At 43.8% G+C, this 144,179-nt stretch overlaps 1 protein-coding gene across 1 annotated transcript; it reads right to left on the reverse strand.

The window, feature by feature from the left end:
- Positions 1–31,394: 31,394 nt before the first annotated feature.
- Positions 31,395–77,189, reverse strand: LOC144683321 (sodium- and chloride-dependent neutral and basic amino acid transporter B(0+)-like). Its single transcript, XM_078546258.1, has 14 exons — positions 77,133–77,189; positions 76,741–76,894; positions 73,665–73,796; positions 63,257–63,424; positions 52,938–53,076; positions 49,488–49,620; positions 48,250–48,390; positions 46,538–46,766; positions 44,655–44,780; positions 42,370–42,488; positions 36,531–36,630; positions 35,412–35,521; positions 35,136–35,306; positions 31,395–31,520 (listed from the first exon to the last, which is right to left on the reverse strand). The coding sequence occupies exons 1-14, from the start codon at positions 77,187–77,189 to the stop codon at positions 31,395–31,397; spliced, it is 1,905 nt and encodes a 634-aa protein (XP_078402384.1).
- Positions 77,190–144,179: the final 66,990 nt, after the last annotated feature.

The raw sequence follows: 144,179 nt of genomic DNA on the forward strand, positions 1-144,179 counted from the left end.
ACACAAAGCTGGACAAATCCAACCCAGTTAATTAGCGTTCCATCAATTGACTCTCGATCATTAGTAAAGTGATGGAAGAGGTCATCAACAGTGCTATCAAGCGGCACTTGCTTAGCAATAACCTGCTCACTGGTGCTCACTTTGGGTTCTGCCTAGGCCACTCAGCTCCTGACCTCATTACAGCCTTGGTTCAGACATGGACAAAAGAGCTGAACTGTCAAGATGAGGTGAGAGTGACTGCCCTTGACATCAAGGCAGCATTTGACCGAGTGCGGCATCAAGGAGCCCTAGCATAACTGGAGTCAATGGGAATCGTGGGGAAAGCTGTCTGCTGGTTGGACTCAAACCTATTACAAAGGAAGATGGTTGTGCTTGTTGGAGGTCAGTCAACTCAGTTCCAGGACATCACTGCAGGAGTTCCTCAGGGTAGTGTCCTAAGCCCAACCATCTTCAGCTGCTTCATCAATGACCCTCCATCATAATTGCAGAAGGGGGGATATTTGCTGATGATTGCACAATGTTCAGCACCTTTTGCAACTCTGCAGATACCAGAGCAGTCCGTGTCCAAGTGCTGAAAGACCTGGACAATATCCAGGCTTGGGCTGACAAGTGGCAAGTAACATTCATGCCACACAAGTGTCAGGCAATGACCATCTTCAGCCAGAGAGAATCCAACCATTTCCCCTTGACATTCAATCATTCAATGGCATTTACCATCACCGAATCCCCCACTATCAACATCCTTGGGGGTTACCATTGGCCAGAAACAGAACTGGACTAGCCATATAAATACTGTGGCTACAAGCGGGGCAGAGGCTAGGAATCCTGCGGTGAGTAACTCACCTCCTGACCCTCCAAAGCCTCCAGCATCTACATGGCACAAGTTAGGAGTGTGATGGAATACTCCCCACTTGCCTGGATGAGTGCAGCTCCAACAACACTCAAGAAGCTTGATGCCATCCAGGACAAAGTAGTCCACTTGATTGATACCCCTTCGACAAACATTCACTTCCTCCACCGTCACTCAACAGTGGCAGCAGTGTATACCATCTACAAGATGCCCATGCAGGAACTCACAAAGCTTCTTAGGCAGCACCTTCCAAAGCCATGACCACTACCATCTAGAAGGACAAGGGCAGCAGATACATGGGAACACCATTATCTGGAAGTTCCCCTCCAAGCCACTCACCATCCTGACTTGGAACTATATTGCCGTTCCTTCACTGTCGCTGGGTTAAAACCCTGGAACTCCCTCTCTAACAACACTGTGGGTGTACCTAAACCACACGGTTGCAGTGGTTCAAGAAGGCAGCTCACCGCCCTCTCAAGGGCACCGTATCTGAATACACAGAGCATTCGCAATAAAGTAGATGAATTAACAGCGCAAGTAGTAGTAAGCGGGTATGATATGATTGCAAGTTCGGAGACATAGCTGCAGAGTGACCAAGGCTGGGAACTGAATATCGAAAGGTACTCTATATTTAGGACAGACAGACTAAAAGGAAAATGAGGGGCATGGCATTGTTAATTAAGGATGAAATCAGTGTGGTAGTGAGAAAGGATATTGGCTCAGAAAATCTAGCTGTAGAATCAGTCTGGGTGGAACTAAGAAGCAACAATGGGCAGGAAACATTAGTGGGAGATGTCTACAGGCTTCCAAACAATAGTGATAAGGTAGGGAACAGCATGAAACTGGAAATTAGAGATGCATGTAACAAGGATGCCACAGTGATCATGGGTGACTTTAATCTACATATAGACTGGGCAAACCAAATTAACAATAACACTGTGGCAGATGAATTCCTGGAGTGTGTATGAGATGTTTTTTTAGACCAGCATGTCGAGGAACCGACTAGGGAACAGGCTATCCTAGATTTGGTATTGTGCAATGAGAAGGGTTTAATTAATAAATTTGTTGTGCAGAGTCCTTTGGGGAACAGTAAACATAACATGATAGAATTCTTCATTAGGACAGAAAGTGAAGTAGTCTGAAACTAGGGTCCGAAATCTTAACAAAGGAAACTATGAAGGTATGAGGAGTGAGTTGGCTAAGATAGATTGGGGAAGTTCATTAAAGGCATGATGGTGGATAGGCAATTGGTAATATTTAAGGAATGAATGCAGGCATTGAAACAATTATACAATTCTTTCTGGCGCAAAAACACAACAGGAAAAGCAGCCCATGGCTAACAAAAGAAATTAAGGATAGTATTAGATCCAAAGAGGAGTCATATACAGTTGCTAGAAAAAGTAGCAAGCCTGAGGATTGGGTGCAGTTTAGACTTCAGCAAAGGAGGACCAAGAGATTGATTAAGAGGGGAAAATAGAGGATGAGAGCAAACTTACAAAGAACATAAATGAGGACTGTAAAAGCTTCTGTAAGTATGTAAATGAAAAAGATTAGTGAAGACAAATGTAAGTCCTTATAGTCTGAAATGGGAGAATGTATAATAGAGAACACGGAAATGGCAGAGCAATTAAACAACTACTTTAGTTCTGTCTTCACGGAGGAAGACACAAATAACTTTCCAGAAATGCTAGGGAACCAAAGGTCTAGTGAGAAGGAGGAATTGTAGGAAATTAATATTACTAAAAGAATAGTGCTGGAGAAATTAATGGAACTGAAGGCCGATAATCCCCAGGGCCCGATAATCTACATCCCAGGGTACTAATGGAGGTGGCCATGGAAATAGTGAATGTGTTGGTTGTCATCTTCCAAATTTCTGTAGATTCTAGAACAGTCCTGGCAGATTGGAAGGTGACAAATGTAACTCCACTATTTGAAAAAGGAAGGAGAGAGAAAACAGTGAATTATAGACCGGTTAGCCTAACATCAGTAGTGGGGAAAATGCTAGAGTCTATTATAAAGGATGTGATAACAGGACACTTAGAAAATATCAACGGGGTTAGACAAAGTCAATATGGATTTATGAAAGGGAAATCATATTTAACAAACCTACTGGAGTTTTTTGAGGATGTAACCAGCAGAATAGATAAGGGAGAACCAGTGGATGGGGTGCACTTAGATTTTCAGAAAGCTTTTGATAACATCCTATGTTAGTAGGAGAGACTAGGACCCGAGGGCACAGCCTCAGAGTAAAGGGAAGACCTTTTAGAACAGAGATGAGGAGAAACTTCTTTAGCCAGAGAGTGGCAAATCTATGGAATTCATTGCCACAGAAGGCTGTGGAGGCCAGGTCATGAAGTGTATTTAAGACTGAGATAGAAAGGTTCTTGATTGGTAAGGGGATCAAAGGTTATGGGGAGAAGGCAGGATAATGGGGTTGAGAAACTTATCAGCCATGATTGAATGGCGGAGCAGACTTGATGGGCCAAATGGCCTAATTTCTGCTCCTATGTCTTATGGTCTAAGAGGTTAGTGTGCAAAATTAAAGCACATGGGATTTGGGATAATATATCAGTATGGATTGGGAATTGGTTAACAGACAGCAAACAGAGAATTTCGGAGTGGCAGGTGGTGACTAGTGGGTTACTGCAGGGATCAGTGCTTGGGCCCCAGCTTTTCACAATATATATCAATGATTTGGATGAGGGAATCAATTGTACTATTTGCAAGTTTGCTGATGACACGAAACTTGGTGGGAATGTGAGCAATGAGAAAGGGGCTAAGAGGCTTCAAGGCAATTTAGACAGGTTGAGTGTGTGGGCAAATACGTGGCAGATGCAATATAACATGGATAAGTGTGGAGTTATCCACTTCAGTAGGAATGACAAGAGTATTATTTAAATGGTGATAGATTGGGAAATGTTGATGTACAAACAGACCTGAGTGTACACCAATCACTGAAAGCAAGCATGCAGGTGCAACAAGCAGTTAAGAAGGCAAATGGTATGTTGTCCTTCAGTGCGAGAGGACTTAAGTACAGGAGCAAGGATGTCTTACTGCATCTGTTGGTGAGACCACACCTGGAGTATTGTGTGCAGTTTTGGTCTCCTTTTCTAAGAAAAGGCATACTTGCAATAGAGGGAGTGCAGCGAAGGTTCACCAGATTGATTCCTGGGATGGTAGGATTATTGTATGAGTAGACATTGGGCTGACTAGGCCTGTATTCACTGGAGTTTAGAAGAGTGTGAGGAGATCTCATTGAAATGTATAAAATTCTGACAGGGAGGTACAGACTGGATGCAAGGATGTTATTTCCTCTAGCTAGATGGGTGTGTGTGTGTGGGTGTGTGTGGGTATGGTGGGGGTGGTCTAGAAACAGGGGTCAAAGTCCCAGAATATGGGGTAGACCATTTAGGACTGAGATGAGAAGAAACTTCTTCACTCAGAGGGAGTTGAACATGTGGAATTCTCTACCACAGAAGGCTGTGGAGGCCAAGTCACTGAATATATTTAAGAAGGAAATAGATTTCTCGAGTCTAAAGGCATCGAGGGGTATGGAGAGAGTACGGAAGTGCGGTGTTGAGATAGAGGATCAGCTATGATCATATTGAATGGCACAGCAGGTTTGTAGGGCCAAATGACCTATTCCTGCTCCTATTTTTAATGTTTCTATGGGCAGCAAATGCTGGCTAAGCCAGCGACACCCACATCATGTGAAAAATAAAAAAAAGTCAACACATATTCTGTGGCAATATATAGAAATGTTTAACATCATGAAAGATGGAAGCAGGCTGCTTCCAGATATTGAATGTTCAAGGTGAGGAGCCATAAATACAAAGATTAATTGAAAGAGATTTATAACAGTGATCAGAAGAAACTCCATCACACAGAGAATTGTGAGACTGTGGAATTCGCTTCCAGGGCTATTGGTTGGGGAACAAAGAGTTTCTGGTTGACAAATGATCCTCATGTTTCTAACCAGATAAAACCTCATCCCAATTATTTCTTTGAGTTTTGATGCAATGATTGAAGCAAAGAGTTAGCAGGTATCATGGAGTAGCAGTGAATGCAATCTAAATGGCAGTAAATCCTAATATGGTTTATCTTCATCTATTTTTTCACTTAATATCTTTTACTGACTGTGACTCATGTCAAGTGTCAATCTATCGGATCATCCCACAATAGAAAATGAGTTTGATAGCTTTGGTCTAGTCCAAGCAAAAAAGCCCAACATATTACAAAAATAAAACATGCTGAAAGTGCAAGGTCCTTCTCACTTTCCTACAACTTATAAGCTAATTCTATCCACCAAAATTGCTTGACCAAACAACAGTTGGACTCTTAGTGACACTGAACTGTGTTTACTTGCAACAGTTGGCTATTCTGGCCTCAAAAGGATAGATCACCTTAAACACAGTGGCCACTAAACACAAGTTTGGAGGAGTGGGAGTGCCATAAAATGGGAGTGGACCACAATTGGCTTGTAGTACAACATCGTCGCTTCTGGATTTTACCAGCGATGGGAAGCACAGAGGGCACACTTCTGACATTAAGGTGGCAGGACACCAATCAAGGTACTAAAAGGCCAATTAGCTGAAATTTTATGGGGCCATTTGGATATTATCAGTGATGCATGGGGACCATGGGTTTCAGAATCCCGCCTGGTGAAAACAAGATGGCACCGAAGCCGGGGAAAGCAAGGAAACATAGGAAAAAAGGAACAGAAGAAGGCCATTCAGCCTGTCGAGCCAACTTGGCCATTCAATGCGATCATGTTTGATCAAACACTTCAATGCCTTTTACCCACACTATCCCTACAACCCTTTACGTTATTGTTAATCAGAAACCTATCAATCTTTACCTTAAACATACTCAATGATTGAGCTTCCACGGCCCTTTGGGGTAGAGTATTCCAAAGATTCACAACCCTCTGAGTAAAGAAATGTCTCCTCATCTCGGTCCTAAGTGACTTCCCGCTTATTTTGAAATTGTGTCCCCTGGTTCTAGACTCACCAACCAGGGGAAACATCTTACCTGCATCGACCCTGTCTATCCCTTTAAGTATTTTGTAGGTTTCAATGAGATCTCATTCTTCGAAATTCTAGAGAATACAGGCCCTGTTTGCCCAATCTCTCTTCATAAGACAGTCCCGCCATCCCCAGAACAAGTCTGGTGAACCTTCATTGCACTCCCTCTATGACAATAATATCCTTTCTGAGGTAAGGGGACCAAAACTGCACACACTACTCCAGAAATGGGGGATAAGTGCTGGGTCTCCAGCGAAGCCATCGGGAGATCCAACGTAGGGTGACAGGAAGAGTAGTGCACAAAGGGCACTGTCAGATGTTGGTGGAGGATGGGGGGCTGGTGGTGGGAAGGTGCCTGGAGTGTGGAAACTTGTAGCCAGGGTCATATAGGGACAGTGGCACCTGCGCCAAGGAGAAGAATAAGGGGCAAGTTTGGAGGATGAGGTGGCCAACCTGATAAAAGGCCTAGCACTTAGAGAGAGGCCACCTGCGATTGGCCTCATCTACAAGGCCTCGTATACCCTGTTGAGGAGGAGAGGCAGCTCAGAGGAGATCCAGGTACCAACAGGGGCGCATCATCAATATCACGACCAGCAAGTGGGCCAGTCTCAGGAGTGGGCATGGTGTAGAAAGACACAGGGGCATGATAACAGTGATGTGGTGTGCAGGAGAGCCTATCCCCAGGACAGAGTATACTGCCCAAGCTTAAACTTTCTCTACATGTACAAGCTGTAGTGTCAACGAAGCCTGTGGCTCTCCAAGGAGGCCATCACTGATCTCTGCACCATGCTACTGGATGAACTGAGATCCATGGGGCTTGTGAACACCCAGTGCCAGTGGCCCTGAAGATCACCATGGCTCTGAACCTCTACACCTCAGACTATTTCCAGTGGTCCAATGATGACATGTGTGGGATCTCCCAGTGTGCAGACCATTGGTGCATCAAGGAAGTGACCAATGACATGTCAAGAGGATCAGTGACTATGTGCAATACCACACCAACCCAGTCAGGTGGAGAGGTGCTTTAGGTTCATGGCCATTGCTAGAATCCCCCCTGGGTGCAGGGTACCATCAACTGCATGCATGTTGTTATCGAGGCTACCCCAGTTAAGCCAGTGACCTTCACCAACAGGAAGGGTTTCCATTCCGTCAATGTCCAAATGGTCTGCAACCATGGAAAGTGGGTCCTTCAGGTGTGTGCACAGTTCCCAAGAATAGAGACAACACCTGCACACTTTGGCATTCCCTGGTGCCACAACTTTCCTGTTTCGATCCCCACACCCCATCATGCCCTTAGGGATGGATACGTGGAGGCAGGGCTTCCCACTAAAGTTATGGCTACTCATGCCTGTGAAGAACCCACATACAGATGTGGAGAGAGGAGAGGTGCAATACCTACCATGTGTCAACTAGATAGACGATTGACATTTGGCCATTGTCCTTTTGAAAATACGATTCAGGTGCCTTGATCAATCTGGTGAACCCGTCAGTGTACCCCCACGAGAGTGTCACATATTGTGGTGGTCTGCTGTGTACTGCACAACTTGATGCTGCAGAGTGGGGTTAAGCCTTGAACATTGAGGAGATCGCTGATTGTGCCAACTCTTCTGATGATGAGGATGTGGGGGAGCTAGCTGACCAGGAAATGCAAGGTGAGGGACCTCTTGGACCACAGGCTGGGTGAAATGAGCTACACACAGGAGAGGTACGTTTCCTGTGAGACCCCTGTATCTCTCATAACCGGGATTTTAAAAAATTAATTCATGGGATGTGGGCTTCGCTGGCTGGGCCAGCATTTATTGCCCATCCCTAGTTGCCTTTGAGAAAGTGGTGGTGAGCTGCCTTCTTGAACCGCTGCAGTCCATGTGATGTGGGTACACCACCGTGCTGTTAGGAAGGGAGTTCCAGGATTTTGACCCAGTGACAGTGAAGGAACGGCGATATATTTCCAAGTCAGGATAGTGAGTGACTTGGAGGGGAACTTCCAGGTGGTGGTTGGTGGTGTTCTCATGTATCTGCTGCCTTTGTTCTTCTACATGGTAGTGGTTGTGGGTTTGGAAGGTGCCGTCTAAGGAGCCTTAGTGAGTTCCTGCAGTGCATCTTGTAGATGGTACACACTGCTGCTACTGTGCGTCGGTGATGGAGGGAGTGAATGTTTGTGGTTGTGGTGCCAATCAAGTAGACTGCTTTGTCCTGGATGGTGCTAAACTTCTTCAGTGTTGTAGGAGCTGCACTCATCCAGGCAAGAGGGGAGTATTCCATCACATTTCTGACTTGTGCCTTGTAGATGGTGGACAGGCTCTGGGGTGTCAGGAGGTGAGTTACCCGTCGCACGATTCCTAGCCTCTGATGTGCTCTTATAGCCACAGTACTTAAATGGCTGGTCCTGTTCAGTTTGGGGTCAATGATAACCCCTAGGATTATGATAGTGGGAGATTCAGTTATGGTAATGCCATTGAACATCAAGGGGTGATGGTTGGATTCTCTCTTGTCGGAGATGGTTATTGCCTTACACTTGTGAGGTGTGAATGTTGCTTGGCACTTGTCAGCCCAAGCCTGGATATTGTCCAGGTCTTACTGCATTTGGACAGGGACTGCTTCAGTATCTGCGGAGTAACAAATGATGCTGAACATTGTGCAATCATCAGCGAAGATCCTCACTTCTGACCTTATGATGGAAGGAAGGCTATTGATGAAGCAGCTAAAGATGGTTGGGCCTAGGATACTACCCTGAGGAACTCCTGCAGTGATGTCCTCGAGCTGAGATGGCTGACTTCCAACAACCACAAACATCTTCCTTTGTGCTAGGTATGACTCCAACCAGCAGAAAGTTTTCTGCTGCTGAGGTGGCTCACCATCACCACTTATCTCCAATTCAGAATAGCCAATCCCCATTTGCAGGAACAGTCTTACTTGCCACCTGCTGGATTATCACTGCCTCCTAGACCCCCTGGTATGCTCCAGGTACCTCTGTAGTGTAACCCAACCCACCACACAGAACTGCCCCAGCTCTTACCATCAAACACTCAGGAAGCCCAGAAAACACGATGGCCACTTAATGAATGAGATGATTCCTGAGCCTTACCCTCTCATGCAGTTTTCTAACTAACAGCAGGGGCCACGACTGGCACCCCTCCCACTGCAACACCATCTCCTCCTCTGGACAGGCTGGAGACCCTCTGTGTTTCCTTTTCCTCCTCTCAAAAATTGCAAACTGCTCTTCAAAGAGCTGATAATTATCTCTTTTGCTTGCCAAATTATAGACCTTGCATTTTGGTTGCCTTACTGCTTTTTGACTATGCTTCAAAAATCATAGTGCGTCAGAACCATGTTAGGCAACAGACTTCATTGGTGCGGTTTTCCAGAACCCTACTCTTCCATTTCGACTTCGGTTGCCTTCAAAAATTCTGCCCGTGGAATACAAAGCAAGGAGGTTGAGATCAACCTTTGTAAAATGCTGATTTGGCCTCAATTGGAATATTGGGCCGCAACTTCTGCGCTCCCCAGCGTTGGATTTTGGGGGTACCCCAAAGATGCGCTGGGGAACACCTCTCGGAACTTCAAAGGTCAGTGCTTGCACAGAAATTTCCCAGGATTGCAAACTTCCTCTGAGCAAATGCCCTGCTCTGGGAACCATCTGAAAATGCGGTTTAAATGGCAAATTTGGTATAGTTCTAGCTGTGTAACACAAATAGTTACTCAGAAAATGTTAGAAGAATTAAAACGTCTTCTAATTTCTGGATAACTAGTGAAAAGACACAGATCAGCCATCCCCATGGGACTCCCCCCACACCCCTGAACCCCCCCCAGGGGACACCCCTACACCCTGACTACACCCTCACATGGCATTCCCCACCCAACCTGACTCCCCATGGGATTCCCCCAACACAGCATGACTCGATTCCTCCTTCCCCCCAGAAGGCCCGACCGCCCACATCTGACTCAACCCAATCCCACAGCCCCAACCCCGCCTTCAGCATCTATGCCTCAAGCTGCTGTTTTCAAAGAACTGAAGTTAAGGAAACTCACTTTGAATTCGACCTGTTCAGGGCAGCGTGGTTCTTTGCCTGGGTCTTTTAAAATGTGTGTCTTACTGTTGCCTAAACTAAAGTGTAACTGGGAGTCAGATTAAGTAGGGGATTTAGAAGTTATCATAGTAGTAATTTGTAGATCTATGTATGTAATTAAAGTCATTTCTTCTATTACTAAATGTTTAATGTAGTTTTGTAAACACCTGTAAGACTTGGATTCAAGGCATACATCTTGAAATTTATACAAGTTTCAAAACAAGTTGTGGCAGTTGTTTAAAGTTTCCCTTTGGGATTTGAACAACTCAGCATTTACCATCGGCTATGCCATAGCAGGTAAGATAATGCAGAAAAATAAAACTTTTGACAGTCCCAAAAAAACTTAATACTGTAGAAACCCTAGAGGAGCACAGAAAGTACAGGGGCGAAGTGAAAAAGGAAATTAGGAAAGCAAAGAGAGGAAACGAAAAAATATTGGCAGGTAAAATCAAAGAAAGCCTAAAGATGTTTTACCAGTACATTAAGAGCAAGAGAATAACAACGAAAGGGTAGGGCCTATTAGAATGTATATGGTAACTTATGCATTAATGCTGAAGATGTGGGCAGGGTTCTCAATAAATACTTTGTCTCTGTCTTCACTAAGGAGAGAGATGATGTAGACATTCTAGTTAAAGAGGATCTTTGTTGAATTCAACCTGACTTTGGTGGTGGGCAGATTATTAGAATCAATTCTAAGAGACAGGATAAACTGTCACCTAGAAAGGCAAGGATTGATCAGGGATAGTCAGCATGGTTTTGTTACGGGAAGATTGTGTCTTTAACTTGATCAAATTTTTTGAGTAAGTAACAAGAAGGATTGATGAGGGTAGTGGATGTTGTCTACATGGATTTTAGTAAGGCATTTGACAAGGTCCCACATGGCAGACTGGTCAGTAAAGTAAAATCCCATGGGAAACAGGGGAAAGTGGTGAGTTGGATCCAAAGTTGGCTCAGTGACAGGAAACAAAGGGTAATGGTTGATGGATGTTTTTGCAAATGTATAACGGTTTCCAGTGGTGTTCCACAGGGCTCAGTGTTGGGGCCCTTGCTGTTTGTTGTGTATATTATTCATTTGGACTGAAATGTGAGATGCATGATTGGGAAATTTGCAGATGATACAAAAATTGGCTGTGTAGTTTATAGCGAAGAGAATAGCTGTTCCCTCCAGGATGATATCAGTGGTTTGGTTGAGCGGGCAGAAAAGTGGCAAATGGAATTCAATCTGGAAGTGTGAGGTAGTGCATTTGGAGAGGGCAAACAAAGCAAGGGAATACTCAATAATCAGGAGGGTATTGAGAGGGGAAGAGAAAGTGAGAGAACTTGGATTGTATGTCCACAGGTCCCTGAAGGTGGCAGGAAGGGTGGATAAGGTGGTAAAGAATGCTTTATATGGAATGCTTCCCCATATTGGATGAGATATTGAGTACAAAAGCAGGGATGTAATGCTGGAACTGTTTAAAACCCTGGTTAGGCTGCAGCTGGAGTTTTATGTACAGTTCTGGTCACCACATTACAGGAAGGACATAATTGCTCTGGAGAAAGTACAGAGGAGATTTACAAGAATGCTGCCAGGGCTTGAAAATTGCAGCTATGAGGAAAGATTGGATAGGCTAAGTTGTTTTCATTAGAACAGAAGAGGCTGAGGGGTGACCTAATTGAGGTGTACAAAATTACGAGGGGCCTAGATAGGGTAGACAGGAAAGACTTGTTTCCCCTAGCTGAGGGGTCAATTACCATGGGGCATAGATTCAAGGTGATTGGTAGAAGGATTACAGGGGACATGAGGAAAAACCTTTTCACCCATTGGGTGGTGGGAGTCTGGAATTCACTGCCTGGATTGGTGGTTGAGGCTGAAATGCTTAATTCATTTAAAAGGCAACTGGATCGGCACCTGAAGTGCAGTAACCTGCAAGGCTGTGGACCAGGGCTGGAAAGTGGGATTAAAATGAACAGCTAGTTTCTTTTCCTTTCTTTTTTTGACTGGGGCAGACACGCTGGTCTGAATGGCCTCTTTTTGTGCCGTGACTTTCCTTTGATTCTATGGTTCTAAGTTCTCCAAAGTCCAATAGCTAAGTGGACTAACCAAATGAACATAGCATTAATTTAGAGGTAATTTTATTTAGTTTTACTTGAATACATGAGCTCTTGTTAAATGGATAAGCTACCAAGCCTGTTGAGGAATAAATCAATTTTCAATGGAGATGGTGGGAAAATCAATTCTTTTAGTCAATCCAAAGCCTGCTGAATATTTAATTAAGCAACAAACCAGATTGTAACTGACAGCAAGTTTATTTAATACATGCTATGCTCTTTATCAGTACAATGGCAGTACTGTAGCCAGACCCAGGAGGTTTAACTTGTCCTGCATCAATCAATGAATGAGCTCATTGTTTGCCTTTGATTTTCAACATTCTCCTAGTTCCAGAAACGATGATTAAATAATCAATCAAAATCAAGGAGCCAACAGAAAATAATTCTTCAGCCGATCCTGTATTCCTATACATAATGCAGGTAACCTAATAATTTTTGAGCCTTTCAATCAAGACTTCCAATTTCTGAGGCATGTAATGTTACCTCCTTTTAAATGCAAGAGGATGAATTCACACAATAGGGCCCCTTGTGCCCACATTCACTTTATCATGTGAACTGAAATGTGACAGTCTCAAGTCATAGATGTGGATAAATCTGCATTCCGATGAATTAATCATTGTTCACATTTCAACGGAAACAAAGTTCAAATACTCGTGGGCCCTGAGGAACACAGGAATTGCAATAAAAGACCAAGGTCCATCTAGTCACCTTCTGTCACCCAGGTGGTCGAAACTGCATACGGACATACAAAATAGGAGCAGGAGTAGGCCACTCAGCCCCTCAAGTAATGTCATAAGATCATGGCTGATCTGATTGTAACCTCAACCCTACATTCCCACCCTACCCCCAAAAACCTTTCACCTCCTTGCTTACCAAGAATCTATTTAGCTCTGTCTTAAAAATATTCCAAGGCTCTGCTTCGCCATCTTTTGAGGAAGAGAGTAGCAAAGACTCATGACCCGCTGAGAGAAGAAAATTTTTCTCATCTCTGTCTTAAGTGGGCGACCCCTTATTTTTAATGATAATGGAGTTGTTATTTAATCATAGCAGTCATTTTCTATCAATTAGACTACAACAGCTCCAGACATCAGGTGTGAAAAACCCAATTGGTGGAGAACTTTGGGAACTATAGGCCCAAAGTCACCCTGTTTTTCAAATTGCACCGTGATCATGATATTAACACAGAGATGGGCTGGGATTGGGGGATGTCTGACATCATGTGGGAAAACAGAAAATACATTCAGCCCTTCTGCCAGTGATTTTTTAACTTAGCCAACATGTTATAATTTTACCCCCAGGTTTGCTATCCAATCCATGGCAGTGGTTGTCATAAGGACCTGCCTGACATGATCGCAACTCCAGTATTGAAAAGGGCCAATGCAAAGTGCAATTTGGAGATGTTAGTTTTGGGATGAAGAAAGGAACAACTTCAACAATGGATTCAAGACATTCAGGAGCTGCACCCCAGTTCAGTGATGCTTCCCTTGATGTGCTGCCATGAGGAATTGGAGGAATATACAATCCCCTGGCAATAGGGGAGAAAACTGAATCAGAAACAAAGAATGCACAGTTGGAGGTTGCCCAGGCGGTCAATGGCAGAAATGTGGTGCCACACTTTTGGGACCAGTGCAGGAAGTTGTTTAACAATCTTACTGGAACTGGAAATATGAGTACTGTTGCACATTCACCTACATCCTGCTGTGTGCATTCCCAACTCCCTTATTCTGCCTTGTCAAGCAAACTCCATCACATTGCTCCTTACACACACCTGTCCTGGAGATACATGCATCCTTCTCTGACTGTGCACTTTCTCACATCTCTATCTGTTCATACACTACTACTACTCACACTCATCATTATACAATTTCATTGCTCTCCATGACACTGTCACAAAATGCACTCCATCCATTGGGTGAGCAAACACCATTACAGTCACTCAAAGGTTTGTTCTTACCCTCTACGCGGGGGAAGAGAACACAAAACATGAAATAAAAGGCCAGAATTGGAGGTGGATCTCCAAGTATCTTGCAACCGATGAGCAGAGTAGGAAAGCACTGGAAATCAGTGGAGTTGTGGCATTCCTGGTCATCAGAGATGGAGAGGGGTGGTGGTGGTGGTGGTGGGGTGGGGGGGGAAACGGGGCCTGCTTGGCTACCTGGTAACACAATTAAAGATTCCTGACCTGTCTGCCTTTAAAATGATTGCCCGGGAGATGCCTAGCTCCTACTGATAAGGCCAGAATGTTTGTGAACATGCTGAATTGAATCAGGCCATCCTTCAATGATGTTTTCCACAGTTTCTGTAGTGCAGAACCTTTCATCGTTTCTTATAGCTGTTGGCATTGGCATTATGCAAAATGTACCAGATCAGTTTGGAGAACATCTTTAAGTTCAATGCCAGTGAAGTCAACTTGTAGACCTGAGGATCTGTTTTTGCTGGGTCAGACAAACTGCTAAGTGTTTTCAATGTGATCATCAAGTTGCCTGGCTTGTACCTAATCTCACAGTCATAACCTTGAACCTTTGTCAAAAGACATTGCAATCTTGGCGGTGCACTGGTCAATGGTTTTCGCCAAATCAGCTCCAGTGGCTTGTGATCAGTCTCTACCACAAATCTTTTGCCAAATAGATAAGTATGAAAATGCATGATTCCAGACACCAAGTCCATGTTGTTATTCCAATGTTGGAGTAGTTGGATTGAGATTTTAAAGCAAATGCAATTGGTTTGCCTTTTTGTAGTATGCAGGTTCCTAGTCCTTTCTTTGAGGCATCTACCTGCAGTGTAGTTGACTCCCTAGGATCATTAAATTGCAATGTTGATGCTTCTGAAAATGACTGTTACAGTGCACTGAAGAGGTATTGCCGGCCTTCGTGCCACCGGAAAGGCACATCCTTTCTCTACAATTTCCTTAGCGATGAAGATTTTTGAGTGAAATTAGGAATGTATGGAGACAAGAAATTAAAGAGACCAAGACAACTTTGAAGATTGTCCTTACCTTAAGGAGTTGGCATGGCTTTAATATCCTCTGTTTTACTTGGATTTGTATTCCAACACTGGAATAAATAGAACTGAAGAAATTGATTTGCTGCACATTGATGCTGCATTTCAGACGCTTGAATACCAATCCTTCATTACGTATGGCTTGCATCAATAAGTGCAGATTATGGTCATGCTCTTGCTTCATTCTGCCCACAACAGCTGTGTCATCAGTGACACAGATGCACGCTGGTACAGTACATGTAATGTGCTCCATTTGAGCTCGAAAGTGACCCTGGCGAACAGATAACCCGAAAGGAAGTTGTTGAAAACAGTATCCTCCGAATGGGGTATGAAATGTAGTAAGCTCTTGGAACTTCTCCACGAGATGTACTGACCAGTAACCATGCTTAAAATCAAGCTTTGAGAAGAATTTTGTACCTGCAAATCTCTTTTAATGTGGGTATTTTGTAAGACCAACATTTCAAAGCTGCGTTTAAGTTTTGTTGGTCAAGGCATACTCTCAATGATCTGTCCTACTTTATGACGCAGGTGTGATGAACACTTTAATCACAGAAAATGGTTCATCTTCAAAGACTAAGAACATTCTGGAAGAATTTGTGTTTAAAAGACAGTGTTCCTTAAAGGGCTAATGCAAGAACTCTGATTGTTTTTCTTGGAAGAGACATCCATTTATAAGAAAAAGTAATTAAGCAATTGTAAAGAAGCTGGAAACCTCTTGACCCTGGTGGACTGTGTACAAAAGGGGTCATATGGTAGTTTATGGCTCTGGAAAAAAAACATGCCTGGCAGGAACTATGTTTAAAAGTTGGTTTTGCTTTGAGAAGAAGGGCCAACTTGTGAAGGAAGACAGCAGCCTTTTTGCAGCCCATTGCCAGTCCATAGCCAGAAGCGAATATAAGCTGCTTCTAAGTTGCTCAACGTGCTGGAATTTAATACCTGTAGGTACTCCTTTAGTCTGTCTGAAAAGCAGTGCAAGAGTCATCGATTGTTTCACAGATCAGTGTTGAGAGACCAACCATACAACTCGGATGCCATTTCAAGGGCACCATCATCTTCCCTTTTCCCTGAACCATTGACTTTTAATCTTCGGCAGAGTTCCTCTATTTTAATTTAATTTTTTTTGGTATGTGTGTGTGTGTGTGAGAGAGAGAGAGAGAGAGAGAGACTTAGGGTATCTCAAAGAAGTAATTGGTACACGTTCATATTTCATACTGTGTGTTAATAAGCTTTGTCTTTCTATTTGACAAGACTGGTTTTATTAAAAACTAATAAGTTTGTTGTTTATTGAAAAAAGCCTGGTTAAAGTCCCTTTTATTCTGGGTAACAGTAGCAAAAGTAAACAATTGGCAATTTTGGTGAGTGAATCAAACTTTTAAAATAATGGTGCAGCCTGTGGAGTAGTGGGGCTAGTCATATTGCACACTCCTCCCATCCTGGCCATAACACAAGTGATTGAGCTACACCAATCTGTATGCTTTTGTACTCTTCCAATGATTCTGTCTTTCTCCATCTTGTCTAGTTTGATCTTCAATTTGTCTTGTATGTAGATATGGCACTTACATGGTGGATCAATTGACAGATTTGCATTCTCCTGCAAGTGTAATGTTGTAGCTCCCTTGAAACTGCAAATTTTGTTGAAACATTCCAGAAATAAGAAGGCTAATGGAATGCTATCCTTTATTATGAGAGGAATTGAACAAAAAATTAAGAATGTTATGCTTCATTTATACAGGGCATTGGTGAGACACATCTCGAATATTGTGTGCAGTTTTAGTCTCCTTATTTAAGGAAGGATGTAAATGCATTGAAGGCGGTTCAGAGAAGGTTTACTAGATTGATACCTGGAATGAGTGGGTTATTTTATGTGGATAGGTTAGACAGACTGGGCTTATTTCCACTGGAGTTTAGAAGAGTAAGGGGTGACTTGATTGAAGTATATAAGATCCTGAACAATATTGACAAGGTGGAGGTGGAAAGGAAGTTTCCTCTTGTGGGTGAATCTACAACTAGGGGGCACTGTTTTAAAATTAGGGGTTGCCCTTTTAGGATTTTAGGACAGAGGTGAGTGTAATTTTTTTCTCTCAGAGGGTTGTGTGACTTTGGAACTCTCTACCTCAGAAGGCAGTAGAGGCGGGGTCATTGAATATTTTTAAGGCAGAGATAGATAGATTCTTGTTAGGCAAGGGAATCAAAAGTTATCAGGGGTTATTGGGAACATAGAATTAGAAACACAAACAGATCAGCCATGATCTTAATGAATGACAGAGCAGGCTTGAGGGGCCAAATGGCCTACTTCTGCTCCCATTTTGTATGTTCGTATATTTCAATGTTAAGTCATGAACTAAGATGATAGGAGTAGTTTCTGAGGCTGATCTGTCTTGTGATATCCAACTGATTCCATGGATTGTTACTAGCATGAGGTCACAACATACTGGTAGACCTGCAACCGCTGGGCCTTTAGTTACCACAATGTAAAGCATCTGTGACACCCAGGAGGATGGATTGTACTTGCGCTCCAGGACTATGGATCCTGCACATTGAGTTAGTGAGCCATTCTATGTTGAAAGTTTCACAGCAGTAGGTTTTGTGGACACATGTCTTTTAGGATTCGCAGAGGTAGGACTTTGGCACTTGCCCCTGTGTCAATCTTGGCCAATAATGAATAACTTTCTTAGGACTGATCATTTGAATCTTGGTGTGACAACATCAATGTTTTCCACGAGATTGACAGTGGAAAACGTGCTCACCGCTATTCGTCGTGTCGTGCATGTCATTGCCACTTTCTGGTTTGTCAATCAACTCACGTATATGTTTCTGCTGGGATACCGGATGGTCATTCTTATTGCTTGAAGGTACCCATTGAATATGATCTGTTTGGTTCAGTGCATGGCTCTTTGTAGCTGCATCAGCTTTTGCTGTTGTGCGCTGTTTCTACCATTGCCCCTTTCTGCCACATGCCTCGCAGAATTGATGAAAAGCTGGGAATTTCCTTGGTGCATGTAAAAGGCCACAGCTTCTACATGCCTTGCTAGGTTTGGGTGTTCTAGTGAGTGTGTCAACACTTTGGGTTGTACTTAGGACCTGTAAGCTTTGTTGACCTGCAAGGATTGCTTTGTAATTATGTCAATCCTTGAGAAGCTCTTCAATTCTATATATTTTGGGCTTGTTTAGCAGATCTTTCTGAAATGCTTCCATGTCCATGGATGTGATCACCAACTCAACAATTCTGTCTGCTAGCTCTGCATTTGAAAAATCACAGTATGTACCCTTTTCCCTGCATCTGCTGATGAAGTGGTCTTGGATTCTGTAGGTTGTTGCTGAAATGACATGAACTCTAGCCGGTGAGTTTAACCTCATTCTGAACTGGTCTTCTAATGTAATCCATATCTTCTGGGGATCCTTTAACTCTTCTTCTGTTATCCTGATGTGTTTAGCCTGTGTAGACCTCCACTCCCAATTGCTAGGTGAATTTTAATGGCCTGGATCAGACACATCTGAATCAAAAAATCATAGCTCTGTAAGCTGTTTAAACATTTTGAATTAGGGTAGTAAGTCAGCTGCACCCCAATTCAGACTGGGGAATGTTATGGACATTCTGACAATATCCCTTTGAGCTTCCTTCTTCTTTAGTATCTGGGATGAGTGTCACTGTAGCTGCCTTCGCATGCTCTTCTGAAGCTCCACCCAAAAAGACGGGTTGTGGCAGGAACGCACCACAGAGAAATGGCGTATTTGCTTTTTATTAATTTATTGTTCAGTAGCTTCCGAAACTGTATGTTATAATCAGAACTTTTTCTGGCCCTATTGTTATTTGTTTTTTTTTGTTTGACTCTCCCTTACTTGCTATTGATCTGGCTCATACCCTAGTCACTTGCCGTTCCCAGCTGAGCTAACCCACTGCTGGTCCTTTGGATGTGTTGTCCCACTCATGGAACCCTCAGCTATGCATTGCAATCTCACCACAAGGGATCTGTCTGCTTACTTGCTCTTTATTTGAGCACTAGTTCGGTGCTGTGTCTTCAAAGATTTTCTTCATAGTCAGCGCACAGCATTTTCAACACGCTTTGACACTGCGACTTCGTTGCGGTCTGACCAAACCGTTGAGAGTCTTCTCATGCCATATAGCATAAACCAAGGCTGTTCACCATGTCGTACCTGTGCTTAATCTTGCTGCCACCTGCCTGACCATGGCTGATCACCATTTTGTGTTATTATAATGGTAAAATAGCTTGGGCTTATTTACTATACAACACACAAGGCATCAGTCGCTGATAAGAGCTCCCAGGGGCGCTGCTGGGACAAGAGAGCTGTCGGCCAATCCAATGCAACTCTGCTGGTGAATGAATCCATGCACACCTCAATCATGGCAGTGCTGACTGAGTATAATATGACAGATGCTTTAGTCTTGGCCTTACAATGCTGCAATGATCTTCAGCAAAGTGTTCACTATTACTGTAGTACATGAAATGTGGCTGGCCATGAGGGAGAGGTTAACAAATAGGGCATGGAAATGAGACTCCATCTGGGCACTCCGACTTCTCACCAACTTCCGTTTCTCTTCTGCCAGTTGTGCACATGCTGTTTTGTCTCCCAATGGATGAATCTACCTCTGTACTTGTCCCGATGGCAGTGTCTTTGTCTCTAAAACCTAGTGGACAATGGTCAAGAGCATCTCAACAGTCAGAGCAGGAATCTGAGCAGCCTGCCCCTATCTCTGCTCAAGCCACATGGTTTGCAGTACACGGGAGTAGTAGGAAATGGAATAGTAAGATATTGTAGTTACACAAGAGTATGCACAGGGCTGTATGAGAAAATGCTGTGTTATTTATTTTTGTCCTTTGCTAGAAAGTAATTTACTAGAGTTCTTTGAGGATATAACAAGCACAGCTGATAAAGGGGAACCGGTAGATGTAGTATTTTTGGATTTCCAGAAGACATTCAATAAGGTGCCACCTAAAAGGTTATTGCACAAGACAGGAGCTCACAGTATTAGAGGTAATGTATTAGCATGGATTGAGGATTGGTTAACACGCAGAAGACAAAGAGTCGGGATTAATAGGTCTTTTTCAGGTTGGACAGATGTAACTAGAGGAGTGCCACAAGGATCAGTCCTAGGGCCTCAATTATTTACGATCTATATTAATGATATGGAGGAGGGGGCAGAGTGTAATGTATCCAAATTTGCTGACGAAACAAAAATAGGTGGAGGGCAAGTTGTGATGAGGACATAAGGAACCTGCAAGAAGTTATAGACAGGTTGAGTGAGTGGGAAAAAACTTGGCAGATGGAGTTTAATGTAGGAAAGCATGAAGTCATACACTTTGGTAGGAAAAATCAAAAGAGAGACTATTATTTAAATGGAGAGAGACTCCAAAAAAGTGCAGCACAGAGGGATCTGGATGTTCTTGTGCATGAAACGCAAAAAGTTAACATGCTGGTGCAGCAAGTAATTAAAAAGGCAAATGGAATTTTGGCCTTTATTGCTAGTTTAAAAGTTTGAGTTTAAAAATCGGGAAATCTTGTTCCAACAGTACAAGGTGTTGGTGAGGCCGCACCTAGAGTACTGTGTACAGTTTTGGTCCCCGTATTTAAAAAAGGATATACTGGCATTGGAGGCAGTTCAAAAGAGTTTCACTAGGCTGATTCCTGAGATGAAGGGGTTGACTTATCAAGAATGGTTAAACAGATTAGGCCTTTATTCATTAGAGTTTAGAAGAATAAGGGGAGATCTTACTGGAACGCACAAGATTCTGAGAGGGCTTGACAGGGTAAATGTTGAGAAGATGTTTCCACTAGTGGGGGGATCTCGAACTAGAGGACATAGTTACAGAATAAGGGGACACTCATTTAAAACTGAGATGCGAAGGGATTTTTTCTGAGAGGGTAGTGAATGTCTAGAATTCTCTACCCCAGAGAGTTGTGGGGCTAGATCATTGAAAGTATTTAAAGATGAGGTAGATAGATTTTTGAAATATTGGGGAGTTGAGGGATATGTGGAGCTGGCACAAAAGTGGAGTTGAGGCCTGGGGCAGATCAGCCATGATCTTATTGAATGGCGCAGCAGGCTTAAGGTGCCGAATGGCCTACTCCTGCTCCTAATTCTTATGTTCTTATGTTCTTTAGTTAGGACACATAGCTATTATTTTGCACCACTTTTCCATCATGTCCATTCTTGATTGCTAGATGGCAAGCTGCTTTTTAACTTTTTTGATGGTGAATGGGAAGACATGGATTGATGGTGACCAATAGAGGGTTGAAGCACTTTCAAACAGTGCTGACCTTTATTCTGCTTTTAACACTTACTCTGGACCAATGCTTTGTGTCTTCAATTCTATCATTACCACTCCCTTTGCCTTGTGTTCCATGACATCTTTGTCATTTCATCTCCCATGCTCTCTAACCTATCCATGGCCCTCCCCCCTTTTCAACAGGATAAAACCATCACATTCCTATCTCTTCATCTCTTAAGAAGTCATATTGGACTGAAATGTTAATTCTGTTTCTCTCTGCACAGATGCTGTCAGACCTGCTGAGTTTTTCCACCACTTTCTGTTTTTATATTAAAGGGATGTTGGTTGTTTCTACTACTGCTTTGAGTTAGTGCCGTTGGGGGAATGGGCTGTTTCCTGTGCTTGTGACATCGATCCTGAAACCAATGTTAAGCTTGCATTAATAAGGGCGGGACGCCATTCCGGTCAGCAATGTTAGCAGCTAGGGGTACACTGTATTTAACACCTCCTTCCTCCTTCTGCTCCTGCCCCTCTCTCTGCCGTTCCACCTGCCGCTTCCTCTCTACCACCCTCCTCTCTGCTGCCCCCTCTGTGCCACTCCCTCTCTCCCGCTTTCCCTCTCTCTGCCGCTCCCCCTCTCTGCTACACTCTCCTCGTTGCTGCTCCCTCTCTCTGCCGTTCTCTTCTCTGCTGTTCTCCTCTCTCTGCCACCCTCCTCTCTCCCGTTCTCCTCTCTCTCTGCCGTTCTTCTCTCTCTCTGCTGCTCCCCTTTCTGCCAGTCCTCTCCCTGCTGCAGGTCTGTGAGCTGCAGGTTTCTGCTGTTGCTGGTCATATTGCTGTACATCGGATGTTCAATCTGAGACAGCCAAAATGCCACACGTTCTGATGTGATGGATCATACCTCCAAAGTGTAAAAGATAACCTCCTAAGTATTTTGAGCACTTCTTCCCACTAGTAGGTAAAGAAGCAGCTGTGAGGACTAAATATTTATTGCTGTATCTCCATTTGTTGGATCGAACCTCTCAATTGACCCTGTGCCCCTCATCTTGCTTCCACTGGTTAGTTTCAGGAAGCCTAGGAAACATGAGGCTCATGTAAACCTCAAAAGCGTGTAACTATCGCTCTAATTGCTTGGTTAATTGATAGCACACCTCTCCCAAGGGGGCTGTGCACGGACATCTTAACACAGTTAGATGAAATGACAAAGTTGGATATGCTGTAATTTCCCCCAGATTCAAACCCCATCTCAGTCACACCTAAATCCACATGCACCAATATCCAAAATACCCCTGCTTATGATGTTATGATGTTTTTCAATTACTCTTCTTTTGTGGCTCAGTATTGACACCTTCTGAATCTTTTCACCTCCTGAAAAATACCTAATTTAGACACGAGTTTAGTGGTGTTTAATCATATTCAACAAGCTGGTTTCTCATGTATTTTTACATTGGCACTTGCCCAACCTGTTTCAGCTGGGAGTAACAGGATGAATTTCTCAACTGAATCCAGACTTTCTCTTTGTTCTGGTGACCATGTCCCCAAAAAAATTCTGTTTAAAATATCCTCAAGTAAACTGACTCAAGTACATTTGCTTGGATGGTTTTGCATGCTTAGTGTAGTTACTTTAATTAAGAGAAAAACTACCTGCATGACAGGTATTTACTTGGTTAATAATATGGACTTTTAATGCACAAGTGTTTATTTTACAATAATGTATTTCTACATAACAGTGACTACACAGCAAAAGCTCTTAGTTGGTTTTAAATTACGTTAGGACATCCTGAGGTAACAAAATGCACTACTATGTTCTTCTTTCTGTTCTCTTTGTTCAAAGGCTGGACCCTTTATTCAGTGGGCTTGACTATTCTAATACTCTCTTGATCAGCCTTCCGCCTTCCACTCTCCATAATCTTGAGCTGAACCAAAACTCTGCTAACCTGTAACATAATTCACATCAAGACTATTCACCTATCAATCCTGTGCTCGTTAATTTCTTGTCTTGGGCAGAGCTTCAGTTTTAAAATCCTGCTTCTTGTTTTCAAATCCCTCCATGGACTTCACCCCTCTCTATCTCTGTAATCTCTTCCAACTCTGCAACCAACCTAGGTCTCTGCAGACCATCAATTTTGGCATCTTGAGCATCCCTGAATTTAATTGCTCCACTATTGGTGATCGTCCTTTATATTGTTGCTGAACTAGTAATCCAGAGACCCAGGGTAATGCTCGGGGGACCTGGGTCCAAATCCCACCGCGGCAGATGGTGGAATTTTAATTCAATAAAAAAATCTGGAATTAAAAGTTGAATGATAACCATGGGCAGAATTTTCTGTGCGGGGCAGCCCTGCCATTGGGCGTGTGTCCTGATGTTACCGCGCATCATTCCGGCCAGTCGAACTGTCAAAAACTGTTAATGCCATTAATAAACGAATTAACCACTTTGACAGGGCTACCCATCCAACCTTAAGGTTGGCTGGCAGGCGAAGAGCCCAGGCAGCCTTTGCATTTTTCATGAAAACTCATCCACGGGCAGCTCCATGCCTCAGGGAGATTCCTATGCTCTTTCATGCGCATGCGTGAAAGAGCGCAGGCCCCGACTTTCCCCCTCCCCCCGAACGCACAGGTAGCGCTGCTGGGCACGTGTCACGCTGGGCAGGGCCTTAATTGGCCCACCTACATAAAACGGCAGCACGCAGCCAATCGCGGGTGGTGATCGGCTCCGTGCCCGCTCCCGACCGGCCCGCCAGACAGGGAGAAAATTGTCCCCCATGAAACCATTGCCGATTGTTGTAAAAACTCATCTGGTTCACTAATGCCCTTTTAGGGAAGGAAATCTGCTGTTCTTACCTGGTCTGGCCTACAAGTGACTCCAGACCCACAGCAATGTGGTTGACTCTTAAATGCCTTCTGAACAAGGGCAGTTTGGGATGGGCAATAAATGCTGGCCTGGCCAGTGATGCCCACATTCCGTGAATGAATTAAAAAAACTGCCTTGACTCTAAGCTCTGGAATTCCAGTCCATTAATTCTACTTACCATCTGTACCTTCAAATGACGCGCTTCCAGCACACAACTTAATAAGCATAGATACCTGCTTTTGAGCAATAATTACAAAGAGGGTATTTCTTGACCTTGAAAAGAAATTATGTTGGCATCCAAATGATCAGACAGGCATATTACACATTACGGTGCAAGTCGCGCCTATTTTTCAGGGGATCTTCATGGGCCCAACATCTGCGCATTGGAAGTGGACATTACTGATGTAGATCCAGCATGTGAATATCCACTCTTCTCTCCAGTCAGATGCAATATGTTTAATTCAATTTATGAAGTGTAAGTGACAGTACATTGTTCATGTCAGCTCTGAGAATGTCAATCCCTCCATTGTTGCAACATTGTTTGATTCTCTCTGACTCAGCCAACTTGGCCATTATCTAAACATGGGCACCAGTCAAATTTGATTAAGCTACCTTTGGATATTCAGTGAGAGGTTTGAAGTATTTGGAAGTCAGTTTACCTTGATATAATATTTGAACTTGTGAATTTAATCCTGGTCCTAAGAAAATTGAAGGGTGGTTGCGTAGTCATGGTTAGGTGAAACTATTTCTTAATGCTTGCTGAGGTACTTAATGTGTCTACCTAACCCCAACCCTGTGCCCCCTGCCCAAGAGAAAATCTTTGCCCTATTGCTGGTCCTTAATCATTCAAAATTCTTCACAAGGATGAGTGAGCAGCTTTGTGCTTGTGAGCCTGGCTCTTAATGTGTTTGCAGTCCTTACAAGAGCAGGTAATTGAGAGTTACAGTTGGCTAATGATCCAAGACTGGCTCATTTGCATTGTCAGCATTCCCCTCTAATTGACTTGGAAAAGCTACGAAAAGGTGATTGGTAACTGCACAATCAGACGTTGTTAATACTTGGCAAACCCCCACTTCCTTACTCTTAAATTGCAAATACACTTATAGAGGATTATAAGGTTTGAATAGCTGATTCATACTCGTTCAGTAGGAAATTAATGTTCCAACAAAAAGGATGGTCCCTATTTTGACTCTGGGCTGATTTTGGCTAGTTGGAAACTCATCCTACTGCTTTAGAAATTAGGCCGCTGCTATTTTCATGCCTGGGCAGGTTGGGTTTGGGTTTAAACCTAAACAACTTGGCTAGAAGCTGATGGGATTGGATCATCCATCTGTTTTACACCCGATATTTAATTTTAAATTCTGTGGTGGGAAACAGGCAGTCGATCCAATTCCAGTATTGTCCCACTAGTGGGTTAGGTTAAAATTACTCAGGCCTCACATAAATCTGTCAACAAACTTCCTGTGTTCTGGGTGAAAGTGGGCCAGCTGATGAATGTGAATGTGCGGCCTGGAGACTACCTAATGTGTATACTACCTAATGACACAAGATGGGTGGTAGGTGTGGGTTCAAGGGGCATTTTGTAAGAACCTTGGGAGCGACGGAGTGGGGGGTGGGGGGGTTGCTGTGCCTATTGTTGGGGCCAGAGTAGCAGTTCAGGCCCCAGAAAGGAGATTAAGCAACTTACCATTTATTGCCTCTTCTTCTCCTTGATGGGTCCTAACTGCCTTCCATCTGTAGGATTTCCACTGAGCTGAGAGTTATAGTTTTAGTTGGCTCCTAATGATGCCATCAGAACTGGGCACATAAATGTAAAGGAAAGACTCCTATGGCTTCGAGCGGGTGCCTTTGCCACATGCTCAGGACAGCAGTTGAAGTTGTGGACAGTGGGACCTGAGGGGAAGCAACCCAGGGGATTTAACTGTCCACCCACCTAGTCTCAGTTTCAAAATAAAGGTAGGAAGGACAGGAATCAAACTTTGGGTGGGATTTTGGCCTTTTTGGGTCATGACTCCGATGTTGGGGCCAAATGGGGGTCATGACCTCACACCTCGTATGAAATAGTCATCCGACAGTGATCTTCCCTGAGTTGGCCAATTAGCAACCAGAGGGTGGGCTCAGAAACTGGAGGGGCAATGGGAGGTTCTCTAGTTTGAAAGGAGCAACAACTTGCAGTTCAGGTAAGAGACAGAGGGCTCCTCTATCCTGAGGCGCTCGCTCTGCACATTTTAAAAGTTTTAAATTATAAAATGGCCTCAGGGGCTTCCCCTCCACAGGGCAGCCTGTAACAGCTGGTGTGGCAAAGTAGGCAGGGAGAGCCTCAAAGCCTGTCTGGAGTGTTGACCCCCACTTTGTTGCTGGGAGGCCGTCTCCAGGCAGGTGGCCTAGTCCCTACACCTTGGGGAATGCCAGTTATCGTCTGACAATAGACTTTAATAAATGTCAATCCTGCCCCCCAGAAAATGGCCAGGGAGCTAGATCATGCTGGCAAACCGGCATGCTCATCCCCATAATGGGGCGAAAATCTTACCCTTTAATTCACAGGGTGGAATTTTCTGTGCCTAGAGTCGGGCACCATGGCGGGCATGAGCGAGGCAATATGGGGGGAAGCCCAAAAATTGGTTTCACAATGTTGTGAAACCAGTTTGCATTCACCTGCTCCACTGCCAATGGCGGGTCACGTTTCCCGTTGCCGCACATCGGGAACTTCATTGTAGTACATCGGCATATCATTAAAAGTCCAGCATGCCGGAATCATCCCCCCCAAGTTGGATCAACCGAGCCGTGTTTCACAACTGAACATAAGCGACATGCACTTGGTGAGCTGCACTTCACTCAGGACTTTGAGGTTTGTTTGCCTACCTTGCTTCGGGCAGTACTCATGATCATCAGCACCAGGCTTCGCAGGTGGCACATCACTTTTAGGGGGGCTCACGGGCAGGACTCAGGCTTGCTTGGGGAAGAGGGAGAAGTGGTCTCAGGCAAGGGAAGAGGCTGCAGTGTGAGGGCTGTACTGGGGAAGGGGGGTATCCCAGGGTAAGTGTGGGAACACATGTTCATCTGTTCAAGTGACCTCAAGCGAGTGAGGACTGAGGAGGCAGTCTCTAGGGGAGATGAGGCAGATGGAGATGTAAGGGTGTGAGAGAGAGAATGGGTGGTGATGCTGGCAGTGAGTGAGATGAATATATGATGGCCTTGTGAGCGTGAGATTATAGAGTGGTGGCATGGATGAGATTATTCATCCGCTTTCTGGACTGGATTGTGAAACCTCTTCTGTGCAGCATTGACCCTGACCACCTCTGCCTCCCAAGCCAGAGCGGTGACACTACTGGGCCTCCTGCGGCCAGAGCAGGGGAAAGAGGATATTGTGGCCGGCTCCAACGGTGTCCAGAAATTGAATTTAGTTTAATTTTAAAAAGAAATTTGGTTACATAGAATACAATGCAGAAACAGGCCATTTAGCCCAACAGGTCTATGCCAGTGTTTCTGCTTTAATTGAGCCTCACTCTAATGGTATATCTTGGGAACCACTATGAGCAATGTTGTTACCAACTGTCATCTCTGTGGAAGTTTATAACTCAATTGGTGGCCATGCGGCCCATCTTGTTAGTACTGGCTCTATGGTAAAGAAATCTAGACCAATCTCACTTCCCTGATCTCTCTCCATAGCCTTATATTTTCTGTAGTCTATTTTGCCTTCTGTTATCAAATAATTTGGCAGAGATATCGTAGTTGCCCAGAGTAAGATACATGAGCAGCTCATTCCAATTTTGAATATTTCCTGATTTCAACCTTTGTGTCATTCCTTCAGATGAATTGTCACTGTGGTTCGATATATTACCACACAAAAAGCACCACTGCATTGTTTTACAGTGACTGAAAAAAGCAAATTGGTTCTATTTCTCAGGATTTGCCTGTTGTATTGGGATGGTGTTCCACCACGCTTTCTACGGCAAGGAATTCTTGGATATTTCCTGGTTCTAGGAATTATCTGAAGTCATCCATTTATATTTAGGCCATTTGCTTTATAATGACTGAAAAAAAGTTGAATGTTGTCTTCATTACATGGGAACTTTTGGCACTTTTTCAAAGTATTTTTGGGGTGTGTTTCGCTTCTGTTTAATTTTAATGTAATAATTGCGATCAGTTGCCTTTGACATTTACAGGCTATTAATGAACAATTCTATCCAGTAATATGAGATGAGTCACATTGTTAAATATACAAATGTAAACTGCACCATTTGGAGTTCAAAAAGATCTAACAATAGCTACTTTCTACCAGGATCCAGTCCTGGAAGAAGGACAAGGAACACTTTATGTGCAAACATGAATAAAATTTACTTCATTTAGATATAAACACCCCTTTAGAATTTATATTCTGATTCATATGAGAATAATTTTAACCTAATCAGCCTGACAGAATGCCAAAAAGATCTTATCAATTGGAGAGTAGAAGTCACCATTGTGTGAAACGCGAGGTCCGTCCAATCGTGTTAGTTCCCTGTCGAGCGGAACAGATTAAGGCCACCCACATAATCGTGGTGATAGGATTTATATTTATCAGTCCATTGAATGAACAGTTCAAAGCTGTACTGCAGTAACTCCCACACTTGCTGTCCCATCACTTGTTAACAACACACTGTCCAGTACTTGGGGAATTAACTTGGGGAACATTGGGTCGGCAAGGGGCCTTCATGTAATTTATGATAAAAAGAGAACTTGTGGGAACACAAGCAGACAATCAAATGAGCTTTCAGGGTAAGACCTCAGCTCAGTAACGCTCCACACTGGAGTTGATCAAAACACAGATATAAAACAAAATGAGACTCGTGGCTCAATGCTTCTCATACTGAGAATCTGGGCTCAGAGATCAAGGCTCATATTAATAGGTGGAAAATTATGCTGACCTTTGCACCTGAATCCCCAGCTTGTATGCACCCTATGAAGCTTAGGGGTGATCATTTGTAAAATCAACCTAATTATATATTAGGGCTATATTTAACAACCCAGTCATAGTCAATTTATGAAAAAAGGAGGAAAAACATATAAAATCTGTCTGGGGGAACATTATGTTTCTAGTCCTTTCCCACATCCTGAACTTGCTTGCATAAACAGCATTTATACACTGCCAGGCAGGCATCTGTCACTCTGCAGGATTGGATGGCTCCCCCGTCACCGAGTCACTGTCACTCCCAGGACTAGGAGGATGCACCTAACTTGTCGACTTTGTTGCACCCCTAGTGGATTGTAATATTGGAGCAATAATATTGAATTGCAAGCAAAATCAGGGATGGAGATCACAGTTATTGTTCAGCCAAACAGGCTGTCACTTAAGCAGCTCCATAAAAAAGAGATCGCAGCAGTTTAACAGATGAATTTATCTCCATTGCGTGAATCCTTTTACATTTACAGTAGAAGATTTTGTACTTTCACTCCCAAAGAATTATCAGTGTTAAGTAAGATACACCTGTATCTTGAAATATGAATATTTGAGACAGAAACACAATTTTAAACCCTTATAGAGTGCTGAAATTAGAGGGGATAATTTTATATCCCCAATTGGGAGGGTTTGGGGGTTCAGGTGGGGTTTAAAGTCTGAAATAGGAACTGAGCCCACTTGAGGCTGTCCATTTCTAGTTTCTATGGAGGTGGGGCAAGGGGTTGGTGACCTATCTGCTCTAAAGATGAGTTGGCTATTTAGGTATTTTAATGAGGCCACGGGCCTTCAATTCAACAGTGATTCCATTTTTAACAATGGTTTGGATAGGTTTCCTTGGCCTCAGCAAACGCCTTCATGGCACTGCTTGTAGGTCAGGAGGGGTAGATGCATTTCCTCAGAGTCAATAAACTTACCAGTAAACCACACTGTGATCTGTCTGACCTCTCCCTCCTCCACCGCAATTGGACCTGCCTCCTACACTTGGAATCCACCCCCTCCCTTGACCACCACCTGCCTCACGATCACTCCTAATGCCTGCACTAATTCTACTGGCTCTTGGCATGGCTGCCATCTTGTGCTGCAGGCTTTCCCACCTAACAGGCATTCAGCCTGTCACTCAAGCTGCGTGTACAGAAAAATAAAGATGTCTTGTAGTTAAAAACTGCATGGGCAGGATTTTCCCGTCGGCGAGCGGGGGGCGGGGCCCACTCGCCAACATGTAAAATGATGCGCGGTGACATCGGGCGGAATTCCTGACGTCATCGCGCCCCATTTAAATTTTCAAGTAGGCGGGGGCTCAGCAAAATCAGCTGTGTGCCCGCCGACCTGTCAATGGCCAATTGAGGCCATTGACAGAGTCATTAAACTAATTAATGAACCTGCCCGTTCAACCTTAAGGTTGGTGGGCAGGCCAGGAGCCCTGGTGGGAATTAGAAAAAGCATGAAACATCATCGATGGGTGGGATGAGGTTTCATGTAGGTTTTAAAAAATTTACTTAAAAGTTTTAAAAAAAATTTATGGACATGTCCCAACTTATGTGACAGTGTCACATGAGGGGACATGTCAGGGAATTTTTTTTTCCTACTTTTAATATTTTTGACAGTAGAGGCGATCTCCCTGAGGCAGCACTTAGCCTCAGGGAGATGAGTGCACTCTTTCTTGCGCATGCGCGAAAGAGCGCACTCTCGGGTTTAGGGACTCCCCCCCCACCTGCACAGGCAGCGAATAGCGCTTCCGTGCGGACGTCATGTTGGGTGGGCCTTAATTGGCCCACCCATGTAAAATGGCGGCCCCCAATCGGAAGCGCATCTCCGCGCGCCCGTGCTTCAACTGCGCCCCCGACGGGGAGAAATTCCTGCCCCATGACATTCGGGAAACCTGTGCTTGTGGGCTTTTAGTCCTTAACTTCACCCCCACAACTACCCCATGCCACCCTTCTCAACTCCACACAGAACATGTCTCTGACATAATAGCAGAGTCATAGTCACTGTTTAAATTTTCCCATTCCCCCTTAAGAATTTTTATAGACAAAATGTTTTTGAGTAAAACTAAAAAGGGGTAATTTAATGAATGTATGCTTCCAGCATACAGTCTTGCTCACTGGGAGTGCACGATGGGAATTCTGCCAAATGGCTCCATATGATTTGCCATTGGATACTCGGACCATTTATCAGGAATTGGGACATGTTGGCAAAACCCCAGAACATTTTTTTAATTACCCCTGTGTTTTGAAAGATTTGCCTGGAGAAACATTTCCAGTTATTTTAAAACAACACATTTTCTTTTAAATGTCTTTGACTTTGAAGCTGATGTTTATAAATTGAACTGAAAATGTCCCCTAAAGTTTTTCCATTTCAGATACACTAGCTAGTGAAGAATCATGATTAGTGTTGTATCTTTCCTCTCTGTGTTGTTTCAAGTATGGACCCCAGTCTGGAGATGGCTTGGAGGCTGCAACAACTTTCTGTGAAAAGAAAATTACATTATTGACAATTTCTGTTTTATTTTTAGTCATCATTAACACTGAGCTGGAAAAATAACCTCGAGCAGAATATTATGGTCGGCATGTGAGTGCGTGCCCGACACGCCCAAGCGTGAAATGACACGATGACGTTGGGCATGTGTCCCAATGTCATTGGCGTGCGCCGGAGTCGGCTGCGTGCCCACGATAATTAAAAGGCCTATTAATGCCATTAACAATCTAATTAAATTCAAATTTACTCTGCCTGTCCAACCTAACGGTTGGCGGGCAGGCGAAAAGGCCAAGCGTTAGGTAACCTCATCCACGAGTGGGATGAGGTTTCCTAAAGCAAAGAAACATTAAATAAAAACTTTATTTTTGAATTAAAAACATGTCCCAGAACATGTGACAGTCACATGAGGGGACATGTTTTATTAAATTTTTATTCTCTTTATTTCTTTTACGCGCTTCAATCTCCCTGAGGTAGCTCTATGTCTCAGGAAGATTGAAACGCTATTTCTTGCGTATTCGCGAACTGTGTGTTAGGCCTGCTTGCCCTCTTCCCCCCAGCCACACAGGCAGTGCTGAGCGCTGCTGCTCGCGATCCACGCAGGGTGGGCCCTGCCTGTATGAAATCGCGGTGTGGAGCCAATTGCGGGCAGCCATTGGTTTCCCGACCACCCCATCCTGTCCCTGCTGAGCACTCCCACCAAGGGCAAAATCCTGCCTCTTGATCCTAATTGGACTGATAATAGGTCTAAAGAGGTTAAATTATGAGGACAGGTTGCATAAACTGGGCTTCCATTCTCCTCAACATAGATTAAATCACCTCTTCAACTTCTATGTGCTTAAGATGATTAAAGGATAGGATACAGTAGACAGAGAACAACTATTTCTTCTGGTAAGGGAGTCCAGAACAAGTGGACATACCTAAAAATTAGAGCTAGGCCATTCATAGGTGATATCAAGAAACAGTTCTTCACAAAAAAAAGGTCAGTGGAAATCTGTAATACTCTCACCCAAAAATCTGTTCAGGCTGTGTCAAATGAAAATTTCAAAACTAAGATCGATAGATGTTCGTTAGGTAAGGGTATTAAGGTAAATGGAACCTAGGAGGGTAAATTGAGTTGAAATACAGAGCAGACATGATCTAACTGGATGGCAGAACAGGCTTGAGGGGCTGAATGACTTGTGCCAGTTTTTTATGTACTATTGTTACTAGACAGACTGCAATTTATTCTAGTATGTTAACAAAAGGCCTGTTGACATGCTGTTGCTTATCTCCACAAAGCTCGCTCTCTCTTGCCCATTCATCACACCAACTTCCATTTACATTGTATCTTTGATGTTGAGAAAAAAGTTTCAAAATATTCCACAGAAGACATATAGAAGATGGGCACTGGGCCAGGAAGGGAGAGATTTGGAGAGCTGATCAAAAGCTTGGTCTGAAGAGTTTTTTTTTGAAAAAAGAGATGTTTAGGGAGGGAATGCTAGAGAGCAGTATCCAAGTGGCCAAATGCTGTGCTGACAATGGTGGGGCAAACAATGAGAGAAATGCCCAGAGTGGAGTCAGGAATGGAAAGGCCAAGATCCATCGAATTTGCCTTCAAGGGCAGAGTCAGGTGATGTTATAGAAGTGGAAATAGACAGTCTTAGTGATGGATTGGATATGTGATAGTAAACTCATCTCAGAGCCAAATATAACTTCAAGGGTACATACTGTGGTTCATCCTCAGACAGTTGCCAGGGTGGTGGATGGATTCGGTGACAGGGGAATGGAATTTGTGACATGGACCGAAGACAATAGCATATGTCTTCCCACTATTTAGTTGTGGGACATTTTTGCTCCCCTAGTACTTGATGTAGGGCAAGCAATCTTGCAATTTAGAGACAGTAGAGGAATCAAACGGGGTGGAGGTTCATTGAGCTGGCTATCGTCCATATACATTTGGAAAGTAATGCTGTGTGTTTTCAGTGGTGGGTGGGATGAGCATGTAGATTTTATATAGTGGGTGGGGGAGTGGCGATACCAAAGGCAATGATGCAGGAGTAGAAAGATAAGTCATTGCAAGTAATTTTCTGGTTGCGACTAGGCCAGGTAAGGATAGAACCAGGGGTGTGCAGTCCCACCTAGCTGGATGAAAGTGTACAGGCGCCAAAGCAGAATTTCATGGTCAGTCATGTCCAAGGCTACATACAGGTTGAGAAGGGTAAGGATTTTTTTTAAAGGATCCATTAACATTGGGAGATGAAGCAAATTGGCTTTCTCTTTAATAATGTGGATTTCCTCAGTTGCTGTGGTGGAATTTGCCACAGCAGTCAGAATATGAGCAGGGTTTTCAGAGCAGGTTGTTGGATGTGGATTAGCCTGAAGCCTCCTCAACGAGATGGAATTTCTTAATAAAAATATTTTTTTCAGCTTTGTAGTTACAGAGCATCATGCAGGCAGGGAAAAGCCTCAGAAAATCTGCATACTTGTAATAATGTTAGGTTAACAATGTGGCAGAGGTATGCGCTCTACTGAATGCCCTCTTTACTTGTTTACCTATGTCATAATCAACTAGAGTGTCATTTGTGACTGCGCTAAGAGTTATAAATATAAATATGGGACCTTAAGTAATATTAAATCAAAATTATGTAAAATTAAATTCAGAATATACGACTTTAAAATGGAGGCTGAATCATATGTTTTTGTTCTGGTCCATTTATTCCCTGCCCTCTAACCTTTCATCATCTGAAGACAGATCTTGATTTTGACTCTCCAGATGCTACACTATGGGAGATCAACTAATATACTTAAATGCTTTCTGAATTTACTGAATATGAACTATGTCTAAAGCGTCAAAAGACTTGGTGGCAACTATCAGCTATGACTCAATGGTAGCACCATCAGCTCTGAGCCTGAAAGTCAGGAGTTCAAACTTCAGTCTACCTCAGGTAAATAACCTAGGCTTTCATTTCAGTACAATATTGAAGGATCATGGCATTATCAAAACTGCTGTCTTTTTGATGGGGTGTTAAATGGAGCGCTTGTGTTCCCTCTCACATGGATGTAAAAGATCTCATGGAACTATTCCTTCTGGTGTTCTGGCCAATGTCACTAAAAATGGATTACTTCTTCATTTATCCTGTTGCAGTTTGTGGAAACTTGCTGTGTGTAAATTGGCTGTCAGGTTTCTCTACATTACAGCAGTGACTACACTTCAATGGGAATAAAGTGCTTTGGGACATCGTGAAGTTCTGAGGGGCTCTATATAAATGAAAGAGTGCCTCAGTCAGTTTGAACACTGTTTGGGATTAACAGGATGCAATAATGTTACTTCTGATGGTTACAAGGATGAAATCAGGTAGAACTTCAATCCAATAACTATTGCTTGTGTGCCTACAATAATATTGTCCAAAATTGGTGCTAAGTTTTAAATTCCATTAACCAAAAGCATTGGTTGGTAGTGTGCATGTTAGTAAATGAGTGAGCAAATGTTAGAAGATGCTCTTCAGAAGTTGTAACCAAGGCACAATTTAGTTCAGGCTGTCTTTCCATTATGCCGCTCTGACATCTGCACCTCAATAAATGGAAAATTCTCTTAGCTTTTAAAATAGATCAAAGTGTTTTCTTACCTGCCATAAGTTGGAACCCCCAGCCTGGACAATTTTCACAATGGCTACAATGGGGATCCATATAATACAGAAGATTATCATACACCAGCCAAGTGCTGTTGCCCAGCCAGGGTAATTAATAGCTCCATACGTTGGAACAGCGAATGTTATCAAGGACCAGATTAAGACTACCTGAATGAAATGATTGCACAAAATGAGATCAGAAACAGAGTGAGGGGCTATCTGCAGCTTGATTATTTTCAGTTTAAATCACTAGAAGATGTAACATCTCCTTACCACCAGCAAAAACGGGGAGATAAAAATCCAACACAGTTTCCACCACAGCCAGAACAGCCACTTCTTTTGCCCAATCATCACCTCAATGTCCTTGATGAATCTGTTCAAGCCTGTGAGCAGCAAGAAAGCAGAGACACAATTACTTGGTTTGTCCAGACTTCAGGGCAGTTTGTTTACGTAGAATATATGAACATACAAATCAGGAGCAGAAGTCAGCCATTCAATAAGATCTTTGTTGGTCTGATTGTGGCCTCAACTCCACATTTCTGCCTACCACCGATATCCTTTGACTCCCTTGGTAGTCAATAATCTATCTACCTCTGCCTTAAAAATACTTAATGACCCTGCCTCCACCGCTCTCTGGGGTAGAAAGTTCCAAAGGCTAATGACCCTCTGAAAGAAAAAATTTCTCTTGATCTCAGTCTTGACTGGGAGGCCCCTTATTTTTAAATGGTGTCCTCTAAATGGTGTCAGGATTTCAAACAGAATGAGTAAATTGTTCCCTGTCACAAACCTGATTACCTGTAAAAGTCAAATATTTGTACAAATCCTGAAGAACTCACTCTAGAAAAGCTCCTGTTTCAGACCTGTGCTGAGATGGAGAGGCCTATTATCAGAATGGGGGAGGATGGACAATCAAATTAAGTCCCCTGTCCTCTGCTGAACAATAGAAGATGGATCCAACAAACATCAGGAACACATTGAAGCAGAACCTGTCCTATTGTTCCACTTAGCTTGAGGGTTTGGAGAAGGTGGTAACTGACCAAGTCAGGTGGTAAACAACTCAGGGTGAAAACGTCTGAACAACATTCCAATCAGCAATTAGTGTGAAAATGGCTACAGCAAAATTTACTCCAACAACAACCAGCTTGTACCCCAACAAGGGAAAGGATTAAAGGATGCAGAAGGCACTGCCGATCTCATAATGGTGTTTGGATCTAAATGGGGAAAGATTTGACAGGCAATGGGATGACCTGAATTTTCAGTCATCATTGAAGGTGAAATCTATATCATCACACCCTATTAATTTGTCATGTTTCTTTTGAAAAACAAGGACCCGATGAAGTATTTTTTAAAAACTATTTTATTTTGTTTCAGTGCTTTTCCTGCGGCACTTACCGTAGATCCAGCTTAGACCAGTGAATTCCATGATAGCAACTACAAGAACTCCCCATCCAGCACTGAAATGGTCAATTAAATTGATCCAGTAAATCCCAGCCTGAAAAGAAATGAAATATTAGAAAGTAGCCTGTAAGAGAGAAGTATAAAATTCTGTTATTCAAAATAAGATTTCTCTGTACAAGAAAAGGCAACACATTTCTCAACCACAAACCAGCCAGCCCAAAGTTGACTGCACTGTTAAAGTTTTTGAGACATTGGACAGAATTTTTGTTTGCATAAGTGGGGTGGGGGAGACACCAGAGGTGGGCAGACCCGCAATTTCCTGCTACTAGCTGGGGTATTGGTCCTTGGCCACGATCCCAGCTCTGGGCCATTTTCATTCAGGCAGGGCTGGGAGGTGGTGATAGGTAACTGCCCACAAGCAGAAAGAAGCCTATTAGGCCAATTAAAGGGCTTGATAAGGTAATACTGTAGGACTAAGGGGAGGCGGTGGCATAGTGGTGTTGCCACTGAGCTAGTATTCCAGAGGCCCAGAGTAATGCTCCAGGGATCTGGGTTCAAATCCCATCACGGCAGATGGTAAAATTTAAATCCAATAAAAATCTGGAATTAAAACCCATGCCCTTTAGAGAAGGAAATCTGCTGTCCTTACCTGGTCTGGTAACATGTGACCCCAGACCCACAGCAATGACTCTTAAAAATACCCTCTGAACAAGGGTGACTATTAGGGCCTGTGTTGCGTCTTCATGACATGACCCTGAGCACTGAGGGTATATGTGCTACCAAATGTTCACAGATGCAAGATGAGGATGTCAGGACTGCCCTCGCGGCATCACGCATCATCCTCCATGAATCTTGCAGCTATGAGGGCCTCCCGAGTGCACCTGCCTTATCTGGCCAGTGCGATGGCCTCATTGCCGGCATCCTTGCCTTCGAGGGCTTCATCACCCTTATCCTCTTCAATGTCCTCCTTGTTGTGCAGCTCTTCCATCTCCTCCTCAGCATGTCCTCCCCCCCATTGCAATGACAGGTTATGTAGCGCATAGCCAGTTATGATGATGCGCGACACCCTCTGGGAACTGTATTGCAGTGTTCTACCGGACCTGTCGAGGCACCGGAACCTCATTTTCAATATGCCTATCTCCACCAAAATCCGGGCTGCAGCATGAGCCTTGGTATATCGTCTATCTGCTGCAGCCTGAGACCGCCGCACAGACTTCATCAGCCACGTTCTCTGTCTGAGGAGCCAACCCTGCAGCCTCTGTGGACCCTGGAAGATGTCAGGGATGTGAGTGCAGTCGATGGCACCCTGCACCTGTGGAAAACCAGAGATTGCTGTAAATACCAGCACTCTTGCTTCCCGGGTTGCCTGGTCCTGGTTGAAATGCACAAAGTTCTGTGCTTTCCCAAAGATGGCATCCGTGACCTCCTGGATGCACTTGTGCTTGGAGGCTTGCGAGATCCTGCACAGGTCACCTGTGGAGCCCTGGAAGGAGCCAATGGCCTAAAAATTGAGCGCCGTCATCACTTTCACCGCCACTGGCAGTGGATGCCCTCCATGTCCCCATGGCACCAAATCTTGCAGCAAGTGCCATATGTGACTGACCAGTTCCCTTGACATGCGCATTCTTCAGCTAAGGCTGTAGGAGTCATGCACGTTCCATGGGCATCATGTGCAGGCCTGTAGGATGCGTTTGTGGTGGTCCCACACCAGCTGAATATTCAGCGAGTGGAAGGCCTTGTGGTTGACTTAGTTGACTGCTTGTTACCATGGAGATCTAAGCACCACGTGAATGCCGTCGATGACACCCTGCATCTGTGGGAAACCTGAGGTTGCCACAAATCCCAGCGCTCTTGCTTCCTGGCTTTTCTGATCCCGGTTGAAATGCACAAAGTTCTGCGCCTTCGTGAAGATGGGGTCCATGACCTCCTGGATGCAGTTGTGGGTAGAGGCTTGCGAGATCCTGCACAGGTCACCTGTGGAGCCCTGGAAGGAACCACTGGCGTAAAAATTGAGTGCCGCGGTCACTTTAATGGTCACTGGCAGTGGATGTCCTCCATGTCCCCATGGCGTCAAATCCTGCAGCAGGTGGCATATGTGACCAATCAGTTCCCTAGACATGTGCAGTCTTCAGTGATACTGGTTCTAAGTCATCTGCAGGAATGATAAATGCCATCTATAGACCCTGGGTCTAGCAAGGCACCTACAAGTGATGGCTCTCTGTGCACACTCAGTTGCATATGCGTAAGGCCCTGCTGCACCTTCATTTTGAGGGTGGTGCTCTTCCCATTGGCGAGCCAGGTGCCTCCGTCGCTCTCTTCTCCTTCTTCTCTGCTCCCTGTAAGTCATGAAGCATACCACTAAATCTCCAGGCTCCATATTCCTGATGTTCTCCTCCTGCAGGATCAAAGAGAGAGACGCGTTGGTTAGCATATGTGTCCTAAGGACCTCTCTTGGTTAAGTCTTAAGGCTCTTTCACGCATCCAGGAGAATGCTGGCCACTACTTGGATAGTTAGTGTGTAGTGCGCTTCATTGCTGTCTGAAACCCCACTCACCTCCACCCCTCTCGACTGATTGGCGGCAGCTTTGGCCATTGCACCGTATGCTGTGCTCTCAGCTCAGGCGCAGGCATTCTCCTAACCTGAACTGCAAGGCTGAGCTGTTAGCTTGAACCATGAGGGACATTGGTCCAAACCTTAATAAAGACATTGCAAGGGGCTCTGAGCGCCTCCACCATTGACTGCACCATGGCCACCTTTCACAAGGGGATTCTACAACTTGCCCAGTCGGCCAATTGTTCTGCTGTCCCCTAAAATGCACATTAATTTGCAGTCCGCATCTGGGGGATGGGGGGTGGTGGGTGGCTGAAAAGTTCTGGAGCATTTGGTGACACATTCATTCTTTTTCATTGCTTGAGTGGCCAGAAATGACCTGACTCAAAGCATGTCAATGGAACTGCTGCTGAACAGTCTCAGCTGCGGAAGAATGTTCACTTTTGACAAACTTTTCCAAGCTGTTCCCCTTACCCTCCAAATTCCCTCACCATGCCTCCCTTCCTGACATGTGCTTGTGTACTTCCTTCAGTCTGTGTTGCCTTGCCATGCCACACCATCGCCGCCCATCCCCGCACTGACAAGGGTGACAGTCTGGCAGCTGTGGCCGTTTTGAATTTAAAATTTTATAAAACATCTTCAGACGGCACCCCCATTTATAGGGGCAGTCTCTCTCTCTCCTATCTACATCGGCAGCATCTACCTCTGAAGATAGGGCAGCCGATTCATCAGTGCTGGTGGACATCTTATTGGCCCTCCAGCCTCAGGAACCTGCCTGCCATCCTAAATTGGATGGTGAGCTCACATCCTGATCACTAATTGGCCTGCTCATTAAAAACTGGGTCGGGCATCAGGTGCCGATGTGATGCGGGGCCGCAACCCCAGAACAAAGATTCGGCTGATTCTCTCTGACCCACTACTGTCCATGTCTCCTACAGTTCTAAACAAGTGTTTTGTTGCCCATCTCTTCAGGTATATAATGCAAAAATAACCTTTTGATTTGTCTGCTTTAATTATCTACACCCACGTTCATCAGCAAGCGAGATTATTTGCATCTGCTACTAGACAAGGTCCTTCACTCCATTAGGACCAATGTTGGCATGGAAAATCTCAGAAATTATCAAAATTATCAGTTATGATTTATGATAACCACAAAGCATAATAGCTCTGATCCACCTCAACGAAACTATCTAGTGTTTTGAAATTGGACACTAATAATTTATTTTGTGCAGTTACCATGGTTATTAGAGAAAATCTAGCAGGACTTTCCATACAGCAAAATTCCACATTCAGCAATAAAATGAACTTTTAGTGTCAGTGTTGCAGGAAAATTCATTAAAAGCTTTAAAGGAATTTTCAACTTCCACCCAAGCAGGTAGACAGTTCTTAGTTTAGTATCTCCTGCAAAGGACAGCACCCATGACAATGTAGCAATCCCGCAGCTACTGGGCTGAAGTATCAGCCTAGAATATGCGTTTCAATTCTCAGTTTCAGTTTGAACTGCCACCTTCTGACTCATCACTGAGAGTGTTTCCAAATGAGGGAAATGAAACTTTGGGCAACCCTAAACAGAAAGAAAATGTTTCCAACATATTCTGGTGATCTGAAACGAACACCATGGCCCAGATTTTCACTCCTTAGTCAGATGTGCAGAGTTGGGAGAATTCCCAGTTCTACAAGCCTGACCTTTAAAAATAGCCGCCCACAATTCTGATTTTCATTCAGGGTGGGAGGGGAGGGTATGCAGGCTGGACTGGAAGTCGGGCCCACTGCCTCCAGAACGAGTGCGGAGACTGCTGGGTGTAGAGGTGGGCTGGGCAGAAGGCCTGCCTCTGAGCTCTGGCACTTATTTGAGTTTAATAAAAAACTGATCAAAACAAAAGACAGCCCTCCTGCCCTCACCCCTCTCACCACCCCGAAACACTCCCCATGCCCCATCCATACCAACCTATGCCACTTCATGCCCCCCACCCACCCCCCCATAGCCCCTCATAACACCTATGGCAAGCCACGCACCTCTGCCTACCTCCATGGTCCCTCATACCCCCTATGCCAATCCATGGCCTTTGATCCATCCCCCAAGGTCTTTCATATTCCTTATGCCCCCCACAACCCAAGGGCCCTTTTTAGGCCCATATGCCAACTTAGTGTCCACTCATGCCAACAAATGCCCCCACCCATCACCCTTTGGCTTATCCCCTTCCATGCCAGCTCACCTAGTATCCACCATGGGTAAACCACAGGAGCCATGCTGACATAAAATAAAGTTAAATGTCTGTTGATAACAGTTATTAAAAAGAAACACTCTCATTGATAAAAACATTCAATACATGAAATTCCTTCAACTAATCTCTTATGAAAACAAACATTCATATTCTATAACCAGTTGGGGCTGTCAATCAAACTGCTCACTTAACAGGCATGCCACTGTGATAATGTTAGGCTGTAAAATCAGTCATGCAGCACAAATCCTATAATGATAACCCTAAGGCTTAAGCCAGTAGACAGAATGAGATGTCAAGCACTTATCTTTTTTAACCCCAGGCTGTTTTTAAAATTAAAACCCAGCAGAGTTAAATCCATTGACAGCTTTGACAGTTCCAATGAGTTTTGACAGTTCCACTGAGTTTTGACAGTTCTTTGACAGCTCCAATAAGTTTATGCACTTTTTACGCACAATCAAACACCCAAAGGTGTCCCGGGATCATATTCAATGGGGTCCCTTATCTCTCCAAAGGGGTATCCTGGCTATCCAAATGAATCCACCAAATTCAGACCAGCTCGTACCTGGTCTAATCTGCACACACCGGGTTTCGCACTTTGGGCCTACCAAAATCCCAATTCAGCGGAGGCAGCTGATGATTTAAACGGCCAGCTGCCTCCATAAACAGCACATGCATGAACCCTGGCCCAACTCCAGTCCTGCCTGTGCAAAGATAGGAAGTGCCTTGTTCGGAGTGGGACTTCGGATTTCTGGGCTCTTCCACCATTTTCGCCACAACAAAGAGGCTCTCCATTGTGGTGAAAATCTGGGCCTATGTAAGTTTGATTCACAGTGATGTATCCAAGGTGAGTTTCCAGGCTTTGTATTTAGTAACAGCAGAGGAGAAGGCTCAGTCAGTTACTCCCACACCATCACTGCATAATACTAAATAGCTGGAAAAAACAGGACCATCATTCAAGATCCTTCCTAATCACTGAATCCTGTGAAATTTCAGATTACATAGAGTTATAAGCAGCACTATACGTGGAAACGATGCACACTATTAAAAGACAACATACCTGTGTTACACATATAAGGCCCATGAGAAAAAGTATCAAGCAAACAATAGATGTCACATAAATGCGCTTCGATCTTAGATAATTGGGGAATTGGTCCAGCAACGTCGTTATAACTATTTCTGATGAAAGAAAAAGGTAAATGGGATCAGTGATTAATTAGTAATTTTTACAACCCAGTAAAATACACCAATGGAGCAGAGGAGTTGATGAGGATTGTGTCTTCTAACTATGAGTCCACTTCCTGAAGCATTGGAGAGATTGAATTAGGCTGTCAGCCCTTTACAAGAAGCACAATATCACCACAACACTGCTCTGTGTTTAACTTGTATTTGCACCAGGAGCACAAGAATCATATGATCTATCCCTGGGGTAGATTGATAACTTCATTGCTTCCATTCTCATGCCATGCCTTGAAACAATTCACAGTGAGCTCCTCAAAGAGGTTAGTGCTGCTGTGTCATAGTGGAGAGAAGGCCAAATGTTCAAGAAATTTTTCAGTGTAGGGCATTGCAGCTCCAGGTCACCAGCGTCAATGAGACTAAGTTCCCGCCCGCAGGTAGCTCGCATAAATTCAGCCTAATATGTCCTAAAACCAATAAGGGGGCAAGCCATATTAGATTTAATAATGATTAATGAGCCAGATTTAGTGAACCCTTAAATGGCATGTGAAATATTTATCTTATTGTGATCATAATATTGAGTCCAATATTGTGTTTGAAAAGGAGAAATGTGAAACAGTTTTCAAAGATACTAAATTTAGTTAAGGTTGCCTTCAATGGGATGAGATGGAGACTCTGCAGTAAACTGGACAAATCTGTTAATGAGTAGGTGGAAAGAAAATCAATGGGAGCTGTTCAAAATAGAATTTAACATGATACAGAACCAGTTAATACATGAAAGGGACAAGAGCTCTACTTACCAAAAATAACAGACATAGATGATGAAAGAGGTAAGGGAGAACACAAAAAAAGTATTAAAAAAATGGAACAATAAGCACAGATCCTAGAGAATGGGAAACGTACAAAAGACAACAAAAGCAGCAAAACAGATAGTAAAAGCTACAAAAAGGGCGTATGAAGACAGCTGGGAAGGAGCATCAAAATCAACACAAGATTTTGTAACAATTGTATTAAGAAATGAGTGTGGTCAGGAACAATGTGGGACACTTGAAAACTGATAGCAGCGATATTATCAATGGAAATAAGGAAAGTACAGACATGTTGAATGTTACTTAATATTTACAGCGGATGAAGACAATAGTATGTCAGACATTCCAATGAAACTTGCATTGAATCAGGGTCAGAGACTCACCACAATTAAAAATATCAATAATGAAGAAAATAATGGCACTAGAGAGTGATATATCCTCAGCACTAGATGGTTTCTAAGTCCAGGGTTTTAAAGGAACATTGCAGACACTCTAGCTATAATCTTTCAAAGTTTTCTCATTTCAGGAATCTCTCCTTTCAATTGGAAAATCCTATGCGTCACTCTGCTAATTAAGAAAGGTGAGAGGGGGAAATCAGGGAGTTACAGACCAGTCTGTAACATCTGTTCTTGGGAAATTACTATAATTAAGGATAGGGTGACTCAACACCTTGAATATTTTCAGTTGATCAGTGAAAACCAGCATGGATTTGTAATGGGTCATGCCTGATCAATCTCATTGAATTTTTTGAAAGGGTGACTAAAGTAGCGAATAAGCGAATGGATATTGTTATTTATATGGACTTACAAAGGCATTTGATTAAGTTCCTCATAAGAGACTGGTAGCTAAAGTTGAAATTCATAGAATTTATGGCAAATTATCGACTTGGTTAGGAAATTGACTTGAGTGGCAGAAGGGAGTAGGTATTATGGGACGATTCTCTAATTGGCAGGATGTGACTGCTGGTCCCACATGATTCTGTGGTGGGGTCTCAACTGTCCACCATATTTATTAATGACCTGGATATAAAGCCACATATCCAAGTTTGTCAGTGACAAATGGTGTGTGGCATTACTTAGAATGCCACATATCTTTGTGTCATTTGCTGTGATGTAAATGAAAGCATAAAATTAAGAAGTGATTAGATTAAGTGAATGGGCCAAACTGTGACAAATAGTCTTCATTGTAGGTCATTCACTTTGGACCCAAAAGGGGTAGAACAGTGTACTTTCTAATTGGTGAAAAGCTAGAAACAATGGAGGTACAAGGAAATTCAGGGGTTCATGTACATAGATCAGTAAAATGACAGGGGCAGGCACAAAAAGAAATATGTTAATTGAAGTATTGTCATTCTTACCTACACTTGCAAACTGACTGTCGAGTCCCAGAGTAACCAACATGAAGAAAAATAAAATGGACCAAAAAGGTGCCACTGGCAACTGAGAAAGAGCTTCTGGGTAGGCGATGAAGGCCAAACCGAAACCTAGACAGTGGATTGAAATTGAAATGATGCAATTAATGGCACTTAAAAGAAAGATACTGTAAACTGATGTCATTTATGTAAAACCTATTAATTACTTCAGAATCCAGGTTGTCATAAAGTATCACATTTTGTTCAGTATTTGTGTATTTGGCCTGAGATCTTGTGATTTCTTTCCATCAGGGTGAGTGATGTCAGTGATGGATTCCATTTAAGGGCGCCAGTTTTTATCGCAGTTATCTGCAGAGTAAAGATGTCTCTACCCTACCCAAACAATGTGCTTCAGCCCCACCCTCAGAAGAGCTTGCAGCAGTGTGACATTTTCTTATTGCTCAACTGTGCTGGAGTCCCTCTGAGTGATGCTGTTAATTCAGTGCTGGTTTGGTGGTTCAGGACCTTTGCTCACAAGAACCAGGATGGAGACTACCCAAACTCTTCCCATGTAGGACTTTTACACTCAGCAGTCAGGGGAGACATTAGTCCCATCAGTGAAAGCTGGATTTGTGCCAATTGAGAACTAAGAATAGTATCTAATCCATTGAGCCTCCCAATCTCCAAAGAAAATCTGATATTCTAAAGATGGTTAAAACTGTGAGACCCGGTTGATATTTTTTGCCAGTTCTGGCTATTCCTGTTGATGAATTATAAGCAGCTTGATAGCGCTGAGGTTGTTTGTTTAAACTTTAGCACATTTATGTTAAGCTATCTCCAGTTCAAAACTACTGATGCAGATTGTGCCAACAGAGTGGAATAGCTGAGAGTGTTGAGCAAGGACAGTTTTTTATCTTATACTTTTGGAAACATTTTAACAGAAGATAATGGGCAGAATTTTATGTATGACGTGCCGGTGGCGGACCCTGCATGTCAGCGCTTAAAATGTCGCGCGCTGACGTCGAGCAAGCGTCCCGACATGAGCGCGCCATCGCACGACGCTGATTTTGAGGCGCCCGTGCGATCTTTGGCTCGGCGCACGGGCGTTGCAGGCAGGCATTGGGCAGGTGGGTAAGTGACTTTTTGACAAAGCCCATCCACAGGTGGGACACGTGGGCTCAGAGGGGTTGTTAATGTTTTATGTGAAATATTTATTGCAGAAAGTGTTTTAAACTTGTCTATGTGATTGGTAGCAGCTCAGATCGATTTCCAACAGCTTTCTCTGTACTTTGAAGCTTCAGCTCACCAGTCTGCAGACAGTAATCTTTATCGGGCCTGCAGCTTTCCGGAGGCCTCTATTTAGCCTGGGGGTATGGGTTCTGACATCTCCACTGGAGGCAGCTCCTCTGAGGAGGAAGGAAGGGCTAGAAAAAGGAGGAGGCCAGGAGTGGACAATCAGCCTCCAGGGGAGCCACCTTTGGGAGGCCAGGCGCAGGCCCAAGAGGTTGTCCAAGGTGGAAGGGGCCGCAGAAGACGCCACTATCCTGCTGCCAGGGTATACAGGCGGCGAAGCAGCTACCTCAATAATGACTGAGGTGCAGTGCCAAAGGAGGCTCCGGCTGTCAAGGGAAACAGTCAACTACATCTGTCAGATGATTGGCCCTGAAATATCTCATAACTGTGTGGGCGGACACCCCACTGCAATTTTAAAATTCCTGTTCTCCATGGGAGTGTGAAATGAGCTGGGCGGGCCTTAATTGGCCTGCCCACGCAAAATGGCGGCGCGGCCCAGATTACCGACGGCAATTGGCTCTGGGCCCACCTGCAATTGGGTCAGCCCCACCCGCCCAACAGAAAATTCAGCCCAATAAGCTTAACTCTGCTGGTACCTGACTTTGCAACCTCTGAAACAAGCTTATCTTGTACATGAGCCATGTGTCCCAGGACAGAGAAGATGGCAAATCCAGCAAACACACTTGTAGCACAATTAACAATGCAGACAATGATACTATCCATATAACAGTTATTGTGGAACTTGTTGTAGGATGACAGGGCTGTTAAACCTCCCCAAGCGAGTGACAGTGAAAAGAAAATCTGTGTTGCAGCATCTTTCCAGACCTGGGAAATAGAAAGTAGAATGAATCAGTTGTGGTAGCTTTTACATGAGTTTGCTGAACTGTGGCAGATAAAACTGCAAAAACAATGAGAAACATGTGGGAATTAGCACCAGAGCTCAATGGTAAACTGACTGAATGAAATGCCTTTAGCCAATAGAGTCTTCCTTAAACAGAGGGACATTTATTTTGTCTCCCTGTCTAACTCCCTTCAGGAGCTCAAATGCTTTGTGCTGCTATGTTTTCAAGCAATTTAATTAGTATCACCTTTGTTGAAAGCAGCACAAATCAAAGGTGCATCAGAAGTCCATCAGAATTTTATTAAAATTAACAATCAAATCTCATTGTCAGTAAATTGCCTGTCAAAATATTTGTTGACTTAATTGTTACTTTGTGACCCCCCACATAGATTGACATGATATTTACATATTTGCCCGACAATTTTATTAGTGAATTGTTTACAAGCTACTAGAAAGATATAGCAGGTATTGCATTGTGTTCTAATCTGCTCTGTCCCTTCCAATTCTATCATCTACCATTCCATCCCATCATTATTTCATCCTATCTCAGCCCACTTCTGTTATCTTATTCCATCCCATCTGCAAACATCTAGATGTTAAATAACATAAATTAAAATCATTAACTTTAATTGCTATCGGCTGAATTTCACCCCCATTGGGGGGGTTGTGCGGGGGCAGGCACAAACTCGATTGGCGCCTCCGACTGGGGACACGTCGCCATTTTACATGGGCGGGCTGAGCGCTCCCTGTGCGGGCGGGGGATTCCCTGAGTTGTTCACTATGCTCTTTCACGCATGCGCGCAAAAGAGCGCAGAGGTCTCCCTGAGGCACAGAGGTGCCTCAGGGAGATCGGTTTGACATGGTGTAAATTTAAATAAAGGGAAATTAAAACTTTTAAAATATGTCCCCTCATGTGATAGTGTCACATGAGGTGGGACGTGTGAAAGAATTATTTTAAAAATTTTTATTGACTTTTAAAACACTTCATGAAACCTCATCCCACCCATGGATGAGGTTTTATGAAAAATACGAAGGCTGCCTGGGCTCTTCGCCTGCCCGCCAACCTTAATGTGGGACAGGCAGCTCAGCTAATTGAATTAATTATTTAAATTGCCTTAATAGGCCTTTGACAGTTCAGCGGGCGCACAGCCGAACTGAAAATCTTAATGACATGCAGTGACGTCGGGACACCCGCCTAACATTTTATGCATCGGCGAGTGGGCCCTGGCCCCGCCCCCGCTCACCAACTGGAGAATTCTGCCCTAGGTTTCAGTTGCAACTTTCTTCTCTTTCTATCTACTAATGTGCAATGACTGAAATTAGTTTTCCCTTAGGAGAAAATTGCAAAAGCAACACAGCTTTTACTTCAAACTTGTCATAATCCAGGAACATAAATAAAAGTGAAGCATGAAGCAATTTGACTGAAGAATACAGTTAAAATTCTATGGATTATCATGGCATGTTTACCTCAGCGTCTCTCAATTTAGTGATGTTTGACTGGGTTCCAATGTAGAATTGAATTCCTTTATAGGCTCCCTCCAGAGTAGCACCTCGGACTAGAAGTATGGTCAGAACCACATAAGGGAATATTGCAGTGAAATAAACCACCTGACCATGGAGAGTAACTTGTTAGATTTTCCTGTATTGCCGGTACAACATTTACAGTGTTGAATCCAATTGAATGACAAACTAATAAAACAGAGAATGACCAGAAGATAATTGGAGGAGTAATAACTGTTCCAAATGCACATTTAACACTGAATTAGATACTTAAACTGAATTTAAATAGCATGATGTTTGGCTAAATCCTGCTGAAAAAATATGTTAATGGCACAAACAATTATTTGTGTGCAAATCAACCAGCGAGTCCCAGGATAAAGAGCTGTTAGTTAGAAATCTCCTGAACTTGCTGATCAATTTATGCCACTCCGCTATCTGTCTTGAAAAATTCCATCTTGCCCTTAGCCTCCTGTTATTTTTAAGAGCTTATTGGATTTACACATTAATTGAGCATTAGAAAGAGGACAGAATTTAAGTCTTATAATTAACACCTTTTTATTAACAATGTGACAATTTGTTAATCCAATGCCAATCAAGTTCTCTGACCCAGAAATAGAACAAATTAAACTGTGGGGTCTCATTCCTTCAGGTGATAAATTGTTCTTACAACTTTAAAAATGTCATTTAAAATTTTTTTTGCTTTCTTACTTTTCCTTTCTTTCTCTTTTTACCTTTAATACAATCTTTCTCTCCCTCTATTTCTCTTTCTGTATCTGATTTGACTCTGATTTGCCACTCTAATTCACTCTCCATCTTAGTTTTCCCTTTGTTTCTTTCTCAATCCTTAAATATTATTGGTTATAGAGGTACACTGTTGTTCCCAAAATTCACAAAGATGCCCCATTGCCCTCATCATGCTATTATCAGCTCATATTTCTCACAAGTTACAGCAGAAAATTATGTTTGAGGAATAGGATGCAGCAAAAAAAAAACATCTTTCACTCAGGACAAAAATCTTCACATCCCATTCAGGCCTCCATAACTCGTGAATTATGGATGTCATCCTCCCCAAAGAGTCACTATGAACATTATCTGTGAGATAAACAAGCCCACTTCACAAATGGTTTATAAATTCGAGTTTTATTTTTACAGAAATTTTTCCTTTGTCACTAGTTTTAACTCTTATTCATCACCAATTGTGTTACCTTTCCTGAAGATCTGATTCCTCCAGATAACGCTATCCCAACTATTACCCAGGCCAGAAGCAGACAGAGGGCTAAATACCAGACTATCCCCCCAGTCTCATCGATTGAACTTGTACGCTGCAAAGCCACTTTACTAAATAAGATGAAAAAAGAAAACATCTCTTGTCAGGAAACTGTACATTACACAAAGTTTGGGTTTTAGGCTATTATACATGATTTGAAATATAAAGAGAATCAGTACTTCATGGAGAAGTGAATTTGCAAGGAATTGAGGTTAAATTTGATTTTTTTTTTCTGTGTTTATGGTACTCAACCTTTATTTCCTGCTGCCATCAGGTCAGAGAAGGAGCCCAAGGAATATAAGAATTCCTAGACTAGAAAAGGATAATACAGAAGCAAAATACTGTGAGTGCTGGAAATCTGACATAAAAAGAAAAAGTGCTGGAAACACTCAGCAGGTCAGACAGCATCTGTGGAGAGAGAAACGGAGTTAATGGGCAGAATTATCTGCCCTCTCCAGTGGTGTGTTTGGAGGTGGGGAGGGCATTTAATCAGGTAGGCGGTTGGCAGATGAGCGCCCTTCCGCCTCCACCTTGATTAAGCCGGGGCAGGAAAGCCTGTGGTTGGCCTTGCCACCCCGCCACCAACTGACCCTTAAGTGAACAATTAAATGACCACTTAAGGGCCTCATCCTGCCACCGCTTGTATTAATCTGTCACCACGTGGGGAACACAACGAGTAAACTTGTGCGGGCTGCTTGTCGTCTCCCAGCTGGTGGGGGTTGTCCACCTCCAAAGGCACTCAGTGCCTGATTGAGGGACCCAGCATTGAGAAGGGGAGTCCTGCTGAGAGACACACCCTGTCCTTGCTACCAATCCCCTACACCCCCTACCCCATCACCTCCACCCTGCAAAACCTCTTTGGCCAGTACATACCTGTGGCCTGGCTCGCTCCGTGATTCTGGACCTCTGGTGGCTGCTGCTCCAACATCAACCACTGCCTTCCCAGTGGTGCTGTTGCGCAGAAGAGATGCCAACATCTGGTTGGCAGCAGCCCTCGGTAGGTGGGACCTCCGTCCCTGGGGTCCTGATCCTGGGAAAAGCCCTACCTTAACTGCCTCACAACTGCCTGATTGGTTCTGGTTCAATGGGCCTTCCCTAAAGGTGGCAACACAAGTCTCTCGCTGGCTCTCCAGCCGGCAGGTGAGATCCCTGTCGCTGCCACAATATTCTGCCCACAATTCAGGTCATTGACTTTTCTTCAGATCAATTCCCTGCTGTACCTTCTATAATCTTCCTGGTTATTAATTGAACTCTGTTTCTGATATTTGTCATGACCCTCCTTTTTCTCTTGTATCTTGACTTTTATTTATTGCCTTTGTCATCCAGGATACATTAGATGCTCTACCTTTTCTCTTTAAAGGAATATGTCTTGTTTTGCACCTGAACTATCTTTCCTGAATGTCCTTCATTTCTCTGTTACTGCTTAACTCTGGAATCACCTTTTCCAAACTTACCTGTGCTAAATCCCTTCTTAAATCACTGAAATTAACTCTTCCACAATTGAATGTGAAACCAGATTATGCTCTGCTCACTGTTGGTGAGATGATCCCCTACTGTAAAATGCACCAGTTTGCCCTGCTTTCTTTTCCAGAGCGAAATCCAACACTGTTTCCTTCCTTATTGGAATGGTGACATATTGGCCAGAATTTTCCCGTCGGAAATTTGGGGGTGGGGCCCGCTTGCTGACAGGAAAATGACGCGGGATGACGTCGGGAGGAACCCCCGACGTCATCCCGGTGCATTTAAATTTTTAGGAAGGCGGGCGGACAGTGAAATCAGCTGTTCGCCCGCCGACCTGTCAATGGCCAATTGAGGCCATTGACAGGATCATTAAGCTCATTGAAAGACCTGCCGTCCAACCTTAAGGCTGGCGGGCAGGCCAGAAGCCCCAGCGGGCTTCTGAAAAAAGATAAAACCTCATCCACTGGCAGGATGAGGTTTCATCTCAGTTTTTAAAAAGTTTATTAAAGTTTCACTCATGTTTATTAACATGTCCCATCTCGTGTGATAGTGTCACATGAGGGGGACATGTTAATAATGTTTTTCTTTCTCTATTTTTAAAGTTTTTTAAACATTCAGCGCTCTCCCTGAGACAGCACTTAGTCTTAGGGAGCAGTGCGCTCTTTCGCCCGCATGCGTGAAAGAGCGCACTTTGACGATGGGGAATCCTTCCACCCCCCACATAGGAAGCGCATAGCGCTTCCTGTCGGGCAGGCTGCTGGGTGGGCCTTAATTGGCCTGCCCACTCAAAATGGCGGTCGGCCCCGTTTCGGCAGCGGAGTTTGGCTGCCTGCCCGCTGCCGAGCCGGTGGGGCCCGCCTGCCCATCAAGGTCAAAATTCTGGCCATTGATTGAGAAAGTTCTCTGGTGCATATATTAGAAATTCTTCTTCTTTCCTACCATCAGCACATTGTTTTTCCCAGTCTACATTAGGTTAATAAAGCCTACCATTTTTTTGTTACATGCCTTTCAAATTTGCACAGATTTCCTCATCCATCTCCTTTTCACCGCTTGGCGTTCTGTAAACAAAAAGCCCTGAACAATGTGGCAGCTCATTCTCTGTTCCGCAACTCAAACAAAATAGATCCAGTCCTCGAACCATCTAGTTCATCCTTTCCATTTTGAATTTGAACATCATTTTCCATCAATACCGCCACTCTCCCTCCCCTTTTTCTATCACTCCTGAATACGTGGTAACCAGGAATATTAAGAACTATTCCTGGCCTTGTTTGATCCATCTTTCTGTTAATACAGCCATATGCCATAATCCCATGTAGCAAGTTGCACCTGCAGCTCACCAACTTTATGAGTTGCACCATGGACATTGACATACATACAATTTAATACCTCCTTCATCACTTTTGCAATCTTCCTTACTTTTGAGGATATTTCTAATTTTACTGCTGTTGCTCACTCTGTCCTTTGACCTAATTTCTGTCCCTCTCTGCTATTTTCTGTTTCTCCTCTCCATACCAAATTAGATAAACCTTCCCTAACGGTACTTGGAGCAATCCTGAGATAGCTACATTTGAGGTCCCTTTTATCAATCTTTTTCTTAGCACTTGAAACTTTACCTGAAGAGCATCAACACGTTTGCTCCCTAAGCCTTTGGTTCCAATATGGACTATGACATCTGACTGTTTCCATTCTTCTCACAGAATATCCTGCACCTGCTCAGTCATACGCTTTATCCTGGTACAATGAAGGTAATATACCATTTTTGAATCAGTTACAGAATGCCTGTCTATGCCCTGAACTATCAAATTCCCTGTGACTGCTGCATTTTCACTCTTTCATTTCACTCATTAAACAGGACATTCACCCAATTAACATTCCCAAGAGGAAGCTACTGGTAGCACTGTGCAGTTATCTGTAGTAATTTACTTACTCCCAGTATTGCTCACTTGGACCGAAGTGAACAATATTGATTTCTGATCCATTTGGGCAACTTTCATTGTTTGCATGCAGCCATGTTGCATTAACGATTTCAAAATGTCCACCACCAAGAGTGAAATTGCAGAGTGGATCTAGAAAATGTAGAATTTGAAACACAGAAAGACTTGCATTTATACAGTGACTGATATCCCAGAGTGATCTACAGCCATTTAAGTACTTTTGGAATGTAGTCAGTGTTGTAATATTGGAATTACAACAGCTAATTTGTGCATAGCAAGATTCCACAAACAAGCTCCAGCAATATGATAAGTGAACAGGTAATTAGTTTTATTAGTGATATTGTTTTAGGGAAAATATTGGTCAAAGTAGCATGAAAAATTATTTGAAATAGTGTCATGGGCTCTTTAACGACAACCCGAGAGGCCTTGTTTTAGTGTTCTATCAACAGAAAGCTCCTCCAACAATACAGCACTCCCTCAGCACTGAGCTGAAGTGTCCACCTCGATTATGTGCTCATGGCTTTATAGTGAGACTTGAACTCACACCCTTCTGACTCAGAAGTCAGTGTACTGCCATAGCTAACACCATTTAGATGTACATTAGTGCTGTCATTTATCATCATATAATCAACCCTGAGTTTAGTTTTGACCGATTGATTAAGTCAAATCTTTTTTATTACATGGCATTCATAATTCTATTTGCATTTCAGCCATTGGATTACACTGATTAAGTCAAATATAATTTTGCTGTGACTAATTCTATTATTTTTTAACCAAGGTTTTGGTTCCAGTGAAATTTTGTGAAACCATCAGCTTTGGCATAATAAACAAAAAGCAGATAAAAATATTCAGAAGTATTTCGTAAAGTTAATTTTGCCAGGCAAACTAAATTTTTAATATTTCACAGGATGTAGGCATTGCTGGCTAGGCTAGCATTTATTGCCCATCCCTAACTGCCCTTGAGAAGTTGGTGGTGAGCTGTCTTCTTGAACCGCTGCAGTCCATGTGGTGTAGGCACACCCACAGTGCTGTTAGGGAGGGAGTTCCAGGATTATGACACAGCGACAGGGAAGGAATGGCGATATATTTCCAAGTCAGGATGGTGTGGCTTAAAGGCAAACTTACAGGTGGTGGTGTTCCCATGCATCTGTTACCCTTGTCCTTCTGGGTGGTAGAAGTCAGGGTTTGGAAGGTGCTGTTGAAGGAGCATTGGTGATTTGCAACAGTGCATTTTGTAGATGGTACACACTGCTGCCACTGTGCTTTGACGGTGGGGGGATGAATGTTGAAAGTGCTGGATAGGGTGCCAATCAAGCAGGCTGCTCTGTGATGGATGATGTTGAGCTGGTGTTGTTGGAGCTGTGCTCATCCAGGCAAGTGGAGATTATTCCATCACACTCCTGACTTGTGCCTTGTAGATGGTAGACAGGCTTTGGGGAATCAGGAGGCAAGTTACTCGCCACAGAATTTCCAGCCTCTGACCTGATCTTGTAGCCACAGTATTTACATGGCTCCCCCAGTTCAGTTTCAGGTCAATAGTAACACCCAGGATGTTGATAGTGGGGGATTTTTTTTGGATCATTGCACATGGTATTATGAAGCATCCAATGTATTACAGTGTGCCCATGTATTGTAATTCATCACATGTATCATAGTGCACCCTATATTTTAATGCACACCTTGTATATGATAATATCCTTATTGAGTTAGGGTACATTATATCTATTTACAGTGCATCATGTGTATTATGGTCCTTAGTATGGTGGTCACTCTGCTTGTAATGGGAGGTTCTTTTGATAGATTGTGTAAAACTAACTGCAATACTTAATGAAGCCATTAAAGCATTAGCATTCCATTAATGAGTCACAATTATCAGACAAAGTCAATGGAACTTTAGAGCTTTAATAGGTTTCTACTGAAAGTTCAGGTTTCATGTACTTTCACTCACTCCTGCTATACAAAGAGACAGAACATGACCCAAAAGCGGTCCCATGGTAACATATGACCCCATAGTGACTTCATGGAAATATATGATCCCACAATGACCCCATGGGAACAAATGACCCCATAGCAAACTGTACAGGTTTATTACATCTTTTTCCTTGCATTCATATGGATCATGGCTAACAGTGTTAGCTGCTTCCCATATCTACCTTTATAGTAACATTTCTTAAGTATGTCATGATTATGATCCACACCATGACCACCAGCTAGCTCATGACAGCTAAGACTACGAGTTAAAATTGGTCTTCATTCAGTGGGTAAAATGAGTGACAATGAACCAGCGGCCTGTTCTACGTCATGCACAACATTCTTTTCCATTAATTTCAACTGAAAGGAAATTGTGCAGAGTCTATAAAGGGCTGTTGATTCACTATTGCTTGTTTCACACTTTGGGTGAAGACTAAATCTATGCCCATTCGTCAATTTTTTCTTTGTTGCTGATTAAATGCCTTTTCTCCTCCCTCACTGGTTAGTTATAGAACCATAAAAAAAAGTTATGGCATAGAAAGGGGCCATTCAGCCCATCGTGTCTGCGCTGGCTGAAAACAATAAAATACAAAACTAGCCACCCATTCTAATCCCACCTTCCTCTAGTTCTCCTACCAATCACCTTAAATCCGTACCCCCTGATAATTGATCTCTCAACTAGGGGAAACAGGTATTTCCTGTCTATTCTATCTAGGCCCCGCATAATTTTGTACACCTCAGTTAAGTCACGCCTCAGCCTCCTTTGTTGTAAGGAAAACCACACTAGCCTATCCAATCTTTCCTCATAGCTGCAATTTTCCAGCCCTGGCAACATTCTTGTAAATCTGCTCTGTACTCTCACCAGAGCAATTACGTCCTTCCTGTAATGTGGCAAACAGAACTGTGGACAAAATTCCAGCTGTGGCCTAACTAGCATTCTATACAGTTCCAGCAATACATCCCTACTTTTGTATTCAATGCCTTGTTGAATAAAGGAAAGCATTCCTATGCTTTCTTTATCACTTTATCCACCTGTCATGCCACCTTCAGGGACCTGTGGACATGCACTCCCAAGGTCTCTCACTTCCTTAACCCTCTCAATATTCTTCCATTTACTGTGTATTCCCTAGCTTGGTTTGCCATCCCCAAATGCGTTACCTCACACTTTTCTGGGTTGAATTCCATTTGCCACTTTTCAGCCCACTCAACCCAAGACAGCAGCTATCCTCTTCACTATCAACCAGACGGCCAATCTGTATGCCATCTGCAAATAATGCCTCTCACATTTAAGTCCAAATCATTGATATATACAACAAACAGCAAGGGACCCAACACTGATCCTGTGGAATGCCATTGGAAATCACTTTCCATTTGCAAAAACACTCATCAGCCATTACCTTTTGTTTCCTGTTGCTGAGTCAATTTTGGATCCAACTTGCCACATTCCACTGCATCCCATGGGCTTTTACTTTACTGACCAGTCTGCCATGTGGGCCCTTGTCAAATGCCTTACTGAAATCCATGTACACAACATCCACTGCACTACCCTCATCAATCTTCCTTGTTGCTTCCTCAAAAAATATGATTAAGTTAGTAAGAACGATCTTCCCCTAACAGAACCATGCTGACTATCCCTGATTAATCTGTTCCTTTCTAAGTGACAGTTTATCCTGTCTCTTAGAATTGATTCTAATAATTTGCCCACCACCGAAGTCAAACTGACTGGCTTATAATTATTTGGCCTATACCCTTTTCAAATAATGTTTGCAGACCTCCAATCCTTTGGTACCTTACCCGTACCCTGTATCTAGTGAGAATTCGCAAAAGATCCTCAGAGCATCCGCTGTTCCCTACCCGGCTTCTTTTAACAGCCTCGGTTAAATCCTGGTGATTTATCCACCTTACTTCCTGTCTCGCTATGCTTATTATATCTAATTTCTCACTCCTCCTCATTAACCAAAATGTCTGCATCATCCCTCTCCTTAGTGAAGATAGAGGCAAGTACTCATTAAGAACCTTGCCTTATTCTTCTGCATCCATACATGTTATCTTGTATATTTCTGATAGACCCTAACCTTTCCTTAGTTATCCTCTTTCTCTTAACGTATTGATAAAACATCTTTGGGGTTTCCTTAATTTTACCTGTCAATATTTTTTGTATCCTTTCTTTGCTTTTCTAATTTCCTTTTTGAGTTCAACCTGTAGTTTCTATACTCCTCCAGGCTTTCTACAGTATTAAGATTTTTTGTGACTGTCATAAGCTTTCTTTCTCTGCTTTATCTTACCCCATACACTTCTGGATAGCCAGGGGGCTCTAGATTTGACAGTGCCACCCTTTTCCTTTGTGGGGACATGTTTACGCTGTACCCATAGAATTTCGCTTTTGAACACCTCCACTGATTTTCCTTCAAGTTGCTGTTGTCAGATCACTTCTCAGCTTTATAAAATTTGTCTTCCCCTAATTTAGAACTTTCACTCCTGTTCTATCTTTGTCCTTTTCCATAATGATGCTAAATCTAACTGTATTATGGTAATTATCTCCAAAATGGTCCCCCACTGATACTTCATCCACTTGCCCTGCTTCATTTCCAAAGACTAAATCTAGAATTGCGCCCCCTCTTATTGGGCTTGTGATGTGCTGGCTAAAAAAGTTCTCTCAATGCAATTCAAGAATTTTGTGCCCTCTATTAGGGTAGCTGAAGTCCTCAACTATTATTGCCCTATAGTTTTTGTACTCAGAAATTTGCCTACACATTTGCTCTTCTATTTTCCTCTCACTACTTGCGGGTCTATAGTACACTCCTAGCAACATGACTGTTCCTTTTTTATTTCTGAGCTCAACCCATATGGCCTCATTTGATGATTCATTTAGTATATCATCCCTCCTCACACCTGTAATTTATTGTTTAACCAATAATGCTATACCCCATCATTTTTATACCCCTCTCCAGCCTGCCTGAAAACTTTATATCCAGGGATGTTGAGCTGCCATTTTTGCCCCTCTTTGAGCTAAGTTTCCGTAATAACAATGATATCATGTTGCCATGTGTCTACCTGTGGCCTCAGCTCATTGGCCTTATTGCTGATGAGCTGAGGGCACATGGCACAGATAGACACATTGCATTAATATATATACCTTTTAACATTTCCAAATCCATGTGCTGTATACTTTCTAACCTTTGCTTCTTCTGTCTTTCAGAGTCACTTGCTAATTTTCTGTCTCCCATTCCCTGCTCTGAATTTGTCCCCTCTGAATCTGCCCTCAGGTTCCCACCACATTGCCAATCTAGTTTAAACCCTCCCCAACAGCACTAGCAAACCTTCCTGCAAGGACATTCATCCTGGCCTTGTTCAGGTGTAGACCATCCAGCTTGTACAGATCCCACCTTCCCCAGAAATCGGTCCCAATGCCCAGAAATCTGAAGCCCTACTTCCTGCACCATCTCTCCAGCCATGCATGCATCTGATGTATTCTCCTATTTCTATACATGGCCTTGGGAGTAATTTGGAGATTACTACCTTTTAGATCTTGCTCGCTAATCTCTTTCCTAACTCTCTAAAGTTTATCTGCAGGATCTCATCCCTTTTTCTACCTATATCATTGGTATCAATGTGGACCACGATCTCTGGCTGTGCACCCTCATCCTCCAGAATGCTCTGTAACTGCTCGGTGATATCCATGACCCTCACACCAGGGAGGCAGCATACCATCTTGGAATCACATCTGCGACCACAGAAGCACCTGTCTGTTCCCCTAACTAATGAATCGCCTAACACTACTGCTCTTCCCCTCTTCCTCCCTTCCTGTACAGCTGAGCCACTTGTGGTGCCACGAACTTGGCTCTGACTGCACTCCTCCGAGGAACTAACTCCCTCACCAGCATCCAAAATAGAAAACCGATAAGTGAGTGGGACCCCAGGGGATTCCTACACTGCCTGCCTGGTTCTTTTGGACTGCCTGGCTATCACCCATTCCCTTTCTGCCTCCATGCTCCTAAGCTGCTCGTGACCCACCTCTTTGAACATGCTATCCACATAGTTCTCAGCCATACGAATGTGTCACAGTGACTTCAGACTCTGCTCAAGCTCTGAAACCTAGAGCTCAAGTTTCTGCAGCTAGTGACACTTCCTGCGCATGTGGTTGTCGAGGTAGCATCCATGACTTCCCACATAGTACAGGAGACACATTCCATGCGGCTGAGCTGCCCTGCCATTTCTTAATTTTATTTCACTTAAACTGTCCCAAAGTCTTGCTGTTTAAATTGCCTGAAGTCTTACTGTTTAAATTGTCCCAAAATCTCACTGCTTAAACTCTCCCAAAGTCTCACTGCTAAACTGTCTGAAGTCTCGCTGTTTAAACTGTCTGAAGTCATGTTGTTTAAACTGTCCTGAAGTCTTGCTGTTTAAACTGTCACAAAGTCTCACTGTTTAAACTGCTCCAAAGTCACCCTGCTAAACTATTTGAAATCTTGCTGTTTAAACTGCCCGAAGTCTCACTGTTTAAACTGTCCTGAAGTCTCACTGTTTAAACGGCCCGAAGTCTCACTGTTTAAATGGCCCGAATTCTCACTGTTTAAACTGCCCGAATTCTCACTGTTTAAACTGCCCGAATTCTCACTGTTTAAACTGCCCGAATTCTCACTGTCTAAACGGCCCGAAGTCTCACTGTTTAAACGGCCCGAAGTCTCACTGTTTAAACGGCCCGAATTCTCACAGTTTAAACTGCCCGAATTCTCACAGTTTAATCTGCCCGAATTCTCACTGTTTAAACGGCCCGAATTCTCACTGTTTAAACGGCCCGAATTCTCACTGTTTAAATGGCCCGAATTCTCACTGTTTAAACGGCCCGAATTCTCACTGTTTAAACGGCCCGAATTCTTACTGTTTAAACGGCCCGAATTCTCACTGTTTAAACGGCCCGAATTCTCACTGTTTAAACGGCCCGAATTCTCACTGTTTAAACTGCCCGAATTCTCACTGTTTAAACGGCCCGAATTCTCACAGTTTAAACTGCCCGAATTCTCACAGTTTAATCTGCCCGAATTCTCACAGTTTAAACTGCCCGAATTCTCACTGTTTAAACGGCCCGAATTCTCACTGTTTAAATGGCCCGAATTCTCACTGTTTAAACGGCCCGAATTCTCACTGTTTAAACGGCCCGAATTCTTACTGTTTAAACGGCCCGAATTCTCACTGTTTAAACTGCCTGAATTCTCACTGTTTAAACCGTTTGAAGTCTCGCTGTTTAAACTGGCCGAAGACTCACTGTTCAAACTGCCTGAAGTTTTTTCTTCTTTCCATTTAGTTACTATATTTACTTCTCGCTTTCATTATTTGCCAATCATGAGACAAAACGTTTCCCCAAATATAAATATTCTCCCTAATCCCATTCTACCAGAAGGAAATTCTTCCCAAACACATACCAACAAAAAAATTCCAATGTTCAAGCACCAATGCAGATCCTCATCTATCCTGTTATATCACAATAAAAATGCTCCCATTGCATGTCACAAAGAAATCAAAAATTTGGCCACAAAAGTGACTACAATAACTTCTCTCTTCATGAACAGCACAATGCACCCTGCCAGACCTCAGCGCATCCTGGGTTCTGGGTACAGAAAATCTCCCTGTCCTGGGTACCATTCTGATAGCAGCAAGAATTAACACTTTAAAAGGAAGAGTGTTCCACAGGCCAAGTTTAGAGCTTACAAAATGGCAACACTGTGGGCCACAAACAAATTAGAGAATATCCTTTCCCTGTAGAAGAATTGTTCTACTTGTAAAGCCTACTTGTAAAATAAAATCAGCACTATCAGTTGCAATTAATCCAAAGAAGTTGGTCGTTTTAATGTGATGAGATGAGTGGGGAGGTTGAGGATTTAGAAAGATGAATAAGGCTCTATCAGCCATGATGGTGCAAAGGGTAAACACAGAAGGCCAGAGCTGGAAAACTGAAGGGTGTCAGAAGGAATATAAGGTGGGAAGGGGTTGCAGAAATAGACATTGATCTATTCAATGCCACCATACAGGATCCAGTAGACATATCAGCTTAGATTTTTCATTAACATTGGTCCTTTGGTGCAGCTCCTACTCTGCACTCATGGCTTCTGCTGATTTTCTGTGTTTTGAGCCAATTCACATTTATTAGGGGAGAGGATGCAGTCTTTAGCAGGGAATTAAATTTAATTAAATTTAAGTGGCTAGGGACATTTTATGACATTAAAGATGCTATATGAATACAAGTTGATATTGTTGAATTGACCAGAGGAAGCTGGGGGGTGGCTGCAGCAGCCCTGACAGTATGGTAGGTGGTCCTTTGCCTGCTAGTTATTAAGCTCTTTGCGGGATAGGGAGTGAGTGTGAGGAATGAGTATTTTAATGAAGAGTACTGAAGGAATTGAAATAGGTTGCGTTGCAATCAATGGCTTAACTTCTTGATGCCTTAAAAATATAAATGACTGTTCTGCCACACATTGTAATTCTGTATACCAGGGCAATTGTGCATACCTGACACCCCAATGTTAATGACAGAGAATATGATTGATGACGCACTTTCAACATGGCAGCACTTATTTGAATGGTCTTCAGAAGCAGATAACAGCCAGTCTGTTAAGCCTGCAGAACCAGGCCACACTTCACAGTCCCAGTCAATATAATAAGGTCAGGCATCACCTACAGCCCCATTCTGCATATTAAAAGTCAGATACCACCTTCAGTCTGTATGTTTGATAAAGTTATTGCTGTACTCCAGCAATGAATAGGGCAATCCACAATTTAAAGATTCCACAATAATTTTCAGATAGTTATTATAGAAGATTATGCACATGCAGTGAGTCACAGGGAGTGCTAAAGGGAATATAAATATAACACCATTCATATATATATATCAGGTTGAATGAATTTCTATTTATTTCAACATCTCCGTGGGATGGGAAAGGAGGAAGAGAGATAATGACTGGAGAGGGGAAAGAGAGAGATGCCCTGGGTGAGAAAGCTGTTGGAGATGATCATCTGGGTGAAATGAGAGATATTGAAATTCAACTGTTGGGTATGAAGAGAGAAGGTGATGAGCGAAGAAAACCTTTTTGAAGGGTTATCTACTGGGTACTGAGGTAATCTAGAATACTGCAATAGTTCATTGGCTTGGCATTTCGCTAACACATGGGAAACCCTGGCTTGTGACCAACCAAAATGGAGAAAGTTCATTCAGTAAGGCACCAAACGTATCGAGAGACTTTGTTGGGGATGTGCAGATGTGAAGTCGATGTGTCAGAGGGAGCACACAAACCTCCAAAAAACCCATCTACCCAACCCTTCAAGCACCACCTGCCCTGCATGTGGCAGAGCGTGCAGGTCGACATTAGACTGAACAGCCATCTCAGAACCCACTGAACTAGAGTGCAGCCAGTCATCCTCGAACCTGCTGGACTGCCTAAGAAGATGAATGTAAAAAGAGCTTCCCTCTCAGTTGTCCATTGTTTCCCAGAGATAGTCTGTGCTAACCACATGATTGTTAATACATTGATGCTCACACAGTAAGCCGGAACCAATCATTGAGCTTCCAAACCACCTATCATCCTGGGACCAAATCCCTGCCTCCCCGCTCGCACTAATCAAGCCCAGCTCATAGGTTCCCTGTTTACTTAAACCAGGCCCATCCCCCAAACCCAACACAAGGATAGTATGACACACTGTAACAATCTTGGGTCTGTTCTAACCTTCTGAGTGTAAATTATATTGTGTCTCATATTGACGCATCCCCACGCCTCATATATTTGCATGTGTCTATCCTTAACTTGAGATTTAGGTAAACGTTCAGGAATGCATGTGTGAAATGAGCAGAAAACTCTATCTGGTAATAGCCTTTAGCTACTGCACAAATCCAATGCTTCCATAAGATCTCATTCAGTCTCTGAAAGTGATAAACATCATTAAATTATAAATGTTGTTATTTTATGTTATGAAATAACAAGCAAATAAGTAATAGTTATTCTAATAGGCTTATATGTATATTTTTCATGTAACGAATAGTTTAATTGGTATAAGCTGTTTCTTAGAAATTTAGTTACCAGTGAGATTTTCAAATTGATCTGTCCACTTCCTTAGCTCAAGAAATATTTATTGAGACTTGCAGATTCTACATAGCCCAGCAATCAGATTTAAAAGGTTACTGCCAGTCACAACATTATTTCAATCTTTTATAACTTGAGATGCCTTCTTCACTCTTAAAATGAAGATAGTTATTTAAACTATTGCCAACTTTTCTCTCTCATTCAGACCAATAGAATTAAAGTTGAAAAGTCAGTGCCTACACTTTACCCAATAGAAATGAAGACAGTACCTTTGGAAGTCCTGCTGCATGTTTCATCTGCACCCCACCAACTGAAGCAGTCTGCCCACGGCAGGATGGATTGGAAGGAAGCGAACAAGTAGTACAGGCTGTATCCAATGATGCAGTTGTAGTAAACGGTCACAAATGTTGACAGAAGGACCATTGTGATACCCATACCTTTAAATGGATTGAGAAAGCAATGTAAATTAGAAGTTATTCATTTGAATTAATTGTATTTTCTCATGTATTCAGCTGGTCAGACAAACCAATTTTGTTTCTTTACAGCTGTTCTGCATGGCCAGTTCTTATGTTGCTTGTGTGCATATATATATACTTGTCTAGAACTGGGCGAGGAGAAAAGGAGTGACAAATTGAATTGAGGATGAGGGAGGGTACCAGTATGACCGGAGAGAGCTGGAGAAGAGTGTCTCAGTGAAAGAATAGGAAGTTGGATGGTGTACAGAGCTTGGGCTGTTTGTTGCATTTAAATAATGCACGAGAATTATCATAACTGTATTTAATTGAAAAGCAGCTTGGTGCAAATGCTTTTAACTTTAAATGCGGCTCAGTTCATAGCACTCTTGCCTCTGAATCAACAAGTTAAGCGTTCAAATGCTTGAGCACAAAAACATAGGCTCATGCTCCAGTGCAGTACCGAGGGAGTGCTGCGATATTGGAGGTGCCATTTTTTTTGAATGAGACATTAAACTGAGGCCCTTTTGCTCTTTCAGGTGGGTGTAAAAGATACCATGGCACTATTTCAAAGAGCAGGAGAGTTATCCTTAATATTCTGGCCAATATTTATCCCTTAATCAACATCACAAAAAAAAAATTATCGAGTCACTATCACATTGGCGTTTGTGGGAGCTTGCTGTCTGCAAACTAGCTGCAGTGTTTCTGACATTACACTTCAGAAGTGCTTCAATGGCTGGAATATGTTTTGGGACATCCTGCGGTTATGGAAGGCGCTGTATAAATTCAAGTTTTTTTTAATATAAATAAAAAATTTGAGTTCAGCACGATTTAGATATTGTACTGTGTTACAAATTCAAAGCAACCTAACAAATATTATGTATTAAAATAAGAGTCAAGAAAAGCAGTCTGCTGTCTTTCTGAACTTGGAGAGTACCAGCAGAAAGCGGCTTCCAATATAAATAGAAACAATTATCATATAATTGATTACTTGATCTCAGGATGTGGTTCAGAGGAATCAGTCGCCAATTGGCCTCAGCATCTGCCTATTCATTGCACTTAGATCTTGCCGCTGTAGCACAGAATAATGCACTGTATGTTGCATAGTGTATGTCTCCAGCCTTATAAAACAACAGCTTGAATTTATATAGCACCTTTAACTTCATAAAATGCCTTAAGGTGTTTCACAGGAACAGTTAGTTACAAAATGTTTGGTTGAGCCACATGAAAAGATATTGGGACAGGTGATCAAAAGTCAAATAAAAGAGGCAGTTTTTAAGGAGTATCTTAAAGGTAGAGAGACAAAGCGGTTTAGGGAAGCAATTCCACAGCTTAGGACCTAGGCAGCGGAAGGCATGGCCACTCATGGCATTGTGATTAAAATTGGGGACATGCAAGAGACTAGAATTGAAGGAGTGCAGTGATTTCAGATGGTTATAGGGCTGGAGGAGGTAACAGAAATAGGGAGTGGCAAGACCATGCCAGGATTTAAAAGTCATGGATGAGCATTTTAAAATCGAGGGGCTGGGAGCCAATGTAGGCCAGTAAGCACATGGGTGAAAAAAGAACAGGATTTGGTGCGAGTTAGGACATGGATAACAGAGTTTTGGATGGCCTCAAATTTATGGAGGCTGCAAGGTGGTACAGCAGCCAACAATACTTGGAGTCCATAGGTAACAAAAGTATGGATGTGGGTTTTAGCTGGAGGTGAGCTGAGGGCAGGGATTGACGGAAGTGATGTTAAGGAGGTGGGAGTAGGCGATCTTGGTAATGACAAGGACCAGAAGCTCAGCTCAGGATTAAATTGATTGCAACCTTGCCATCCTATCTGATTCAACCACAGCCAGTGGCCAGGGAGCGGGATGGAGTTGGTGGCTGGGAAACTGAATTTGTGGCTGGGGCTAAAGAAAATGGCGTTGGTTTCCCAAAATTTATTGGAGGAAATTTCTGCCCATCCCATACTGGGTGTTGGACAAGCAGCACAACAAATCAGTCAGTGAGAGATAGTGGTGAGATAAAACGGAATATCATTAGTGTAAAAGATGGACGATCAGCGAGTGGAGACTTCAGCCTGAGTGAGTATATTTGGGAATTTGGTTCAAGTGGGAATTTGCACGGTGCATAGGGGGAAAGAGGTGCTGTAGGTAAGATTTACTGCAAGAAGTGTGACTTAGAATAGAGTGCTGGGAGTTGTGTAATTAAGGGAGTTAGGGAAGGAAGGGGAAGAGGTGACCTTTTGCTTTCTGCTTTCTAACTTGCTCAGCCTTCGGAAAGTGGTCGTAATCTGCTACTGGAGAAGAAACTAGTTATTTGGTGAGTATCTGGTAACTGACTGGGGTTTATTCTATTCCTAAGGCTCAAAATAGTTTAGCAACTGGTGGTAAGATTAATAAAATATATAAAAACAAAAATAAAATATATAATTGAATAAAATAATAAAACAGTTAATTAGAATACATGAAGGATGTTAGGACAGGTGATGTGTCACAGTTGCAGCTTGTGGGAGCTCCTGGATGCCAGTTTGATCCAGGGAAAACACGTCTGCCTTAAGTGTTTGAAGTTTGAGCAGCTTTAGCTCAGAGTTTATGAGCTTGAGGCTGAACTACAGACACTACGACACACCAGGGGCACACCTATTAGGACAGGGTCTTCTGATTTGGTCAGTGGTCAGGGACAGGAGAGTGTGACTGTAAGTGAGGCAGATAAGGGGACTCAGAGGATAGGAGTGCAGGAGTGTGAGCCTCTGCAATTGTCCAACAGGTTTGAGGTATTTTCAGCTTGCCTGGATGAGATTGGGGGTTGTAGGGTGGATGAGCAAACTGGCTATAGCACTGTGGTACAGGAAGCCATTCAAGTGGGGGGAGCAAAAAGGAATGTAGTGGTAGTAGGGGCTTGTACAGTCAGAGGGATTGACACCATTCTCTACAGCAAAGAGCGTAAGTTCACATGGCTGTGTTGCCTGCCTGGTGCCAGGGTGTGGGACATATGCTTGGGGCTAGAGAGGAACTTGCAGTGGGAGGGAGAAAACCCAGTCATCATGGTCCATGTAGGTGTCAACAACATAGGCAGGACAAAGAAGAAGGTTCTGCATAGTCAGTATGAGGACCTAGTAACCAAATTAAGAAGCAGAACCTCAAAGGTCATAATATCTGGATTTTCACCTGAGCCACATGAAAATTGGCATAGGACAAATCAGATTAGGAAGATGAATGTGTGGCTCAAAGACTGGTGTGGGAGAAGTGAGTTCCAGTTTGTGGGGTACTGGCAGCCAGTACCGGAGAAAGTGGGATCTGTACCGTTGCGTCAGTCTACATCTGAACCGTGTGGGGACTGGTGTTCTAACGAGCCGCATAACTAAGGAAATAGAGAGGGTTTTAAACTAAATAGCCGGGGCAAGGGATCAAATTTGGGAAGATGTGGTAAATCAAAGAGCAGAGACCAGACAAAATAAAAAGGTATTATTACGGGAAATGAAAAACAGACCAGGAAGGGGTAGAGAGTGCAAATCTAACAGTAAATCAACAGATGAAGCTAGAAGCTACAAAAAGAATAAACAGATAAAACTAAAAGCTTTGTTTCTGAATGCACATAGCATTTGAAACAAAACAGATGAACTGAGAGCGCACACAGAAATAAATAATTATGAATTGATAGCCATTACAGGGACATGGCTGCAGGAGGATATGATTGGGACCTGAATATTGAAGGTACAGGATATTTAGGAAGGACAGGAAGCTAGGAAAAAGTGGAGGGGTGGCTCTGTTAGTTAATGATGGTATTAGCACAATAGAGAGGGATGACCTAAGTTCAGGAAACAAGGATGTGGAACCCAGTTTGGGTAGAGATGAGAAATGGTAAAGGCAAGAAGTCACTTGTGGGAGTTGTGTGCAGGCCCCCTAATAGTAACCACATGGTAGGGTTGAGCATAACGGAGGAAATAATTGGAGCTTGTCAGAAAGGCATGGCTATAATCATGGGAGATTTTAATTTACGTATAGACTGGAAAAGTCAGATGGGCAAAGATAGCCTAGATGAGGAATACATTGAATGTTTTCGGGATAGTTTCTTAAAACAGCATGTTCTGGAGCCAACCAGGGAGCAGGCTATACTAGACTTGGTATTGTGCAATGAGATTAGAGTAATTAATGATCTCATAATGAAGGCAGCCCTAGGTAACAGAGACCATGATATGATTGAATTTTACATTCAGTTTGAGGGAGAGAGGAGTGGGTCTTAAATCAGGGTAATTATGAAGGCATGGAAGCTGAGCTGGCAAAAGTGAATTGGCAAATTAGGTTAAGGGATAGGTCAACAGAGATGCAGTGGCTAATATTTAGGGGGCTATTTCAGAATGCACAGAATCGATACCTTCCAACAAGTAAGAAAAAGTCCAAGGGACGGACATTCCATCCGTGGTTAACTAGAAAGGTTAAAGATAGTATCAAACTTAAAGAAAAAGCATATAATTGTGCAAAGATAGGCGGAAGGCCAGAAGATTGGACAGAATATAAGGAACAGCAAAGAGTGATTAAAGACTAATAAGGAGGGAAAAATTAGAGTATGAGAGAAAGCTAGCCAGAAATGTGAAGACAGATAGTAAGAATTTTCATAAATATTTAAAACAGAAAAGAGTTAACAAAGTGAGCATTGGTCCTACAGAAAGTGAGTCTGGAGAATTAATAATAGAAAACAAGGAGATGGCAGATGAATAAACAGGAATTTTAAATCGGTTATCACAATAGAGGATACAAGTAACATCCCAGAAGCAGCTATAAACCAGGAAATGGAAGTAGGGAAGGAAGTCAGGAAAATGACAAGACAGCAGAGAAGTGGTACTGAGTAAATTATTGGAGCTGCGGGCTGACAAGAGCCCGGGGCCTGATGAACTTCATCTGATGGTCTTAAAAGAAGTGTCTAGTGAGATAGTTGATGCAATGGTTTTAATTTTCCAAAACTCCTTAGATTCGGCGAAGGTCCCATTAGATTGGAAGATAGCTCCATTACTCAAAAAGGGAGGGAGACAGAAAGTGGGAAACTACAGGCCAGTTAGCTTAACAACTGTCGTAGGGAAAATGTTAGAAGCTATTATTAAAGAAGTTATAGCAGGGCACTTGGATAAGCTCAAGGTCATCAGGGAGAGCCAACATGGTTTTGTGAAAGGGAAATTGTGTTTAACAAACTTATTGGAGTTCTTTGAGGAAGTAACATGTGCTGTAGATAAAGGGAAACTGGTGGATGTACTCTACTTAGATTTCCAGAAGGCATTTGTTAAAATGCCACATCAAAAGTTATTGCAGAAAATAAAGGCTCATGTATATGGGGTAACATATTGGCATAGATAGAAGATTGGTTGGCTAACAGGAAGCAGAGAGTAGGCAAGATTGGGTCTTTTTCAGGTTGGCAAGACATAACAAGTGGCGTGCCACAGGGACCAGTGCTGGGACCTCATTGGTTTACAATGTATATAAATGACTTAGATGGATGGACAAAGAGATGGTTGCCAAATTTGCTGATGACACAAAGATAGGTAGGAAAGCTGTGAAGAGGGCATAAGGATGCTACAAGCATATATAGATAGGTCAAATGAGTGTGCAAAGATCTGGCCGATGGCGTATAATGTGCAAATATGTGAAACTGTCCATTTTGGCAGGAAGAATAAAAGAGAAGCATATTATCTAAATGGTGAGAGATTGCAGTGCTCTGAGGTGCAGAGGGATCTGGGTGTCTGAGTGCATGGATCGCAAAAGGCTAGTATGCAAGTACAGCAAGTAATCAGGAAAGCTAATAGAATGTTTTCATTTATTGGGAGGGAACTAAATACAAAAGTAGGGAGGTTATGCTTCAGTTGTACAGGTAACTAGTGAGACCACATTTGGAGTACTGTGTACAGTATTGATCACCTTATTTAAGGAAGGATGAAAATGCATTGGAAGCAGTTCAGAGAAGGTTTACCAGACTAATACCTAGAATGGGTGGGTTCTCTTATGAGGAAAGGTTGGGCAGACTACGCTTGTATCTATTGGAGTTTAGAAGAGTAAGAGGCCACTTGATTGAAACATATAAGATCCTGAGGGGTCTTGACAGAGTCAATGTGAAGAGGATGTTTCCGCTTGTGGGAGAATCTAGAACTAGGGGGTCACTGTTTCAAAATAAGGGGTCACCCATTTAAAACAGAGATCAGGCAAAATTTTTTGACGAGTCATGAGTCTTTAGAACTCTCTTCCTGAAACAGTGGTGAAACAGTGAATATTTTTAAAGCAGAGGTGGATTGATTCTTGGTAAGCAAGGGGGTGAGAGGTTATCAGGGTGATAGGTTATTGGGGGCAGGCGGGATGCAGATTTGAGCTTACTATCAGCTGAGCCATGATCTTATTAAATTGCGGAGCAGGCCCAAGGGGCTGAATGGCCTACTCCTGCTCCTTGTTCGTATGTATACATGTGGAACCTGACGTGATTTTGGATGATGTTGCCGAGGGGCAGCATGTAGGTGAGGAATAGCTTTTCAGGAGCTGTTTGGTGACAGCAGATTTGAAGGGGAGGAGTCTGTACCTGGGGAGAGGGAACCATAGAGGCCACGAATGCAAGTTGGGTGGTCAGTAGGTTTGTCAGAATAGAGTTGAGGGAGCAGGAGACGGGTCACATGGACAGTATGAACTTGGAGAAGACAAGCAGCAGATAAGCAAGAAATTAAGGAAAGATGTGAGCTCAGAGCTAGGATAGAATCGAACCCTAGGGTAAGTTTGGCTTGGTGGACTCAGGCAAGGGAGAGAAACAGTGGAGGCAGCTGATTGGATGGTCTCAATCCTAGTGACAAAGAAGTCTATGAACTCTGCGCACTTGTTGTTGGAACAGAACGTGGAGGAGACAGGGTAGGGGTTGAGTAAAACAGTTTGTGTTGGAAAAGTGAAGCCTGGAGCTATCTTTTCATTCCAGGATAATCCAGGAATAGGGAGCACTTTTAGAAGAAGAGAGCAGGAACCACAAATACTTTTTTTGGTCCAGAGAGTTCTGGCGATAAATGGCTAAACTTATTGTTTGTCAAACATTCAAGACTGTAAGCCTTGGACTAAAGGGAGCAGAAAAGGGGACTATACTGGGGGATGGACCAAGGTGAGAGAGACAGTAATAGTTTTAATGGGGTCAAGAGCCTCAAAGGTGGAGGTGAGGGCATGATTGGCTACAAAAATGTCATGGTGAATTGAGAACCAATGGCTATACTGTTGGAAATTTGAAAGTGCAGTTGAAAGCAAATTGGGAGATAATTCTTTACATGGACGAACACAGAAGGAAGTAGGTTTGGGAGGGAGAAGGCAGATGTGAGTGGAGAGTGACACAAGGAGGTGCTAAGACATTACCTTATCTGTGTTGGGCACAATGGCAGTTGAGTGACCACATGAGATAACAAGGTTGAGCTGCTAGAGGTGAGTATATCTAGGTCAGTTTACATGGAGGGAGAGATTAAAGGAGGTTACGAAGTTAGAGGAAAGAGGGCACGGTGAGCTGAAATGGGGCAGAATTTTGCCGACGGCGAGCAGGGGTCGGGGCCCGCTCGCTGATGCGTAAAATGACGCGGGGTGACGTCGGCGGAACCCCCGACGTCACCCTGTCCCATTTAAATTTTCAGGAAGGCGGGGGCGCAGCAAAATCAGCTGTGGGTCCGCCGACCTGTCAATGGCCACTTGAGGCCACTGACAGGATCATTTAACCAATTAAAGGACCTGCCCGTCCAACCTTAAGGTTGGCGGGTCAGCCAGGAGCCGCGGCAACAAATAGAGAAAACATGAAACCTCATCCAGTGGCGGGATGAGGTTTCATGCAGGGTTTCAAAAATTGTAATAAAGTTGTTCTGTAAATTATGAACATGTCCCAACTCATGTGACACTGTCATATGAGGGAACATGTAAGGGATTTTTCTTTTCTCTGTTTTTAACAGTTTTAAAAGTCGAAGCAATCTCCCTGAGGCTGCACTTAGCCTCAGGGAGGTGTACACTCTTTCGTGCACATGTGCGAAAGAGCGCACTCTCGCTTTTAGGGATTCCCCCTGCCCGCACAGGGAGCGCATAGCGCTTCCCAGCGGACGTCACGCTGGGTGGTCTTTAATTGGCCCGCCCTCGTAAAATGGCGGTGCGACTCGCTTCGCTGGTGGCGATCGGCTCTGCGCCCACCGGCGATTGGGTAGGGCCCAACTGCCCGACAGGCAGAAAATTCTGCCCGTGGAGCTTGAAAGCACTAAGGATGAGAAGTTGCTTGATGTGGAGGCAGAGGAAAGTAGTAAAAATAAGTTGATGAGATATTTGACATGATAGGTGGGCAGTAGAGAATGAGGATTTCAAAGGACTTTTGAGGGGGCTGGAACAAGGTGAGATGCTCAAAGGAGAAGGTGTCAGAGAAATAGTGGGCAGACCAATTTTTCATTTGGTGATAAGTGTCACTCTACTACCATGGTGGACTGGGTGGGGAATGTTTAGCTAGCAGGGAGGCTTAAAGGAGAAGGCTTTAGCACTTGTCAGCCAAGTTTGTGTCAAGGCCACAATGTTATTGCAAACGTTTACAATAAGCTCATACACAGCTGATCACCTAACACTGCAAGCAATGACGCAAGAGATCTGCTCGTAACTACAAGGCAAATAATTAAATATTTAAAGGGTAGAACTACTTTCCATACCATTTCTAATTCTGAAATTACATTCTTTTTAAATGTGACTTATTTGTAATTTTAAAAAAAACCCTGAATTAGGTAAATTACACAAATTTTGTGTTTATCCCTTTTCCATTCCCTGAAGGACCAACTCATTCTGGGCTTTGCTCACTCTCTGATCTCATGTTCAAGTGAACATTCTTCACCCAAAAATCCAAACAGTGAACATCATTAACTAACTGGGAGGGACATATCAGTTGGGCCCTGTTCTGCCCCAATGTTCATAACCCCACATGCACTTAGCAGAAGAAATTGGCAGTGACAGGATGTTTGGATGATGTTTCCCTCTTTAGTCAAAGAAAACAGGGAGACCTCTGAAGCTTGGGACAAGCTGTACTGTTAAACCTACGTCTGATTTAGTTTTTGTTTTTAATTCAAAGCAGAAGACCAACTCCCATTTATCCCCTCACAATGCTGGACCAGGAGATACTGAATTCCTTCTCCACTTTTTATGGATAATATTGATCGAAATCTTTAAATTCCCTTCCGAATGAGCCCTGAGTTGTACCAAAATGAAATGAGTGAAACTAACAATCTCAATTAAGCAACAACTGTTTTGGAGGATTGAAACATGAAGCCATGTCAATAATTAGGGGCTGAATTTTACACAGGGGCCGATGGAATCGCACCCCTTCCCAAGAATGTAAAAGGGGTGAGTTCGCGTCTGCGTTGTCACTCGCCCCGCACAGCCACTTTCTGGTTATTGGGTTGTTAATTGGCTTGAGGCAGGCCTTCCACCCCAACAGGGAAGAAGTCACATCCCCAATTACTGCCAGCCAAGCAACAGGATTGGTTGGCCACTGCTAGGATTGTAGGCAGTCCCCTGAAAAAGAGGAGTCATGGAGTTCGGACTCACCGGGAAGTCCGGGCTCTCTCTGGGTCAGGGGGGGTGATAGGGGTATAAGGCTCACAGGGTATGGAGGACAGGCAATGGGATGGGGAGGAATACCTTGGGGTGGGAGGGGCCTCTGATGGATAGAGGGTGACCAAACAGGAGGCAACCCCTGACAGCCTGGTTACGATGTCACTAGGTTTCATCTAGGTGGTGACCTCAACACTTGGCAATGGCCTCCCTTGCTGTGGGAGAAATCCCAGTGACAGTGGGAAGAGAACCTTAAATGGCCATTAATTGGAACAAGTGGGTCACCTAATGCCCCAACTTTGCCCGTGGGGGCGGGTAGGTGATGGGCACAATGACACTGCCATGCTGCCAAATGTTACACTCCCCCTATCTGCCAAACCACTCCAGAGAGGGGTGGTAGGGGAACTTGTAAAATTCTGCCCTAGATGATGGATAGAGTTTTATAGGTACTGGGCCCAAAATCTGACTAAGTTTGAAATGAGGAGAGCAAATGTTTTACTCGTTGTGTATGTCACTGCCTTTGTAAATGTGCACAAAAGATCAGGCTTTAAATGGTACTTCAGCAAGGCTGGCTTAAATTCCCATGTAATGAGGAAAATATAACCTATGTATTAATGTGAATTAAATGGCTATTATTTAAACTTGTGTTGTTAAAAAACATTAACCTTGAAAGACAGGCACGGCTTTCCACACCGCAACAGGTCCGAGGCTGGCAAACTGCCCAATAGAACATTCCAAGAAAAACAGGGGCAGCCCAGCGAATGCCAACATGACTGAGTAGGGAATAAGAAACGCACCTGGAAAATATAGTAAAGTTTAAAAAGATTGTATGGATGATCAGGCTTATTCATATAGTTTGAGATTGAACATTGAACAACTAAACAGACCTTTTTAAACACAGGAACTAATTATTGTCATTGACCGAAAACGGTTACTACAGACTGTATTCAGCACCTGAATACAAAACAACCACAATGAACATTCAGGCTCTTATCCTATTGCATTTCTCCAAACACCCCAGTTCCTTGTACTTGAGAGTCTCAAATGGCACCAGCTGACACAAAGTAAATGCTCTACTTCAGAACAAGAAAGTAGTTTACACGGAATTCACTATGGAATCAGTCCTGGAGATGAAAATACAATCTATGCTCCTGGAAGAAAATTCTTGCCTTAATTTTTCATCAAGAAATGAAGAATTTGAAAGCATGTAAAGAGATTATTATTATAACAAAATTCACCATTACTTCAGGTAAACAGTAGAGAAAGTTCAAATCTCCAAGCAGTGTAAATCGTGAAAAGAAAAAATGCTCCTACAATTTGGCAATGCTTAATGAAAAATCTAAACCTTTAGTAGATGAGATACTTTTTATCCTATGGCCGTTAAGAAAGACTGAAATGCTACAGTTACTAACGTGCCTGAATTTGTAACTGACTTTTAAGATGCATTTACCATCACAAGGCAACCATTATTTTTCTTATTAGATGCACTTCAGTTAGTATGTGTGCCAGTGACCACAGGAAATAAACTTTCACGTTCTTTCCAAGCGAGGTAACCAGGCAGATAATCAAACTTCTAATGAAAACAGTTTATATATTTTGTTGTTCCTCTCCAATTTTAATAAAACTACCACATGAATTTTGGAAGTGAAATTCTAGCTTGGTAAAATAGGGAATACAATGCATTAAGAATTATTTAAACTCTATTACTTTGAGTGGCAAAATATAAGATGCATTGTACACCTGTTTTCCCACAATAAATAGTAAATAGAAGAATTTATACCCCTGAATGCTTTCAAGTAGCACAACCCAATTTGAAGTTGAACATTAATCAGACATTGAATGCAGTGATTTATATTGCTGGGAGGTTTCTGTATAACCTGAAGTATGTGTATTGTGTGGGAAGGGAAGCTTATGGGAATAGTTTTCGAAATTACTTAAAGGATCCTTCTCATTGTTTGCACGTCTTCAGCAAAATTAAGACAAGACTTGGAAGCGGAAACCTGATCTGAAGGGATGTAGGCAAGACAAATTGTCGAGTGAATATTTTTTTCGTAATTATATATTTACAAGCATCCTCTAAAGGTTGGGCTTGGTTCTGATGTTGGAGGAGTTTCTCAGCAACTATTTCTTATTACACATAATATGGAAACGTGAATGTTTAAAACCAACTATAGAGATCCGGTGAATAAAAGAAACAGCTGAAAGTTCTGTGCGCCATCTCTAAACTGATTAAACTGTCCCTGAGATAGTGCACTGGCTCACCAACTTCTGCCAAACTGATACTTTCCCTGATTTCCAAGCGCTGAATGTTTGAATGCCAAAGATATTTTCGACAGAAGTACTGTTTTCAGGGAAACTTACAGAATACTGAAAGGCCTGGATAGAGTGGACGTGGGGAAGATGTTTCCATTAGTAGGAGAGACTAGGACCCGAGGGCACAGCCTCAGAGTAAAGGGAAGACCTTTTAGAACAGAGATGAGGAGAAACTTCTTTCGCCAGAGAGTGGTGAATCTATGGAATTCATTGCCACAGAAGGCTGTGGAGGCCAGGTCATTGAGTGTATTTAAGACCGAGATAGATAGGTTCTTAATTGGTAAGGGGATCAAAGGTTACGGGGAGAAGGCGGGAGAATGGGATTGAGAAACTTATCAGCCATGATTGAATGGCGGAGCAGACTCGATGGGCCGAATGGCCTAATTTCTGCTCCTATGTCTTATGGTCTTATGGAAGATCATGTTACTTTGATTATTTTGGAGCCTCATAAAGAGTGAAAGCAGGACAAAGGCATTATCCTTTGTTAAAATGATCTATCCATCTGTCTGTCCTTTCATTCTTCTATCTAGAAACAATTTTCTTATATCTGTTACTGCACAGAATAATCAATTTGTCTCATTCTCTCCTATTTCATTGGCCAAATTGTGATTAAAAGATTTTACAATGTGAATGTACAGTAATATATGGAAGACATTCAACTCTCTCAGCTCCAATTCTGAAAATTAAGTACATGAACGAAATTAATCAGGGAAATGCCCACCTTGTAAAATTCACTATCTAACTGAATCAAAATACTTTCTGCCTCTTTGAATAAAGTTATTGAGCAATGGTAGTGAGACATTTTTGCAGTTTTGTCATCAGTTTCCTTCAATCCACTTGTGGGATTGTGAAGAACACCTGATATGAGCAAATATAATCTCAATTTACAAATGTCAGTCCAGAGATAATTGAGAATTTCAGATGAACATGTATTTTAAACAATAATATTTTCAAAGACATTCAGCAGTAATAATCATCAGTTATAACAACCTGCTGTGGCTCAATGATTTGGGTTTTAAATACCACCTATTTGATGTGTCACACTTTTGACTATAAATAAACACATTTTCTCAAAGTGTTTGTGATGTGTCAATCTTTTTGGAAATTTAAATCTCACTCCTAGATAGTCCCTGAGTTTGTCTGTTTAACTCAGGAAGGGACTGGTGGGTTAAACTCTTTGTTCATTTCCTCTTTACTTCTTAATCAGAAGGATGCTTCTTAAACCCTCACGAGAATTTCTAGGTAATGCACAGTTTAAAGCTGTAATTCAATTAATCATTCCTTTACCAGCATTGTTCAAACCTATATTATTTACCCTGTATTATACAGGGTTCCCTGGTTCATTGAATTTAATGTTCTTTTATAATTCAATGAATGTTCCATTTAATTTCTGCCTTGTCTCCCCTATATTTCAAACTCACTACATACCTCCTCCATTTCTGTAAGCTAGGTAAGGGAATCTCCAGACATTGCCCAGACCCACAGCATAGCCGATCATTGACATCAGGTAGTCAGTCTTCGAGGCCCAATTGCCTCGTTCCACATTCTCATCACTTTCACGCACTTGTTCACTGGTGACAGCCTGGGGGAGAGAGGGGAAATGGCCAACTCAGAAATTAGGCTTTCTCAGGCTAGAAGTCAAACAAAAAATACAGTTTTCATCCACGACAGAAGCAATGTGTAGTTCTCATTTAGCAGCAATCGGCTGGTAGTTTGGAAACCCCCTGAACCTCACAGAAAGACTCTGCAATTCACAACAACCAAGATCTGCAAATCGTCAGCACCTCTCAGGGTTTTATGTGAGTTTACTGTTTATTCACTGTATCCTCTGGATCATTCTTTGAGAATCCAGGTAAAGCTAATTGTTTCCTGTCCATTTTTGTATAATGGTGAATGATTCTTCTGTTTAGTGAGGGTGGGATGGAAAACTCAGAGTTTTTTGTCCAAAGATCTAACTCTGTACTGCTCAGGGACTCTTGTTAAGGATTAATCAACTCCACAACAAGTAATGACCCTTGCAGTCAAATCCCAGTTCCTTATATGCAATTTAAAAGGGGTGTAGCTCTGTTTATTCAGCTCATGATGACATCCAAGTTCCCAGAGTATTTCAACTATTAATAGGTTGATCTGCCAGATCAAAGTTTTTAATTATAGGGTATTTGCATTAGTTCCAGAACAGTCAGGACCAAATGTAGTTATTCTGTATCAACAAGTTTTGTTCAGCCAACATTTCAAAGGGAAAAGCATCAAGTGCACCTCCATCAATCAGAAGCTCGGCCAATGCGGAACTGTGTTTGCTTAAAAATGGAACAGTCTATTCTAATGTAGAAACTTAAAGGAAATCCATTGCTGCCTGAGTTCTTTTTGCACTTCTGAACTTCAGTTTGACTCCAGTTGTGCTCCAGTTATCATGAATCTCCCGGCTTCACCTTCAAGTGATCTCACATCCACTAGAGTGATACCAGTTCAGTTGTACCTGTGGGTTTATGTCGTGTTGGAGGGTGGGCAGTGTCGCTGCACTCTTAACTCTAAAAGGGGTCTTGGAGCCAACAGTCCTGAACATTATGTTAGTCATATTAGTGGACAGAAGATTTTTCAGTTAATTTGAGGTACCTCAAGTTGACCCATTTATGGTAAGACAAAATAGAGAACAGTGCACCAAACACTTCAGATGTTTCATCGCTAATATCAACAACAGTATTTGCTAACTGATTGTGTAAAGTCGTTTATGTTTAATGGAAAGATGTGACTGGGTTTAACAGAGCTCTAAAAAAACTAGCCTTTGGAGATGGTTTTTAAACTACTCAGATGATAATATTTTCAAAGTGAATCCTATCTCCATTTATCATGAGTGAAATAATCGAAGAAACAAGCTGTGTTATTTTAATCATTACTAAAGAATGTTTATGTATTGGATTATAGCAGATCGATAGATAATTCTGTGTTTTTAGTAGTTTTATAGTGTACCAGTCAGCCATTACAGTGTCTGAACTGAAGCTCGTGGAACTAGTAAATTTCCCTGAATCTATTCCAGAATATACTTTCTCATCTTGCGGCAGCTTTTTAATGGGCAATAAAGATGGGATCATCTTGTTTCCCTCTTCAGCAAGGCCACAGAGATTGATAAGTATGCTTGTGAAATGTCTAGTAAAAGAAGATCATTGTAATCTTGACTAGTATGAAGAACAGCATGAATTTCATGAATTATTCCTTAATATGAATAAAATGCTAATAACTAATAAAAAAGACCAAATAAACAGAATTTTAAGAGTAAGAAATGAAGCATTCACAGTTGGTTTTAACCTTCACAGGAGGACAATAACAACTTATAAAGCACCTTTGATGTAATAAAATATCCCAAAGAGCTTCACATGAGCATTATAAAACAAAACCAAGCCACAAAAGGTGATATTAGGTGATGACCAAAGGTAAGTTTTAGGGAGTGTCTTAAAGGAGAAAAATGAGGTAGATAGGGAGGGTATTCCAGAGCTTAGGGCTTAGGTATCTAAGGCACAGCCACTGGTGGAGCAACTAAAATTGGTATTGCTCAAGAAGCCAGAGGAGTGCAAATATTTCAGTGGGTTGAGGGGCTGGAGGAGATTACAGAGATAGGGAGGAGAGAGGCCACGGAGAGATTTTAAACAAGGATGAGAATTTGAAAATCAAGGCATTGTGACCAGGAGAAACATAGGTCAGTGAGCAAGGGTTGAATGACAATTGGTGCGAGTTACGACATGGGCAGCAGAGTGTTGAATGACCTCAAGTTTACAGAAGGTAGAATGTGGGAAACCAGCCAGGAGTGCATTGGAATCGTCAAGTCTAGAGGTAACTAAGGCATGAATATCTCAGCAGATGAGTTGGATGATGTTACGGAGGTGGAAATAAGTGGCCTTAGTGATGGCATGATTATGAGGTTGGAATTTCATCTTGGAGTATATTTGACACCAAAGTTGTGAACAGACTGGTTTCATTTCAGACTGTTGCCAAAGACTTTGTGTTTAATAATGATCCCGAGTTATTTGTCAGGTTTACACAGTTCTAATTACTTGCCACAGATTATTTCTAGTCTGGTTTCACCCACTGACTAAGTTATATGACTCAAGACTTCCAGAGCAGAACTTAATGAGACTGGAGCACATTCAGGTACAGGGATCAGCACTCAATTCATATTCTTTTTTTTCAAATTATTGGATGGAAGATCATGCAGGTCACAGATCAGAGACAACAACCTTCACATTTGAATTCCTGTAGCCACTCCAGTTATGTGAGCCTTGAAGCTAGGCGCACCAAGTTATAAAATTCAATGCCCACGGTCATCAAAGAACCATCAATAGGGTAATCTTACTCAACAATACATTTACATACTTTATTTACACAGTTCATATAAAATGAATAACATGTATACCCCAATGTATGCAGAGTTGAACACACCTTGAACTTCTGGAACTGCTTTGACAACAGCAGGTCAATCTCATAGACAAGATAAGACAGGCAAGGGCATGGTGGAAGGAGGGAGAGAAGCCAGAGAAGGAACAGGATCTGGACTATGCTCTGGTAGTCTAGGGATAGTTTGGCTTTATGTTCATGGGGTCAGGGGATACAGCAGAGGCACTTTAATAGATGGTCCCAATCATAGTAACAAAGAAGTCCACAAGCTCCCCACACTTCTTGTTGAAGATGAGGTGGAAGGGGCAGGGAAGATGGTTTGGTAATGGACAAAAGAAGCTGGAGGTTATCTTTGGTCTCCAGGATAATCCTGGAATATTACTAATTTTTGGCTAAAGAGAATGAGGACTGATAGCGCTTGATGTGATATCCAGCCAGATCTGATAACTAATGGTGAAGCCAATTATGTGCCAGATATGGGCAGGTCTGTAGCCCCTGGACTTGGGGAGCAATGATGGGGTCTGTACCGGGGGAATAACTAGGACGGCAAAGAGTAAAGATTTTACTAGAAACAAAGGCATCAACACTGGAGATGATGGATTGGTTCAGCAAATTGACAGCCTTGAGGCAAATGAAGGAAGTCAGTTGGCATCTTGAAGGATCAATTGTAAGTGAATTGAGGAAGAGTTCTTTTCCCAGGGCTGGGCACAGAAGGAAGTGAAATTGGAAAATTATTCTTGCCTTTTTCACTGTATTGGTGTCCATTATGATTGGGAACGACAAAGTTCATTTATGCTTCTCTTGCCTTTAGTTGCCTGATTGCAAACTCCATCCTAGACTAGTTGTTACAGGCTTAGAGTCATGGAATGATAGAATGATACATAACAGAAAAAGGCTATTGGCCCATCATGCCTTTTCCATCAGCTCTTTGAAATTAATCCCACTTTCCTGCTCTATTTGAAAGCCCTGAAAATGTTTGCCTTTCAAGTATTTAACCATTGTCCTTTTGAATGTTACTTCTGAATCTGTTTCCATCGTCCTTTCAGAAACTGCATTCCAGATCACAACAGCTCGCTGTGTAAAAAGATTTTCCTCATGCCACCTCTGGTTCTTTTACCAATTATCTTAAATCCACATTCCCTGGTTACTGACCCTTCTGCCACTGGAAACTGTTTCTCTTTATTTAGTCTATCAAAACTCTGATGATTTTGAAGACCTCAATCAAATCTCCTCTAAACTGTTTCTGCTCTAAGGAGAACAACCCAGCTTTCTCCAGCATCTCCACATAATTAAAATCTCTCATCATCTGGAACACCACCACTTGGAAGTTCCCCTCCAAGCCTCTCACCATCCTGACTTGGAAATATATCGCCATTCCTTCACTGTCACTGGGTCAAAATCCTGGAACTCCCTCCCTAACAGCACTGTGGGTGTACCTACACCACATGGACTGCAGTGGTTCAAGAAGACCACCACCTTCTCAAAGGCAATTAGGGATGGGCAACAAATGCTGGCCTAGCCAGTGACACTCACATCCCATGAACAAATTTTAAAAAGATACCCACAATACTCCAGCTGAGGCATAATCAAAAATTTATAAACATTTAAGCAGATTTTCTTGTTTTTATATTTGATGCCACTATTTACAAAGTTAAGTATCCATACACTCGCTTCATTATCTTATCAACTTGCCCTTTCACCTTCAAAGATTTGTAAATAAGTACTCCCAGGTCCTTCTGTTCTTGCACATTCCTCAGAAAAGCATTTAGATTATACTGCCTCTCCATGTTGTTTTGATTCATACTTAGCTGCATTAAATTGCATTTTCCATATACCCGCCCATTTCACCATCTTGTCCATCTGCTCCTGAAGTTTGCTGCTATCATGCTCACTATTTACTATGTTGCTAAGTTTTGTGATATCTGCAAATTTCAAAATTGTATTCATGGTTGCTCCCTCGCTCTTGTCATCTCACATGGTCCTGATACTTCCATTGTAACTATCACTGATAATGCAATCTCTGATCATTTTCATGTATTGTTTTCCACTCACAATTGCCTTCCCTGCCCAACCCCACTGTGTTTGTCATGGCAAAAAGCTCTCCCACAAGTCACTTGTCACTGTTTTCAAATTTTCAACGATCTAGCCTTTGGTCCACAATTCATCATGGCATTTCTGCAGCTGGCGATCTGCTGAATTATGCCCTCCATTACTTTGATGCCCTTGACCCCATTACAACCATTCTCTCTCTCACCCTAGTCTTCCCCTAGTATGCCCTTATCTCCACTTCCCTAAATCCATGGGAGGCAGATTTGAATATACTATGGTGGACAGCAATATTAACCATCCATTGCCAGATCTGGTAGGGCAACATAAAGTGGACCTGCTTTCCACTGATAAAATTGCTCACTATTCAAAGGTAACCTCTGGCCTCCCTTAATCAGAAACCATCTACCTAAACCACTCTCACCTCTAACAACAAGTTGAAGAACTCATGGACGTTACCTCTTTCCTCCCTTCCATTCTCCAGGTCTCAAGAGCAAACTTCCCTGAATGTTCCTTGCTACCTTAATGCATTTCTGTACATTCACTTAAAACCCAAGTTAGTCTCTATTGCATTTCCATTCTGTCTGATCCCTCCCATTTTTGAACTGCTTTTTATTCCAATGCTGCTTGTCTCTTCCAGTCCTCTGGGCATCTTTTATCCCCTCTTTAAGGCTTCCTTCTGGTGCCCCTCTTCCTCAAAAATTAGAATAAACCCACCCCTTCAGCCTTCAGCATTAATTAATGTCCTTGACGAAGAGATTAGTCCAACCCTGTTGAGGTGCAACCTTGTATAGGTCCCTTCTACTTCAGAACGTAACCAAGTTAGCTGCCAAGTTTCCTACATTATAACAATGACTATACTTCTAAAGTACCTAATGGAATATTGAGTACTTTGGGGCATCCTGTGATTATGAAAGGTGTTATTTAAATGCAAATTCTTTCCTTAACTTGAGAAATGAGTGCCATTGTCGTTGGTTCCCAAATTATACTACTATGTGGAGGTAACTTTGACTTTTAGTGATATGGGCTCCACCACTCAGTAAGCTCCTCTGCTGATTGACTTCACAGCAAACGAAATTCAGGAGTGGTGTTTAATAGATATCCTACATATTGTTGTAGCGCTGTCAGGAAGGTACAATAATTCTCATAATGTTATTGGAATTTATTGTAAAATAGAGTCTGTGTCTATATGTGCCTGTGTGTGTGAGAGACTTAATTGAATTTGGGCGTTTTGATGTAAGAAGAGGAATTAGGTTTGAAATATTAATTAGGTAAACATGGGGAAGTTTAGAAACATGGGAAGGGAAGGCAGTCTAAGATCCAACAAGTGTGAAATGCCTTCAGCCTGTATGTACCAAACTGCTGCCTCCAGGTACCAAAGTTAAGAGAACTCACTTTATATTCGACTGTTTAGGGTATCGTTTACTTTGCCTGGGTCTTTTAAAATCTGTGTGTTTTACTGTTGCCTTAACGAAAGAGTAATTAAGTAGGGGATTTAACAGTTATCATAGTAGTGATTTATAGATTTATGTATGCATTTAAAGTCATTTCTTCTATTAATAAATGTTTAATGTAGCTTTGTAAAAACCTATAAGACTTGGTGGTCTTGTTACCACTGGATTCAAGGCACGCATCTCGAAATGTATACCAATTGCAAAACAAGTTGTGGCAGTTGTTTCAAGTTTCCCTTTGGGATTTGAACAACTCAGCATTTACCATCAGCTGTGCCATAACATAGATGGGGGCTCTTTGCAGGATATATTTGAAATTCCTTGATTGGGTTAGAGTTGGTGAATCTTAAGGTTACGAGTATAAGAAGCACTTTGAACTCAGGAGTTGGTGTGAGGTTTTTTTAAGTGGTGAGACTGCACTATGGCTTTGGCAGTTGCTCAGACTTGCCTGGGAGTTATAACTTTGGCTGGTTTACAAAAGGTAACTAAAGTTAAGTTACTGGAATTAGCAGATAAATTACAACTGGGGTTACCTGCAGGGGCTAAGAAAGCAGATATAATTGAAGGTACAGCACAGCACTTAATGTTGGAAGTGATACCTGACACTAGTGAGTCATGGCTGGAGGTAGTGAGACTTCAGTTAGAAATGAAGAAGCTTGAACTTGAACAAGCAAAGGAAATGAAAAAACCTGAGCTGGAGGCAGCAGAAAAGGAAAGGGCATTTCAAAAGGAACAAGCAGAAAGGCAGGAGAAAGAAAGGAAGCTGGAACTGGAATTCCAGGCAAGAGAGAAGGATAAAGAAAGAGAGGCAAGGGAAAGAGAGAAGGAAAGAGAAAGGGCATACCAGCTTAAAAGGCAGGAAGTTAAAACAGAATCTGAGGAAAGTTCTGATGATGAAAAAACTTTTAACCTAAAACCGAGTGGGGAGATGTTTAAATTTGTACCAGCTCTTCCAAAGTTTGAGGAAACAGACGTTGAAGCATTCTTTATTTCATTTGAGAAGATAGCTAAACAAAGAAATGACCACAGGAAAACTGGACATTATTGTTACAATCCAGGTTGGTGGATAGAGCACATAAGATTTATGCTTCACCGTCAGAAGAAATGTCGGTGAATTATGATGTGGTAAAAAAGGCTATTTTGAGTGCATATGAGTTGGTCCCTGAGGCATATAGGCAGAAATTTAGGAATATGAGAAAACATCCTGGGCAAACTTATATTGAGTTTGAAAGAGTAAAGCAAATTAATTTTGACCGGTGGATAAGGGTATTAAAGATAGAGACAACATATGCAGCTCTTAGAGGAGTAATTCTTTTAAAAGAATTTAAAGATTCAATCCTTTCGGTAGTGAGAACTCATGTGGAGGAACAGAGGGTTCAAACAGTAAGACAAGCAGCAGGGATAGCTGATGATTATGAGTTCATTCATAGAGCTAAACCTTTATTTCATCACCCTTTTAAATCAGAAAAGGGTAGAAAGTGGGAAGGTGAAAGGAAGGTGGGTAGTCGGGGAAGAGGAGTCGATGGAAATTTGCAGGAAGTTTTTTCTCAGAATAAAAAAGGTGCTGAGGGTATAAGTAATATTTGAAAATTGAGGTGTTTTCATTGTAATAAAGTTGGACACACGAAGTCAGTGTGCTGGAAATTGCAGGGAAAATATGTTGGAATTATAGGGGTGCAGAAAAGTTCTGGAAGTAAAAGTACTCTGGGTTCTGAGGTTCAGACACAGGAAAAACCAGTGGTTTGTATATAGGTGAAAGAGGAAGAATCAGCAATAGGTAAAGAAGTGGGAATGTGTTCACAATTTACCCAAGATAATTTGGAGGAGCAGGTTGCTGAAATATTTAAAGATTTTGTATGTGAAGGGAAAATCTTTCCATTTGTACAGGGTGGAGTAAGTAAAGATCTTAAATTTTTAAGAGACACAGGGGCTAGTCAATCCTTAATGTTGTGGGATTGTGATATTTGTTGTTCAGAGGGAGTATTGCAGGAACAGGTGATAATAAGTAGGGTTCATGAAGATGCTAAACCTATTCCATTGTGGAAGGTAAGTTTAAATAGTAAGTGGAAAACAGGTGAGGTGATCGTTAAGAGTAGTGGAAAATTGCAGAGGTTCAGTTTATTCTGGATAAACAGCTGGATCACAAATGTGGGTGATGCCTATGATGGTTGAGCAGCCTGTAGAGGTGTCCGTAATAGAAGTGTGGCAGAGAGAGCATCCTAGGTTGTTTCCAGATTGTGTGATAACAAGATCACAGACTCATAAGTTGAAACAAGAAGAACAGGAAGTTCAAAGGCAGGGGAAAGGTGTGGAAATCCAATTAGCTGACACTATGTTTGATATAATTGTTCAGGAAGAAAGACTGGAAAACAATTCAGCTGAAGTGTTTAACTCAAGGCAGTTGGTGAAATTGCAGAGAAAGGATTTGCAAATACAACATTTATATCAAACAGCTGAAGTTGAATGTAAAACAGAGAAAATATTCAACGATCGAAAAGGAAACTCTGGGTTTGGTGTTAGCCCTGCAGCATTTTGAAATTTATGTGACAAGTGATTCGTCAATTGTTTATGCAGACTACAATCCTTTAAAGTTTCTGGACAAATTTCTAGACAGAAGTGCAAGGCTATTCAGATGGAGTTTATTACTGCAACCATTTATTCTGCAGACTATACGTGTCACTGGATGAGATAATCTGATGGCAGATGCTTTATCATTGGTTTGAAGCTTGAAGGGAAAATTGGACATTTAAAACTTGGACTCTGAACTGGAATGATTTCTGTTGTTGCAAAGGATTTGTATATATATTATGTTAATGCATTCATCTGGTAATGTAATTGTGTAAGTATATAGATAAGAATAGGAGATAGTATAAGATGGGTTAATAAAAATGAAGCCATCTTTTTAAATTATGACAGCTCATTTTTTAATAAGGAGGGGATGTCAGGAAGATATAATGATTCTCATAATGTCATTGGAATTTATTGTAAAATATAGACACAGACTCTATGTGGCTGTGTGTGACTTAATTGAACTAGAGGCAGCTAGTCTGGGTGCTTTGATGTAAGGAGAGAAGTTTGGTTTGAAATGTTAATTAGGTAAACATGGGGAAGTTTAGATAAAAGCAAAAAACTGTGGATGCTGGAAATCCAAAACGAAAATAAAAATACCTGGAAAAACTCAGCAGGTCTGGCAGCATCTGCGGAGAGGAACACAGTTAATGTTTCGAGTCCGTATGACTTTCAACAGAACTAAGGAAAAATAGAAAAGAGGTGAAATATAAACTGGTTTAAGGAGGTGGGGGGGGGGGGGCTGGGACAGGTAGAGCTGGATAGAGGGCCAGTGACAGGTGGAGATAGCCAAAAGATGTCATAGACAAAAGGACAAAGAGGTGTTGAAGGTGGTGATATTACCTAAGGAATCTGCTAATTAAGGGTAGAAAGCAGGACAAGCAATGTACAGATAGTCCTAGTGGGGGTGGGGTGGGGTGAAGGGAAGGGATTGAAATAGGCTAAAAGGTAGAGATAAAACAATGGATGGAAATACACTTAAAAATAATGGAAATAGGTGGGAAAAGAAAAATCTATATAAATTATTGGAAAAAAAGGGGGGGATCGGAAAGGGGGTGGGGATGGAGGAGAGAGTTCATGATCTAAAATTGTTGAACTCAATATTCAGTCCGGAAGGCTGTAAAGTGCCTAGTCGGAAGATGAGGTGCTGTTCCTCCAGTTTGCGTTAAGCTTCACTGGAACAATGCAGCAGGCCAAGGACGGACATGTGGGCATGAGAGCAGGGTGGAGTGTTGAAATGGCAAGCGACAGGGAGGTCTGGGTCATGCTTGCGGACAGACCGAAGGTGTTCTGCAAAGCGGTCACCCAGTCTGCGTTTGGTCTCTCCAATGTAAAGGAAACTGCATTGGGAGCAACGAATGCAGTAGACTAAATTGAGGGAAGTGCAAGTGAAATGCTGCTTCACTTGAAAGGAGTGTTTGGGCCCTTGGACGGTGAGGAGAGGGGAAGTAAAGGGACAGGTGTTGCACCTTCTGCGGTTGCATGGGAAGGTGCCGTGGGAGGGGGTTGAGGTGTAGGGGGTGATGGAGGAGTGGACCAGGGTGTCCCGGAGGGAACGATCCCTGCGGAATGCCACCGGGGGGGGTGAAGGGAAGATGTGTTTGGTGGTGGCATCATGCTGGAGTTGGCGGAGGGTGATCCTTTGAATGCGGAGGCTGGTGGGATGATAAGTGAGGACAAGGGGGACCCTATCATGTTTCTGGGAGGGAGAGGAATGTGTGAGGGCGGATGCGTGGGAGATGGGCCGGACACGGTTGAGGGCCCTGTCAACCACTGTGGGCGGAAAACCACTTTTGAAAGTGGCATCATTAGAACAGATGCGACGGAGGCGAAGGAACTGAGAGAATGAGATGGAGTCCTTACAGGAAGCGGGGTGTGAGGAGCTGTAGTCGTGGTAGCTGTGGGAGTTGGTAGGCTTGTAATGGATATTGGTGGACAGTCTATCACCAGAAATTGAGACAGAGAGCTCAAGGAAGGGAAGGGAAGTGTCAGAGATGGACCATGTGAAAATGATGGAGGGATGGAAATTGGAAGCAAAATTAATAAATTTTTCCAGGTCCAGACGAGAGCATGAATCCTCCAAATAAAAGGTGTGGCTATGAGTACCCGCATGGGCCCCAGTTATGCCTGTCTCTTTATGGAGTATGTGGAACATTCCTTGTTCCAGTTCTACTCTGGCCCCCTCCCACAACTCTTTCTCCGGTACATCGATGATTGCTTCGGTGCTGCTTCATGCTCTCGTCTGGACCTGGAAATATTTATTAATTTTGCTTCCAATTTCCACCCCTCCATCATTTTCACATGGTCCATCTCTGACACTTCCCTTCCCTTCCTTGACCTCTCTGTCTCTATTTCTGGTGATAGACTGTCCACCAATATCCATTGCAAGCCTACCGACTCCCACAGCTACCTCGACTACAGCTCCTCACACCCTGCTTCCTGTAAAGACTCCATCCCATTCTCTCAGTTCCTTCGCCTCTGTTCTGATGATGCCACTTTCAAAAACAGTTCCTCTGACATGTCTTCCTTCTTCCTTAACCGAGGTTTTCCACCCACGGTGGTTGACAGGGCCCTCAACCGTGTCCGGCCCATCTCCCACGCATCCGCCATCACACCTTCCTCTCTCTCCCAGAAACATGATAGGGTCCCCCTTGTCCTCACTTATCACCCCACCAGCCTCTGCATTCAAAGGATCATCCTCCACCATTTCTGCCAACTCCAGCATGCCACCACCAAACATATCTTCCCTTCAACCCCCGGCGGCATTCCGCAGGGACCGTTCCCTCCGGGACACCCTGGTCCACTCCTCCATCACCCCCTACACCTCAACCCCCTCCCACGGCACCTTCCCATGCAACCGCATAAGGTGCAACACCTGCCCCTTTACTTCCCCTCTCCTCACCGTCCAAGGGCCCAAACACTCCTTTCAAGTGAAGCAGCATTTCACTTGCACTTCCCTCAATTTAGTCTACTGCATTCGTTGCTCCCAATGCAGTTTCCCCTACATTGGAGAGACCAAACACAGACTGGGTGACCACTTTGCAGATCACCTTCGGTCTGTCCGCATGACCCAGACCTCCCTGTCACTTGCCATTTCAACACTCCACCCTGCTCTCATGCCCACATGTCTGTCCTTGGCCTGCTGCATTGTTCCAGTGAATCTCAACGCAAACCGGAGGAACAGTACCTCATCTTCCGACTAGGCACTTTACAGCCTTCCGGACTGAATATTGAGTTCAACAATTTTAGATCATGAACTCTCTCCTCCATCCCCACCCCCTTTCCGATCCCCCCCTTTTTTTCCAATAATTTATATAGATTTTTCTTTTCCCACCTATTTCCATTATTTTTAAGTGTATTTCCATCCATTGTTTTATCTCTACTTTTTAGCCTATTTCAATCCCTTCTCTTCACCCCACCCCACCCCCACTAGGGCTATCTGTACATTGCTTGTCCTGGTTTCTACCCTTAATTAGCAGATTCCTTAGATAATATCACCACCTTCAACACCTCTTTGTCCTTTTGTCTATGACATCTTTTGGCTATCTCCACTGGCCCTCTATCGAGCTCTACCTGTCCCACACCACCCCCCACCTTTAAACCAGCTTATATTTCACCTCTTTCCTATTTTTACTTAGTTCTGTTGAAGAGTCATACGGACTCGAAACGTTAACTATGTTCCTCTCTGCAGATGCTGCCAGACCTGCTGAGTTTTTCCAGGAAGTTTAGATACACGGGTGTCAAGGCAACATTTGTGTTTTTAAATAAACCAGGCCAGACTGTATCCAAAAGGAGTGAAATGTATCATCTAGGCAGGGCAAGTCAGAAGCAATATGTTCATTTTTCCCAAAGATTACTGGTAAAACTTAGTGCTATAAGAGGTTTTTATTATCAGGAAGGGGAAGTCCAAAGACATAGTGAAATGATGGTATTCGCATTCAAAGGGGGACATATGTATTAAGGAGGAGGCAGTCTAAGATTCAACAAGTGTGAAACACATTCAGCCTGTACGTACCAAACTGCTGCCTTCGGGGACTGAAGTTAAGAGAACTCACTTTGAATTTGAGTACCTAGGATATCATTTACTTTGCCTGGGTCTTTTAAAATCTGTGTGTTTTACTGTTGCCTTAATGAAAGAGAAACTGGAAGTCAGATTAAGTAGGGGATTTAGCAGTTATCATAGTAGTAATTTGTAGATCTATGTATGTATTTAAAGTCATTACTTCTATTAATAAATGTTTAATGTAGCTTTGTAAAAATCTAAAAGACTTGGTGGTCTTATTACTACTGAATTCAAGGCACACATCTCAAAATGTATACAAACTGCAAAACAAGTTGTGGCAGTTGTTTCAAGTTTCCCTTTGGGATTTGAACAACTCAGTATTTACCATCAGCTGTGCCATAACAGCACCCAAAGTCAAAATTAATCCTATATCTCTAAAAATAACATTTCGAATGCAAATTAACCTTATAAAAATGTTATCAACCTAGACCAGACCCCCAAGTTTTTGGCAGGATCTGGTTAGAGACCAACAACGTTTTGTTTAAAGTAGACAAATGTTGAGATTCAAGACAGTTGCTCAGAGTATAAAGCTAAAAGATTCCATCGGATTTGAGCAAACAAAATTAAACTTTACTATACAAGGTCAGAAAGATAAAATAATTTACAGTATCTACCTAATTCTTTAACATTCACGGTAAATATGAGGTACATGCGAATTAACAGGCAAACTCTGGTCAAACACATCACATCACACAATAAATTGCAGATGCAGCCATGACAGAGTCCACAGGTTTCTCAACAACCCAAACAGATGTCAATGTGAATAAACCAATCTCACTAAAATTCTGTCTCTCTCATGAAATATTCCAGGCTTCACTTTTGAAGATTTGGTATTCTCACCACAAGTCTCTCCAACTCAGATGGCCTCAACAATGGCCCACCTCGCAGGGTTCAATCTCATTTCCTGAGATTCTGTTCCCCTGAATTCCCAAGTGTGCACTCAAGCACCAACTCACAATCAGATCTTTAACTGTTCTGAGCAGAATACTATTGCTCCGAAGGGGTACCTTTGTCCTAAATGCCCGCAGCATGAAGTCACCAATCTTCCTCAGATTTTTTGGATTTTCAGAGGTTCTCCCTATCCCACTTTGATTGCCAGGACTGCTTTCTGGGCCTTTTCCTGTGAGGAGCCTTTCCCCCTCCTCCCATGTTTTTGATGAAACTGGGATATTTCCCTGAACCTGTCCCTGTTCCTTATCTACGACTGTCCCTGTCGCCGGTTTTGCTTTGTGGTGCTCCATTCCTTGTCACGTGACACAGGTTGTCACGACCGTTTTCCCCTCTCTGCGCAGACGCACTGAGCCCATCCTCAGCCATAAGAACATACGCTGCTGAAATGCGCATGTGCAGCCCGCTCCCGGTGCGTGCACGTGAGGAAACGTTGAGGTCTGTTGGGAGTGGGGGTTCACGACTTCTGCTCTCGACACCAAGGTAGGTCTGGTTTTCGTACCATAAATTAATACCAAAAAAAAAACAATCGCAAAAGGCACCCTCATAAAGGCTTTCACCCTGTTTGTCAGTGTGTCCACCAATCTTCTTCAGCACAGGCTTCCTTTTCTAAAGGATTTGGAACTCTTGTCCCCCTAACCTGTCTGACCCCCTTGCACTTAACTCTGTGTATTACACTTCTTAAACTGACTTAAGTAACATCGTCAATGATCATTTTCTTTATCTGTTAGGAAACATTGACTTAATCTCACAACTTCATAAAGCTTGTCATTAAATATTTTCCTTCTTTATTTGCTCATACCTAAAGTCAAGAAAGAACATTTCTGATATTTATCTCCCAAACACAATAATGAACTTAGACAACATAGTTACACTGGACAACTCAGCAGCATAGGAAGTGTACAGCAACAATTTCTTATGAGCTTTTATAGGTCATAACAAATTGGAGATATCAGACTACCCCATTTTTATCACCATGGGGCTATTTGGACTATGCATTTATGTTATAATCTTGCAACAGACCCTGTGTAATGATATCTCCCACTCAGAACATGTTCAGGGGCCCCATTTTTACTTGGTGTCCTCTTTGTGAATCATATAAGAATTTGTTCAATTCAGTTTCTGTACTTAACTAATATACATGATGAACTTAAACTTCAGCAATTACATGGAAAATAATTGTCTCCTGGTGTTTGTCTGATTTGCTATCTATGTTAATATCATTAAACTTCCAGCTATTTGATAATCTAGGAGCCATAATAGCATAGAAAGTACTGGTAAGATTACCATTAGGGATAAATTTGACAGTCCCAGAATAGAGCTTCATCTACAGGGACTGCACATCAGTACATTATGGGGTCATGTAGCTGTGGATGAGTGTGTAGCATTGTTACCCCTGAGGCAGAAGGTTGTAGATTCAAGCCCTACTTCCGAAACTTGAGGACATAATCTAGGCTGATGCTTCAGTGCAGTACTGAGAGAGTGATACATGATTGGAGGTGTTGTCTTTTGGATTGAAAGGTTAATGTGAGGCCCCTTCTCAGGTTCAATGTTCTGTTAACTGTTACATGTATTGGTTCTGTTTCCCAACCTTCAAATTAAAAGAATGAATAAATATCTGAATATGTTTCTTCAAGCTCTTCTACATTGTAGATCTCACGGGGTTTTTTGTTTTGTTTGAAAGTCTGCCTGATTCTTTCCTTGCACTGTCTCATGTGTCTGTTTTGATGATAATAAAAACATTCAAATTTTTTAAATTGACAATCATTATAAAGTTGCTTGTTTCCACCTCTGTTGCAATTATTCCTTGTTTTCGCTGCTAAGTAATTTATTTTTATTTGTCTGCTAGTGGTGGCTGTTTCTCGCTTCTTGGCAGAGCCATGCATTTTCACACCCTTTTTGGCTGGGGCTTCCTGCCCAATGTGGAGGACGGCACTGTTTTGCGCTCCCTGTATGGCTTTCAAATCCCTTACTGTGCTTTCCATGGCCAGTGCTATCTCTAGTGCCGCCTTAAAATCCAAATTTGTTTCAGACGGTAATCCCTCCCGAATCATGTCCTCATTCACACTGCACACTATACAATCAATGAGCATGTTGTTTAAAGATGCACTAAACTCGCAATGTTCTGTTAACTGATTCAATCTTACCACATAACAAGCAACTGTCTTCCTGGGGCTCTAATTTTGAGTTAAATTTGAACCGTTGCATCATTACCAAGGGCTTTGGCTGGTAGGTCCACCAATTCATCAAAACTTTTTGAATTTGGGGCACTAGGTGCCGCCAAACTTCAAATCAAGCCATAGCCTACATGTAGAAAAGAGGATCGCTCACCTCTTCTCTTCACCCGCAACATTGTTTGCTTGGAAAAAGAATGTGAGGCATTCAATATGACCATGAAATCATTGTTGATTGTTGTAAAAATCCATCTGCCTCACTAATGTCCTTTAGTAAAAGAAATCTGCTGTCCTTACCTGCTCTGGCCTACATGTGACTCCAGACCCACAGCAACGTGGTTGACTCTTAAATGCCCCCTGAAATAAAAGGGCAATTAGGGATGGGTAATAAATGCTGGCTTAGCCAGCGAGGCCCACATCCCATGAATGAAAAAAATATATAATGAGCCCAATCGTCCATGGCTGGATTGAAAACATCAATTCTTCCAAATTGCAGCATTCTGTGAGAGGATTGCTTCGATGGTTAGGACGGAAATGCTACTTATAGTTGCTGTGTGAGGTACAGCCCGATTTCGTTTCTCTAGATTTCTTTCATTAACTTGTTTTATTCTCGAAGCCAGTTTATTGTATCTTCGCTTTTTTCTTGCTTTTTCCTCGCTGCCAGTTTGTTGGATCCTGGTCACCAGTTTGCTGGAACTTAGGGTCTGGGTTGCACGCTTGTTTTGGGATGGCCGCGTTGATACATTAGACAGAGTTGATCAGCAGACAGTTCTTCGGCAGAAGATTCTGTTTATTTATAAAGGTACTCAGCAGCTACACTTGTGTGCTTTCAACCAAGACCCTGTCGCCATACTTCTGACTACTAACTACAGACACGGACTACAGAGGTTGCCCGCACTACTTTTCTATTGGTTATGTAAGGTCATGTGATCTTCCTTAATAACATCCTTCTTAAAGGTATACTACACATTACATAAAACCATAATTACCACAAAGGTACAGCCAGCAGCAGGGAACATGTCTAGGAGTTGGCAGAGGCAGTGCAGAGCGCAGCAGGCAAGAGATGGAGGATCACCAGTCGGTATGACCCAAGATAAGGCTCTACAAGAGGTAGTGACTGTCCATTGGAAAGCACCTCAGGAGAAACTCATTGATTGCTGGAAGACAGATTACAGTAAATGCAACTACATGGAGTCCATTTCAGCTCTGGGAGGTTAAAGGAACCAACTATCTTAAAATGGTTGCAACGTTCAACAATCTACGCCTTAAGGACAAACAGAGGACTTAGCCGTATATGCTTTTAATTTTTTATTTGGACTCTAACTTTTCTTACTTCTGATATCTGTCAATATGTAACATTGCACCTTTAATTATTCTTTCTCAAGTTTAGTGGCTAAGAAACTTGTTCTTTCTTTGACTCAAGAAAACATCACAATTGTCTCCTTGTTGTTCACTGCAGAGATAATAAAAAATCATTTGGGTTTGGAATATGCACGCACGGGGAAAATAAAAAGAAAATCTTTGTTGGGACCAACTTCTTCCTGCACTGTATCCAAGACCCTGCATGGTCTCCTGCTGCACTCAGGTGGAGGTTATCTTCTGCCTTGCCCACTGTGGGCAGGTCCCACCAGACACAGGTTAATTATGTGCTGCTGTCTCTGGACCTCCTCGACCGGGATCTGGAGATCCTGTTTACTAAATCGGGGCGTCACAATTCCTGTTCCTTCACCAATGGTGTCCTCTGTGACATTCTGGCATAACAATGATAAAGGGCACGCCAGGCTTCCAGCTTCAATTGATCTCACACACATAACCGATGTCTGCTTACAGGCAGGAATCATGTTCTCTAGCTCAGCAATGCCTGATTTGTCAGGTGGGGGGTTAGGGCAAAGGTTCTGCATGTGATGTCTAGCAGTCATCACCTGAGGGATTATGCTAATCTGAGTTAATACAGAGCATTGCGAGCAGCTGATTGTGTCAAGATGCTGCCATCTCTATGGCTGTGTCTTGTGAAGCTTTGCCAGCCTTAACTGGCCTTATACACACTTATACAGTGTGCTCCTTCATTACAAGGTGATTGGACAGCAGTAATCTTTATATTTCCCTATGGCAGGCCCACGATGGGACATCTCTTCCAGTGTCAGTAACCAGTTGGACAACTAGTACAGTTAGTGCTCACCTGACTCCTGATAGATATCCCCTCCCAGAATCAGCAGCTCTGTCATCAACTTACTGGATCTTAGCAGGAACTCCCTACATGTTGGCCTTTTATACTGCGCCCGAGAACTGTTCCCCACTTTGAGCCTGTCTCTGTATCTCAACTGCTTCTGGGCTCAGCGGGGCTGGCAGCCCCAGCTCCATCCTACAGCGGCCTGGCAGCCCCAGCTCCATGCCACAGCGGCCTGGCAGCCCCAGCTCCATGCCACAGCGGCCTGGCAGCCCCAGCTCCATCCCACAGCGGCCTGGCAGCCCCAGCTCCATCCCACAGTGGCCTGGCAGCCCCAGCTCCATCCCACAGCGGCCTGGCAGCCCCAGCTCCATCCCACAGTGGCCTGGCAGCCCCAGCTCCATGCCACAGCGGCCTGGCAGCCCCAGCTCCATGCCACAGCGGCCTGGCAGCCCCAGCCCCATGCCACAGCGGCCTGGCAGCCCCAGCCCCATGCCACAGCGGCCTGGCAGCCCCAGCCCCATGCCACAGCGGCCTGGCAGCCCCAGCCCCATGCCACAGCGGCCTGGCAGCCCCAGCCCCATGCCACAGCGGCCTGGCAGCCCCAGCCCCATCCCACAGCGGCCTGGCAGCCCCAGCTCCATGCCATAGCGGCCTGGCAGCCCCAGCTCCATGCCACAGCGGCCTGGCAGCCCCAGCTCCATGCCACAGCGGCCTGGCAGCCCCAGCTCCATGCCACAGCGGCCTGGCAGCCCCAGCTCCATGCCACAGCGGCCTGGCAGCCCCAGCTCCATGCCACAGCGGCCTGGCAGCCCCAGCTCCATGCCACAGCGGCTTGGCAGCCCCAGCTCCATGCCACAGCGGCTTGGCAGCCCCAGCTCCATGCCACAGCGGCCTGGCAGCCCCAGCTCCATGCCACAGCGGCCTGGCAGCCACAGCGGCCTGGCAGCCCCAGCTCCATGCCACAGCGGCCTGTTTGGGCCACTTTTTTTCCAGAGGTGGGTGTGGCGAGCCAGGAGTTTTCACATCTCTGGGCACCTGCCTTGGGAGTGAAAATCCAGGCGAGAATGAATTGTGCTGCTGCTTCAGCAGCTGTTTGTAAATGTCTGGTTTCTTTGTGAGGCCTGGAAAAACAGCAGGAAATAACTAGCTCTCCTCTTCTCATTTTATGCAAATTTATCAAGATTTATTGTAATCTACTCATCCACACACACAGTGAGCACCAGAGCTGGACAGTGCTGGGAGTGGAGTGTGCAGACTGTGCCTCTGACTCTGACCCATCTGTAACCTCACCCATGTAATAAAAGGGATTGGACTGATTCAGTCAAAGTGAAACAGTCACCCTGATTATGTCACTAGAAATGATAGCATCATTCCCAACGAAATGTAATTCTAAAAATCATTCCACATTTTCTAGAGCCAGTACCTTCGTCGAGCAGAGTGAGGAAATTTGGGATTGTTTAAGGGTTCTATCCCTCGAAGAGTAAAAGATGGAGCTAAGCAGTTACAGTTAGAGTTCCACCCAAAAACCAGGCAAATGTAAATTCTACAATGTGTGACCCAGACATTTGGATTTTAAACTGAAAGAAACTGAAATAGACAAAATAACTGGCAAAAGTTACAGCTAGAACTGAAAAGACTAGAGCTAGAATTCCAAGCTAGGGAAAGAGAGAGTAGAAAGAAAAGCAGAGAAAAGAGAGAAAAATGAAAAAAAAGGAAAGAGAAGGTAGGGAGTGAGAAGGATCATTCCAAAGAGAGAATGGGAGGAAGTTGAGGCTTCTCGAAATGCACAGGGAAAGGTTCACTGTGCCCACTGAAACCACACCCAGCTCAGGAACAAGTGTCCAGTTATTCAAGTTTTCCCATTTAATCCCCAAGTTTGATAAGGAAGAAGTAGGAACTGTCTTAATTTCTTTTGAAAGAGTGGCTCAGCAGATAAAGTGGCTGCTGGAGAGGTGGACCCCACTGTTACAGAGAAAACTGACAGGCAAAACTCAAAGTTTACTCCTTGTTGCTTGATGAGAGTTCAGCAAATTACACATGGCAAAGAATGTTATTTTAAGTGCGTATGAACTGGTGCTGGACGTCTACGTTAGAAATTCCGAACCCTTCCCGATCAGATGCTGTTGAACTTGAAAGGCTCAAGCAGCTCACTTTTGACCGATGGATATGGCCGCTTAAGATAAAGGCCCAAAATGAAAACCTCCGAGAAATAATGCTCCTTGGAGAGTTCAAAAATTCACTCCCTCTCTTTATCAAAACTGGTGTAGAGGTTTAGAAAGTGAAAAGGGCCAGACAGGCAGCACTCATGGCAGCTGACTATGAATTAACTTACAGCCTCCAACTTTTAAAAGGAGAAGCGCGGGGGGAGACCAGAGGGAACTGGGAATGTGGGAAGCCAGGCCATTTCAATGAAAATTGTTGGCACATGAAGAGACCCAGATGGAGCCCTACTGCCAAACCAGCATCCATAGCCATAAAATGGTCAACCTATGTGCAAACATGGCAGATGTTCAGGGTCACTACCAGGAGTTTGTAAATCAGGATAAGATGACCCCTAACTGTTTAAAAGAGTGGGAAAAGGAGTTCAGCATTCTCCGAGACACTAGCTGCTTGCAAACTTTGCTAGTGGGAGCATTAAAGAATTAGCACCTGAGAACAGGATAAATTCTGGTGCTCTAGTAAAAGGGCTCACGGGAGAATGTGTAGAGATGCCACTGATTAAAATTTACTTGAGGAGAGAGTTTGTTACAGGCCTAGTAACTGTGGGTGCAGTCCCTTAAGTTTGCCCATGCAAAGGCTAGACATTTTATTGAGGAACACCTTTGCTTGAAGGAGGGCATTACCCCTGAAAAGTCAGGGACAATCCAAAGAGGTTGTAGAGGCTGAAGAAAGCCAGCATGGGTCTGCAGAGGGGCAGGGAACTGAGAGAGGTTCAGGGGCCCTACAGGGGGCGATAGAATCCATAAGGGTTGAAGTGACTAAGGAAAAGCTACTTGAATTAAAAAAGGCCAAAGCCAGGCCAATAGTATCAGAACGGGTCAGAATAGAGGTTGAGGAAGTTAAAAGGGATGAGGCCAGGCCAGTAGAAGTGTAAGAGGTCAAGGAAGGGTCTGTGAAGGTTAAAAAAAATGAAGGAAAAGAGCCAGTGATCTGGTTAGCAGATGTCTTTCCAAATAGGCCAAGAGAAAGTGAGGGTAATGTCCCAATTGGTTGAAGAGCCATAGAGGAGTACAGCAGGAGATGAACATCCACTTGGGCGCAGTAATATTCCAGGGAACATGGAACAGGTTAGGGAAAGCCCATTTTGAAAACAAAAGAGAAAGGGAAGATGTTATGAGGCAGCCTTTCAGTAAAGCTGAGCTATTTAAAAATCCCAAAGGGAAACTTTAAACAACTGTCATAAACTATATTTTTAAAGTGTTATGTTTGAGGTGCAACTCTAAATTCAGGAAGCAGACCACCAGTTCTCGAGAGGTTTTATGTTAAACTAAATGAAAGATTCTATTAATTTACACAAGTTAAATGCCTATACATGACGACAAATTACTACTATCATAACTTTTCCTAAACTAATTTCCATTAAGGCAACAGCAACCCATAGATTTTTAAACAGACACCAGGCAAAGCATTTTCACGTTACAAATTCAAAATGAGGTTTCTTTCACTTTGGTTCCTGTGGAGTCAGTTGGAGGCTTACAGCAGCTTTGAACTTACATTGCCTCTCCGCTCTGCACACATGAAAACTGCTGAAGTTATACCTAGCACAGCTCATTGAATGTAAATTCTCATTATATCACCAGCCTCTTCTAACAATAAAACCCCTTTCATAGTAACAATTTTATTAGTGATATAAACATATTGCTTGGTCTTTGCTAGCTAGGTGCCAGATTTCATTCGCCTTCTGGAATGCTCTGTTCAAAACAATGCAAATGCACTCTACCTCTCTTACATCTCAAAACTAGCACACATCAAAGCACCCAGACTAGCTGGGTTTAATCCAATTAAGACATACCTACAGAATAACCCTCTTTTTAAAAGAAAAATATTTTATGATGATTTTATATACATTATTAGCTTCATGACAGAAGGGAACATACACCAAAGCAGGCGCCACTTCAGGCGACCACAGGGGACATACCAGTGAAAGCAATTTCGAGTTATCCACTGATAAACCAAAGGAACAAGCCCTCAACTAGCCCAGCAGTGTTGATGCAAAGATAACTAAAATTGAAGCCCCGGGTGTAAGTCCAGAGTCCCAACAGGAGCTAAGATCAGGTTACAATCTACTGACTTCCTGGAGATCATATTTGATAAAATACCTCGGGTTGAACCACTAACTCCATGGGTTATTGAGCTGGACAGTGAAGGGTTAAAATTCAGCCAAGGAACTCAGCTCTGTCAGCAAGAAAATTTGCATTATAGAAGCCATGCAGCCTCACAGTTAACCAGGAGCACAATGCTTATCAAAGATCTGGGGAACAGAAATTTAACCCAACATCGCTAGATAAAACGTAATCGGGGTTTCGTAAAAGAGGGATCAGGCAGTGAATTCTGAAACTGAAAATCCTCATCTATGCCTGACCCCAGAGGGAACAAAGAGAATTCAGAACTCATGCAAGACTAACCATTTCCAATGAAGATAGGTTTTGTGCTTAACTAACACTCACAATGGAAACAAGCAATGTGATAGCCTGCTATCCAGAATCTAACTCAGATTAGAATTATTTCATTGCCAACCTGACAACATAGCATAGCTGTAACTATAAGGTTAAAGTGTAAAAGGGTGTGCATGTGTTTCTTTAATGCATTTTTAAATATTGGACATCTTATATTGAAACACTTGCTATGATTTACATTTCAGTCTACATGAGGGGGAGGCGTCATGGCAATGAGTTATGTGGAATGTAGAATATTAATTGTTAGTTTCATCAGCTTGTGTAATGCCTTGGATTGTTTTTAAAAAGGAAAGAAACAGCTAGAACTGAAAAGGTACTATGCTTTAAAATGGCTGCATAAGTCACCTGACCTACAAATTAGCCAAGTTTCTAGAAGCCTCTGAAAACGGATTACCAAGGGGTCATGTCTAGGCAGTTCCCCTGATGGACTTCACACCTGCCATTGTCTGAACCGTCTCCAAAACCTGAGGACAATAGGCCACCGAATTCCTGACTGCAGAAACTGCCAGGAACAAAGAAGGACTAACAAATCTCATTATGCAAAGGGAGTGCTAAGGAACCCCTATCTGTTTTGATGGCATCTTGATAACTTTGACAATGGCTGATCAAAGCTCCTTCATTGTATGCCAATAGCCAGCTGTCTCACGATCAGAACATCAGAACCCCATTTATGAAAATAATGTACCAGTAATAAGACGACTGCAGAATGTAACATTCTCTCTCTCTCTGCACTTTGCTTGGGAATTCAAGGTTCATTAGCCTACTTTGCTTTGGTCAGCGCTCACAGCCAGGCTTAACAGACAGAACCACATCACTTATAGGGGGGCTTACAGACCGATCTCTACCTACCAGATCAGCCATATGTGGGTGGCTTTTCAATGGCTGCAGGGCTAGGGCTTGCTTGGTGAAGGGGGAGAAGTGGCCTCAGGCAAGAGAAGAGGCTGCAGGACGAGGGCCGTATCGGAGAAGGGGGGTATGGTGGGGGAACATGTTGATCTGTGCAAGTGGCCTCAAGATGGTGATGCCTAAGGAGGCAGTCTCTAGAGATGAAGCCAGATGGAGATGTGAGGGTATGTGTGTGAGAATGGGTGGTGATGTCCCTTGAGCTGGCAGTGAGTGAGATGGGCTTGTGAGTGTGTGAGTTTAGAGTGATGAGATGGCTGCAAGGATGGGATCATTCATCCTCTATCTGCATTGGATGGCCAACCATTGGCACTGACCACCACTGCCATCGCCTACCAAACCATACCGGTAATGTTGCTGCCCTCCTGGGCCAGAAAATCCAGAAAAAATACAGAAAAGCACAGTGGGCCTCCACAGTGTCTAAAGTGCAATCGGGGGCTGCAGTCCTCTTGCCTTTTGGGGCCACATCTTCTTTGCTACAGTCCTGGATGGGAAGCACTGAGCGCGGCTGTACTTTAAATGTGGTGCCTGGCATGATGAAGTGGTGAGGTGACAGTGTGGCAGGTGAATCGGAGACCGCCTGCTATGGAAACGGCGTGTTTCCCGGGAATGCTAAATAACGTGGCGCGCTTGGGACGATATGGTGTGAAAATATCCTTTTACCAGCCCGCTACTGCACTTAGAGCTAATGTGGGATGATTCCACCCAAAAAATTTTGATCGATAATAACTCGAGGGCAGAATCTTTGGCTCGATGAGCGGGGCCAGGGCCCACTCACCGAGGCGTAAAATGACACGCGGTGACGTCGGGAGTGCGTCCCAACGTCACCATGCGTCATTCAGATTTTCAGTTCGGCAGGCGGGTAGCCGGCTCGGCTGCGCGTCCACCGAACTGTCAAAGGCCTGTTAAGGCCAATTAGCAATCAATTAAAACAATAAATGGAGCTGTCCGTCCAACCTTAAGGTTGGCAGGCAGGTGAAGAACACAGGTGGCCTTCGCATTTTTCATGGAACCTCATCCATGGGCGGGATGAGGTTTCATGAATGATTTTAAAGTTTCAGAAATTTTTTTATTAAAATCAATAGACATGTCCCAGCTCATGTGACAGTTTCATATGAGGGGACATGTCCTAAGAATTTTTTTTTTCCCCTTTATTAAACTTCTTAAAACTTAAACTACTCTCCCTGAGGCACAGGGAGCACTCAGCGCTTCTGGGCGCATGTCATGCTGGGCGGGTCTTAATTGGCCTACCCACGTAAAATGGCAGCGCGGTCCCGATTGTGGGCTGCGATCAGGTCTGCACCGGTTTCCGCCCGGCCTGCCCAACATGGGGAAAATTCTCCCCCAAGTGTCAGAATATCCACTTTGGAAAAAGACAGGTTACAGTTTAAAAGAAACCGTCTCCAGAAAAAACTCTCCTCCTCTCGGATATTCAGCGATATCTGCAGCTCAGACTCCAGCTTAACAACTCTGAACTTACGTTTCTTGAGATTCAGACACTTGTAGATGTCGTGGTCTGGGATGCAATGCTTTCCACAAACTCCCACTGCTACCATGCTGCTAATCCAGTCTATAGGAGTTGTCACTTTCTTGATGGCTCCCTTCTTTTCCAGCTCTTCTATTTTGCCTTTGAGACTTGACTTGAGGGCAGCTGGAACTCTTCTCAGCAGATGTTGAATTGGCCTTACACTCTCACCTACTTCTAGATTATATTCTCCTGGTAGACATCCTAACCCTGTAAACACATCTTTGTACTGTTCTAGGATTTGTGCTGCTGTCACTGGTTGTGTGTGTGTGACAAGTTGTAAATCTCTGTTGGCATGGCTAGGGTTACCAGTCCAAGCTTTAGACTTGCTTCAGCTGAGATGAGTGGCCATTGGGTTCCATCTATGATCTGGAACTCCAGATCTTCCTTCTTGCCATTGCATTGGGCTCTCAGACTAATTTGTCCTCTTGGTATGAGTATCATGCCATCATATAGCCTTAACCTTACTTTCCAGGGTTGTATTTTTGGATTGCCATGTTGAGCCACTTCACACAGGTCTGTGAAGGTCATGATGTTGCATGACACACTAGTGTCTATCTGACACTTCTTGTTAACTTGATGCTCTCCTTCTGCATTCATCATTGTAACAGTCACAAAACATTTATCACCAAAGACTTGTCAGGACCAACCTTTTGTATCGTGCATAGTTCTTGATCAGACTTTTCTCCTGATATCTCTCCGGTGGCCATCTGTATCAGCTTGTTTTGCTTCTTTCTAGCCAAGCACTTGTGTGCAAAATGATTCTGTTTCTTGCGGTTAAAACACAGCTTGCCTCACGTTGAGCAGTCTTTCTTTTCCATTGTATGATGTCGACCACAGTATTTGCATCCTGCCCTTTGTTCACGATTGCTCTGCTCTTTCGATGTAGAATGTTTCTCAGCATAATGGATCTCCTGCTCTGGCTCTGCCATTCATGTGCTCTAACTGACAATTTACAACTTCTGGATTTCTACACACGTTTATCGCTTTCTTGAGCATCGGTTTCTCACCTTTCAGCAGACTTTCTTTCACTGAGGGGTCACTTATGCCTAAGACTAATCTATCTTTAATCAGATCATCTTTTAACTGTCCAAATTCACAGGATTCTGAAACTGTGTTACTGCAGTCACATACTGATCTATGAGCTCTCTTTCACCTTGAGCTCCTGTGTTGAATACATAACTTTCATAAGTAACATTCACTCAGGGTTCAATGCGTTCATTCAAGGCTTTCAGAATCTCTGCTGTCTGTTTTCTTTGCTTGTTAGATTTAGGGTGGTGTGCAATTTGTAGCACTCCCTCCCCAGCAGTATTAGAAGTGTGGCTATTCTTATTGGCTCTGGCTTGTTAATCAACTCTGTTGCAAGGCCTTAGCTTTGCCATTGCAAGTGAAAAGACTGCCAATTCTGCCAAATATCACCTTACAATTTGACAGAAGCTGGGAGGAGGATGTTTACAGCAGCCATGTTACTCGTCAGTATTTTACTTGCAGCCTTCAGGTTGCTTACTTTTCCTTGTCCTTTTTTTAGCAGATTTTAGTAGATTTGACCATTTCTGTGTGCCTATGTTCTCAATCTCTTGTCTGCAGCATTTGCAGGATTTCAAATCTCTATTTTAGCTCCACTTTCTGACACCACGGGCTGAATTTTGCCCTTGGCGGGCGGGCCCAACCGACTTGGTGGTGGGCGGGCAGCCAATTGCCGCCGCCGAAATGGGCCGCGCCGCCATTTTGCGCGGGTGAGCCAATTAAGGCCTGCCCAGCGGGTTTGCGACTCCCGTGTACCACGGGAAAGTCGAATCGGCGGTGGGCATGTTCAGGCCACCGGTTCCAATGGGGAATCGGCAGTCTGTATAACGAGTGGCCAGGCAGCCTCCTTGAGGCAGTTCACCATGGCCACCCATAGGGAAAGACATGGTTTGAGGGCAGAGGAGGAGGAGGGGGGTAGGCTGCGGGATATGCCAGCGGGGAGCCACTGTGCCCCTCGGTTCTCAGATGCCTGCCTTGCTGTCCTCCTCCAAGAGGTGTCCAACCATCGGGATGTTTTGTTTCCAGAGGATGGGAGGAGGAGGGCCCCCCTACGTCACCAGGCAGGCATGGCAGGAGGTGGCGGAGTCTGTTAATTCTCATGATGCTGTGTGGCGCACCGGATCGCGGTGCCGCAAGCGTGTCAATGATTTGTTGCGCTCTGGAAGGGTGAGTACCATGTCAGCCTTGGCCATTTGACCCAGCAGGTAGCCTTTGCCTTTGAGGCCACCCCTCTCCCACATCTTACTGGCATTACTGCATTGGGCATTTGGCACACACTGGGTGGGAAAACAGATAGTGACCTTGCTTACATCAGCCTTAGTGGTTGAGGAGAAGATGGGTTCTCCCTGCAGCATATGTTGGTGTTTGTCGCATTTAAGTAGTCTGGGGGCAACCTGCAGGGGAGGCAGCTAGACACATGCTCAGAACTCCAACACATGTCTTATTGATGGTGATGAGATGGTGGAAGGGGAGCCTCAAGGTGTCATGGCCAAGAGCCATCTGCTGGCCTTGGCGCCGCACCTTTGCGCCTCCTTGCCATGGGCGCTAAGACCCGTGTGTTATTCAAAGTGATGGACGCCGAATGTGTCCATGGTGTCCGTTGGGGGAGGGGGTTGGGACCAGCCGTATTACCTTCTGGGGACTGATCACCAGTAGTGTGGACAGGAGCTGCTGGAGGCCTCAGATGGGCCTCTGTGGTTGGGGTGCGGTGTGCGCGTGCAGAGTACATGAGCGATCAGCCCCAATAAATGTTCTTCTCTGTTCTGCAGGCAAAAACAGAGAACAATATGAGGGAGCGGCAGCGGACTGGTGGTGGGCACGCCGTGCTGCAGCACCTCACCACCTATGAGGAGCAGGCCATGGAGCTGGGGAGGAGGCAGGCGGCCAGGCCGGCAGGTGTCGACGAGGCTGGGGTGCAGCGGCCAGGTATTTGAGGGCCACAGTCCCATCCACTCTGTCTCCCCACCATCCAAAGCACTGACGTTTGCTGCAATAGTTAATGCAGCAACACTGCTCATTCACAGACTGATACAGTCAGTCATGTAGATCATACGCAAAGGTCCCTCGGCCCCTTGAGGATGCACGTCTCTAGCACCTTCCAAAGTCGCCTTATCCCATTTGTGACCACTATCCCCATGGTCTAACATGCCATGGCATCGCTGCTGCACATCCGAAGACTTATTGCATCTTAGGAGGGTTTGTTTCTCCACCACTCTTTCAGCCAGTACGTCCCACATTACTCTGTCCAAAAGGTGCTCAGCACCTCACCTGTCAACCTCATGGCACCCAACTTAAATAAATGCCACCATGTTAGTCATCCCTGCGCCAAAGGGAAATGTTGCCTTGTGTCCACCCGTTCTATGACTCTTATAATGGTATGAAGGTCAATAATGTGACCTGTCAATCTCCAGTGCTCCACGGTAAATGTTGCAAGTGTGTGCAATGTTTCCTTATAACTCCAACTCTCTAGGCCAGCATGCATCCAGGTCAGGAACCTCTGCACTCTCCCCACTCCAATGCCATCCCTCCCATGAAGCGCAGGTCACAACTGGACCCAGAAGTGTAGATGTGGCCTTGACAGCGTTTTCTGCATTTGCAACATGACCTCCTCTTTCCTACATTCTATTCCTTGGCTAATGAAGGCACTTCTGGCTTCGACCTTGTTAAACGCCTTATGTTCCTGTTCTGCTACCTTAACGGGTCTGCCCAGCAAGGTCCCTGTTATCGTCGTGACTTCCCATGGTCCTACCATTACTCATGTATCGCCGTACCTTGCTTGTCTTGCCCAAGTGCTTAACTGAACACTAATCCACATTACATTCCTTAGGCCATCTGACCAGCCTGTCTGTATGCACGTGTAATGTTTGGGCCTCCTCTTGACTATTTACCACCCCACTAATGTTCGTCTCCTTAGGTTCTTGAAGGGTGAGCGACTTATGAGGCTGGGGGCGGGGAAAGGGATGAAAGGTGTTACTGACTGAACGCTAACTGATGCACTGTCCTTTTTGTTAATTTCAGCATCACCACCGCATGACCGCCCCCAACACGTCCGGAGCACCCCCTCCACACTTGAGGGCCAAGAATTGCAACTTGCGGTACATTATTTCAGCCAACCAGGCACCAGCACAGCGACAAACACTTCAGTGGGGATTATGACGTCGGCTAGTGTCCCGGGGAACAGTGGAGAGGGCACTTCACAATCGCTGGAGGAGATGGCACGGACAGAGAGTGCCGATGGCGCCAGCAGCCGGAGGACTGCAGGGGACCAGGCACACGCTGAGTCTGGCAGTGGTGCTGTGCCTCCGGAGATGTCACCAATGCAGCAGCTGTAGGACAAGTGGCAGGATGCACGGGAGCATCTGGCAGGGTTGCATGAGGGTGTGCTTCAGTTGGTCTCTGTGATGGAGGAGTCCAGGCAGAGTGTTAGTGAAGGCATGAACCTCAGGACAGAGCTTCAGGCTTCCTCCACTGAGAGATTGGTGACTCTCATGGAGAGGGGCTTCAATTGCATTGAGACTCTTCTGATTGGGTTACGCTCTGACCTACAAGCCCTCACAGTGGTAATGGCCACAGGTGGTCATTCGCAATGTGGGAGATGTTCTGGGCACCAAGCGTTGCCGCTCGGTATCCATGCATCTGCTATGATCAGGGAGGTCCAATGTGACCTCACGTCAGCGCAGCAGCTGCTTGTTGTCACTGCGAGCTCCTCTCAGGGCGTTCCGGATGAGGGCAGCAGCTCCTCCGCCCCTCTGCCAGTGACCGTTGCATCTGTCGAGGCTACGACAACTGGGGAGGTGCCAGTTCTGAAACAGGCCACTCCCTCCCAGGCGGGGCCATCAAAGGTTCCGCGGGCCAGAGGACGCCCGCCAAGGTCATTGACGCCAACAGGACAGCAGAGTCAGCAGGCTGTCTCGCAAGCCACTCCGAGCGATGGGGCGGCACCTAGACGTAGCACCCGCAAACGTAAGCATTAGGCACGTTAGGCACTCCACAGGTATGTCACTGGTGATTTTGTGTTGGCCCTAGATTAGGGAAAAAATATTTATTTACATCTGAGCGACGTTGTGTTTTATTTTGGACTGAATAAAGTCCACTTTTCTGACCATGGTTGAGGGTGTTTCCTTTGTGCTGCATTTGTATGTTTCACAGACCTCTCATGAGTATTTGAGCAGACATTGATGTTTCTGTACTAAGCCCTTAGTTGCAGCTGATGAGGTGGAAGATGTAGCACCTAAATGCCACGTGTGGAAGTGCCAGGCAATGCTGGTCCTACTGATCCATGTGTGCGGAGCTAGCTGAAAGTTCGTTGGATTAAAGTGTCCGGGGTGTCCCTGCCTCCTTGGTGTAGTAGCGGGTTAGCGTGCTGGCCCTGATCATTGCCCTGCGCTTCCTCATCCTCTGAGCCACTGCTGGATTCATCATGTACAGCCTCATCCAGTGCGTCAAGGTCTTCATCGTCAACTGCATTCCCCCTTTCCAGCGCAAGATTGTGCAGAGCGCAGCATCCTACCACTATCGCAGAGATGCAATCTGGGGGGTACTGGAGTGTGCCTACTGAGTGGTCCAGGCAACGGAAGTGCATCTTGAGAAGACCAATGGTTCTCTCCACCACAGCCCTTGTGGTGCCCTGGCTCCTATTGTAGCGCTCCTCAGCTTCTGTTCTTGGATGGTGGAGAGGTGTCATGAGCCACCTCCTGAGGGGATAGCCCTCGTCACCCACCAGCCAACCATCCAGCCGAGCCAGAGCACTGAATAGTGCCGACACCTGGGAGTGTCTGAGGATGTAGGCGTTGTGGGAGCTGCCTGGGTACCTTGCACAAATTTATAGAATCAGCATCCTGTGATCACACACTATCTGCACGTTCATGGAGTGGAAGCCCTTCCTGTTGACGAAGGCACCGGGCTCACCTGCTGGCACCTTGATGGCCACGTGTGCAGTCTATTGCACCCTCGACGTGGGGGATGTCAGCAATGGCCGCGAAGCCTCTGGCTTGCTGTATCTGATTTGCCTGGTCGCAGCGGAAGTGGATGAAGGTCAATGCCCATCTGAACAGAGCGCCTGTAACCTGCTTGACACAAGTGTGTACAGCTGATTGGGAGACACCGCAAAGATCACCCATCGAGCCCTGGAAGGAGCCAGATGCATAGAAGTGGAGGGCAACTGTGACCTTCAGAGCCGCTGGCATGGGGTGTCCACCCACACAGTTAGGGGAGATCTCAGGGCCAATCATCTGACAAATATAGTTGACTGTCTCCCTTGACAGACGGAGCCTCCTTCGGCACTGCACCTCACTCATATTGAGGTAGCTGCTTCGCCGCCTGTATACCCTGGCAGCAGAATAGTGGCATCTTCTGCAGCCCCTTCCACCTTGGACAACCTCTTGGCCCTGTGCCCCTTGCGCCTGCGCCTGGCCTCCCAAAGGTGGCTCCCCTGGAGGCTGATTGTCCACCCCTGGCCTCCTCCTTATTCTATCCTTCCCTTCCTCCTCAGAGGAGCTGCCTCCAGTGGAGATGTCAGAACCCATACCCAGGCTAAATGGAGACCTCCGGAAAGCTGTAGGCCCAATAAAGATTACTGTCTGCAGACTGGTGAGCTGAAGCTTCAAAGTACAGAGAAAGCTATTGGAAATCGATCTGAGCTGCTACCAATCACATAGGCAAGTTTAAAACACTTTCTGCATTAGATACTTGAGAAAAAACATGAACAACCCCTCTGAGCCCACATATCCCGCTCATGGATGAGGTTTGTTAAAAAATCAGTTACCCACCTGCCCGTTGGGCCTGTGCACCGAGCCGAAGTTCGCATGGGCTCCTCAAAATCGGCTTCAATTGCCGAGTTAAGGGCCTTAACAAGGCCTTTAATTAATGGCGGGTGCACATCGCGCTGCACAACGCGCCCGCCCACCTAAAGATCGCGATGCTCTGTGCTGATGTCGGGACGCTCGCGCGACGTCAGCGCGCAACATTTTAAGCGCTGACGTGTGGGCTCCACCACCCGCACGTCAGCCATAAAATTCAGCCCTACATTTCGTGTTTAAAGATAGCAGAACTTCTCAGTGTCTTCTCAGTGAGAGGTTTTTATTGAACTGAACTCAAGATGGCAGCCTCCAGAGAGACTGCCTCATGGCATAGTCACATGACTGTAGTAAGCCAGATGAGGCATGTAGTTCCATTGCATTTCAAAACCTAAACGAATCTCTCTACTACCTTCTCAAGGGCAATTAGGAATGGGAAGTCAATGCTGGCCTAGCCAGTGACACCCACATCCAGTGAACGAATATAAAAAAAAATCCACAGTCGCAGTCTGTACAACAAGATCAGACATCAGCCACAAACCCAGTCTATATAATACCCATTTGTATTTATACAGTGTCTTTAACATAATAAAACATCTTAATGTCAAGACTCCACCAGCACTGCATCAAGCTCCCCTTAGTATCTGACTCGCAGTCACACCGTTTTGTCCCTAACCACTAATCAGAAATGTGTCACTTCCTACAGAAGAGTTAAAAAGGAAATTTGACACTGAACCACATAAGGATATAGTTGGGCAATTGACCACAAGTTTGCAAAAGAGGTAAGTTTTAAGATGTGTCTCAGAGGAACAAAGTGGGCTAGAGAGACTGAGGGGATTAGGAAAAGAATAACCGAATTTAGGACCCTGGACGCTGAAGACGCAGCCACTCATGGTGGAGCGATTAGAATCGGAGATGCTCAATACCTACGAATTAGAGAAGTCCAGATATCTCGAAGGATTGTGGGGCTGGGGGGAATTACAGAGCGAAGCAAGGTCATGAAGTGATTTGAAAACAAGGATGAGTATTTTAAAATTGATGCATTGCTTAACCCGGAAGCTAATGCTAAACAGGGACGATAAGTGATGGATACTTGGTGTGAGTTAGGGCACAGACATCAAATATTTGGATATCCTCAAGTTTACAGAGGGTTGAATGTGGGAGACTGGCCAGAATTGCTTTGGAGTAGTCAAGCCGAGAGAAAACAAAGCATGAGTGAGGGTTTCAGCAGCAGATGAGTTGAGACAGGGGCCAAGTCAGACAATGTTATGGGTGAAAATAAGTGATTTAAATAGCGGCACAGATGTATGGTTGGCAGCTCATTTTGCAGTCGAGTACAACACTAAGTTTGCAAACAGTCTGGTTTAGTCTCAGACTATTGCCAGACGAATGGGTGGAGTCAGCGGCTACAGAACAGAGTTTGTAGCATTGACAGAAGACAATGACTTCAGTTTTCTCAATATTTAATTGCAGGAATTTCTGTTTATCCAGTACTGAATGTCAGATAAGCAGTCTGATAATTTAGCAAGAGTGGAGGAATCAAGAGAGAGAGGTGGAGGTGAGGAAGAACTGGGTGTCGTCATGTGAAAACTAATGCTGTACCTTCAGGAGAAATCACCAAGGGGGAGGATTTAGATAAGAAATAGGAAGGGCCAAGGATGGATCCTTGGGGAACGCCAGAGTCAATGGTGTGGGAGTGGGAAGAGAAGTCATTGCAAATGATACTTGGACCCTGATTAGTTAGGCATGTATGGAATAAGAATATATAAGAATACACTTAGTCACCACCCACTGTCCCAGTCCGTACAATAAAGAGTTTTTCTCTAAAATCAAAGCATTTTTCCACTCTTTCTGGAGTTTCAAACTGACCAATCATAGTTAAGATTTTTAATCTTGCTTTAATCAATTCAATCAGAATTAATCTTTAATATCTTGAGAAATAAATGTTTATAATCCTGAGTTGAACAGCGGGTCTCTGTGGGAGACGAGAAGAAAGGGAAAAGACAAGATTGAAATAAATTCAACACAAAGGGAGAGAGTTTGTGAGAGGCCGACAGAGTGAGAAATATACAGAGGATGGGAGGTATTTGGGAAAAACTCATGATGAGAAAAAGGGAGAAAAAGATGTGAGACACAAATACAGAGAAACACAGACAAGAGAATCGATGTGAGACACAAATACAGAGAGACACAGACAAGAGAATCGATGTGGGACACAAATAGAGAGAGAGAAATAATGGACAGAAAGATAGAGAGCACCAGAAAGAATTATAGAATAGGTGAACAGCTGAGCAGCAACAGAGAAAGAGACTAATTTTCTACTATTTTTCTCATAAACAACACAATGGAAAATCAAACCTTTTCTTTAATATATTTCCACCATTAATTTTTTATTTATTACTGATTATCCTGCAATCCCAGTAACTCAAATGACATGGTTCCTGCTGCTGATTTCTATCCCAGTTTTTCTGCTGTATGATCACAATGAAGATGGTCATTGAAACTATTGTCTATATTTCTCTCTCATTCAGACTGACAGAATGTAAAATAAATAGTTGGTGTCTATACTTTACCCAATAGAAATGAAGACAGTACCTTTGGGAGTCCTGCTGCATGTTTCATCTGCACCCCACCAACTGAAGCAGTCTGCCCATGGCAGGGGGGATTGGAAGGAAGCAAACAAGTAGTACAGGCTGTAGGTGATGATGCAGGTGTAGGAAATGTTGACAATTGTAATCAGAAGGACCATAGTGATCCCCACTCCTGAAAATAAACAAGGAACAGGAGATTAGATTAGGAAATATTGATTGAAATAAGTTCTTTGACATGGATTCTGCTGGTCAGACAAACCAATTGTGTTTTGCTGCAATCGGTCACCATGGAGACCAGTGATAAAAACAAAAAGCTAAAAGCTACTGCGGATGCTGGAAATCCAAAACAAAAACAGAATTACCTGGAAAAACTCAGCAGGTCTGGCAGCATCGGCGGAGAAGAAATCAGTTAACGTTTCGAGCCTTCATGGCCCTTCGGCAGAACTGAAGCATAGTTAGAAGAAGGGAGATATATAAACTGGTTTAAGGTGGGTGGGGGGGGGAGAGGAGAGAGAGAGACATTGAGGGTGTGGTGATTGTGGAGATGAGCAGATAATCAAAAGATGTCACATCTCCACAATCACCACACCCTCAATGTCTCTCTCTCTCTCTCTCTCCCCCCCCCCCACCACCCACCTTAAACCAGTTTATATATCTCCTTTCTTCTAACTATGCTTCAGTTCTGCCGAAGGGCCATGAAGGCTTGAAACGTTAACTGATTTCTTCTCCACCGATGCTGCCAGACCTGCTGAGTTTTTCCAGGTAATTCTGTTTTTGTTATGGAGACCAGTGAGACTGTCCTGGCTGACCACACCTGTGGGAAATGTTACTGCCTTGACTCACTCCGGATCAGAGTCGCTGAGCTGGAGCGTGAGTTAGAGACACTCTGGCACATAAGGGGGTGGGTGAAATTTATGGTATAATTACATTCGATATTAGGATTGAGTGGGGGAAGCAAGATCACAATCAAAGTTTTAAATTTAAGTAAGAACTATGCATAAATGTGAACTGAGTTGACCACAATAAATTGGGTAAACTCACAGCCAAACAGACATTTTGAAGGGAGTTTTTGGTACAATACAAAATCAGAATGTACATTCCACTTGTGCAGTGAAACATCCATGCTCAGGAAATGAGGGAAGAGGCAGTCTCAAGGTTAAAGAAAAGACTTATACAAATATCTATTGGTGTGCAATCTCTCATGTTAAGCATAATTTTTTCTTGTGGTTGGTGGAAGTAAGATGTCAGATGGTTTATGAGCCCGACCTTAGCCTTGCAGGCTCTCCCACAGTAAGGACATTGGTTGTCATGCGCTAAGGGTGGTCGTGGATTGTGGGCTCAAGCAGCTGCTCTCTCTTTGCATCTCTCTCATCACTCCTCCTCAGGATTGGAAGGTTTTGACACCATTTTTGATGTAGAATCATCATTTTGGTCATGATTGGTTGTCTGCTTCCCGTGTGTTAATGTTAATAGAGCAAACCTTCAGGGAGGCTCTTCCTTTGTCTTTGACATGATTCCTTTTCACCTCTAACACCCTCACCCCGTGTGAACAAGCACCCTTGTGTAGCTCTGTGTAGAGCAACTGTTTGTGTCGCCTTGGGTCAGACGTTCTGATGATATGACCCCCCCATCTCAGCTGACGTGAGATTATTATGGGATCTATACTTGACATTTCTGCGCCTTGGAGGTCGCTCATGTTTGTTGTTTTGTCTGCCCTCTTGATTCACAAAACTCCTCTGAGACAGCATGGATCGTGCTGCTCTCGGGCCTTGATATGGCATCTATAAGCTGTCCAAGCTTCAGCACCACAGAGAAGAGTGAGAAGAACCAGCGCCCACTAGACTTTGAGTTTACTGTCAGATCCAATATCGCGATTCTCAAAACCCTAGGGCTTAATTCACCATAGGCCAAACTAGCGCATTATTTTTTATTCTTTCATGGGATGTGGGTATCACTGGCTAGTCCAGCATTTATTGCCCATCCCTAATATTGGATTCGATGGTTTACTTCTTGATCAATCTAAGCTTTTTGGGATAGGTAGCTTCCAAGATGTGGGAAGTGAAGGGGTGGTGGTGTGTGTGTCAGCTTCACCTCTGACTTCTGAGCGGTCCAAATCGCTCCCACTCCCTGGGTTCTAGACCTTGGACTTATTTGGGGGTTGTGACAAAGTGCAGCAGACAACTGGTTTTGGTGTAAGAAAAAAACTGGGTTTATTGAAGTCACAAATGAACTTATAACATTAGGATTACACTGAGATTTTACAGACCTACAAAGTACACTTAGTTAAGAATGGGGAACACATGACATAACGAGGGAAAATCACGCTACTAATCCCCTTACCCTTGTCCCACCCCCAAAACCTAACTAAATTGAACTAGGAGAGGTCAGGGATCATGCTCACCAACCAGGGTTCCTTGACAGTTCGAAATCCAGCCAGGTAAGCCAGTTGCAGTTTTGGGCTACGCTCTTTGTGTTCTCTGGTGCCTGCCGTCCCCACGTGGTCCTGGTCTGTGGAATCTGCTAAGGTTCTTCAGTTGGGCGGAGGGCAGGGTTGTGGGTGGTCGATCTCCGTGGAGGGCTACGGTTGCGGCCTTGTTGTCTTCGGTTGAGCCTACCACCATGTGCCCCTCGCTGTGATGTTGCCTGTGGGCCTGCAAACCTCCAGATCTCCTTCTTCCGCTTGGCTCAGCTCCCTGCTTTAACTCTGCTACAACCGCTCCAAAAACTGCTCACCCTTCTGTCTCCACTTCATAACTGGTGGCCCAGTTATACTGTTTTTTTGAATTTCTTATCTGAAACCAAATCAAGATTAGTTCTTTATCTGATTTGGGCTTCTTCAGGTGATTGTTGTCTCGTTGTTTTTAATGGGCTTGCATGATGTTTATCGTTGTCTTCCTGTCCCCATAACTAGTTTTGAACTGAAAGCCATTGTATATGTGGAGTATTGATTGGTTCGCGTAATTGCATTGATTGCAGCCTTCCTGCCTTAGTAGTTAGTAGCAATTATTTATGCAAGATTTTGATGGGCTTTAGTTTCATGTTAGATGAAGTCTTTCTCTGGGTTGATTGTTTTAAAGGGAAGAATGCGTATTCTGTCTCCTCTCGTCCTAGCCTCCTGTCTGCAGGGTTCTACACTTAACCCAGCAGTTGGGTCCTCTCTCATAAAAGTCCAAAAGTCATATCCTTGTTGATGATATGAAAAATGTGGGAATTTTGGGAACCCTTCAGAAGTAAGGAATATTTTCCAACACTTCACCACGAATCTCAACTGAAGACGCTGGATTGCATAAATTTAGTGTGTGTTGGTAGAGGACATTGGTCTTCATGACATTCAGGATAAGTACAATGCTTTTGTCGGCTTTGGTGAATAAGTAAACTAACTGTTGTCGTTCTTCTTCAGAGTGAACATTAACTTGTGTATAATGTGGTTCCATTACAGGAGTCTTTGTTGTCTTGAATACGGCCTTCAACTGGTTGAGGTTGAGGAGTTTACCATCGGCACTATAAGTTATTACCATATCTGGGCGGAGCCTGTTAGTAATAATTTGCAAGAAAAATTGAGATTAATATTGGTGCAATGACACACCCTTCTTTGGTGACAGGGAAAGGGTCTGAGGTGGAGCCATTGCATAGAACTGTTATTTGCATGCAGTCATGTGGCAGACAGATGTTGTTTGTGAACTTAGCTGCATATCACTGCAGCATCTTTCAAAGGACAGTTCAGTTCACCAAGTCAAAGGGTTTTGTGAGTTCGAAGAAAGCCATGTACAAAGGGATGTTCCGCTCTCTGTACTTTCCCTGAACTTGGCGCGCTGTGAAGATCATGTCAGTTGTTCAGCTGGCAGGCTGGGAGCCACACTGGAACTCTGGAAGGACCATTTCTTCAATTGATGAGGGACAATTAAGACGTAACCTAGCTAGGACTTTGCCAACAGCTGAGAGCAATGTTACACCCCTGTAGTTGCTACAGTTCGACTTTTCTCCTTTCTTGAAGATTGTGATCATCACAGTGTCTCTAAGCTCACTTGGAAGTTCTTCATTCTGCTTCACAAATAGGGCATGTGTTCAAGAGATCACCATCTTTGCTCCAGGTTTCAGTGCTTCTGCAGGGATGCTGTTGTGAGGACCAGTTGTTGTTTTTCATCTGGTTGAAAGCAACAATCACTACGTTGAGTGTTGCATCATTGTCTAGCTCACTACTGATTGTACCTTGTGCTTCTCCGCCAGTGGATGTCCACCGTGGAGTTCTGATTGAGTAGCTCTACAAAGTACTCCTTCCAGTAGGTCTTGATACTGTCAATGTATTGATAAGAGTCTCGCCATCTTTGGATCTTACTGATGTTGGCCTGTGTGTTCATGGTCCAGAAATCTCTGTGGCTGCCTTGATAATGGGCCTTATTGCTCCACTAGCAGTATTTTACCTACAGGGGAAGGCCCATACCACTCCCAAGGAAGGGGCAAAGGTCTCTCCTTAAAACTATTAATGCTGCTTCCAACATTAAATTGCTGCAGGGCAGCTGTTGGGATTTTGGGTGGGCTCTCCCTGCATCATTTTAGCCAGGAGAGTGGGCAGCATGGCACCCCATATAATACAGCCCTTGGCCTTATTGATGGTCTCCAGTTATGCTTCGCTCCCCAAGAGTGAAAAGATCCAGTCTGTCAATCCTTCCCTGGCATGTGTACCCATGCATTTCTGGTATTGTCCTTGTAAATCTCCTCTGCACCCTCTCTTGTGCCTCTATATCTTTTTTTTAATAATATGGCAACCAGAACTGCACACAGTACTCTAAAAGTGGTCTAACCAAGTTTAGCATAACTTCCTTCCTTTTCAATTAATTCCCTCCAGAAATAAAACCGACTGCTTGGTTTGCTTTTTGTTGTAGGGTGGCCGAGTTGCACTATTAGTAATAGAGTTGATCTGCAGACAACTTTCTTAGAGGAAACATTAAGTTTATTTACAATATACTGAGCAGCAACTACAAGTGTGCTTTCAACTCCAACTCTATCTCTATGCTGACTGCTGAGATAGCCTACTCTCCTATTGGTTACTACAGATCATGTGATCTTTCCTAACAAGTATTATTCTTAAAGGTACATTATGCACTAAATTAAGCCATAATTACTACATTCCTCCCCCTTTAACGCTATATATATTTTATTTACAAGTACATATGATTCAAGACAACGTCATATTTACACTGGTTAAGGAGTTTATAAGTTCAGTCTTTCTGGTGGTTTCCTGGTACATGTGGAACGTTGCAGCTCCATAGCTTCAGATTCTTTGTCAGGAACCTCCTTTTCCGGAGTTGCCTGAACATCAGGTGCTTTGGTGGGCACTTGCATTTCTGTATCCTCAACTCTTAGAGGAACATCAGACATGTCAGTCCTGGGCTGAGCATCTTCAACAGGAAACGCAGACCAGGTCGTGGTCACTAGTGGAACCAAATCTTGATGATTTGTCTCTCTCTTCCTTACTTGCGGATGATCCGGCCTCCTCCCTCCATGTGGTAAGATAGAGTCCAGTCACCACACTTACTTCACCCGGTAACTACTTTGATCCTTTCCTGAATTTTTTACAGTGTACCGGCTCTCCCATGGTAAATTTCCTCTCATGACTATGCCAGTCATGTCTAGTTTTCTGGCTTCTCTGACTCCTTCCACCTTCCCCTCTAAATTCGGCATTATTAAGCTCAATCTCGTCCTGAGACGGTGTTTCAATAATAACTCCGCAGGTGTGACATCTGTTGTTGTGTGAGGGGTAGTCCTGTAATGAAAAAGAAAACGTGCTAGCTTGGTTGCCAAGGAATCACCAGCTAGATGTTTCATGCCTGCCTTGAACGTTTGAAGTGCCTTTTTAGCCTGTCCATTTGAGGAAGGGTGGTACGGTGCAGTTTTCACGTGAGTGATGCCGATGAGGCTGATAAACCGTTGAAACTCAGCACTCATAAATGCCGTGCCATTATCTGAAACAACTGCTTCCGTCCGTGAATGGCAAAACTCCGACATAGTTTCTCAATTGTAGCGGCCGACGTTGGTGACTTCACCTGGTTGTGGTAGCTTTGACAAACAGGCCACAGGAGTCTTAGGTACAGGTCACAATCATTTATTCGTGCAATTGCAAGGAGAGAACCACCTCAAGGCAGCTTGAGATAGCACTCTGCCAAACTACAAGCATACAGCTTATTTTATACACTACTGATCACGTACAAGAACAATATTCAAATTCCAATCTTGTCAGCATAGAGGTTACAGCATACATGTTCTTTCATACTGGCAGAGACCTCTCCCTCTATCTAGGCTGGGACCATCTGCCCTTTCCTTATCTGTTGAAGAGCACTCTTAATCTATGTTGATGCCATCCTCTGACTCCAGTCTGGCTCCCAAGGCCTTTCTGTTGTTTGCAGGCCCTAAGGCTGTGCAAGGTTCATCTGGTAGCCTTTAACTGTTAATGTGCTTGGTAGCACTGGCTGCCTGGGGATTTTAAGCAATTCATTCCCTTTCAATAAATTCTTACTATATTTCTCCTAACAGTCCCCCCTTTTGGCCCTTGGCCTAGCCCAAGGTAGTCAACTACAGTGATACTGTCCATCCCTTTACGTACTGCCACCCATTGATACTGGCCAGGTATCCAGCTTTGGCATGTAAAACGGTACTGGTCAGATCATCTGTATCATCTGGCCCTTCAATTCAGGCCTTGGACTTGCTAAACCTCTTCTCCACCTGTTAAAACTCCCCCAGCACCACCTCTTTTGCCACCTTCGGGTACGATGAATCAAGTATGTTAAATATATAACTAGTATCAGCTGAATCATAACCAGGGCTTGGGAGATAATCCAAATCCACGGGTGTTTTTGTACATTTGAGCCCCAATTCCACCACCACCTTGTGGAGGAACCTATTTGCTCGATATCCTTTCTTAAGGCTCTAACCTGTTGCTGCAGTGTATAGTAAGTTCTGTATATCTGCTGAGCCTGTCTCCGAATCACGGTTAGGTGCTTTGGTAATAAGGGAATTTCATAGGAGAATGTTCTGCCGGGTTTTGACATAGGTATAACAGGTATCACTAAGCCAATGCCTATTAGCATATTATTATTCACGATACATTCAACATTCATTTTATATACACGTGTTAAACCTCTGAGCTGGCAACCAGTCAAGTCATGATCCTTATGTCGTGAAAGAGTAAATAAATGTTCATTAGTTACCCATAAAGGAACTACCCCTTCATTAATCTGTCTTAAATTCTCTCGGGCTTGTTCCAGTGCCCAGGATCCATAGGTGCTGCAGACATCATTTCTGCTTGCTTCATCTGAAATATTTTTCCCTATCCCGATCAGTTTATTGATGGTCCCCATATGACCTTTGAGCACGGTAGTCAGGTTTTGAATTAACTGCGTCATGCCCTAGTCTGTATTTAATTGGGTGTTGTGAATTCCCTGTCCCTGTTCTAAAATTTCCTTAAGCTTGGAGCTCAAGGTCCGGACCTTCTGGTCAACAGTTGCCAGGTTCTGAATTAACCACTGATGTCCCTGTATTGAATATCGTAGCGGCATCATATATCAGGCTGCGCTTAATGCGGTTCCCTCCCAAACCTGATCGCATCCCACCATTGAACTGAGATGCTTCAGTCATCAGCTGGCCCTTCAGAGCCGTATATAGTGCTCGAATATGGGTTGAGCACCACTGGGGCGGGGCAATTCCGGATATGTTCAAGACTATGGGTACCAGCTCGTGGTGTACATTATCATACAAAACTTCTGATTAACCAGTACCAAACCATTCATCGGTCCTGGATGCATAGTCGGACAAGGTGGGTTAGTCGGTGTGGTTTGAGAGGCTTCAATTATCTCTACTCAGACTGTAGAAGTAGACGTGGGAGGTGGCTGGGTGGTGGTACTAATCTTCTCTTTTGGGTGGACCTCCCATCCTGATCTGAAGCAAACCTTTACTACAATTCAAAAGCACTTGTTCTCCTACTGTTACATTTATCATTCCTCGTTGCGTGTCACATTCGGCACTGTCTGTGCTGTACCAAAGTTCCTCCTGCGGTGCGGGATGATCCCCGACCTTGTTGCCAGTACTGACACACCCACGACAAGGATTGTAGACCTGTGGAGACATTAACATCGGCTCCCGTTGTCCAGGTTACCGCTTGGTCAATTGTCATATCTACAAGTGCCCACGTATCACCTGTCAGAATTACCTCGTATGGTCCATGCCTGTTCACTCCGGGCCCACCTTGACCATCACCTTATTCCCCACCAGGAGTGAGGGGGAGGGTGGGTGGGGGGTCCATTGTTGCTCTTTGGATTTGCCTGTTTCCATATCCTTAATCACCTGTCGTCGGGCTCTGACTTCCTTAACTCATGCAATTGCTTACTCATTTTATTGGGCTGTTCCCTGTCTCTTGAATTGCTTTTGCGATTGATGTTTTTTATAAAGTTCAGTTCACCCTTTCCACCATCCCCGAGCTCTGTGACTGGTGGGGAATGTGGAATTTCTGTTTAAATTTAAATTTATACATTTCTTTAATGACTCTTCCTGTGAAATGAGTTTCCTGATCTGAATCCATCTGGATAGGCACCTTCCACTCCTTCCAGTCCACTATCTCCTGCTGCTGTCCCATGTCGGACCTCAATTCCTTAAACTGCCTACACAACTCTACAATGCACCTTCTTATCCTACCATTCAATGGCTCAGTATCTTCACTTCCAGTGACGGTTCTCTCTGGGATCTGCTTACCTCTGTCTGTCGTCATGGTGTTAATCCTGTGTTCTTACTTTTTGTAGCTTGCAGGCGCATATTATAGTCAGTAATACATCTATTTAGCCTTTTTCCAGCTTTCCCTTTACCTGTATCCATCTTGTGGTAAATTGTTGTTAAGTATTATTTCTTACCTTTCAATTGCCTGAACTATAGATTCCACATAGTTTTACCTCTAAGTTTTTTTCCCTGACCATAATCATCCTAAGATTCTCTTGAGTTCAGTTTCTCTATTGTCTTGAGCGTTGTAAATGTTTCCTTACTCTTTAGACCGTATTAACTATTCCATGTCAATGAGGATCCCTGTCTCTAGATCTTTGCTTATCTCCCCCTGTGCGGTTCCAATGTCTCAGTTGATGGCCAGATTATCAAATTCACTTCCCTTAAAACAGTTGGTATATTGCATCCTCTTTCCCTAACTCTTTCTCCTATTTGCTTCATGCCATTATACACATGCAACAGCTACCATCTTATCTTGTTCAGGTTGCCTGGAGAGACTTTAAAGCCCAAGAACGTATTCTTATAACAGTTTTAAAACAGAAATCAGGCATTGACATGTTTTGCTTCCTTATCTTCTTTTCAAACAACATTTTATCGTCTCAAAAGTAACACACTAAATTGTGTCTGACCCGTTTCTTTTAGAGTTATCCCAGATTCATTAACTCGGCCAAAAATTGGATTTCTGCCAAACATTGTCAAGGTCTTGAGCTTAACTTCATATTTTGGGAACAGACTTACAAATACAAAAGCTTGCAGCATTTGAATTAATGCCAATTGTTGTCAAAAACCCTTTAAAATGAAAATTCCCCATTGAGAACTTTATCACGAACCAAACCTCAAAATTTTAAACTTTGAAAGAAATGTAATTTACACTATCAAAATTAAAACTACCTCTTTCTCATGTGTATTGATTTGTATCCAGATTAAAGGTCCCATATGTTTATCAACACATTCTTCATATTAGAGAGCATCCTCGTTATTCAGAAGTGACCTGTTAAATTATACTGTACTTTTCACATCTCAAGATTGTCCCAAATTCAAATCACAATGATGTTGGGATGCAGATTTACTTTCCTATTTAATTCATCTCTTCAAAAGAAACCCCTTTTTATCCATTGGAACCATCTAGACTGTGTGTTTATGCCTTTTGGTTTTCCAAGAATCCTTTGAACTTCAGGTAATTTTTTTCCCTCAGAATTTTAGAATACCAACTTGTATGAGCTAATGTAACTCGAATGTATCAATCCCAATCAGCATGGAAGCTGGTGATATTAGTCTGCAAGGGGGTGGTACAAAGATTGGTTCATCTAACCCTGTTTTAGCTTTACAATACCTTGAAATTGCGATATTTGCCAGAAATCTCAACTCAAACCTTATACTCAAAACTTTGGAATGTTTGAGTATACTTTTCCTTTAATCTAATATGGGGTTTTCGACTCTAAAGTGCTGAACTACACACACAAATGACAATTTAGGGAAGAAAACACATTAAAGCTCACATACAAATGCTCCCTTGCACACAAACAAACACACATATATAAAGGTATGTATTTGTATTATAAAATGAACTTAATGACTTATAGCTCTCATACTCTAACCAAAATTTTAAGTAGCAGTGGGGGGAATAAAGGGATCTTGGAGGCTCCACCTATAGGGACAATCAAACTGACCGAAGCTCATATTTCCTCTGCACCTGCATGTCACTGCTCATTAACTCCCCTAGGGGCATGCCCGCTCTCTCTCTCCCTCTCTCTCTCTCTCTCTCTTCAGCACAAACAGCTCTTGTAACTTAGGTCAATTCATTTTATTAAGTTACAGAAAATTCAGTAGGGACCTTTTGGGTCCCAATCATCCTTCCACATTTTCTTGATTAATTTTTACTACTGTGCTGCTATGAATATTGTGATGGAGTCCTGGGTTCCCCAATCGAGTTCCATAGCACTTTCCTGTTTTCCTGACAGCATTCTATTTTGTTTGTCTCTGCACAGTTAATTCATGCGGCTCTGACAACTTAGTTACTCGCGGTTTAATTAGGGATCTGGCCTCCCTGCACGGCTTTGGTTATGGATATATTTCAAACTGTAGCCCGCCAGCACAGCTCTGCCTCCTCTTAACTGGGGTTTGGCTTCCCTGCGCAGCTTCGGCTATGGTTTTATTTCAAACCATAACTTGCCAGCACGGCTCCGCCTCCAACTTTTTTTTTTCAGGGGTCTGGCCTCCTTGTGCAGCTTCGTTTATGGTTATATTTCAAACCGTAAGCCGCCAGCATGGCACCGCCTCCTGCTTTGGGTAGTGGCCTGGCCTCCCTGCGCGGCTTTGACACCGCTAGCCCACCAGCGTGGCTCTTGCCTCCTACCCCGCCGCCTCTTGTCCACCTGTCCTGAGTCGTCCTCCCGATTCTTTTGATACTCGTCCGGACTGTTTTTGGGAAGGCTTACTGCACTAACTACGGGTGGTAAATAAAACATGCTCACCTACTTTGCAGAGCCGTCCCGAGGATCTGATCTGAGAATCCTGCTGACTACGCAAAACTGTTGTGGTATTTTTGACAAACAGACCACAGGAGGCTCAGGTACAGGTCACGATCGTTTATTCGAGTAATTGCAAGGAGAGAACCATCTCAAGGCAGCTTGAGATAGCACTCTGCCAAACTACAAGCATACAGCTTATTTTATACACTGCTGATCACGTACAAGAACAATGTTCAAGTTCTAATCTTGTCAGCATATAGGTTACATCATACATGCTCTTTCACGCTGGCGGTGACCTCTCCCTCTATCTAGTCTGGAACCATCTGCCCTTTCTTTATCTGTTGAAGAGCACTCTTAATCTATGTTGTTGCCATCCTCTGACTCCAGTCCAGCTCCCAAAGCCTTTCTGTTGTTTGCAGGCCCTAAAGCTACGCAAGGTTCGTCTGGTAACCTTTAACTGTTAATGTGCTTGGTAGCACTGGCTGCCTGGAGATTTTAAGCAATTCATTCCCTTCCAATAAATTATTACTGTATTTCCCCTAACAACCTCATATATGTACAACCATTTTGCATGGGCATCGACAATGAGCAAAAACATTGTTCTCAGGAAAGGTCCAATGTAGTCAATGTTTAATCGCACCCAGGGTCTACCTGGCCACTCCCATGGGTGTAACAGAGCTGTCACTGGCAACTTTTGCAGTTGCTGACATCACCCACAATGCTTTACCATACTCTCTATTTCGCCATCTATCCCTGGCCACCATAGATAGCTGGGTGCTATGACCTTCATTTGGGAAATTCCTGGATGGGCATTGTGTAGTTCAACTTAAAAAGAAGCTCCCTTCCCTTTGGAGGAACTATCACCCATGTTCCCTACAATAAGATGCCATCCTGGCTGGTTATTTCATGTCTTCTGTTGAAGTACGGTTTCATTTCATCATATATGGGCTCCTGTGACCAACCATGAAGCACTTGTTCTCATACTTTAGATAAGACTGGATCCTGACTGTCCAGTCTCTGATCTGTCCAGCACATACCGGTGAGGAATCTAAGAAATTTAACAGTAAAACAAGTCCCTGTGGAACTGGGACGTGCACATCATTTACTTGTAAAGGCAAATGACTAAGGGCATCGGCATTTGCGATTTGATTGCCAGGCCAATGTACGAAAGTCTATGGGTTTGCTGCCAGAATTATAGCTCATTGTTGTATCCTTGCTGAGGCTATAGGTGGTATAGCCTTGTCCTTACTAAACAACCCTAGCAATGATTTATGTCCGAAACAATTGTAAAATGACGGCCTCTACGTACTGGTGAAACTTCTTGGCACCAAAGATGATTGACAGGCCGTCTTTTTCTATCTGCGAGTATCCCTTTTCTGCTGTCGTGTGCGTTCTTGATACATAACCTATTGGCCGTTCTGTGCTGTCACCCATCCGAGGAGAGAGCACTCCGTAGTGAGATGCATCACATGTCAGCACTAATTCTTTCGTCTGGTCATGATGCACTAATAGATTGAATGAGTGCAACAATTGTTTCATCTTTATGAAAGCTTCTTTCTGGGGCACCTTCCTAAACCAACGTTGGTTCTTTTTGAGTAGTGAATGCAGGGGGCCAGCATTGTAGACAAATTGGGTAAGAACCGCCCATAATACTTGATCATTCCTCGAAATGATTTGAGCTCTGAGGTGTTCTTTGGTGCAGGTGCCTCGCTTCTGGCTCTCACTTTCTCCTCAACCAGGTGGAGGCCCTGTCAATCTACCCAGTGACCCAAATAGATTACTTCCCTCGCTTGGAACATGCACTTTTATTTTTTTAAATGCATTCCAGCTTGCAAGAAACGTTTTAAGACTTATAAGTTTGCCAAATGCTCTTTTTCAGTGAATCCTGTCACCAATACATCGTCTATATAGACTACAACCTGTGCAGACCCTGCAGTAAGTTTTCCATTGTTCTCTAAAAGATGGCACAAGCTGAGGAGACACTGAGAGGCAACCGGATATATTGGTACAACCCTTTGTGGGTATTAATTGTGGCAAATTCCCGGGAGGCATTATCCAATTCTAGTTGTTGATAAGCATGACTCATGTCAAGGTTTGTGTACATTGTCCCTCCTGCCAGCTTGGCGTATAGGTCTTTAATTTTTGGAATGGGGTGCCTGTTCAGCTTAGCTACTTTATTAACCATCAGTTTCTAGTCCCTGCTAATTCGGATGCTTTTGTCAGGTTTAAGGATGGGGACTATGGGTGCTGCCCATTCTGAGAACTGAAAAGGTTATATAACACCCTGTTTCTCTAGCCTGTTTAGCTCAGTGGCGACTTTCTCTCGCAGATCGTATGGCACCAGTCTTGCCTTCATGAATCGAGCGGTTGCTTCTGGATCCACATAAATCTTGGTCTGCAGGTCCTGGATTTTCCCCAGTTCATCCTTGAAGATGGTGCCATACATTCTAAGTAGCTCTGGTAGCCCACTTGCTCTCAACTGGAAAATTTCAGACCATTCTGACTTCATCTCCTTTAACCAATTTCACCCCAGAAGGCTTGGTCCTTCACCTGCTACCACCATCAAGGGTAGCTGTGCCGATTGGCTTCCATAATGGACAGTTACTCTGCTTACGCCTTTTTACTTGCATGTCTTCACCCGTATATGTTTTTAGCTTGGCATCTGTTTGTTCTAAACTTAATTGATGTTCACCATTATTAAGGCATATTCCCCAATTACTGTAGTGGAAGCTCCCATATCGACTTCAATTTTACCAGGTTTGCCATTTACTTTCACTGTGACAAATATTGGTTCTGTCTTTCCAACTTTCAGATTAAACAACGAGTAAATGTCTGAATTTGTTGTTTCAGGCTCTTCTACATTGTAGATTTCATTGGGCTTCTTCTTTTGTTTACAAGCCTGCTTGAATCTTTCCTTGCACTGCCTCATCATATGTCCATTTCTGTGACAATAGTAGCATTCACTTTTTTTAAACTGCCAATCGCTAAAAGACTGATTGTTTCCACCTCTATTAAAATTATTCCTTGATTTCCCTGCTAAGTTATTTTTCTTTATTCTTCAGCTAGCGAGGGCTGTTTCTCACTTTTTTGCATTACTTTCGCTTGAGTTTTCCCACCCGATGTGGAGGACGGTGCCATTTTGCGCACCCTGTATTGCTTGTGAATCTCTTACAGCGCTTTCCACGGCCAGCGCTATCTGTAGCGCCTTCTTGAAATCCAGATTCACTTCGGACAATAATCTTTTCTGAATAGTGTCCTCTTTCGCACCACACACTAAACGATCTCTGAGCATGTCGTTCAGAGTCGTACCGAACTCACAATGTTCCGTTAGCTACCTCAAATTTGCCATGTAGCATGCAATTGTCTCACCAGGGCTCTATTTCGCAAATTAAACCTGAACCTCTGCATCGTGTCTGAGGGCTTGGGTTGAGAGTGACCATTCATGAGGTCCACCAACTCATTGAAATTCTTTGAATCTGGAGCACTGGGTGTCATCAAACTTCTAATCAAACTGTAGCTTTTTCTCCCACAAGTACTCAGGAGGACTGCTTGCCACTTCTCTTACCCCGTAATTTTGTTCGATTGAAAAAAGAATGTGAGGTATTCTACGTATTGAGATCAATCGTCTGTGGCTGGTTCAAAAGGATCAATTCTCCCAAATTGTAGCATTTTGAGAGGGGATAACTTCTGCAATGCTAATGGAGCTTGCCACTTACAATCACTGGGTGAGGTACAGTGCTGATTTCTTTTTAACTTGATTTCTTCTGTTCAATCCTGTTTTATCCTCAATGCCAGTTTGTTGTAGGGTGGTCGACTTGTATTGTTAGTAATAGAGTTGATCTGCAGACAATTTTCTTAGTAGAAACATTAAGTTTATTTACATGCACTCAGCAGCAACTAGATGTGTGCTTTCAACTCCAACTCTATCTCTATACTGACTGCTGAGGTAGCCCGCGCTACTGTCTTATTGGTTATTACCGATCATGTGATTTTCCCTAACAAGTATTATTCTTAAAGGTGCATTACATACTAAATAAAACCATAATTACTGCACTTTTTTATGGCCTTGCCAATTTTTTTTTATTCATTCACTGGCTAGGCCAGCATTTCTTGCCCATCCCTAATTGCCCTTGTCCTTGTTCAGAGGGCATTTAAGAGTCAACCACATTGCTCTAGGTCTGGAGTCACATGTAGGCCAGATCAGGTAAGGACAGCAGATTTCCTTTCCTAAAGGGCATTCATGCACCAGATGGGTTTTTACAACAATGGTTTCATTAGACTTTTAATTCAGTTTCTTCAGGTATTGGGTTAATATCTGATTACATTTCAAATCAGGAAAGAAAACATTTCACTCACTGTGTCTGTCTCTTTACTGTCGATATCTAACTTTGTAAATATTTAATAATGTGGATTATAAACAGTACTTCAGCTTAAATGTTTGTTCAATAAGGAAAATATAACCAACATATTAATATGATTTGAACACATTTACCGTTTAAACTGTTGCCAATCATGTGTTACTAAATAAACACTAACCTTGTAACATTGACATGGCTTTCCACACTGCAACAGGTCCGAGGCTGGCAAACTGCCCAAAGGAAGATCCCAAGGAAAACATTGGTATCCCAACAAGTGCCAGCATGAGTGTGTAGGGAATAAGAAATGCACCTGGAAAATACAGCCAAGGAGTTCAATGGAGCGTAACATCGAGTGGAATTAAAACAGGCTTTCAAACTGAACCTCATTGTTCCCATCTGACAAGTTGAGTTAAAATTATCGCTGATCGCTGTGAAAACATATTTGTCTGTCTGTCTGTTAGTCCGAATCTATCTATCTCATTTATCCAGAAATATCTTTATTTCCACACATCCCTATACAGAAAATCAACTTATCTTTATTTGATCAGATTTTATGCTGTTTTTGTACATTAATATATGGGAGATGTTCAGCTCTCAGCTCCAATTTGGGATGTTGAGTAAATGTATGGAATTGCAGAGAAATTCCCATTTTGCAAAATTCACTCTTTAACTGAATCAAAATATTTTCTGTCTCTTTATTCAATCACATTCTGACATTTTTACATGCTTGTTCTTGGTTTCCATCGATCCAGTTTTGTGGGGTTGTGAAGAGCAGCGAATATGAGCAGGTCTGATTCGAAATTCCAGGGCTGACCCCAGAGTCTGACTGAGGCGGCTGATAATTGAGGCTTTCAGATATTGTGCAGTAACATACTTGATGTGGACGGTTCATTTGTTTTGAACAATAACATTTTAAAAAATATTCAAAATTCATAAATCAGCAATTCTACACAACTGCAAAGGCTCACTGATATTTGTTTTAAAATACCATCTATTTGATGTATCTCACTCTTATCTATAATTCTAAACTATTACGTTGACACATCATCCACAACCCTAGACAAATTGTGCAAATAGTTTAAAGCTGTGGGAGTGAATTCATAATTATTTATATCAGCATTGTTTAATCCTGTATTATTTACCTAATGCAAGATAAGTTTCCTGTTTCGGTGAATTTAATATTCTTTATAAATTGTTCTCCTTTATTTCTGCCTTTCTCTCCCCTGTATTTTGTATTTTACTACTGTACCTCCTCCATTTCTGTAAGCCAGGTAAGGGAATCTCCAGACATTGCCCAGACCCACAGCACAGCCAATCACTGAGAGCAAGTAGTCAGTCTTCAAGGACCAGCTGCATTCTCATCACTTTCACCTACATGTTCATTGGTGACAGCCTGAGGGAGAGAGAGAAAATGGCCGACTCAGAAATTAGACTTTCTCAGACGAGAACTCAAACAAAAAGTACAATTTTCACTCACGACAGAAACACTGTGTTGTTCCCCATTTAGCAGCAATCGGTTGGTAGTTTGGAAACACCCTGAACCCCATAGAGAGACGTTGCAATTCACAACAACCAAAATCCCCAAATTATCAGCACCTCTGAGTTTTACATGAGTTTACTGTCAGGTTTTGATAAAATACTCACTGTGTCCTCTGGAGGGTATGTTGGATTGTCATTCTGTGAGAACCCAGGTAAAGCCAATTGCCCTTGCTTCATTTCTGAACAATGATGAACGATTCTTCCACTGGCTCATGGATTGGATTTAAAACTTCTGGAGGGCTCTTTTGTCCAAAGGCCTTCAAACTGTTTATTGCGCCAGGACTCTGGTTAAGAATTAATTAGCTCCACACCAGACAATGATTCTTTCACAGTCATAAGCCAGCCCATAAAGCTGCTTAAATGGGGTGTAGTTCTGTTTACTCAGGTGATACAAAAGTTCCCAGAGTATTCCTGTTGTGAATAAATTTGCAGACTAAACATTACTTTTTCAGGATTTTTGCAATAGTTTCAGAACATTCAGTACTAAAGTACAGTTATTCTTCAGCTACTAGTTTGACAGCAGCTGCATTTTTAAAGGGGATAGCACCAGCTGAACTGACATCAAACAGGAGCTCAGGCAGAGCAGAACTCTGAATGTGTTTGCTCAAAAATTGGATGATATTATTGCTTAATTCCTTCCTATCCTTTAAATAGATTTGTACAACTAGAGACAATAATATGTTTGATAATTCACTTCATGTTATTGACAAAATATTCATTTTAAGTACTCTAACCAGCTATCAGGAGTAACGTATGTTTGCGTTGGGTCCAATATTCAGCACATAAAAAATACAACACAGAAACAATCTATTCAGCACAACCAGTCTATGGTGACATTTATGTTTCACCCGAGCCTTCTCCTATTCTTCCTAACCTAACTCTGTCAGCTTAACCCTCTATTCCATTCTCCCTTATAACATCCATCCAGCCTTCCCTTAAATGCATCTATACTGTTTTTCTCAACCACTCCCTGTGCTGGGGTGTTCCTCATCTTCACCACTCTCTGGGCAAAGAAGCTTTTTCTGAATACCTTATTTGATTTATTGGTGACTACATTATATTGCTGGCTTCTAGTTTTACTTTTTCCCACAAGTTCAAACATATATTTACTCAATTAAAACCTTGCTTAATTTTAAAGATCTCTATTAGATCAGCACTCAGCCTTTTTTTCAAAATCCTTTCCTGATAGGTACAACTTCACAGTTCTGATATCATCCTTGTCAATCGTTTTGCGCCTTCTCTAGTGCCCCTGTATCCTTAATATGGCACCTAGAACTGTTCACAGTATTCCAAATGTGGTTTAACCAAGGTCCAATTCAAGTTCAGGGCAACTTCAATACTTTTCAATTCTATCCCTCTGGAATTGAGCCCGAGTCCAATGTTTGCTTCTATATACCATTATTAATAAAGGGACGACAATGAGAAGGGGGACAGGAAATACAGGATTGAAGGTGTTGTATCTGAATGCACGCAGTATACAAAATAAGGTAAATGAGCTTGTGGCTTAGATTGAAATTGGCAGGTATGATGTGGTGGGCATCACGGAGACATGGCTGCAAGGGGATCAGGACTGGGAGCTAAATATCCAAGGATCGACATCCTATCACAAAGATAGGCAGGTTGGCAGAGGGGGTGGGGTTGCTTTGTTAGTAAGAAATGAAATTAAATCAATAACAAGAAACGACGTAGGGTCAGATGATGTAGAATCTGTCTGGGTAGAGTTGAGGAACCGCAAAGGTAAAAAAACCGTAGTGGAGTTGTGTACAGGCCTCCGAACAGTAGTCAGGATGTGGGGCATAAGATACACCAGGAGATAGAAAAGGCGTGTAAGAAAGGCAAGGTTACAGTGATCATGGGGGATTTCAATATACAGGTAGACTGGGAAAATCAGGTTGGTAGTGGATCCCAAGAAAAGGAATTTGTGGAATGTCTACAAGATGACTTTTTGGAGCAGCTTGTGGTGGAGCCCACTAGGGAACAGGCAATTCTAGATTTAATGATGTGTAATGAGGCAGATTTGTTAAGGAAGCTTAAGGTGAAGGAACCCTTAGGAGGAAGTGACCATAATATGATAGAATTTACCCTGCAATTTAAGAGGAAAAAGCTGGAATCAGATGTAACGGTATTACAGGTGAATAAAGGCAACTACAAAACCATGAGGGAGGAGCTGGCCAGAATTGACTGAGAGATGAGCCTAGCAGGAAAGACAGTGGAACAGCAATGGCAGGAGTTTCTGGGAGTAATTTGGGAGACACAGCAAAAATTCATCCCTAGGAAGAAAAAGCATACTAAAGGGAGGACAAGGCAACCATGGCTGACAAGGGAAGTCAGGGACAGCATAAAAGCTAAAGAGAAAGCATAGAATGTGGCGAAGAGCAGTGGGAAGCTAGGGGATTGAGAAGTCTACAAAACAGAGGACAACTAAAAAAGAAATAAGGAGGGAGAAGATTAAATATGAGGGTAAACTAGCCAGTAATATAAAAGAAGATTGCAAGAGTTTTTTAGATATACAAAGGGTAAGAGAGAGGCAAAAGTGGACATTGGGCCGCTGGAAAATGATGCTGGAGAAGTAGTAGTGGGGAACTAAGAAATGGTGGAGGAACTGAATAGGTACTTTGCGTCAGTCTTCACGGTGGAGGGTCAGTGTTGGGACCACAACTTTTCACTTTATACATTAATGATCTAGATGAAGGAACTGAGGGCATTCTGGCTAAGTTTGCAGATGATACAAAGATAGGTGGAGGGACAGGTAGTATTGAGGAGGTGGGGAGGCTGCAGAAGGATTTGGACAGGTTAGGAGAATGGGCAAAGAAGTGGCAGATGGAATACAACTTGGGGAAGTGTGAGGTCATGCACTTTGGTAGGAAAAATAGAGGCATAGACTATTTTCTAAATGGGGAGAGAATTCAGAAATCCGGAGTGCAAAGGGACTTGGGAGTCCTAGTCCAGGATTTTCTTAAGGTTAACTGGCAGGTTGTGTTGGTAGTTAGGAAGGCAAATGCAATGTTGGCATTTATTTCGAGAGGACTAGAATATAAAAGCAGGGATGTGCTGCTGAAGCTTTATAAGGCTCTGGTCAGACCACATTTAGAATATTGTGAGCAATTTTGGGCCTCGTATCTGAGGAAAGATGTGCTGTCCCTGGAGACGGACAAGAGGCGGTTCACGAGAATGATCCCAGGAATGAAAGGCTTAACATATGAGGAACGTTTGAGGACTCTGGGTCTATACTCGATGGAGTTTAGAAGGATGAGGGGGGATCTGATTGAAACTTGCAGAATACTGAAAGGCCTGGATAGAGTGGACGTGGGGAAGATGTTTCCATTAGTAGGAGAGACTAGGATCCGAGGGCACAGCCTCAGAGTAAAGGGAAGACCTTTTAGAACAGAGATGAGGAGAAACTTCTTTAGCCAGAGAGTGGTGAGTCTATGGAATTCATTGCCACAGAAGGCTGTGGAGGCCAGGTCATTGAGTGTATTTAAGATCAAGATAGATAGGTTCTTGATTGGTAAGGGGATCAAAGGTTACGGGGAGAAGGCGGGAGAATGGGGTTGAGAAACTTATCAGCCATGATTGAATGGCAGAGTAGACTCGATGGGCCAAATGGCCTAATTTCTGCTCCTATGTCTTATGGTCTTATGGTCTAAACTGCATGGTATCTTTTAGTGACTGTGCATTTCTGCTCTTAGGTCCCTTTTAAATTTTTATTTCCTAAGTAATATGCAATTTCCTTACTTTTCTTACCAAAATACAATACCTCCCTCTGATCTGTGCTGAAATCCATTTCCTAATTTTCTGTCCATTCTGCAAAGGTATTAATGCCTTCCTGTAATTTGCTGCATTCCTCTTCAGTATTGACTCTCTCTCCAAATTCAGTCTTGTCCACACATTTAGACATTGTATTTTTGATTCCAAAAATCTTTAATAAAAATAGTTGTGAACAACATTGGTGGTCCCAGTACTGATCTTTGTGGAGCCTCACTCTTAAAAAATGTTCATTATTACTCATATTGAGAAGGAGTTTTGAGAACACAAGAGGGAAAAGCCAAGTTTTTTTTCCAAAACATGCTTAAACAAATCCATTCAATATTGTAATTTGATCTCTATAAAATGAAAGCAATGTAGAAACGTTGATATTCTTACAGAACTATTCTAATGCCAGGAATCTAAAGAAATCCATTCATAGTGCCTCAGTTAATTTTACATTTTTAGTTTATCATTTAAATACTTGGTTTTGCTCCAGTTACACTGTTATTAAGGCAAGGTTTTATAAGATGGTTCTCTTTTAAACTGTCTCTTTAATTTAAGATAAAATGGAGTAATGAAGAAAGTCATGTGATCTGCTGCAAATTCTGCCTGACAACACGCTTGATCACCATTCAGACGGAAGCACAGGTCGAGTGCTGTTGAAATAAAGTGCCAGGTTTAAAACCTGAATACAAAGGCAGAAGCAGATGTTCTTGCTATTTCAAGCTTTCTGTCTCAGAGACTTTGAACAGGAATAAAGAGAGAGGGGAGGTCAGGGAGAGAGAAACATAGAGACAACAGCCATTGCGAGCAGGGGGGAAAGGTTGCTCTGTGTTAGCTACCAGGTAGAATGCTGATGGCAGCTGATCCTCTAGTCGAGAAGAAGGATCTGTCAAACATTGAAGAACTTTGAAAGATCCTTCCTGACATGGCCAGGGAAGGAACCATTGAGTTAAGCCATGCTGCTGGAGGTGGGTTCAAGATTTCTCGAGAGACTGAGGGAAACGGTATTCGATGGATGCCAGACGTTCCAACTTGGTGAACCAGGGAGTAGTGAACCTATGGGAAGCTGGGAGTGACTTTGGAATGTTTCCTGAAAAGGCTGCAAATCTCTGGAGAGCTTGTTGTGAAGTAAATGTGGCATGGGGTTAAAAAGCTGATAGAGGGTGTATTTTCTGTACTTTAGAGAGTTAATTGGCTAGAAAGTAATATTTAGTTGTATTTACTTTTAGTTTGTTCATTACAGTAAAAGTATTAAAATTGAAATCCTGTTGTGCAATTCCTTTCAGTTGGGCATTTGGGAATTTAAATGTCTTTTTAAAAGTCATTGGTGTCTACTGGGGTCATAACAACACAGACCATATGTTTCAGTTACACAGATTGTTCCAGTTGATTTCATGCTCAATGCAAAATGACAGACTGGCCGGTAAAATTTATGTTCTGTCACAAACACAGAGGGGTGGAAATTCCATGTCCGTTGGCAGTGGGCAGGATAGGTGGTGTGAGCAGGCAATATGGCACGATTGGTTTCATGGCGGCGGGAACGCAGGTCGCGATTGTCCGCCCAGCCTGCTGACGGCATTGTCGGGAACCTCATTGTAATACATCAGCATATCATTATAAGGCCATCCCGCCAGGATCTTGCACCCCCGTGGATCGTCCACCCACATCGGCAGGAAAGCACGCCGACATGTTTCACAACAGCAAAGAGGTGACATGCACTTGGCCGCCTGCACTTTGGGTGAACTGGAGGTGAGTGAACAGCAACGTTCTGCAGAACTCGCCAGGGTTGCTTGTTGGTTTGCAGGCTTCAGGGGTGCTGTGTTGTTGGGTTAAGTTTCGCCATTCCCGACTGGTGGCAGAGGGGGAGTCAGGGGGCAAGTGCAGCCTTGCCGTTGAGGCGACTGGTGGTGGGGTGGTCAAGGGCAGCCCTGCCTCTGAAGTGACTGATGGAGGGTGTGGGTGAGCGCTGTGATGGGCCTTCAGGGAGAGTGCCTCCAGATTCCTCTTTAGAAGTTTCTTCAGAGCTTGATTGAAGGCCCTGGGTCATGGGCTTTGTTGGCTGTTTGGCAGATGTGCCTGCGAAAGCAAGGGGAGATAATTAGTGCATGGCAGTGGCCTGTGAAAGAGGACACATCACTCACGGCATGGTTCTCTGAAGGATGTCACACTGCTGGATCCTCACTTGGTAGAGCAGTGCCAACCACATCGTCAGCACAGGAATGCTCCCGGTCATCGCCGGCCAGCTGGATGGCTTTGTTTTCAAAGTCCGTGAGGACATTGATTTTGGGCATTCCACCACCTGTCTGTGACCTCTCACTCTTGTGTGTGCAGCTTGTCCTGCATGATTACAGATGGAGAGAGTGTATCAGGATGCCTGCCAGGCCAGATGACAAGTATGCCTGGCCTGTCTAGGTGGTGCGTGGTCTCATGGACGGGGTGATGACAATGATGGTGTTTGTGAGAGAGTGAATGGTGATGTCCCTTGAACTGGCAGTGAGTGAGGGCCCTGTGGATGTGTGATGGGTTTGTGAATGTGAGTTTGTGAGTTAAGTGATGAGATGAGTGACTTACCCTGGCAGAATGGAGGAGATCATTCATCCTCGTGCGGCACTGGGTGGCTGTCCTCTTCTGAAGGACATTGGCGTTGACCACCACTACCACCGCCTCCCAAGCCAGGTTTTTGCTGTTGCTGCCCATCCTGCAGCCAGAGCAGGTGCAGAGGACATCCCGGCAGGCTTCGATGGCATCCAAAAGTCACTCGAGGGACGCGTCGCGGAACTTGGGGCCTGAAATCTTCTTCAGTTTCAGGGCCATGTCTTCCGTGCAGCAGTGGTGAGCTGGAAGCACCGAGAGGTGTGCTTGCGGCTGGACTTCAAACATGGCGCCTGGCGTGACGCAGCTGCAGAATGATGGCGGGCGGGCGAATGAGAGCCTGCCCACCATGGTAACGGTGTGTAAATAATGAGGCAGTTTGGGATGATACAGCGTGAAAATCCACCATTGCGGCCGGAGGGTAAGACATTGTTCCGCCCAGGGTGTGCATTACATAAACTCATAATTTTGACGGAGAATGCTGACATGTTGGGATAGGAAGGACACATTCCATGGAAGATGGTGAGGACATTCATATTGTGTTGGAGATAATGAGGCTGGTTGTGTAGCATGGGAGATTGAGAGGCTGTTCGCATTACATTGGAGGTGGAGAGTGCTTGGAAATGTTCTCTTTTTTTACATTTAATTTACACATACACACACATATACACACAAACAGATAGAGGAAGTGCCATTTTCCTTAAGATGCACTGGCACTCAAACATAGCTTCCAAAGCAGCAGGGTAGAGATTCAGGGGTCTACACCTGATGATTCATTCAGCACGAATGAGCAGGTGCAGACACAGGTGAAATGGAAAGTGGATAATCGACTGCAAATAACTGGTGGATACCACAGCTGGGGCAGTAGCTCCAACACATACACATTGCTTCACTCGCCCTGGTCTACAGCAAAGTGCAGCTGCTCAACCTGGCACAGGAGCTGGCACACAAACGCAGTAGATATCCACCACCGCGAAGTCTTGAGGATTATTTCTGGGACATTGAGACAAATGCAGTTCGAGTAGCTCCCTTTGCTGGCATACGTGGAACCTCCTGATGTCCACATCCTTCTCAAAGGGCAGCTAACAAAACACTCCCATTGACACAGGACCTCAAAAAAAAAACCCCACACAGTCGTCTGAAATCCTGCAATCCAGACTAGAATACATTCCACACAAACCGACCCCAGCCCCACCTCTCGATGGTGGACCTCCTGGATGACTGCAAACATCACAAACCGCAACCTGGTAACTGACCTGAGAGCTAAAGTCCTAGGTTTCAACTTTCCATGGAAAACATGGATAATCCTCAACCACTTGAGGATGGGCCAGGGAAGATGTAGCCACTTGTATCACGAGTGGAACATGAGAATGGCTTAAATGGTGATTGTGGCCATCCAATCAGACCATCGCCCATATACTGAGCTTCTGCCCGAAGAGATCCATTCCTGGTGGTGCCTCAACCATTCACACTGTGTCAGCTGAAGCTGTTGAGTGGATTGTTAACCTCAACATCGAACTACAACTGCTTTCCCGACCACACAAATAAAAAAACTGGACAGCAGGCTCAGGTCAGCTGGAGAGATCAGCAAGCAGAGTGAAAGTCGCACTTGTAAACTCGAGGCCCAGCAATTGTGTGTCAGCAATTTTTCAATATTATAGAACAAGGATTCTACTCCCCCATGTTGAAGTGTGTGGAGCAGCCTGCTTCCCAGCTTGTATGGGGTTCTGGAACATTGCACTGAAACTCTTCAGTCAACAGTGGAGTGTGTTGTCACCTCAGTGGATGATGCACCATGACCCCACTGGTAATGGTTAGTGGCAGCAGTTGAAACATCTCTGCAAACTGGGGCCATGCAGACTCTGAACAGGCTGGGAGACCAAATGGACTTTGGCTTCAGTCACATCAGACATCTCCTGTAGTCTGCTCCTCCTCAGATCCGTGGGAGAATTGAGTTGCAGTCCCATAGCAGGGGCAGATGTACAATGAGAATGGAACATGTAGCTCTCTCTCAGGATGGGGATCCAGCACTTACATTTTGATGGAGTGGAAGCCTTTGTGATTTACAAAGGTATTGGGATCATTTGCAGGAGGTTGCAGTGTGACAAGGGTACAGTCAATGGTTGCTTGGGCTTGGGGGAGGCCTGTAATCTGTGCAAAACCTGGGAAAACCAAATGGAATAGTCCAAAGGATTCCCCTTTGCAAATTGTCTGTGAAATGCAAACTTCCTGAAAATTGTTCAAACACTAGAAACACTCAGCATCCAAAATGGCCAATGAATACAAGCAAGAAGTCTACCAAATGTTCATAGACAATTAAACTAGAGTAGGTGAGTGTCCTTTAAATGCCACTGAATTATTTCCCAAACTATAACACTCAGGAATAGCAATCGTTTAATAATTGGCAATGCCAGTGCTGACAGGCACTAAATTGGTGAGGGACACCTACAATGTCATAGGACCCCAATTTAAATACCTTCACCAGGCCCCTGGATGTTTCTGGTGAGCACCAGCTGCCTCAATGGACACCAGCTTGAAAATCTAACAGTAAATTGGAGTTTTTATTTCTGATGTGATTTTTATCGCACTACCGTGTGCGAAATGAAAACCGAGGTTTTTGAGACACAAAAATCAGATTTTGTTTCCCTTTTGGTTCAATTTTATCATAAAACACCAGGGGCAGAAATTTTTACTCGGTGTGAGATGTGAAATGTTGCGCGTTGATGTCAGCCGAGCGTGCCTACGTCAATGTGCAGTCACGCGGTAGTTCGGTTGGTGGGCGCGCGCTGGAGTCGGCAGCGCGCACTGCAACAATTAAAAGGGCTGGTAAGACCATTAAGTTATCAGTTAACATAAAGTTTTTGCTGTCCGTCCAACCTAACGGTTGGCAGGCAAGCAAAAATGCCAAGCGGCCTTTGCATTCTTTTGGAAACCTCATCCACAGGCGGGATAAGTTTTCCAAAAGCAAATAAAAATAAAGACTTTAATTTTTCATTAATAACATGACCCTGCTCATGCGACAGAGTCACATGAGGGGACATGTTTTATTACATTAAAAAAAAATTTTTTTATACCTCTTCATCTCCTGAGGCAGCTCTGTGCCTCAGGGAAATTATGAAGCGCTTGCTTGTGCGCATGCGCAAAGTTTGCACTCGGCCTGCTTGCCCTCCTCCCCCTTCCCGCACAAGCAGTGCTCAGGTGGAATTCGGCTTTCCGACCACCCCCTGCCCGCCCCCGCCGAGCACCCTCGCCAAGGGTAAAATTCTGTCCCGATGAATTTTGAAGCCATCTACATATCTCGCCTGGTTCTTTGGCAGTTTGGAAAATTAAATGCAGTAACTTACATTTGTGAGGCTGATTTCTAACAACTATGGGACAATAGAGATAAACCAGGAGAAAGACATAAACAGAGAAAGGAGATTTCTATTCTCAACACATTTTGAATGTTGTTAAAAAGGATTTACGTTTTGTAAGCAAACAAGATGTGAAGGGAAGGGATGGTAGGAGGGTGAGGGGCAAGGAAACAGGTTGACAAATGAATTGGGTCAAGGTTAATGATGAGGACAGTGACAGTGCAACAAGTTGAAGCAGAGGATATGAGGGGTTGAGTGGATGGATTGAAGGAAGAGAGATGGTTAGTGATGTGAGGGGTAGTGAGATATTGAATGTGTAGTGAAAGTGATGGGAGAAAAGAAATAGGAGGAAGATTAAATGATTTTGGGAAGGGTTGGGAAAGGAGACCTGGGGAACACGTTTCACCCGCTAGCACCACCCAAATGCAGCCTGCAACCAGAGTCGGCTGATTTGTCTGTCACAACATGTCATAGTGCCTACCACCTACCAGCTGAAAGGAAAGAAGAAAAAGATCGTGAAAAACAAGGGTCGGAATCGTCCCAGATTTACACTATGTTTTACTCACCAGCCGCAATGGCAGCTTTTCACGCCGTATTGTCCCGATCCTGCCGCAATAATTGTGCATTGCCAGGAAACACACCATTTCCATGGTGAGCAGGCTCTCATTTGCCCGCCACGCCATTATCTCACTGCCTCATCACGCCACGTGCCACATTTAAAGTGCGGCTGCGCACACCCCTCTCAGTGCTTCCAGCCCACAACTGTTGCAAAGAAGACATGGCCCTGAAAGGCTAAAAGGCTGAAGCCCCCAGGTTTAATGGCTTGTACCTTGAACGCCTTTCGGATGCCATGAGGCCCGCTGGAATGTCCTCTACTCCCAGTCTGGCCGCAGGATGGGCAGGAACAACACTAACCTGGCTTGGGAGGCGATGGCAGTGGTGGTCAGCACCAACACCCTGCAAAAGAGAACAGCCACCCAATACCGCAAGAGGATGAATGATCTCCTCCATTCTGCCAGGGTAAGTCACTCTTCCCATCACTCACATCTCACACACTCACAAACCCATCACATATCCAAAGGGATCTCACTTACTGCTGGTTCAAGGGACATCACCATTCACTCTCTCACACACACATGTTCATTGTCCTAATTTCATCCACAGGACCACTCACCACCCACACAGGCCAGACTGGCAGACATCCTGCTTACACTGTCTCCATCTCTATTCATGCAGGACAAGCTGGCACACAACAGACTGGTGGAGGAATGCCTGTAATCAAGGTCCTCACTGACTTTGAAAACAGATCCATCCGTAGAGGATCTGGACCGGTCCTGTGCTGACGGTGAGGTCAGCGCTGCTCTACCATGTGAGGGTCCAGCAGTGCACTACACATCAGACAATCTGTGCTGTGAGTGATGTATCCTCTTTCACAGGCCACTGCTATGCACTAATTATCTCCCCTTGCTTTCACAGGCACATCTGGGAAACAGCCAACAGAGTCCATGATCCAGGGCCTCCAATCAAGCCTTGAAGAAACCTCTGAAGAGGAATCTAAAGGCACTTTCCTTGAAGTCCTGTCAGAGTGCTCACCCACACCCTCCACCAGCACAGAGACACACACCTCGGTGGGACTTAGCTTTAAAATAGCCTTGGGATCACAATCTGGTGAGCACATCACACTGTCTGATCCACAGCAGGCAGAGGCAGGGACATCCCAGGTGTCCGGCACTGAGAGGACTGCTGGAGGCCAGAAATTTGCTGAGTCCAAGTCAGATTACGAGCCTTAGGAATCGTTCATGTCACAGTTGCTGGAGCTGCAAAGGCAAGCTCGGGAACATCAGGAAGGCATGTCCGCTGCACTCCGCAGATCGCAAGGCATGATGGAGGAGCCCATCTGCCTTCAGGCTCATGCGCGTTGGCATACCAACACACCAAGGGAAACACTGGTAGGATGGAAGCCGCCATGGAGACCTTGGTCAGGACATTGCTCCTGCACTGCATCGTGGGCTGAACTCCATTGCTGACGCCATAGTTGTACTCCAAGTGTGTACACGAGAAGGGTGCAGGGCAGCTCGACCTCTCTCCAGCAACCTCTTCCCCTCACAGAGTCAGCCAGGGGCCCTCGGGCACCCATAGGGAGGTGAATCAGCAGGTGCACATTCCCGGTGACTCCGAGTGTGTCCGGCCCATCTGACTCCCCTCTTCCTGTGACCTCAGCAGCTCCAGCTCCACGTGCTGAGGAGGGTGCCACTGCCACGCAGCAGGTCCCTGAAAGCAGGTCTGAGCCCTCTAAGTCTTGGCCCTCCAGAGGACGCCTGCCAAAGTCATCACAGACAGGGCGTCGCAGTCAGCAGGTTGCCTCTACCTCCGCTGTGAATGCCCAGGGAGCACCAAGACGTTGCGGCAGGGTTAAGCAAGTTAAAAAGAATTAGTTGCACAGCCTGGACATGGGTGTTAATCACTTGTACATAATGTTCACTATTGTCAATAAACTCCCAAGAATGTCTCCCTGCCCATGGCTCCTTGTTCTGATGAGCAGTGTTCTTGTCATTCAGATGTGAAACCTTGGTTCCTGCACAAGATAAAGGCAGGTGTCTCAGTCCAGGGCCTCTTCCCTGTGCTTTGTGCAGCCTTCAGACCAAAGTGATGGTCCAGCTTCACACTCACTGGACACACTAGTGATGCCTGCGCCACTGGTGCTTGTCATGGCTGCCAGAATGTCGTGGGCAGGCATCACAGAGTTCCATCATTCTCTCTGTGTCCTCTCAGCACCTTTGAGGTGGGACTGGCCCACATCTCTTCAGCATCTGTGACCAGTGACGCTGTGCTCCTGAAGTGGTTAGGTGCTGAAGGCTGACAAAGGATCAAGTGCATTTAAAGTTTCATGGCTGCATCTCCATGATATGGCCCTGATCACGGAGTGCAATCGAGCAGCCCTTGGCCAGACAGGAGTCAGACATTCTCAGAGGCTATGTGAAGATCTATGGAGTGTCCTCACTGCATGTTGTCATCATCCTCCTGTAATCGAGTGACTGTTAGGGCCTCCACTGCATCTCCATGACAGGGGCATTATCAGAGAGGGTATGTGCGCTGCAATAAGCCAGACTGGAGTCAAACCTTCATAGATGCGATGTGAGGATCTTATGGTGTCTTCTCACTGCATGTCATCATCATCCTTCGCAAATCTAACAGCTATGAGGGCCTCCCGAGCACGTATGCCTTGTCTGGCCAGTGCAAAGGCCTCATCGCCTTCGAGGACCTCTTCACTCTCATCACCTCATTGGAGGAAACCTCCAGCTCCTGCATCTCATCCTCAGCCAGCTCCTCTCCCCTTTGCAGCAGACGACGATGATGCGTGACACCCTCTGTGGACTATATTGCAGGTCTCCACCAGACTGGTCCAGGCACTGGAACCTCATTTTCAGCATCCTGATGGTCTGCTCCACCAAGTTGTGGGTTGCAGCAGCAGTCTCGTTGTACCTTGGCTCTGCTGCAGTCTGAGGCCGCCGCATGGGTGTCATCAGCCACATCTTCTGCGGCCTCTTTGGGCCCTGGAAGATTTCAGGGATCTGTGACCAACTGAGAATGTAGGTGTCATGCACACTCTCCGGAAACCGTGCGCACACCTAAAGGATGCGTTTGTGGTGGTCACACACCAGCTGCACAGTCAGCGAATGGAATCCCTTGCGGTTGACATAGTTGACCATGTGTTGCGATGGAGATCTGAGCGCCACGTGAGTGCAGTTGATGATACCCTGAACCTGTGGGAAACCCGAGATCTGGGCAAATCCCAGCGCTCTTGCTTCCTGGTCTTCCCGGTCCCAGGTGAAATGCACAAAGCTGTTTGTCTTTGCGAAGATGGCATCTGTAACCTCATGGATGCGTTTATGGGTGAAGGCTTGTGAGATCCCACAGAGGTCACCTGTGGAGCCCTGGAAGGAGCCACTAGTTTAGAAATTGAGCGCCGTGGTTTCTTTCACAGCCATAGGCAGTGGATCCCCCTCATGTCCATGTGGTGCCAAATCCTGCAGCAGCTGGCAGATGTGACCGACCACTTCCCCAGACATGTGCAGTCTTCAGCGATACTGGTTCTCAGTCATCTTCAGGAATGAAAGTCGGTGTCTATAGACCTGGGTCTAGCTAGGCGCCAACCAGCGACCACTTTTCGGTGGCATATGCGGGAGCCCCAGCTGCCCCTTCTTCCAAAGGCTGATGCTCCTCCTTCTGTGCAGCCAGGCACCTCAGTCGCTCTCTTCTCCATTGTCTTGCTTTCTGTATGCCACAATGCATACAGCTAGTTCACCAAGCTCCATAATCTTGATGTACTCCTCCTGCAGGATTGAAGAGAGAGACACATGAGCTAGCATGGGTGTACTAAGAACCTTGCTTGGTTAAGTCTGAAGGGCCCTTAATGTATCCCAGAGAGTGCTGGCCACTGGCCACCACTTGGATGGCCAGAGTTTAGTGCACTGCGTGGCTGCCTGAAACCACACCCACCTCCACCTCACTCCATCCGACTGCCGATTGGCGGCAGCTTTGCCCATTGGACTGCAGGCTGTGCTCTCAACTCAGGCACAGGCATTCTCCTAACCCATGCTGCAAAGCTGCACTGTTAGCTTGAACCATGGGGGAGATTGGTCCAAATGATGTTGACATTACAAGGGGCTGTGAGTGCCTCCACCAGTGACTGCTCCATGGCCAGCTTTAGCAAGGAGAGTGTACAATGTGCCCAGCCGTCCAACTGCTCTGCAGTCCACTAAAACACTCATTAGTTTGCAGTCTGTGCCCGAGGGGTGAAAATTTCTGGAGCACTTGGTGGCACTTTCGTGCTTCTGCGTTGCTTAAGTGGGCAGAAAAGCTAGAAGCCCGACTCCAATCATATCAATGTGGCTGCGCCTGAACTGTCTCAGCTGCAGAGAAATGGTCACTTTATATAAGGTTTCTCTAATGCGCGGCCGCTTCCCTCGCCCAACCAACCACCCCCCATCCCATATGCGCTTGTGCGCTACCTTCAGCCGCAGGGCAGCCTTTGTACACCCTTCCCCGCCCTAAGTCTCCTGAATCGCAGGGCAGCCTTTGCCCCCGCCATGTGCCTCAACCTTGAAGTCCAACAGGCGTTCCTCACGAGTGTGCTGCAATGTTGCTGTATACTCACTTCTGTGTTCGCCTCGAAGTGCAGCTCATCAAGTGCACGCTTTTTATATGCTATTGTGAAACATGTTGGTGTGCTGGACAGAAGATCCTGCAGGACAGAGGGGGGATGAGTCCGGCGGTCTAGCCTTATAATGATATGCTGATGTATTGCAGTGAGTTTCTGAAATCTGATGGCAGGAAATGTGGTCCGCCATCGACGGGCTAAGCGAATGATTGTAAACTGGTCTCACGATGTCGTGAAGCTGATTTTTGGCCTTCTCGCCATATTGTCTGCTCATGCCACAAAACACGACCGACATCAGTGGGCACGGACGATTCCGCCCAAGGTTTTAGGGAGTGAAAAGGAGAGAAGAAAAAGTGAGACACATTTATGAAAGTGCAGAGCCAGAGTCAGGAACAGCAAGATAAAAACCAGAGAGAAAATTCAGACTGAGCATATTCTTCAATTTAATATGTGCACTCTCGATGTAAGGTTGATTAGTATTATCAGCAATCTTATTTTTTTTTTATTCACTTGCGGGATGTGGGCTTCGCTGGCTGGGCCAGCATTTATTGCCCATCC

This window comes from Cetorhinus maximus, chromosome 8 (genome assembly GCF_964194155.1).
Source record: "Cetorhinus maximus chromosome 8, sCetMax3.hap1.1, whole genome shotgun sequence".
In the NCBI taxonomy this organism is placed as follows: Eukaryota; Metazoa; Chordata; class Chondrichthyes; order Lamniformes; family Cetorhinidae; genus Cetorhinus; species Cetorhinus maximus.

What these genes read in the sequence shown, in the direction of transcription:
- LOC144683321 (XM_078546258.1), bottom strand. Translation starts at nt 77,189, where the DNA reads ATGGACAGGAAACAATTAGCTTTACCTGGATTCTCAAAGAATGATCCA. An exon ending in CAGTCAGTTTGCAAGTGTAG is followed by an intron (nt 42,489 to 44,654) that starts GTAAGAATGACA and finishes TTCTTTCATCAG; the next exon opens with AAATAGTTATAACGACGTTG. An exon ending in TCTCCCCGTTTTTGCTGGTG is followed by an intron (nt 35,307 to 35,411) that starts GTAAGGAGATGT and finishes CATTTCATTCAG; the next exon opens with GTAGTCTTAATCTGGTCCTT.